General features: G+C 57.0%; 1 protein-coding gene and 1 pseudogene across 1 annotated transcript; both read right to left on the bottom strand.

Moving 5' to 3' along the window:
- Window positions 1-30350: 30350 nt before the first annotated feature.
- LOC138065164 (olfactory receptor 10A4-like) lies at window positions 30351-31374 on the bottom strand (annotated as a pseudogene).
- A 17161-nt stretch (window positions 31375-48535) lies between these two features.
- On the bottom strand, window positions 48536-77388 carry LOC138065163 (olfactory receptor 10A4-like). Its single transcript, XM_068929355.1, has 6 exons — window positions 76390-77388; window positions 75132-75200; window positions 65675-65923; window positions 50106-50231; window positions 48959-49120; window positions 48536-48649 (listed from the first exon to the last, which is right to left on the bottom strand). The coding sequence occupies exons 1-6, from the start codon at window positions 77386-77388 to the stop codon at window positions 48536-48538; spliced, it is 1719 nt and encodes a 572-aa protein (XP_068785456.1).
- Window positions 77389-136724: the final 59336 nt, after the last annotated feature.

Genomic DNA, 136724 nt, shown 5'->3' with positions numbered 1-136724 from the left:
ACCTCATGGTGCAACTCGCTGTGTGCAAAGAGTGAGGAGAGGCAGGGAAGATCCTGGGCAGGGAGTGTTTGGAGGGGCCCTGGACTTCTGCGAGACACAAATTTGTCCTTTTGAATAGTGTAGCCTCTATGCCAAAAGAAGTGTTTAAAAACTCTCCATAAAAATAAAACAAGAAAGAAATTAAGAGAATGATCTAAAGCAAAGGATGGTTTGTTACAATTTCCAGCTTTTAAAATTCTTTGTGTTGCTATTGTGTTCCTCTTTGTTTGTCAGTGTTTTCCCATGATGAAATCATGGGAAGTGTCAGGTGGCGTATTCATCTCAGGAGAAGAGCTATTGATCTGCCCCTGAAATTCTGTTTCCTCTGCTCTATTATGCTGTGTAAAGAAGTCAGTAATCTTTTCCGTATTTTTACATCTTCCCTCTAGGGAAGCAGGTGGGACTTGGGGCACAGGAGCTGTAACCCTCAGCTACAGAGGCGAGGGGAAAAGGGTTTGATGTTAACAAGAGCCAAGTAGGTCCCCAGGGGCTGATGGGAGAGCTGGCCGAGCTGGGGAGGGGAGGAGGAAGGTTGTCCACCCATGTCCCGTACCAGAAATCCTGCCTTTCCTACACATCCAGGTCTCATCAGGAGACCCTCTGAATTAACAGGAATCCAGCAATGTGGATAACAGGGATTCTCCAAGCTGAAACAAGAAGAAAACTGTGAAAGCCAACATCCGATTTTTTTTTTTCCATTGCTGATGGAAATGTTCCTCTTGTAAGTGCCCTCCTGAGAGCTCTCCACTTAGCCTCACCAGAACTGAGAGCTGACGAAAATGCTGGGGAGTGGCCTGGCTTGTGAGGGCTTCTGGCCTTTGAATCCCCCCTCGAGTGTATGTGGTGCTGAGTCCATGAACCTCAGACACTGAGAGGGAACTGAGAAGAAACACTCAAGAAGGTCAAGTCGGAATTAAATCCCAAGTTTCGGGGAGTGTTAATGGGTCCCCCTGAGGACCATTCCCAACAAAGCCTCCCCAGGGGCGGATGAGAGCAGAAAGCTGGAGGCACTTGTTGCAGGTTGGCAAAGGAAATGTGCAGGTGGCTGTGACACCAAGTCACCCTTGCTGTGTGTTATCCTACAGCGTGGGCCAGCACTGACACCCAGCCCCTGGGTGGGGTGGTGCTTTCGCTCCGACTTGGCTCAGGGCTCTTTGTGGGGGCAGGGTGAGGGTGGGGGTGTGCAAGGCTGCCTGCAGGATGGGACAGCACCTCCTGGGCTCTGTGGCGGGGTGGGGAGGTAATGAGGACCTGGGGCCATCAGGATACAGCCTCTCCTTGGCCTCAGTGGCAGACACCAGACAAAGCCAAGAGCACCAAGACCTCTGTCCTGTCGGAGGCTTTCAGCCTTGGCAGTGCCCTCGGTCGTCTCCACCCCAGGCTGCCCTCTGCTGTCCCACTCCTGTGTCTGTGCCCCTGCAGCCTGTAGACACCCAACCTGCTTTCCCACTGTGCTCTTCCCCAGCCATCTCACCACCCTACTGATGGCTCTCTGCCCTCGCTTGCTTTTCATCCAGACACAAAGCCAGGGGCTCCCCACCGACTCCCTCTGGGTGTCCTGTTCAACTACAGCACAAGTGACATACCAGTTCCCAAAAGTTCAGCCTGAACTTCTCATAATCCATTTATCTTTCATCTCTTTCTCCTTCTCTTGCTATTTCCTATTACGTAGAATAATCTCCATCACTTCTGAAACCACCCTTCAAGCACTCACAGGCTCCTACTGTACCGCCCTTAGCCTCCCCTGCACCAGGCTAAAGAAGGCCACATCCCTCAGCCTCTCCATAAAGGCCTTGTGCTTCAGGACCCCACTCCCATCTTGGGAGACCTCCTCTGGATCTTCTCCAGGTCCTCCCCATTCCTCCAGCACTGGGCAGCCCACACGGGGACACACTCTTCCAGATGTGGCCACACCAGTGCTGAGTCAAGGGGGATGGGGACTGCCCTTGCCTGGGGGGCCATGGTCTTCCTGAGGCAGCCCATTCTGCAGCTGCCCTGAGTTGTGGTCAACATGCACTGCTGGCTCCTCTGGCATCCCTCGTCATGTCCAGGCCCTTCTCCTCAGGGTCACTCCTCTGATGGTCAGCTCAGCCTGTCCTGATGCACAGGGGTTTCTGCTCCCCCAGTGCAGGACTGGCCACTTTTCCTTGCACAACCTCTGTTGACCAAATCCTCAAGTTCTCAAGGCTGGAGCTTCTTTGGGTCAGCTATAAAGGTCTGTGCGCCGATGGCTCATCTCGCATGGCAGTGCCTATCACAGGATAACAGCATGAGGAACTGGAAGCATCTCAGAGAAGCCAAAGGAGGGTAGAAAGCAAGCAAAGCCAGGGCCAATGAGGACAGGATAAATAGGGGGGATTGCTTGTATGGGGGGGGACCAGAATGGTCAAAGAGAAGAGCTTGTCAGGTGGAAGAGGGGACAATGCGGCAAAAGGTGAAGCCAAAGAAATATCAGAGCTCACTGGGGACACCTGCCCTGAATGTGAATGACTCTGAGTGGAGCAGGACAAGAAACATGCAGTTGATCTCCCTCCTTCCTGCCCTCCCCTCCTTCCTGCCCTCCTTCTTCTTCCTTCTCTCCTCCCCTCCTTCCTGCCCTCCCCTTCCTTCCCTCCTCCTCCTTCCTTCCTCCCCTCCTTCCTGCCCTCCCCTTCCTTCCCTCCTCCTCCTTCCTTCTCTCCCCCTTCCTTCCCTCCCTCCTTCCTTCCCTCCCTCCTTCCTTCCCTCCCCCTTCCTTCCTTCCCTCCTTCCTTCCCTCCCTCCTCCCTTCCCTCTCCCTCCTTCTTTCCCTCCCTCTCTCCCTCCTGCCTTCCCTCCCCCCCCGCCTTCCCTATCCCTCCTTCCTTCCCTCCCCTCCTTCCTTCCCTCTCAGCTGCAGAGGGGCTGCCGACAGCCCTGTGCCTGCTGCTCTCCACCCTCCACCTCCCTCCACGGTGCCCCTTGGACGCCCTGCAGCCACCACACAGCTCAGACTGGTCTCCCTGGGGCCGCAGACATTTGTGGCATCCCAGCAGTGTCGAGGCTCCTGTCTGCGTCCCACCCCTGCGCTGCCTCCGCCCTGCTGCCCGGCACCCGGCCCCATGGCACCGTTGTGCAGGCACTGCACAGCATAGGCTGCCTTCAGGACTGGGGAGATGTCCCCCTACCATGGCCCCCCAACAGCCCTCAGCGCCCTGGTCTCCACGGCCCTCCTGCTTTTCCACCTCCCCCCCATCCCCAGCCCCTGCCCAGCCCACCTTGAGCAAAGCAAACCGCCCTGCTCCGGGGTCTGCTGGTCTCTGGACCCGGAGCGAGGCCAGGCAGGGTTGGCCATCCCACCAGACAGGGGCTGAGCCCAGCGGGAAGATGGAGCGGGTCACATGCAAAGATGTGCATGGTCCTCACCAGCACCGTGGGGAAAGGCAGTGCTGGAAACAGCTGCTACAAGGGGTCTGTGAGGAGTTTCGTGGGGCAGTTTCTCCTCTCCATTCAGGCAACAACAAGCTGGGCTGGATCTTTGCCCTGAGGCACCCTGCTTGAGGGTCCCCGTGGGCAAGAGGATGGTCTGGAAGCCCAGTAGACACTCCCAGGACCTCCTCTGCATGCTCCCTGCTCACCCTGTAGAGGATCCAGCAGAGGTCTCATTGTCCTAGGGCTCACAGCTGGATGCCCAGTCCTCCAGCTGGGTGCAGAGCCCTGTCTGGAGGTGACTTTTGGGGTAATGTCCAGCACGCGGCCTGGGGTAGATTGTCTCAAGACTGTGTGCTGGAGATAGGGCCTGAGGGTCAGCAGCAAACTGATCTGGCTGCTGGGTCCTGCTTTCTGCAACACAAGTGCTGGCACAGGGTCCCAGCCTTCCTTTTGGTGACACGGGTCAGGAGTGATGACGACACTGTGAGCAGGGTACATGGGGAACATTAATCCTTCTTCAGCCTCTTCCTTGGCCATGTGTGGGGCCAGGACACCAAGAACTTCTGGCTCTGCGGTGTGAACACACTTTAGTGTAGCCACAGTGTGACCATTGTCTTGGATTAAATGTCAGCATTTTTCTCTCCAAGACCATTGCAAGCCCAGCTCCACTTCCTTCTGATGTCCCCCCAACTGCTCCTCTGATCTTGCTGGCCATTCCTGCACCCCCTCCCCTGTTCTCCTACGGGGTCTCAACCTGGTGGTTTTGCTCTGCAGAGTGAGTGGGCTGTGGGGCCACAGGGCCACGGGGGTGACTCTGCACTGGCCATGCTGGTGCGGGTGGGAAGCAGACCCAACCGAATGGGGATCATGGCCTGTAACCCCTCCAGGGATCCAGCACATGGTATTTCATTAACGATGGCATGAATCACTCTCCTGTCTCCCTTCCCCGGGCCAGCTGGGTCCCCACTGCCTCTCTCTCGTGATTGCAGAGTCCTCCTGTGCCTGTGGATACCTGCGTTTTGTGCTTTCCCTTTAAGGGACTCCACATTGGAGCATTTCCCACTTTGTGAGGCTCCTCTCGCTGCCCACCCCAGGCACACGCTGTCCCAGGAGAGCCCCTGTGCTCTCCTGGCACCTCCAGCTTCCCCTCCAGAAGGAGGGACATCTGACACTGTGCCTGAACTTGTGTGACAGCCCCGGCTATGTACAACAGTGACAATCCCTCATCTCCCCTGGCACTGGACACTGAGGGGAGACTCCTCAATCCTAAATCCCTTGGTGTCTAAGAGATCCTAACCGGATGATGAGCTTTTGGCTCCTGACCCCATGGACAAGGCTGCCCAGCAGGCCCTTGTGGGCTGCACTCCTTGGGCCTATACTTGACACCAGCTTTGGAAGAAGCACCCAGCCTTCAGACATGGCCCTGGCTAGAACTGCTTTTATTACCAAGACACTGTGAGGGAGCCAGCTCTGACCCACCAGGTGAGACATTGCATTAACACTGGGGTGTATTGCAAGTATTTATGTAGGAAAATGATAACAAATGAACTTCATCATCATCATCATCATCATAGTAACAGTAGTAATAATAAAAATAAAGTGAACAACCAAAATTGAGTCCTGGTTTGGGATACACTGGGATTCAGTGGTGGGGAGGAAAGGCAATTTTAGCACTGCTGAAAAATGTCCATGCAATCACTTTCCTCAGGGCATCCTTGAGCTCCTTGTTCCTCAGGCTGTAGATGAGGGGGTTCACTGCTGGAGGCACCACCGCGTACAGAACAGCCACCACCAGATCCAGGGATGGGGAGGAGAGGGAAGGGGGCTTCAGGTAGGCAAATATGCCAGTGCTGACAAAGAGGGAGACCATGGCCAGGTGAGGGAGGCACATGGAGAAGGCCTTGTGCCGGGCCTGCTCAGAGGGGATCCTCAGCACAACTGTGAAGATCTGCACGTAGGACAGCACAATGAAAACGAAACACCCAAGATTAAACAGGTCGTAATCACAACCACCCCAACTTCCCGGAGGTAGGAGTGTGAGCAGGAGAGCTTGAGGATGTGGGGGATCTCACAGAAGAACTGCCCCACAGCATTGCCTTGGCAGAGAGGTATGGAAAAGGTGTTGGCAGTGTGCAGGAGAGCATTGAGAAAGCTGCTGCCCCAGGCAGCTGCCTCCATTTGGACACAAGCTCTGCTGCCACCCAGGAGGGTCCCGTAGTCCACGGGTCTGCAGATGGCAACGTAGCAGTCATAGGCCATGACTGTGAGAAGAGAAAACTCTCCTCCAAACAAGAAGACAACCAGGAAGACCTGGGCAGCACATCCCGAGTAGGAGATGGTCGTGGTGTCTGTGAGGGAATTGGCCATGGATGTGGGGACAGTGGTGGAGATGGAGGCCAGGTTGAGGAGGGAGAGATTAAAGAGGAAGAAGTCCATGGGGGTGTGGAGGCGGTGGTGGCAGGCTATGGCGGTGATGATGAGGCCGTTGGCCAGGAGGGCAGCCAGGTAGATGCCCAGGAAGAGTGCGAAGTGCAAGAGCTGCAGCTGCCGCGTGTCCACGAATGCCAGGAGGAGGAACTCAGTGAAGGAGCTTCTGTGGGACATGGTGCTCTCTCCGTGTTTGGGGGAACTAAGAAATTAGGAGAGACTTTTCAAAAAACCACAAAACTTTCCAGCTCCCATCCCACCCCCTGTACTGCCTCTCCCTTTACGGACAGCAGCTGTGCACAGCTCCCTTCCTTGAGCTCTACTGCACACTGGCGGAGTGTGCTGTGAGGAGCAGGGAGCTCTGCCCATGGGCTCCAGGGCAGTCTGTCCATCCTGCTGTAGGGCAGTGGGGACATGGGAGTGGGGCTGACTAGCTCTGACAGTCACAAGGTCTGTCAGGTGAAAGCCACTGGGCAGGTGGAAGGGCTTTTCAGCATCTTCACCACCAGTTCTGAAGAATGAGGGTTGAGGAGCAGAGCTTTAGGGATTTCTTCCTAATGTTTATTGTCTGTGAGATGGCCCTGTGCCCCCTGGGCAGTCTTCCTCAAAAGGCAGAAAGTCTCAGCATTTCTGCTGTGACTCCTGAGAAAGACCAATTCCCTGTCCCCTCATGCAGAGGGAGGACAGCTTGTCTGTCTACTCGTCTTGTTCTCAGCTGTCCTGTGCTCGCAGCTCTTTGAGCTGCAGGATGGTCACTCTCATCTGTTGCCGGAGAAAGTATCCAGCCCCTGCTGAGAGCAGACGAGCCCAGGTCCCAAGTGCACGTCTCCAACCTTCTCTCCCTTCCTCAGGGCACCAGAGCGACGTCTCCACACTCCCCCTTCTAGCCAAGCACACACAGGGCTCTTTTCAGCTGCCCACATACAGCTTCCCAACACCATCTCCATACACCCAGCATCTCTGAAGACTCTTCACTCTTCTGAAGACTCTGAAGCCCCTGGGATGGGGTGTGATTCAACTCTCTCCCACCAACTCCCCCAAAACACCGGAGGTGGGATGCCCCTTGCCCAAGCTGAAGTGGGCACAACAGAGGTGTCTGCATGTGAGCTCCTTGCCTACGCTCCCACTGTAACCAAGAGAGATGGAGGGTGGCAGTCAGTTGGTCACACACCAACACCTGGTAACAGCTGAAGAGGCAGAGGAGGTCCAAGGCACGTGCCAGTGTCTGCTGGCTCGGATGGAGTAACTGAGAGAGCCATGTCTGGGGCTCAGGTAGGCAATTTCCTTGGCCATCGGGAATGACACCAGATGCCTAATGCTGCTGCAGCCCCACTCATCATGAAGCTGAGGAGCAAGCAGATCCCTACGCTGTAAAGAGTTGATGGAATTCAGTGCAGACACTTGATTTAATGATGTAAAAATGGGCTGGCAGGGCCCTGTCAGATGCGTGGGATTTTTAGCAGAATCACATGTTTCTAGCAGATAGCGCATGGGACCTACAGGAAAGCCTTATGCTTTTGGACTGGTTGCTGGGCAAGTGCCCCAGGGCACCTCAGGTTCCCTACCTCTGCCCAAACAACTGAATCCCACCTCTGCCTTTAGGCAAAGGCCATCCCGCCTACATTCCAGCAAGCTGCATTAATGGCACGTACATCACACCAAGATCTCGACGCACGTCCCTGCCCTTTACAACCTTCCAGAACTCCTTCCCCTGAATCTCTTCTCACTCCCCAGATGACAGGAACAGGGACTATGCTGATGATGTCCCCAGGGTGGATGGATCACAGGCTCTCAAAGGCCCAGGTGCTGGCCAAGGCAGAGGCAGGCATGCCTCTCTGGCCTTTGCCACCAGCCAGGGCAGGTGCCAGCCTTTTATCCCTGGCCTTCCTCCTCTGCTAAGGAGGAGGCGGCGAGCCGGACAAGGGCCTGGAGGGGCTGGCTGAAGTCCCAGCTGGGCCACCTCCTGTTGGAGGCCGCCTGTTGGTGCTGGAGGGGCTGTGGTTGATTTGGGGGGCCTGGATTTGGAAGGCAGAGAAAGGGGATGGTGCTGGTGGGATACAGGAGGTGTTTGAGGAGTGCGCACTGCTGGGTGTCTCTCCCACACGGAGGAGCTGCCAAGCCCGCGGCAGCTTGCTGCCTGAGTGGCTGCGGCAGGCAGGAGGGAGGTGGTTTTGGGAAGGCTGTATGAGTGCAGGGAGGGGAGGCAGAAGTGGTAGGGGAGTGTGTGGGGGTGCAGGAAAAGGGTTGCTTTCAGTGGGAAGGGGTGTGTGACTGACCAACAACCCCTACAATGGGAGAAGGCTCAGAGGGCCAGGTGCCCCAGGAAGCTCAGCAACAGTGTAGGATGAGGCTCGTTAATCCTTGCTGTCACACAGAGGACTGACTTTATCTCAACACAAAGGGGGCCAGAGGGTGACCTTTGTGTTAGATAAGCAGCCATATCCGTTAGTTGGGCCTGGTGTGAATGTTTCTTCTTGGCTTGTTCAAAGCAATGGGAAGGTCTCCCTGAGATTAGCCAGACCAGCATGGGGGAAGTGTGTATGTGGCTCAGCCCAACACAGAGCATAAAACCTCAACAACTAACTAAGGAATTCTGGAGAGAGCAACGGGCTTGAGCTGGCATCAACCCACGTGATTCCTTCCTGGCGACTGGGGATGCCCAGCATCATGACGGTGAGCACATTTGAGACCGGTAATGGCAATCACATTGGTATCGTGACTGAACTGTGTATTGCAATTGCTAGAGTTTGTCAAGTGTAGACACTGGAGTTGTGATTCCAGTATATTGCTGAATCACTCTGCTAAACCAAAAATCCCATGTAACATCCAAGTCCCTCAGAATAAACTTTGATCTTAAACATTGCCCTCTCCCTACGCATGGAATAGCTAAAGGAACCTGGTCGGAGAGTACTGCACCCTGACACTGCCCCTGTGTTCCAGAGAAGTGATGTGTTAACCTCAACAAATTCTTTTCACATCTCCATGTACAGTCACTGCTCCTGGATCCCACCAGCCTATGGCAGGTTGTGAACATCTGGGATGGTCAGTCCACTGATGGATCTCATCTTCCTCCATCAACCGAGCCAGGATCTTCAGTGAGGCCGAGCTGCCTGGAGTGGATTTATTTGAAAGGCACATAAAGCATCGACATGCTGAAGCTTTTCTCCTCTTTCACACATCTACGCTTTGGATCCTACAACCTTCATTTCCTCAAATTCCTTCATTTCCATACCCACTCTTCTTGCTCCTGACAGCTGGATAACCAGTAGCACATGCCGACATCTGATGGAAGTGTTGCGCTCAGGGAAGCCTGGCATTAAAACCTCTCACTGGGAACAAGATCTGGAGCTGTTGGCCACGTCATACAGTGACCCTGCTACTTCTTTAACCAACCCAGACACTCTGCAGCAGAGCTGGGGGTGAGCAAAATGGAACCAGGGCTCAAGCTGAGGGAGAGACTTTCAGGAGCCACTGGAAGCTGCACATCATCTGCAGTACCTGCCAAGATGCTCCTCTGGAAAGAGACATTTGTCCACTGGGGATCACAAGACAGTCCTGCTGTGCAGCATCCTGGGAGATGCCCGGGGAGGAGCTCCTTGCTCCATATCTCATTTCCTTGGCTCTCCCTTGTTGGAAGGGGACAATCTGCACTGGCCTCCCCTGCCTGGGAATGATCCTCCATAATTCCCCTTCCTTGGGCAGAAACGCACTAGACCTTTGCAAAGTGACTCCCGAGTGAGAGAAGTTGCACCAGGACAAAGGCAAAGTCCTGCAGCTGGGCAGGAAGGACCCCCTGCAGACGGTGCAGGCTGGGGACTGGCTGGCTGGGGAGCAGCTCTGCTGCAAAGGACCTGGCGTCTCCATGCACACCAACTGAACGTGAGCCAGCAGTGTGCCCTGGCAGCGATGAAAGGCAACAGCATCCTGGGCTGCCTGAACACAGTAGCGCAGCCAGGAGATCCAGGCGAGTGATGGTCCCCCTCCACTCAGCACTCATTCGACCCTAGCTAGAAGACTGCATTCAGATTTGGGCCCCCTCCCCCCGCACCCCCCAATAAAAGAAAGCATTAGCAAACGGTGAGGAGTTCAGCTGAGGACCACCAAGGTGGTCGGGCTCTGAGGCCCAGGCCCTGTGGAGGAGAGGCTGAGGGAAATGCGTTTTTTTCAGCCTGAAGAAGAGACGGCTTTGGGAGGACCTAACAGCAGCCCTCCAGTAACCACAGGGAGGTTGTCAACGAGACAAAGTCAGGCTCCCACACAGTGGTGCATGGTGGGAAGGCAAGAGCCAGTGGGCCTAGGAGAGAGGAACTTTTTCAGCAGGAGGTCACTCAAGCATTGGATCAGGTGGTGCAGTGAGGTTGTGCCATCTCCATCCTTGGAGGCCTTCAAGACCAGGCTGGATAAAACCCTGAGTAACCTGGCCTGACCTTGTGACCTGGACTCACCCCTGGAGTGCCCAGACCCTCCCTGGTCATGTTGCTGTGCTTTCTCCAAAGTATGCCCTCATTTCTGAAGGGTATAACATTTACCATCTTTAAGTGGGGGACAGGGCAAAGGCAGCATGGGGACCGAGGCAGTCACGGCAGCCCTGCTCTCCCTGGAGACCTCACTGCCCTGTGGAGGACCCAAGTGACAAGGAAGAGCCCAAGCACCAGCTGGACAAAGAGCGCCTGAGAAGATGCTGGCCTGAGCAGCTGGGAGCCAAGAGCCAAGGGGCTGACGAGCTGGCAAGACCTGCACTGGGCAGAGGCACCACCAGCTGTGGGCACACTGGCCAGAGTGACAAGCTCCAAGGCTGCGACACGACATACAAGAGCCTGGTAGAGGAGGAGGTGGGTAACGCCACAGCAGCTTGCCCGGGTGACCAAGTGAGCTGGCTCTCTGGGCTCACCAGTGCTCCTGCGCGGCTGTGCCGGGAGGGTTCAGGCTTGGGGTGGGGGCTAAGCCACAGGGGTTCTCTCTCCCAGGCTGTACGGCAACCCCCTCCTGGGAAACACCCAAAACCCCCTACTGAGGTCATCATGGGCAGCACCTTGCCTTTAGGGCAGTTGGCTCTTGTGACGTCATAAACAGCTGCCCTACATAAAAGCCCCGCCAGCCCAGATGGGCAGCTCTGCAAACAGGAAGGCTTGCAGGAGCCAGCAGGGGCTTTGGCAAGAGGCGTTTGGGTAGTTGCAGCACTGCGACCTTTTCCCTCTTGCTGGAGACTGTGCTGGACTAGGCAAGATGCCAACCGAGCTGGGCAGGTGGGTGCAACAGGGCCCAAAGAGCAGGGAGGGGAAAGGCAAGGAGCCCTGTGTGCCGCCTAGCTTCCTTGGTGGAGACAGGCAGCCCCAGAGCACCGGGGCTGCCTGCAGCACTGCCCTCCAGCCTGGCGAGCCAGGCAGCCCCGCAGAGCCTTCTGGTGGGCAAGACCCTGCCCTTTCTCCTTGGGAGAGCCCAGGGGCACCAGGCTGCTGCCCGTGTGTCAGGCCAGACGTCTTCAACTGCCTTAGTGCCCCCAGGGTGGTGGGCTCCAGCACAGAGCTTCCTAAACACCCCTGGGCCCTGCGCTTCTCCGCTCTGCTGAGCTGAGCAACCTGGTGGCAAGGTAGCCCCTAAATGCATCACCACAAGATCAAAGCCCAAGCTGTAGGCTCGGATAACAACAGCCTTCCCTCTCTTGTAGACAAAGCATCACCTGGCAGAATGGCAGAAGGTTCCTGAGGGGCCTTTTCCTGCTGGCCCCAATCTTTGCTGGTGAGTAGTGCTGACCAAACACCTTGTGGGGCAGCCCAGGCCTACTGGATGCCAGCTGTCAGTGGGAGGGAGAGGCAGTAGATCCCGTGTCGCCTTCCAGCTTCACATCTCTGTGATGGTGAAGGACAGAGATGGTCTGTACAGGTGGCCTGCGGCCTGCCTCACGCCTTCCCTGGGCTCAGGCAGTGTTAGGGAGTGGAGCACATAGGATTGTTTTGGCGAGAGGTCCCTCCCTGCTTCAGAGCTTTGGGCTTTGAATGTCTGTGCAGAACCTTGCGTGGCCGGGTGCATTTTGTCTTGGCTCAGGACCACATGCCTTCACTAGCCTGTTGGGTCTGTGGCCATTGGGTGTAGCTATTGTCCAAGCTCCGGGGCCTGGGGGGTGCCCAAGGGGTTGGAGCCACAGCCTCTCTCTGCACTGGCGCCAGCTCCAGCTGTCCCAGCCAAGCGCTTGCCCCCGACGGGTGGGAGGCCACAATGTGCCTACAGGGAACACGGGAAAGCCTCCTAATACAACTGTCTCTTGACGTGGTGACTTCCAGCTGGGCTTTATTGCTGGGGCTTGCTGCTCAGCGAGAGCAAGGGGCAGAAGGAAGCGCTGCAGGTACGTGTCTCTTGCTGGGGGAAGGCAAAGTGCGGCCGAGGCCCTAGCTCTGAGCTCCTGCCTCCCCTGCCAAAGGTGGGAAGCTGCTCCACAGTGCCAGGGCTCATCCTCACAGAGACGTGGGATGGGGTGGGGACGCTTGTGCCTGTCCATCCGCCGCCGTAGCTGCTGAATGAGCTTTGACACAGAGATGTCCCTGAGGGAGCTCTGCAGGCTGGCAGGCTGAAGAAAGGAGAAGTGGGGCAGCAGGTGGCTTTGCTCTTCCCAGAGACAGTGGCTGCAGAAAGGCCTGCAGCCCTCTGCCTTGCTCCAGACTGATGGAGAGCAGCAGCAGCTGCTGCTGCCTGCTGCTCCCAGGGAAGTCTCCTCTGCGAAGCCCCCACAGCGCTCCTTGTGCTTGCTCTCACGGAGGGCCTTTGTGTTCCAGGAGAAGGCAGGGGAGCCGCTGGAAGCAGAGCTCACGACTCTCGGGTAAGAGCGCTTCCTTACTATGGGCCCCATCTTACCATGGGCAAAACATGCAGGGCTCCAGTCTTTCCCGCCTGCTAAATGTGGAGGTGAAGGGGAAGCCTTTGTGAAGGCGAGGGAGGGAAGAGGAGGGGGGCAAGGACATGGCACCCTGCAGGAATCCTGCCTGCGTTTGGAGCCTGCCTGCAGGGGCTGGGTGGCCCTTGGACAACATGTGCTTTCCCGCTGTCTTCAGCAGCTCGCTGGCCTTGCTGAGGGAGAAAATGCGTGAGCGGGAGCTTCTGGAAGAGCAGGTGGCTCGCCTGCAGGCAGAGATGGGTGCCGCAAAGGAGGCCCTCCTGCACTCCGTGGAAGAAGTCTTGGAGGAGAGCGAGATGGCTGAGGAGAAGAGAGGGGTAAAGAGGCTGGGAGTGGAGGAGAGACCTTGCTGTCCTTTGGAGGCTCCCTCCTGCCACTTCCTCCTGGCTCTTCTCAGAGCCAGCTCTGTCCTCTTGCTGCCCAGTGTGACACCTTTTCCCACAAGTCTTGCCCGTGGGGGACTGACCCCGAGTCTCCCCTTTGCTCTGGGCAAGCACTCAGTGTTCACGCACGAGTGCCTGCTGAGGAGTTTGTGTCATTCTCCACGCTCATTTCCGCCTCTCCCTTCTTTCCCAATGTTTTTCCCAGCCCCTTCTTGACTTGACCCAGGCAGCCCTGGAGAAGACAGCGGCAAACTACCTCGAGATGGTGGACTGGGCTCTGAAAACCACAGGTATGCCCAGGGAAAGTCTCCTGGCACTCGGCTGCTCTATGGCCCCCCCAGAAAGTCTGCCCAGCTGCGCTTGCAACCTTGAGAAATACCTGCTAACTCACTGCTTCTCCTGGCCTCTGGCCTGCCCTGAGCAGCTGCTTTCCATGTGTCTTTCAGGGGCCACAATCGACACAGAGAGAACATCCAGCACCTATGGTGGGCGAGGCAGTGGGGCTCGCTGGCTTGGCCTATGGTTCTTCTCGGTTGCCAACCCTCCCGATACCATTCTGCAGGTAATAGCAGAGACAGCATGACTTCTGAGGCCCTTCCTTGCTTTCCAGTTGGGGCAGCAAGTCCCAAACGCCTCCTGTCACAGCAGCAGTATCGCTCAACCTTACCGCGCTCCTTGTCTTCCTGACGATCCCCCGTGCTTCCCAACAGCACTTCCCTCCCAGCTGGAGGGGAACGGAGCTGAACCCAGTGGCAGCAACCGTCCCACAACCCTTGGTCGCCATTTGCTGAGCACCTTTGTCCTCCTGGCAGCTGCGTTTGCCCACTTCCACTCCAATGGTTGCTTTCCAGAGATAGGGGAAGCTGTGGGGGACCTGCCAAGCCACTGAGGCAAGGACAGAGCCTCCTGCAGGCCCCCGAGCCTGACGGGATCTGCCCAGTGGGAGGAAGCGTGGCAGCTGGACTGGGCCTCGTCTCTCCCGCACAGCCTTCAAAGGCTCATGGGGTGACACACGCTAGGCAGAGGCGCCCTGTCTCTGAACGCCGTGCAAAATCAGAGCAGGATTCTGGAGAGGCAGTTGAGCCTAGATGTTTCGTAAGGAAGACTTGCGTATTCTGAAAACAAGTGTGAAAGTGCCCCCTCCTGTCCCTTCCAGCCACTTGTGCACCTTTCCACGCAGAATGGCAGGCGAGAGACAAAGGCAGGCCTGTGCTTCTTGCAAAGCCGCCCGTCCCGTGGGCTCCTGGAGCGCCTTGCCATTGGAGGGGTCTGCTTTCTGCTTGCAGCCGCACACTTCGCCTGGACAGTGCTGGGCTTTCCAAGGAGCTGAGGGCCAAGTGGTCATCCGGCTGCCTGAGCACATCTGGCCAAGGGCTGTCACCGTGGAGCACATCTCCAAGGCAGTCTCTCCTTCCGGGCAAGTCAGCAGCGCCCCCAAAGCTTTTGCTGTCTCTGTAAGTCTCTCTGCCTTGCACCTCCAGCGGGGGGGCGGGGAGGCAATCTGGCCATGGCCGAAAGCTGCAAGGGAGACTCGTTGCTCCTGACAGCTTGGTGGCTGGTGGCTGCAGAGCAGCGCGTCCCTGCCTGGGGTCTGTGGGGGCCCACGGTGCCATTGTGCCACTCCGGCTTGTTGTGTGCTTCCTGGCCCAAGGGTCTGGGAGCGCTTGCTCAACACAGCCTGACCCACAGCCACACTCACCTCCTCCAGACCGCTGCGAGAGGAGCGGGGCAGGAGGCAGGCATCCCCGATTGGGACGCCGCGGGCACTTTTCCTTAGGCTCTGCTGGAGCCTGACCTGCCCCCGTTGTCTGTTGCCTTGGAGGGCGTGGGTGAGGAAGCAGCAGCAGAAACTCTCCTGGGGCTCTTCGTATTTGACGTGGACAAAGAGGCTGTTCAGACCTTCCGCCTGGAGGTACTGGCAGTGCGTGTGGGCACGATGGGAGGGACGAACGGAGCTTTGCCTGCCAGCCCTTGGGCGACAGAGGGCGGAGGATGACGCCAAGCATCCTGCGCCTCGTGGCTCTGGCGTGGGAACCATGGCTGCCGCCTCTGCCAGGGCTGCCGCCTCGGGTTCCCCAGCAGGCCTAGCGCTGGCCAAGGAAGCCACCTTGCTGGGCTGCTGCTCTTTGCAGCCCAGTGAGGATGGCTCCCCCCGTCTCCTTTCCAGAAGCAGCTTCCCAGAACCTTCCAGTATATCAAGTTCCAGGTGCAGAGCAACTGGGGCAACCCCGAGTACACGTGTATTTACCGAGTGCAGGTTCACGGGGTGCTGGCAAGGCACAACTACCACCTGAGCCAGGAGACAAGAGAGCTTCTCTGAGCGGCAATAAAAAGAGAAGGAAACCATGGGGCAGCTCATGTTCATGCTCTTCGGCCCACCCGGGGCTTCATTCCTGAGCCAGGCTGCCCGCGGTGCGCATGGGGAGCACCTCGAGAGAGACCTGGGAGAGGGGCCGGGTCTCTGACAAGTGCAGCTCTGCCTCCAGGAAGCGTGAGGGCCCTCGGCTTCCTCCAAGACAACTCTGCAAAGGAAGGAAGCAGAGAGACCCTTTGGCAAGTCTCCTCCGCGCGTCCTGTCATCCATAGGACAGGCATCTGCCACCACCTCTCTCCAGTGCCAGCGAGCTGCCGCAGCCGTCAGCTCCTCCAGGGCCAGTCCAGCTTGCAGCGCTGCTGAGGGAAGGCCCTTTCCCCCATGGTCCAAGGGTGGGCCCTGTCTTTGGCCGCAGGGGACAGGCCGGGGCCCTTGGGCTCCAAGGGCCTAGCAGGGACCCTCCGTGGGACAAACCATACCCAGATACAGCGTCCGTAGGGCTGCCACCACCGCGCAGACGTGACGAGCGCCCTGTGCAGGTCGAGAGGAGCTGGCAGCGCTCCAGGAAGTCCCCAAAGAAGTGTCGGAGCACTCCCAGGACCCCCTGGCCAGGGATCTCCGCAGAGGGCAGTGCCCCCCATCCGTGTTTCCTAAACCCCCGCGTCAGCCCATCAATACGTGCAGCCGTGTGAGCCGGCGGCGGCGCTGCTCTCGCGCGGTCGGCACAGCCGCAGGGCCGGGGCCGGGGTCGGGGTCGGGGTCGGGGCTGGCTGGAGGCCGGGGCTGGCTCTGGCCCTCGGCGCCGGGGGGCAGCAGCGCCGGGCGAGACCCCGGGGGCAGCGGGCTGGAGCCCGGAGCGGGCTGCTCTCCTGCTGGGGCTGCGCAGCGGTGCGCCGGCTCCCGCAGCAGCAGGCGGCTCCGCAGGAGCAGGAGGGCGACCGGCCTCCTCGTGCGCCCACCGCCAGCCACGGACACCCCCCAGCGCCGCCGGGCACTGCAGCTCCCGGCAGCCGCGGGCCCCGGACACGGCCCCGGCGGCCCCCAGCCCCCCGACGGCCGGGGCAGCGGGGCCGGGGGCTGCGGAGGGCCCGGCTCCCCCCCGCTCCCCGCCCCACCCCCGCCACCCCCCCCCCCCGCGCCTGCCCTGTCCCCCCCCCGCCTCAGGGCCGGCACCCCTCCCCCCGGGCCGCTGCAGCCCCGCCCGGCGTTGCCCAGCAACCCCACCAGCTGCAGGTCACGTGGCCTCCTCCTGCCCCACCCCCCGCCCCGGTGCTGCCTAGCAACAGCGGCCCTTGAGCCCCCAGGGCTGCCCCGGCCTGGCTGGGCCTCCCCTCCTGCCCTCCCTCCTCCTGCCTCCCTCCTCCTGCCCTCCCTCCTCCTGCCTCCCTCCCTCCTGCCTCCCTCCTCCTGCCTCCCTCCTCCTGCTTCCCTCCTACCTCCCTCCCTCCTGCCTCCCTCCTCCTGCCTCCCCTCCTGCCTCCCTCCTCCTGCCTCCCTCCTCCTGCTTCCCTCCTACCTCCCTCCCTCCTGCCTCCCTCCTCCTGCCTCCCCTCCTGCCCTCCCTCCTCCTGCCTCCCTCCTCCTGCCTCCCCTCCTGCCCTCCCTCCTCCTGCCTTCCCTCCTCCTGCTTCCCTCCTACCTCCCTCCCTCCTGCCTCCCTCCTCCTGCCTCCCCTCCTGCCCTCCCTCCTCCTGCCTCCCTCCTCCTGCCTTCCTCCTGCCTCCCTCCTCCTGCCTCCCTCCTCCTGCCTCCCCTCCTGCCCTCCCTCCTCCTGCCTCCCTCCTCCTGCCTCCCTCCTCCTGCCTCCCTCCTCCTGCCTTCCCTCCTCCTGCCTCCCTCCTACCTCCCTCCCTCCTGCCTTCCCTCCTCCTGCCTCCCTCCCTCCTGCCTTCCCTCCCCTCCTGCCTTCCCTCCCCTCCTGCCTTCCTTCCCTCCTGCCTTCCTTCCCTCCTTCCCTTCCTCCCTCCTTCCTTCCCTCTCCCTCCTGCCTTCCCTGCTCGCCCCAGGCACTCCCACCGCAGGCCACCGCTGCCTGCTGGCCCTTCCTTCCGACCGGTTGCCCTCGCCCCGCTGCCATGGAAGGCAGCTGCCGCCTTTCCGCTGCCCTGGCCCCCGCTGCGGCGCTTGCCAGAGCTCCCGCTGCCTCTTCGAGCCTTCGTCCACCGGCACAAGGTGGTCGGGAACTTGCCTGGGGGCAAATCTCGCGAGCCGCTGGCGCGAGTTGCCTCTCTCTCCAGAAAGAGAAGCTCCCAAGCGGCCTTGAAGTGGCTTCTGCCACTTTCTTCTCTAGCTGTTGCTTAATGACACCCACACTCATCAGGACAGCAAAAGCCCCCCAGAAACATTGTTGGTTTGCTGATGTCAACCATCTCATGCAGGGCAGGGAAGAGTGTAAAAACTCCTGGAAATTAGCAAAAGCGGAAACATTTGCAAATCTGAGACCCTGCCATGTCTCTCAAGAAACCTCTGCAGAAAGTGTCTATGGGTCTCCTGGGTGCTGGGCAGAGTGCTGTGTGGTTCGGCTGCAGCCCCTCCACGCCCACCCCGCTGCCCAGCACGGCACGACAGCCCTGGCCCTGCAGCCCCTCCGCAGCTCCTGCCCCAGCGACAGAGCCGCCTGCCCCGAGCTGGTGCCCCCAGGAACCTGATGCTCCTTCTCCTTTTCCATCGCGGACTGCTGCCCTGCTTTGCTCCTGCGACGGCCCTGCTGCACGGAGAGCCTTTCCCCATGTCAGGGTGTCCGTGCTGGCCTGGCCGTTCCTGCACCCTCCCCCGTGCTCCCCGCAGGGCCCCGGGCTGGTGGTGCTGCTCTGCAGAGCGAGGGGCTGGGGGGCCATGGGGGGACTCCTGACTCCACACTGGTTGTGCCGATTTTGGGCAGCAAGCAGACCCAGCGGGACAGGGATCAGAGTCACCGACACAGCTGGCATGTGTCTGTGCTCCTGGGCAGCGCTGTGAGTGAGCCCAGGGTGTTGGCAATGGCAGGAGATGTGTTTGGGGGTGCACTAGCTCCAGGCTGTGGTGTTTCACTGAGGGTGCAGGCGTCACTCTCCAGTCGCCCTTGCCTGGGCCTCCTGGGTCCCCACTGCCTCTCCGGGGATTGCCGAGCCCTCGTTTCCCCCAGGAAGACCTGGAGTTAGTGCTCTGCCCTCTGCTCACTCCACCGTGCGCTGTCCCTCCCTTTGTGAGGCTCCACTCACTGCCCATCTGAAGCACACGCTGTCCCTGGAGATCCCCTGAGCTCTCCTGAGGGCTCCGATGCCCCTCCAGAAAGTCGGGCATCTCTCACCAGCACTGTCACCTGTGGGACAGACCCAGGCAGGCAATTCAGAAATCATTCCCCATCTCTGCGGGCACTGGACACTGAGAACTGAGCCCCAAATTCAGTCTTTGGTCCCTAACAGATCACATGGACACTTTGAGCTCATCCCCTGGCTCCCATGGAGTTCCCAAGCAGAGCAGCAGGCTCTTTAGCGGTGCACTCCCTTGGGAGTATTTGGGATTCCATCTTGTGAAGAAAGGCCAGACTTCAGGTGTGTCACAGAGGAGATCCCCTTTTATTAGGGAAATGTTATTCTGGAGGCCACGTCTGGCATGAGGGTTCCCATTGCCTGGTCCTACTTGCAGTCACAGGACATATGGACATGGAAACACAACTCTACCATCACTGGATTATGAGAACTCCTGGGCCATATGCACACATCAGAGCACAGCAGGACAGTGTGGAAGGGAGGAGAGCAGCCCTGAAAAGAGGAAGTCCTGCTGCTGTTGGTGGACGTGTCTCCAGGAAAGCTGCAGCCTCCACGCAAGGCTGCAGCCAGGAACAAGCCTGCATCGAGACCCTCTTCCCCTCCACTCCCACTCCGTTGAGCACTGGAGCATTGCAGAGGGAAGGGAGGAGCCCACGGGGACAGCTGGCTGCCACCCTTGCAGGAGAGGAGTGTGAGATCCCACTCTACCTGTGGCCAGGGGAGCTGAGCTCTCCTAAGGGACACGGGACCCATGGTCTCACCCTGCCTGTTCTTGTCCGAGCCTGACTCTATGCCTCTGAGCACCCTTGGTGTCAGTGCCAAAACAAACGCTGCAAAAGGAAACTCCCCTCATTGCACTGGGGGCATCCGCAGGAGCTCAGACTAGCAGACTCTGAAGTTCCCCCATCTCTGTGGAGGAAGGGAGACACCTGGCTTCCTGCTTCAACATGGTCTCTCTGTGAGACTCAAAGGAGAGATTCCTAAGGACAAGGGGCATAAACCAAAACTTTCTTTTTACAAGACTGTATCAGAGAAAAATAAAAAATAAAATAAAATGAAATGAATAACAAAGAGCCCTGATGCCAAATGCCTTGTGGATGATTAAATGATGCACAAGATAACAGTTACTGGTGCCAACATTATGCATACTGAACCAGTTTCGTCAGGGCATCCTTGAGCTCCTTGTTCCTCAGGCTGTAGATGAGGGGGTTCACTGCTGGAGGCACCACCGCGTACAGAACAGCCACCACCAGATCCAGGGAGGGGGAGGAGAGGGAAGGAGGTTTCAGGTAGGCAAACATGCCAGTGCTGACAAACAGGGAGACCACGGCCAGGTGAGGGAGGCACATGGAGAAGGCTTTGTGCCGGCCCTGCTCAGAGGGGATCCTCAGGACTGCTTTGAAGATCTGCACGTAGGACAGCACAATGAAAACAAAACACCCAAAGAATAAACAAACACTAACCACAAGAAGGCCAGCTTCCCGGAGGTAGGAGTGTGAGCAGGAGAGCTTGAGGATGTGGGGGATCTCACAGAAGAACTGCCCCACAGCATTGCCTTGGCAGAGAGGAATGGAAAATGTGCTGGCAGTGTGCAGGAGAGCATTGAGAAAGCTGCTGCCCCAGGCAGCTGCTGCCATTTGGACACTAGCTCTGCTGCCCAGGAGGGTCCCATAGTGCAGGGGTCTGCAGATGGCAACGTAGCGGTCATAGGCCATGATAGTGAGAAGAGAAAACTCTCCTCCAAACAAGAAGGAAAGCAGGAAGACCTGGGCAGCACATCCCGAGTAGGAGATGGTCGTGGTGTTCGTGAGGGAATTGGCCATGGATGTGGGGACAGTGGTGGAGATGGAGGCCAGGTTGAGGAGGGAGAGATTAAAGAGGAAGAAGTCCATGGGGGTGTGGAGGCGGTGGTGGCAGGCTATGGCGGTGATGATGAGGCCGTTGGCCAGGAGGGCAGCCAGGTAGATGCCCAGGAAGAGTGCGAAGTGCAAGAGCTGCAGCTGCCGCGTGTCTGCGAATGCCAGGAGGAGGAACTCGTTGAGGGAGCTGCTGTTGGACCTGTTGTTCCCTGCAGGCCCGTGGGACTGTGCAAGGAGGAAAAGACAGGGACAAGTCAGGAGAGACTCCTCTGTTCACAGCTCTTTCCCTTTCTCACAGACACACCCCAACACACACACACACACACACACACATGCACACACACACACACACACACACACACACACACACACACACACACAGACACAGACACAGACACAGACACAGACACAGACACACACAAACACAAAGACTGCTTTTCTCCCAGGCAGGACCTTCACTCAGCTCCCTGTCTGCAGCTCCGGATTGGGCTGGCTGCGTGCACCATGAGGAGCCGGGACGTGTGCCTGCAGGCTGCAGAGGGGTCAGAGCTGCTGGAGTGTAGGAAGTCTGTTGAACATCTTCACATGCAGTTTGGAGGCATTTGGAGCACAAAAGCAACAGCTTCCGTGCTGGGGGGATTGTTTGCTTCTTTGTCTGCTCTGCAGGGCTGGACTAGGCAGCCTTTCTGTTGGTCCCAGGGTGAAGACTAGTGAGCCCTGAGAGGCACCAGCTCTCCCTGTGCCCTAGGACACAGCCAGCACACTGGTCTCCACCAGCGGTCCCAGTGCCAGCTGCCTTGGGCGAGCACCTCTCTCAGCTAGAGGACAAGCTCCACCACAAGTTACCCTTACAGGAATGTGGCCTGTGCTGGCCGTGGTGTCCACCTGCAAAGCACAGCTCTCCAAACTCACCTCCCTTCCCCGCTCAGACCTCCCGAGAGTGATGGAGAGGGGGTGACACAGCGCATGGCTCCGATGATCAGAATAAGGACTCCGGTGTGGCTCTCATCCTCCCTTTCTATCCACCAACACACCGGGCTTTTGCAGCTGCCCACACACAGCCACCCCCAGCAGCACTTCCATCTCCTTAGCACCCCTCTGCGGCTTCTGCATGGGACATTCAGCTATCACAGATGTCCCACACAAGAGCTGGGCCCTTCTGGACAGCAGCACACAGCTCAGCAGCACACCCCCCGGGAGGGTGAAGGGTCTTAAAGGTGGCATCTCCTGAGTCAGCTCATTCCCCCTTCCTCTGCTGGGTGGGAGAGGAAAGCTGCAGGGGGCTTGCTGGGGGGAAAGCGTCTGCATGCTGGGGCTGGCCGAGAACAGTGATGGCAAGGTGAAGTGGGTGCTATCTGCAGGCTGAGGGCTTGTGTGGGCAATTGCTGTGGGTCCTTGCAAACCTAGTCACCCCTCAGTGTGGTGGTGACCAGGCTTAGTTTCTTGACTCAACCGGACTGCTGCATTTCCACTCCCACCATGCAGAGGCGAGTCCTCTTGAAAACCCCACTCTCAAAAGGTCCTCCTGGAGAGCTGGAGCTGTGGGCAGCCCTGCTCCACGCAGCACCCTCTCGATGGGAGGATGAACCTGCCCTGCTGGGGGAAACCCCTCTCACCCAGAGCTTCTCCCTGCAGCGCCGTGGGGAGCTCCCCGGGCAGGCTGGGTGCTGACCCGTGCAGGCAGCAGAGTCACTGCCCCGGGCACACAGCACCCTGGGGTGCAGGGACACCACTCTGACTGATGAACCGGGGCAGACCTGGGTGCACAGCCCAGCTTCACACCCCGGCTGTGTCCCTGGGAGAAGGCAGCAGGATGCCCTCTGCCTCTGACGGTGTGGCAGGACATCCTGCTCTGAAGCATCTCCTCCTCCTCCTCCTCCTCCACAATGCAGAAGCTGCAAGAGCAATCCTTCAAATCCCTATTGGTCATGGGATGGGGTGGGTGCAGAAGACCCCTCCAGGAGCCTCGGCAGCATTGCCCTGCAGCCAGAGACTTACCATGCAAAGGGCTGTGCAGATTTCCCCCACAAGGAGCTCTCCTCTCTCCTCCCACCCCACACTGCCTCTCACTTCTCTCCCTCTCGCCTCATCTCCCGTCAGCAGCAGCAGGCAGTGCCCGGAGCCCCGCTGCTCTTGGCAGAGGAGCTGCTCCTGCCCACAGCTGGGCACATGGGCACTGCTGCCACGGTGCCAGCAGCTCCCTCGGTCCCCGGAGCCTGGCCCCGCTCAGGAGCAGACGCCCAGCCAAAGGCGTGACTTTCTCTTCCCCCTGGGCTCCCTGGAGATTGTCCTGGGGCTCCAAGGCTGGCAGCTCCTGAGGGGCAGCAGGCTCCCTTCTGGGAAAGGCTCTGGCAGCTGCAATAATCCCCTGCAGTCCCTCTCGGTGCTGTGGAGAGAGACTGATTTCAGCAGGGTGCTTGATCCCCTCAGGCGACAGAGGTGGAGAGGGCTGGACCCGCTCCCCTCTGCCTCCTGCTCTTCCTGTCCCATTGCTGGCCAGGAGACGCAGAGAGTGGCCGAGAGGGGGTCATTTCCCCTGCGTAGGGCAGTGATTCAGAGGAGGAAATGCAGGTGTTTGGTCTCCGCTGAGAAGGCCTTGGTCGGGAGGGGGATTCAGCTCCCTCCCAGGCATGCCCCAAACCCACCGGAGGTGGGCTTCCTCTGGCCTCAGTTTTGGGGTGCCCAAAAGAGCTGCCTGCATGCAAGGCCTTGCCTGAGCTGCCACGACAAGCACTAGGGATGGAGGGGGGAGTCAGCGGCTCACACCCAAACCCCCGGTGACGGCTGAGGTTCCAGGCTTGGTCCAAGTCATGTGTGTGGGTGTCTGCCAGCTGTGATGGAGCAATTCTGAGACCCTCCCCACATCCTGCCTGAGCCTCAGCTGTGGGCCAGAGGGGTGGTGGGGCAGGTTCCCTTCACCACCTGAACCTACACCATATTCTTGGTCCATTGGAACCTTTCCATGGAGCCTGCAGAGCTGTTCAGCTGACCCAAAGGAGGAGTTCACCATCAGGAGAGCCAGGTCGCTCCCTAGGCTCCACCGGCTGTACATACTGCAGCTCAAGTCACTTCAGAGCTAAGGCCCATGCACCTCCCGGCATTGCAGACACTTCAGTTAATTCAGGGCGCTCATTTTCAGGGAATAAAAAAGGCCCATATGAGTCGATGAGATTGGATGGGCTGCATCTGAGGCCAGGGAGAGGGCTGGCTGCTCTCACAACAAGGCCACCCGCTATCATCTTGGAAATGTTGTGGAGATCAGGAGAGGTCCCAATGAGCAGAAAAAGGAATATGGTGTGCCCATCTTGCAAAAAGGCCATAAGGACACCCCAAGGAGCTGCAGGCCCTTCAGCCACACTTTGGTGAGGAATGCTGTCATGGAATATCATACTTCTTGTACCACACTTGGTGGGCACATGAGGGAGAAGAAGGTGCCTGGGAACAGTCAGCATGGATGTACTGAAGATAAGTGATTTTTGAGCAACCTGATTGCCTTCTCTGATAAAAGAGCCGTACTTGTGGAGGAGAGGAGAGTAGTGGATGTCATTCACCATGATTTTAGCAAGGAGTTTGATGCTGTCTCACACTACATCCTTGTACACAAGGAAGGCATTAGAATCGGCTGTGTAGACAGCCAGATGGGTAAAACGCTAGTTGGGTGATGGAGCTCAGAGGGTTTTTGTGAGTGGGGTGTGCTTCACCTGGAAGCCAGTGACAAATGGAATATGCGAGGGTCCGTACTGGGACCCGTCCTGTGGAAAAGGTTCATCAATGCCAAGTGGAGGACACAGCTCTCCTCACATTGGCAGATGACAGCTAGTCAGGAAAAGAGTCATGAGCTTGAGGGCTGCCCTTCAGAGGGACCTCAGCAGGTAGGAGGAACGGGCTGCCAGAACACTGTGAAATTCAAAATGAAACAAGTGCCAGGTCCTGCCCCTGTGGTCCACCAACACCCTGCAGTGATATGGGCTGGGGAGTGCCTGCATGGGCATCAGCTCTGCAGAAAAGGACCTGAGAGAGTTTGTGGGCAGCGAGCTGGATGTGAGGCAGCAGTGTTCCCTGGCAGCAGTGGAGGCCCCAGTGTCCTGGGCTGCCTGAAAAAGAGCAAAGCCAGCAGACTGAGGGAAGTGATCGTCCCCCTCCACTCAGCACTCGTTAGAGCACATCTAGATCCTGCATCCGTTTAAGGCCCCCTGCAGAAGAATGCTGTTGATGACATGGAGTGAGTTGAGTGTCAGGCCTCCAAGGTGGCTGGGGGCCGGAGCACTTGCCCTGGGAGGAGATGCTGAGCGAATGGGCCTTGCTCAGCCTGGAGAAGGAAAGGCTTTGGGGGGAGCTCATTGCAGCTTCCCAACTCAAGGTTACCACCGATAAAGAACGAGGTTTGTGCAGAGATTCATGGCAGGACAATGAGAGGCAATGGTTACAAGCTGGCACAAGTGCAGCTAAAATTGGATATGAGGAAGAAAAATCAGTGAGAGCAATCAAGAAGGGTTCAGAGAGGTTGTGGATTCTCTGTTCTGGGAGGCTTTCAGGACACTGTTGGACAAAGCCCTGAGAAACTCAATGTGAATTCAGTGGTGTTCCCAATGTAAGCAAGAGGTTGGCCTAGAAACCTCTCAAGGTGCCTTCCAACCTGAATGGTTCTGATAACTCTATCATCCCTGACGATAGCCCCGGTGATTCTTACAGTCATGAAATCCTTTTCTGCATGTGAGTTAGCACCAGAAATGGCATCCTAGGCACACATTAGTAAGGTTCTTTTTATCCCTATGGGAGACCGAGGGAGCTGGGTTGGTTCATCCTGGAGAAGAGGAGGCTTTGGGCAAACCTAAGAACAGCCTGCCCATAGCCACCAGGAGGTCCTCAAGAAAATGGAGGCAGGCCCGTCACTGTTGTGCGCAATGGGAGGAGGAGGCCCAATGGGCATTAGCGGAAACAAGAGCAGATCAGGCTGGAGAGAAGAAAACACCTTTTACCCCTGCAGACAGTGCAGCACTGGGGCAGGTTGCCCAGAGACGTTGTGCCATCTCCATCCTCAGAAGTTTTTAACTCCTAAATGAATAAAGCCCTGAGCAACCTGGTAGGATCTGACAGTTGACCCTGCTGCGGGAAGGAGGTTCAGCTAGAGACCTCCTGAGGCCCCTTCCAGCCTGAAGGATTCTGCATTTCCTTCCACACCACATCTTTCCTTGCTGACCACAGGGAAAACCTTCAGCTTCCCAGTGACCATGGCAGTGCGTTAGACAAAAGTAGGAGCAGACCAACTGCATATTTCTTGTCCTGCTCCATTCAGAGTCATTCGGATTCAGGGTGGCTTTGCAGGTGTCTCTAAAGAGCTCCAATATTCCTTCTCCTTAACCTTTTGTTGCATTATTCCCTCTTCCACCTGACAAGGTCTTCTCTTTTATCATTCTGATCTCCTCCCATACAATCAATCACCCCTATTTATCCTGTCCTCATTGGCCCTGGCTTTGCTTGCTTTCTACCCTCCTTTGGCTTTTCTGAGAGTGTTCCCATGCTCATTTCTACCTTGGCCAGAAGTTCCTTTACACTGGTACCTCCTTTTATTATACGCAGTGTCCTGCAATTCCTCATGCTGTTCTCCTGTCAGAGGCACTGCAAGACAAGACAAGCCATCTGCACACACACATTAAGAGCTGACACAAAGGAGCTCGAGACCACAGAGGCCTTGAGAACTTGGCGATTTGGCCAACACAGACCTCATGGAGTTGTGCAAGGAAAAGTGGCCAGACCAGTACTGGGGGAGCAGAAAACACTGTGCATCAGGACAGGCTGAGAGCTGACCATCAGAGGAGTGACCCTGAGGAGAAGGGCCTGGACATGACGAGGGATGCCAGAGGAGCCAGCAGTGCATGCTTGCAATAATGAGGCCAGCTGCATATGGGGTTGCATTAGGAAGACCCTGGCAGCCCAGGCAAGGGCAGTTATTATCCCTGTTGACTCAGCACTGGTGTGGCCACATCTGGAAGAGTGTGTCCCCGTGTGGGCTGCCCAGTGCTGGAGGAATGGGGAGGACCTGGAGAAGATGCAGGGGAGGTCTCCCAAGATGGGAGTGGGGTCCTGAAGCACAAGGCCTTTATGGAGAGGCTGAGGGATGTGGCCTTCTTTAGCCTGGTGCAGGGGAGGCTAAAGGCATTCCAGTAGGAGCCTGTGAGTGCTTGAAGGGTGGTTTCAGAAGTGATGGAGATTGTTCTACATAATAGGAAATAGCAAGAGAAGGAGAAAGAGACAAAAAAAGTGCTGCTAGAGAAGTTCAGGCTGAACTTTTGGAAACTGGGATGTCACTTGTGCTGTGGTTGAACAGGACACCCAGAGGGAGTCAGTGGGGAGCCCCTGGCTTTGTGTCTGGATGAAAAGCAAGCGAGGGCAGAGAGCCAGTTCTCAATCCACCTCACTGTCCACTCATCTAGCCCACACTTCCTGAGCTTACCTAGGAGGATGTGATGGGAGACAGTGTGATGAAAAGCAAGCGAGGGCAGAGAGCCATCGGTAAGGGTAGTCAGATGGCTGGGGGAGAGCACAGTGGGGAAGCAGGTTGGGTGTCTACAGGCTGCAGGGACACAGACACAGGAGTGGGACAGCAGAGGGCAGCCTGGGGTGGAGACGACCGAGGGCACTGCCAAGGCTGAAAGCCTCCGACAGGACGGAGGTCTTGGTGCTCTTGGCTTTGGCAGGTGTCTGCCACTGAGGCCAAGGAGAGGCTGTATCCTGACGACCCCAAGTCCTCATTACCTCCGCACCCTCAGAGAGCCCAGGAGGTGCTGTCCCATCCTGCAGGCAGCCTTGCACACCCCCACCCTCACCCTGCCCCCACAGAGAGCCCTGAGCCAAGTCGGAGCGAAAGCACCACCCCACCCAGGGGCTGGGTGTCAGTGCTGGCCCACGCTGTAGGATAACACACAGCAAGGGTGACTTGGTGTCACAGCCACCTGCACATTTCCTTTGCCAACCTGCAACAAGTGCCTCCAGCTTTCTGCTCTCATCCGCCCCTGGGGAGGCTTTGTTGGGAATGGTCCTCAGGGGGGCCCATTAACACTCCCCGAAACTTGGGATTTAATTCCGACTTGACCTTCTTGAGTGTTTCTTCTCAGTTCCCTCTCAGGATCTGAGGTTCATGGACTCAGCACCACATACACTCGAAGGCCAGAAGCCCTCACAAGCCATGCCACTCCCCAGCATTTTCGTCAGCTCTCAGTTCTGGTGAGGCTAAGTGGAGAGCTCTCAGGAGGGCACTTACAAGAGGAACGTTTCCATCAGCAATGAAAAAAAAAATCGGATGTTGGCTTTCACAGTTTTCTTCTTGTTTCAGCTTGGAGAATCCCTGTTATCCACATTGCTGGATTCCTCCTGATTCAGAGGGTCTCCTAATGAGACCTGGATGTGTAGGAAAGGCAGGATTTCTGGTACGGGACATGGGTGGACAACCTTCCTCCTCCCCTCCCCAGCCCGGCCAGTTCTCCCATCAGCCCCTGGGGACCTACTTGGCTCTTGTTAACATCGAACCCTTTTCCCCTCGCCTCTGTAGCTGAGGGTTACAGCTCCTGTGCCCCAAGTCCCACCTGCTTCCCTTAGAGAAGTGGATGTTATTGCTAGGCCACTCTTCATCATTTTGGAAGGGTCCTGGAGAACAGGAGAGGTGCCTGACGAATGGAAGAAAGCCCATGTCACTCCAGTCTCCAAAAAGGGCAAGAGGGAGGAGGCCAGGAATCTACAGGCCTGTCAGCCTCCCCTCCACCCCTGGAAAGGTGATCCTGGAGGTCCTCACTAAGCATGTGGAGGACAAGAAGGTGATCAGGAGGAGTCAGCATGGATTCACCAAAGGGAACTCATGCTTGACCAATCTGATAGCCTTCTATGACTGAATGACTGGCTGGGTAGTTGAAGGGAGAGCAGTGGGTGTTGTCTGCCTGGACTTCAGCAAGGCTTTGGACACTGTCTCCCATCACATCCTCCTAGGGAAGCTCAGGAAGAGTGGTTTGGATGAGTGGATAATGAAGGTGGATTGCGAACTGGCTGGATGGCCGAGCGCAGAGGGTTGTGACCAGCGACGCAGAGTCAAGCTGGAGGCCGGTAGCTAGCGGTGTCCCCCAGGGGTCAGTCCTGGGTCCAGTCTTGTTCCACGTATTCCTCAATGACCTGGAGGAAGGGACAGAGTGCACCCTCAGCAAGTTTGCTGATGCTACTAAACTGGGGGGAGTGGCTGACACACCAGAGGGCTATACTGCCATTCAGAGGGGCCTGGCCAGGCTGGAGAGGTGGGCGGAGAGGAACCTCCTGAAGTTCAACAAAGGCAAGTGCGGGGTCCTGCACCTAGGCAGGAATAACCCCATGCACCAGTACAGGCTGGGGGTTGACCTGCTGGAAAGTAGCTCTGCAGAGAAGGACCTGGGAGTGCTGGTGGACAACAAGTTAAACATGAGCCAGCAGTGTGCCTTTGTGGCCAAGAAGGCCAATGGTATGCTGGGGCTGCATTAGGCAGAGTGTTGCCAGCATGGTCGAGGGAGGTGATCCTGCCCCTCTCCTCAGCCCTGGGGAGGCCTCACCTGGAGGACTGTGTCCACTTCTGGGCTCCCCAGTACAAGAAAGACATGGAACTCCTGGGGCTCAGGAACCTTAGGGAATTCAAGAGAGAAAAATGCCCACTCCTGCCCCAGGAGGGAAGAACCCCTTGCAGTGACCCACGAAGGAGACAGACTGGCCGGGAGCAGCTCTGTGGCCAAGGCCCAGAGGGTCCTGGTTCCGAGAAAGCTGAACAGGAGCCAGCAGCGTGCCCTGGCAGCCAGGAAGGCCAACAGCACCCTGGTCTGTATGTGCAGGAGCATGGCCAGTAGCTCAAGGGAAGTGAACATCTGCCTTTGCTCACCACTCGTTGGACCTCCATTTAGAGGCTGTGCCCAGAGTTGGGCCCCCCCCTCCGCCCACTTCAGGAACAACATAGACAAACTCGAGCAAGCTCAGTGGAGGTCCCCCAAGGGGCTCAGGGTCTGGAGCCCTTGTCCTGGGAGGGGAGGCTGAGGGAGCTGGCCTTGTTCAGCCTGGGGAAGAGAGGGTTTCAGGGGGACCTGAGGGTAACCTCTGGCTCTTCTGAGCAGTGCACGGTGTGAGGATGAGAGACCACAAGCATAAGCTGGAACAAAAGAGGTTCTGGCTGGAGAGGGGGAGAAACTTTTTACAATGAGGACAGAAAGACAGAGGCAACCGAGACAAGTGGTGCAGTCTCCATCCGTGGAGCTCCTCAAGACCCAGCTGGATAAACCCCTGAGTAACCTGATCTGACCTCATAGGTCACCAGCTGTGACCTGGAGGTTGGGCTGGAGACCTCCTGAGGTCCCTTCCCACCCTTCCCTCCCATTCCCCTTCCTTCCGGCAGATCAGCACTGAGTCAGTTAATCTTGTCTAAAGGAAGGAGAAAAGACCACTTGCCCTTGCAGAGATGGGAAAGGAAGCTCAGGGGCTGGGAAATAGTAGGGGCAGTAAATAGCGGGATATTAGCCAAGATGTGAAATCGCTGGACATGACAAGGGTTTCACTATCAGGGCTTATTGAAGGGTCATAGCTCTAGGTGTGGGATTTGTCTCAAGTCACCTTAACCATCTAGAAACACACATATACACACATCTTTTTCATCAGACCTTTATTAGATGACCTGGAGAAATATTTATTTTGTTCTTATGACCTCTTCCCTCCCTTTCCATTTCAACCTCACAAAACACATGCTCCTTGAGGGGTTCCTGGTGGGGAGCACACACCTTCCCCCATTGTCTCCTTGGCAGGTCACGTATGCACCCGAGGGGGTTTTACCACCCTGGCACAGCAATACTCGGAGCTCGTGGAGCTGGCCAAAGCTCTGCTGAGCCCTTTCCTCAGGGCCGCCCTGACCTCCCTGTTGCGCAGGCTGTAGATGAGGGGGTTGACCAGAGGTGTGAGGACGGTGTAGAAAAAGGAGAACACTTTGTAGAGCTGCCTCAGCTGGGGGGTTCTGGGCATCAGGTAGACAATGATGAGGGTGCCATAGAAAACAGAGACTACGGCAAGGTGAGAGGAGCAGGTGGAGAAGGCCTTCTGCCTGCCCACACTGGACGGGATCCTCAGGATGGCAGCTATGATGCACATGTAGGAGGCCAGCGTGAACAGGAAGGGGAAGACTATATCCAGGACAGCTATTATGGAAGCTAGTAGTGTGACCAGCCTGGTGTCACTGCAGGCGAGCTCCAGCAATGGTGTGAAATCACAGAAGAAGTGGTCAATAACATTGGGGCCACAAAACCTTAAGTGGGACAAGAAAGAAGTGACTACTGTAGAGATAAGGAGTCCCACTAGCCAAGAGGCTGCTGCCAGCTGCAGAGAGACCTTCCAGGTCATGCGGCTTGCATAGAGCAGGGGCTGGCATATGGCCAAGTACCGATCGTAGGACATCATGGCCAGCAGGTAACACTCACTAACTAAAAACGAAGCAATGAAATAGAACTGAACCATACAGCTGTGAGCAGAGATGGTGCTGTCTCCAGTCAGGAAGCTGGCCAGCAGCCGGGGCAGGATGGTGGAGCTGTAGCAGGTCTCCAAGGAGGACAGATTGCCCAGGAAGAAGTACATGGGGGTGTGCAGGTGCCGGTCTGCCACCACCAGCACAACAATGAGGATGTTCCCAGCCATTGTTACTGAGTAGATGATGAGCGAGAGGAGGAAGTGGTGCCTGGAGCGAGGAGACAACATTCCCCATTCCCAGCAGGAGAAACTCCTTTGGCGATGTGCAATTCTCCCATTCCCCTTTCTCCACAGAGCGCCACAGGTCCCTCATTCCTCTTTCCCAACGAGGCAACCTACAAGAAAAAACATCGGTTTCTTTCCTTCTTTCCAGTGCAGAAGGATCAGGAAGGAAGTGGCTGTCAGAGAAAACACGGAGCCTGGCACTTCCCTGACCGCATTGGTGTTCCCTTTAGGGCCCCCATGACTACTGAAAGGAGGGAACCAGGGGTTTCCAGGGAGTTAAGCCATGCATCTGTGAGCTGCCCCTCGGAGGTGCTCCTTTCCTGCTTGGAGTAGAGGCAGAGGAGAGAAAGCATTCACTCCGACTGTGACAGTGTCTTTCTGGCACCCAAAGTTGTTCTGAATAGCAGCCACCATTCCTAGCAGGCCAGGAGACCCCTTTCTGCGAGCACATCATGCCAGGTGCCCTTTTCCTCAGGGCGGGAGCATGGGCCCTGCACCAAACGGCTGACCTCAGCTCTCCGAAGCAGAGAAGGGACAAGGCGTGTGCTTCCTTCGACAGTGCGTGGCTCAGGAGTGGACATCCCCGGCACTGTGCAGCAGGACTTCCTCAGAGAGCTCTCAGAGAGAGCTTTGTGTGGCCTTGAGAGAGAAAAGGGAGCTGGACCTGAGAGAAGATGGACAGCTGAGCGAATCACTGATTGTGAGGAGGAGGGATTGGGAGCAGGGCAGGAGGGAAGAGGCCAGGGGAGATCATTCCCTTGGTGTAGGTGCCCCTCCAAGCAATGGTTTGGGAGGGGCTTGGGGCTGCCTGGTGGCACAGCCCAGCAGCTGGACCTCAGCACTGCCAGCTGTGCTCGCGGGGCTCTGGGCTGGCTCAGGGGCAGCAAAGGCACAAACTAACTCTGCACCAACCAACAAGCTCCCCAGCACTCTGCTCTGCTAACAAGGGCATCAGGAGAAACGTGTGTAGGGAAGGGGGAGCTGGAGTAGAAGACACCCAGCAAAGGACTTGCCCATCACTTTCCTCACCCATAGATGCCACCGTGCAAAGCCTCCCCAGCCAGAAAGGAACAGACCTGATTCAGAAGACACAACACAAAGCTGCAGGCCTCCGGATGAGGTGGTGACCTCTGCACTGATGGTGTTGGGCAATGACGATGGAGGTCGGGGGTCTCACCCTCTGCTTCCTGCCCACCACATCCTTCTCTTCCCTGAGCTCTCTGCAAACCACAACCCAGCTCTCAGGCATTGCTCTGCCCTTGCCGTCTTCTTTCAGCCCCTCCTGCGGTTGTGTCCAGCAGCAGTTGAACCCCCCCTGCTCTCTGCAGCGTCCTGGGGTTGAAAGCACTTCAGGAGTCTCTGAAGGCTCCTGCTGCAGCTGGTCTCTCCCCAGGCACTGCAGAGAGGCAGCAATGCCTAATTGGCTCTCCAAGGAGACTGAAACCTCTGAGCTGCTGGAAACTTTGTGAACACTTCTGGCATACAGCTTGTGCCATAACTCTGCTCACTCAAACTCTGGCACATGCTCCTTTGAAAGGGAAGCTGAGTCAGAGAAGGCCTCAGGACTCCTCCTAACTCACAATGCAAAGTCAGGAGAGATGCTGTGAATGGGATTCCCCTCACCTGCCTGCAGACACCTGTCTGTTCACTGCCTCGCTCAGGTTGAGAGAGCCCTGGTGGCCTGAGCTGGTCCCTCCAGCCCCCCACCATGGTCAGTGGGGAGGGAGAGGCCAAGCCCCAGGCATTTCCTCCCTGCCACGGAGACTTCCCCTGGGCGATGGGTGAGTCCCCCTCTTGGGTGCCAGGCTCTGTCCCCTGAGGTGAGAGGGCCCCCAAACTCTCCCGGAGGCGCGAGCGACTGGTGTGTCAGGGGCTGAAGAGAGCAGAGCTCTTGATATGTCCTTGTGGTTTGTGTCCACCTCTCCTCCCTGGCAGGTGCCCAGAGGCCCAGAGGTGTTGCTCCTGTTGTGGCACCAGTGGGTTCCACTGGGCATGATTCCTCTTGGTGCTGTTGCAGTGGCATGGCGTGAGGTGCAATCTCCTCGGCCTCTGCCCTGGCTGGAGGAGCAGGAGCCGCTGGTCCCATGGATGCAGAAGTTTGTGCGGCGGCTGCCTGAGCTTCCTGATGGCCTCCTACTGAACTGACTGCAGTTTGTCATTGTTTTGCCTTAATTGGGGACCCAGCACTGGATGTGGCACTCCAGATGTGGTGTAAGGAGCACTGAGTAATGGGGGGAGATCACTTCCCTCCATCTCCTGGCCATACTTCTGCACACAGCCCCGGAGGCTGTTGGCCTTCCTCACTGCCAGTGCAAACTGCTGGCTCAGGTTCACTTGGCCGTGCACCAGGACCCCCAGGGCCTTTTCCACAGAGCTTCTCCTGGCCAGTCTGTTGTCAGGGCCCTGGGGGCATTAACAGGCCTTCAAGGCCCTGATCAGCCACACCAGGGGCCTCCACAAACCCCCTGCGCATGGCACTGGAGCCCACTTGGTCAGGTCTGGGCCTTAAGTCCCATCTTGACCTACACTGCAGGTGTGCCTGTCTGCAGCGGCATTACAGCTGTGCCCATTCCTGACCATGGACCTTGACGATCCAGACTCTGGCTCAAGGACTGGATTTCTGGCTAGACTTTGGACATACCTCATCTCTCTGGACATGCCCTGCAATTACAGGGCCTTGTCTGACCCTGGTTACTGTCATTGGACCTGATCCTGGTTTGCTGACTTGTGTTCCTGGCTTGACCTTGGACCTGCCTCGTCACCAAGAACTCTCCTCATGATCTGGAGTCTTTGCTGAACCCAGCTACCATGTCCAGGTGTGCCCTGCTCGCTTTGCTTGGGTAGGGTGGGGTTGGCCCTGCCTGGGGAGGCCCCTGCCTTTTTGGCCTTGTTATCACGTTTGTCTCCCAGCTGCCCGTCCCTTTGGGAGCAGCCGGCCCTTGCTGTTCCCTGAAAGCTGTCCACAGCCTGTGTTGTTGCAAGGGGTTCTTGCTCCCTAGGGGCAAGAGTTGGCATTTGTCTTGGCTGCATTTCATGAGAGTGCATGCTATGTCCTTCTCCAGACTTTCAAGGTCCCTCTGCATGGCTGCCCCAGCTGTGAGCACAGTGACTTGTATTCCTCCAGTCTAGTCTCCTCTGCAGACCTCCTCCAGGGGACTGATAAAGATGGACAGATAGCAGCGTAGATCCCTGAGGGACTTCCCTTGTTAAAGGCCCCCAGGCAGAGGATGGCCCATCAGACACTCTGTGAGCCCAGTCAGCCAAGCAGTGCTTCAGTCTCCTGGTTGTCCACCCATCCACACCATGACATCCTGACTTGGGACACCACGTCAAAAGCCTTGCTAAAGACAAGGTGCGTGACATCCACTGCTCTGCCCTCTCCCACCAATCCAGTTGTCTGTCCTAGAAGGTAATAGGGTCAGTGAGGCAGGATTAAGAGCTGGGAAACCCGTGCTGACTGTTTCCCGTCACGTTCTGCTCCATTTACTCCCATCTGTTTGCTCACAAATGTGTTTCAAGAGGACTCCCTCACGCTGTGATTTGCCAAGGCACTGAAGTGAGGCTGAGCAGCCTGTTGTTCCTTGGACCATTTGTTTGGCCTCTTCTAAAGAGGGCTTCAAATGTGACTTTCCTCCAGTCCTTGGGCATGCCTGCCCTCATCTCCACCCCTGCACAAGAACAACAGTGAGGACCCTTACAAGGATGTTGGCGACTTCCATCAACTCTTTGCTTGAGCAGCAAGGGCTCAACTCTTGCCTTGTTCAGCCTTTCACTACTGTCCAGGCATGTCCTTGAACCCCTCTAAAAGTCTCAACCAGGAGCTCTGGCTCTCCTGACACCACTCCCTGCTCCCACCTCCAGCATGCTGCCTGTTTGCATTGGAGCTCCACCCCAACGGCCCCCCACCTGCCTTGAGGGAGGAGGAGACCTTTCACACCTGCTGAAGGCCTAAAGCCCTTTGGAAGGGGAAGCCACCAGTGCAGTAAACCTCCCTGGCAAAGGCTTGGAGAGGTGATCTGACCTAACACCCACCCTTGAAGCAGGAAGGTCTTGCCCCACAGCCAGAGCCCTTTTGCCTTGGGTGAAAAACAATAAACAAACAATCAAACAAACAAAAGAGCCTTTTTTGGAAAAGGAATTCGGTTAGCACCTTCCCCCATCAAGCCAGATAGCCCCTCCCCCCAGATCCTGGCTGCATGTCCTGCTCCTCCCTTGGAGACTATGAAGGAAGGATGATGCTGTCCCCTGCTCCAGGGGCTGGTTCCTCCCCTGTCTCTTGTCATGCTGTTGAATCCCCAGCACAAGTCTGATGGTCAGAAACACAGAATCACAGAATCGTTTAGGTTGGAAGGGACCTCTGAAGATCAACTAGTCCAACCTCCCTGCTCAAGCAGAGTCACCTAGAGCATATTGCCCAGGATCACATCCAGACGGGTTTTGAATATCTCCAGCGAAGGAGACTCCACTACCTCTCTGGGCAACCTGTTCCAATGCTCTGTCACCCTCACAGGAAAGAAGATTTTTCTCAAGTTTAGGTGGAACTTCCTGTGTTTCAGTTTGTGCCCATTGCCTCTTGTCCTGTTGCTGGGCACCACGGAGAAGAGGCTGGCCTCATCCTCTTGACACTCCCCCCTTCAGATACTTGTACACGTTGATGAGATCGCCTCTCAGTCTTCTCTTCTCCAGGCTGAACAGGCCCAGCTCTTGCAGTCTTTCTTCCTAGGAGAGGTGCTCCAGCCCTCTAATCATCTTGGTAGCCCTCCGCTGGACTCTCTCCAGGAGTGCCATGTCTCTCTTGTCCTGGGGAGCCCAGAAGTGGACACAGTCCTCCAGGTGAGGCCTCCCCAGGGCTGAGGAGAGGGGCAGGATCACCTCCCTCGACCATGCTGGCAACACTCTGCCTAATGCAGCCCCAGCATACCATTGGCCTTCTTGGCCACAAAGGCACACTGCTGGCTCATGTTTAACTTGTTGTCCACCAGCACTCCCAGGTCCTTCTCTGCAGAGCTACTTTCCAGCAGGTCAACCCCCAGCCTGTACTGGTGCATGGGGTTATTCCTGCCTAGGTGCAGGACCCCGCACTTGCCTTTGTTGAACTTCAGGAGGTTCCTCTCCGCCCACCTCTCCAGCCTGGCCAGGCCCCTCTGAATGGCAGTATAGCCCTCTGGTGTGTCAGCCACTCCCCCCAGTTTAGTAGCATCAGCAAACTTGCTGAGGGTGCACTCTGTCCCTTCCTCCAGGTCATTGAGGAATACATGGAACAAGACTGGACCCAGGACTGACCCCCTGCTAGCTACTGGCCTCCAGCTTGACTCTGCGTCGCTGACCACAACCCTCTGCGCTCGGCCATCCAGCCAGTTCGCAATCCACCTTCATTATCCACTCATCCAAACCACTCTTCCTGAGCTTCCCTAGGAGGATGTGATGGGAGACAGTGTCCAAAGCCTTGCTGAAGTCCAGGCAGACAACACCCACTGCTCTCCCTTCAACTACCCAGCCAGTCATTCAGTCATAGAAGGCTATCAGATTGGTCAAGCATGAGTTCCCTTTGGTGAATCCATGCTGACTCCTCCTGATCACCTTCTTGTCCTCCACATGCTTAGTGAGGACCTCCAGGATCACCTTTCCAGGGGTGGAGGGGAGGCTGACAGGCCTGTAGATTCCTGGCCTCCTCCCTCTTGCCCTTTTTGGAGACTGGAGTAACATGGGCTTTCTTCCATTCGTCAGGCACCTCTCCTGTTCTCCAGGACCCTTCCAAGATGATGGCCTAGCAATAACATCCGCCAGCTCCCTCAGCACTCGCATCCCATCAGGGCCCATAGACTTGTGGATGTCAAGTTTGGTTAAATGATCTCTAACCCAATCCTCCTCCACCAAGGGAGAGTCTTCCTTTCTCCAGACCTCCTCCCTGGTCTCCAGGGTCTGGGATTCCTGAGGACTAGCCTTAGCAGTAAAAACTGAAGGAAAGGCGGCATTCAATAACTCTGCCTTCTCTATACCCTTCGTCACCAGGGCACCCGCCCCATTCAGCAGCGGGCCCACGTTTTCCCTAGTCTTCCTTTTGCTCCTGATGTACTTGAAGAAGTCCTTCTTGTTGTCCTTGATATCCCTTGCCAGATTTAATTCCAAATGGGCCTTAGCCTTAATCTCCCTGGACTTCTGCAAGGCTTTTGACACTGTCTCCCGTCACATCCTCCTAGGGAAGCTCAGGAAGTGTGGGCTAGATGAGTGGACAGTGAGGTGGATGGAGAACTGGCTGGATGGCAGAGCTCCGAGGGTTGTGGTCAGCGACGCAGAGTCAAGCTGGAGGCCGGTGGCTAGCAGGGGGTCAGTCCTGGGTCCAGTCTTGTTCCATGTATTCCTCAATGACCTGGAGGAAGGGACAGAGTGCACCCTCAGCAAGTTTGCTGATGCTACTAAACTGGGGGGAGTGGCTGACACACCAGAGGGCTATACTGCCATTCAAGGAGACCCCCGACAGGTTGGTCTCCTTGGGCAGAGAGTTGGGCAGAGAGGAAACCTCATGGAGTTCAATAAAGGCAAGTACAACGCCTGCACCTAGGGAGGAATAATCCCAGGCACCAGTACAGGCTGGGGGCTGAGCTGCTGGAAAGCAGCTCTGCCGAGAAGGACCTGGGAGTGCTGGTGGACAACAAGTTAAACATGAGCCAGCAGTGTGCCTTTGTGGCCAAGAAGGCCAATGGTCTTCTGGGGTGCATTAGGCAGAGTGTTGCCAGTAGTTTAAGGGAGGTGATCCTGCCCCTCTAACCTGATCCTCCTCAACCAAGGGAGAGTCTTCCTTTCTCCAGACTTTCTCCCTGGTTTCTCCAGGGTCTGGGATTCCTGAGGACTAGCCTTAGCAGTAAAAACTGAAGGAAAGGCAGCATTCAATAACTGTGCCTCCTCTGTATCCTTCGTAACCAGGGCACCCACCGCATTCAGCAGCAGGCCCACATTGTCCCTAGTCTTCCTTTTGCTATTGATGTATTTGAAGAAGGCCTTCTTGTTGTCCTTGACATCCCTTGCCAGATTTAATTCCAACTGGGCCTTAGCCTTCCTTGTCGCATCCCTGCACACTCTGACAACGTCCCTGTATTCCTCCCAAGTGGCCTGTCCCCTTTTCCGCATTCTGTACACTTCCTTCTTCTGCTGGAGTTTGGCCAGGAGTTCCTTGCTCCTCCATGCAGGTCTCCTGCTGAATCTGCTTTGCTGGACTTCTTCCTCAGAGGGATGCACTGATCTTGAGCCTGGAGGAAGTGATGCTTGAATATTAACCAGCTTTCTTGGACCCCTCTTCCTTCTAGGGCCCTACCCCGTGAGATTCCCCTAAGTAGGTCCCTGAAGAGGCCAAAGTCAGCTCTCCTCAAGTCCAGCGCTGCAATCCTGCTTATTGCCCTGCTCCCTCCTCGTAGGATCCTGAACTCCACCATCTCACGGTCACTGCAGCCAAGGCTGCCCCCAACCTTCACATCTCCAACCAAACCTTCTTTGTTTGTTAGTACAAGGTCCAGCAACACACCTCTCCCTGTTGACTTCTCCACCACCTGTGTCAGAAAGTCATCCTCAATGCTCTGCAGGAACCTCCTCGACTGGTTGTGCCTAGCTGTGCTGTCTTCCCAACAGATGTCAGGGGGGTTGGAGTCCCCCAGGGAACCAGTCCCTGTGATTCTGAGGCTACTTCCAGCTGTCAGTAGAAGGCCTCATCAACTTCCTCTTCCTGATCACGTGGCCTGTAGTAGACCCCCACAACAGTGTCACCCATGTTAGCCTGCCCTTTAATCCTGACCCATAAGCTCTCGACCCACTCTTCATCCACCCCGAGGCAGAGCTCCATACATTCTAGTTGCTCCCTCACATAAAGAGCAACTCCACCACCTCGCCTTCCTCGCCTGTCTTCCCTAAAAAGCACATAGCCATCCATGACAGCATCCCAGTCATGTGAACTATCCCACCATGTCTCTGCAACCGCAATGAGATCATGGCCCTGCGACCGCACACAGATCTCTAACTCTTCCTGCTTATTCCCCATGCTGCACGCATTGGTATACAGGCATTTCAGAGAGCCAGTCAAGCACGCAGGCTTCCCAGGAGAGGTGCAAGAGGATCCTCCATAGACATGTCCCATGCTGTCTCCCCTGGCTGCATGCACCCGCTGGAGGCATCCTGACTTGAGCGGTGTTTCACTGACTCCCCTGCCACTATACCACTCCCCTTCCCCCATCTTGCCTAGTTTAAAGCCCTCCTTACCAGGCTGGCCAATCTGTTGGCAAAGACACGCGTGCCCCGCTTGGTAAGGTGGATCCCATCACTCCCCATCAGCTGTTGATCTTCAAACAGGGTCCCATGGTCATAGAAACCAAAGCCCTGTTGCCAACACCAGCGGCGCAGCCAGTTGTTCACTTGGAAAACTCGTCTCCTCCTCCTCCCATCCTTTCCCCTCCCAGGCAAGATTGAGGAGAAAACAACCTGGGCTCCCAGACCCTTCACCACCATCCCCAGAGCTCTGAAGTCCTGTTTGATGGTTTCCAGTTTGCCTTTTGTGTCGTTAGCGCCCACATGGAAGGGAAGATCAGCAGAGGGTAGTAGTCCGATGCATGGACAAGCCTTGACAGTCTTTCCACGACATCTCTTATTCGAACCCCTGGCAGGCACCAAACCTCTCCAGACAGCAGGTCAGGTCGGCAGACAGGTGCCTCTGTCCCCTGCAGCAGGCAGTCACCCACAACAATCACTCGTCGCTTCTTCCGGGGGTTCCTGCATGGCACAGGGTCTGCCAGGCCAGTTGCCTCCCTCGGAGCCATGCCCAGCCTCTCCTCAGCTTGGAGGGTGCTCAACTTGTTCTTCACAGGCAACTCTTGAGAAGGAGCAAGAGCCTTTCTCCTTCTACGAGAGGTCACCAGCTTCCAGCCCTCTTCAACAGCGTTATGATGCACCTTTACACACGGTGCTGAGCCCTCTGACAACTCCATTGCTTGCAGGTGGGGACTCCTGGAGCTGCACAGTCTCCAAGAATACCCTGTCAATCTCCCGCTCATCCTCTCGGATGCTACGCAGCCTACTAACTTCCTCCCGCAGCTCCTTTATCTGGTGATGCAACTGGTCAACCACAGCACACCTCACACAGGAGAGCTGACTGTCAGCCCAGGCCTCACGGAGAGGCCCCAGGCACTCCCTGCAGCCTGACACCTGCAGAGCTGCATCTGCTGTCTGAGGGTCTGTGTGGGTTGAAGCCTCAGACACAGCCGATGCAGCACCTCCAGCAGCCACTGGGGAATGTGCTCTGCAGTGTGTCATGACCATGCCCCGGGGAAGGACACACCACTGTGCAAAATGGAGAGGTGCCTTCTTTGCCTTCTGGCGCCCTTCTGCGCAAACTGCTGCGCAAACTGCTGCATCTGTTCGCTGCCTCTGTTGGCTGCGCTCCTGGCTGCATGTCCTACTCCCCCCTTGGAGACTATGAAGGAGGGATGTTCCTGTGGTGGTGCCTCCCCCCTCTCTTGTCATGCTGTTGAATCCCCTGCACAAGTCTGATGGTCAGAAACCTCCTGGCTCAGGGAAAAGAACAGAGGGTCTTGCATGAACGGCTCAGGCAGGGTCTTCTCAGGCGAGGGCCCTTCTTCAACAGACATCTTGTGAGGTCTCTGGAATGGTCATCAGGCTGAGGGGTCAACCTTCCAGGCCTCCGCTGGGGACACAGCTCTCGTCGTCACTGACAGACAGGACCCAGGATCTGATGACAAAGGATGCACACAGGGGTAACTGCTCCAGCCAGTTCTGTGCTCCTTGCCCATAGTCCTGGGGTCCCCGAGGGTGCACTTGTGGGGCAGTGAGCACAGGCCCATCTCAGACGTGGTGCAGAGCATCCTTCAGCTCCCCTGCACAGCTCCCTCCCAGCAGACCCTGCTCCAGACCTTCCCCACACAGACCACAGCAGGGGGAGCAGGGAACTCCCCAGGTACCAAAGTAGGGCCCCCAGGTTCGGCTGGGTGCTGCACAGACCCCTTCCCCCTCCCCCAACAGCATCCTCCCATTCTGCCAGGTGTTGGACAGACCTTTCTACCCGGATGATCCTGGGGGGCCCCTTTGTGCATGGCGCTGCACAGGCCCTCTCACCCAGACCAGGAACCACCCCATAACATGCTGACCATGGCACAGGTTCCCCTGTAACAACACTCTGGCCCCCTCCCTAACCCCTTCATCACTGCCCCCCATTTCCCCTCGCAAACCTGAAGCCATTAGGCCACCACATCACCCCTTCCCTCAAGCTGCTCACCACCCCAGCCCTGAAATCCTGCTGCCCTCCCGTCAAGTACTGATCTTGGGGGAAATGAATCCCGCAACATCTCCCAAGCAAGCATTTCTGCCTCCCGGGTTGATGCCTCCATCGGAGGGGTCCCCAGACCTCCCCTATGACCACTGGATGCAAGGAGGAGCTCTGCGATCTCACTTCATCTCTGTGCAAAGAGTCCTGCTAGGAAGGGGGAAAGCACTTGCTCTCTGGAAGTGCCACTCTCCTGGCAGCGTGTGCAAAGGCCAAGGAGCTACCCTGCAGCTGTCACGGAGTGGGTGCCAGGTGTGTTGCCCTGTGACAGGAGAATGGCCATCCATTTCTTTTTCCATCTTTGACCTTTTCCAGCCAAGCTGCTTTCCCATCTCATGCCCGGTGTTGCCTGCCATTGCCCACGTCGAGCAAGCAGAACCTCTCCCTGGTACTAGTCACCTTCCCCTTTGCTTTTTTCTTCCAATCAGGTTCCAAAATCTCCACTTCTCCTGGAATAAAATCCCTACACAGAGCCATCATTAACTGCAGCTGAGCTTAGGAGGCAACATGGAGGCACAAAGCATCTGTAGGAATCCACCTCTTGCTCAAGCAGTACCCGTGATGCCTTCATTAAAGTGTGGGTAATGGTTTCATTGAGAATCCCTTCAGGTGAGAAGGCCATCCTGAGAACAGGATGGTTCTCAGTTGTTTTTTTTTTAATCTAATACACCTGCATCGATGCTTTCTGTGGATGTAGAGCATGAGTCCATGTTAGGAAACCTTCTGGGAGAGAGAGAGGCTGGCAGAAAGGGGGTTGCTGAAAGAAAAGCTCTTTGGTAAGCGGAGGATGGAAGAGAGCAGGGGCAGGCGTGAGGGAGCTTTGGGAGCCATTCATGATGGGGAGGCAGCGCTCCAACAGTGCTGGGGCCTGGTGGGGTGGGGAATCACTCTGTGCTTGCAGATGGAGGTGTTGGGGGCCACGTCTTTGGGGCCAGGCTCCAGGGGAGTGTCGGCCAAGGCTGAGGGATATCTGAGGAACAGAGGCAGCATGGGGGATGACAGAGGCCTGAGAGGCCCTGTACAGGGCACGTCCAAGGGCGACGTGACAAAGACCTCGCTATCTCCTGGCTTTGTCACCCTGAAATCGCTGCCTCTGATTTCCTGCTCTAATCAGCCCCCAGGGAGGGACACTTTGATTCCCTGAAACAGCTCCATCACTAACAGCCCTCAGCAGGCCCCATTAGACCTCCCAGCAGCTGCGTTCCTGACATGGCCCTCCACACTCAGTGACTGTCCCCCGGGAGCTCGTTAGCACGCAGCAACCATAACGAGCTGATTCTTGCCTCTCCTCCTCTGCCTGGCCTCAGGGGGCTGCTAGGAGAGGTTGGCATCTAGGAAGGGTTTTGCTAAGTGTGATGATGCTAATGAGCCCATGAGGAAACAGCTGCTTTTTCTTCCTCAGCTTCAAGCCTACACAGTGCTAAATTCAAAATCTGTCTTTCCAGGACATAATATGGAAATAAAGAATGTCTCTCCAGCAGCATATGGGAAGTATCGGTGCAAGGTGGAGCTACTTCGGAACGTCACTTTTGGCAGTGAGAGGCAGAATTACTCTAGAAGCATGGCCTCCGATTTCTGTTTCTTTAAGCAGGGTGTGACCACAAGGGAGGGTCGGGTACCGGCATAGAGAGATGCTTGGAGGGTTCAAACAGCGTAGATTTAAGGAAGGACTTTCACCCCAAGCTGTGCAGTGAGTCCTGGGCACCACGCGGAGGGTCGCTGCTGGGAGGCTGCTGGACACACAGGTCCGGTGCCCAGGCGGGACTCACTCTGCGTCTCCCCAGGGCCCCTTTGAGCTACTCGAGCTATTTCCTTCTGTCGGCTGCGTGAAGAAGCTTGGGGAGCTGCTGACTGCGAAGCACCCGGACACGGCTGACAGAACAGAATATGCATGTCCGGCCCCAACGGGTTGGGGTCCGCGGGCACAGAGCAGCTCTGGGGCTGCCATCATGTGCTCTGCCAGTGCCTGGCTCCTCACCAGCTCTCCTGCAGCTGTTCACGCTACACGCTGTCCACCCCCGGCAGACAGAGACATGGTGTTGGTGCCACCAGAGTGCAGGCAAGGTTCACACTTGCCTTTCAGGCATGGGCTTAATGAGCAACGAGCTCCTAAATTAGAGTAAACATGTATATGGTAAATCATGACATGTCTGCACACAGAACTAATCAGCTCAGAAGACCAGGAGTATGATGCGAGTCGTTGTGGTCCCTTGCAGACTGGCTGCATTCGGTCCAGTAAGCTGCTGCTCTGCCACCGGCTGGGCAGCCGCCTCCCCCTCATGCTCGGTGTCTGCCAGGTGGCTCCTCGGGGTCCCAGATGTTGCCCTCCCGAGTTTCCAGATCCCAATCCACCTTTTGCACCAGTGTCCACACTGCCAGGGGATGGACTTCTCACTACCACCCCTGTCAGCACTGATGACTTGCAATGTGGGCGGCCACAGGACACCAGTGCTGCAGCTTCTCAGCTCCATCTGCGGTTGCAATCACAACCTCAGCAACACCTCTCCCAGGGTGTAGAGCGCAGTCAGCAAGATCCACCCCAGACCCCCCGCTGCCTTTCGTGCCACCAGTCCTGCTTTTTCCAGCTGGAGCTTGGAGACCAGTTCCACGAGCTGCTCTGGGGATGCCCCCGGCTCACTCTCTAGCTTCAGCCATGCTGTGGGGGTGACCTGCTAAGACCAAAACTCTTTGGAATTAAGTAGATCTCTGCCCAGTAGTGGAAATAACCAGTAAGGAAGGTCTAGACGAAACATCTGAGCTGGGAGGTACAACTACATCAGCTCACCCAAACAGCCTGCTGGACTGCTGAGGCTCCCATGCTTGCGGGGGACATCAGCACAGTGACAGAAGAGGAAAGATGAGCACTTGCATCCTTGCTTAGGGAACTACTTTGCACAAAGGCATGTCATACTAAGAAATTATCCAGTTAACGACTCAGCAGACTGGTGAATTGAGTAACTAGAGAGTTAATAAAGGTGGGTAGTGTGAAATTGAGGTTTGTGGGCCTGCTGCTGAATGGGGCAGGGGCCCTGGCCACAGAGGACACAGAGAAGGCAGAGATCCTGAATGTCACCTTTGCTTCTATCCTTACTGCTAAGGCCAGCCCTCAGGAATCCCAGACCCTGGAGACCAGGGAGGAAGTCTGGAGAAAGGAAGACTCTCCCTTGGTGGAGGAGGATTGGGTTAGAGATCATTTAACCAAACTTGACATCCACAAGTCTATGGGCCCTGATGGGATGCACCTGCGAGTGCTGAGGGAGCTGGCGGATGTTATCACTAGGCCACTCTCCATCCTCTTGGAAAGGTCCTGGAGATCAGGAGAGGTGCCTGAGGACTGGAAGAAAGCCAATGTCACGCCAGTCTTCGAAAAGGGCAAGAAGGAGGAGCCAGGAAACTACAGGCCTGTCAGCCTCACCTCCATCCCTGGAAAGGTGATGGAACAGCACCTCCTGGAGGTCCTCACTAAGCATGTGGAGGACAAGTAGGTGATCAGGAGCAGTCAGCACGGATTCATCAAGGGGAAATCATGCTTGACCAATCTGATAGCCTTCTCGGATGGAATGACTGGCTGGGTAGATGAGGGGAGAGGGTAGATAGGTAGAGGTTGTGGAGCCTCCTTCTCTGGAGATGTTCAAAACCTGCCTGGACCCAATGCTGGGCAACGTGCTCTAGGCGACCCTGCTTGAGCAGGGGGCTTGGACTAGATGATCTCCAGAGGTCCCTTCCAACCTCACCCAATCTGTGATTCTGTGAAGAGCAGCAAAAGAATATCAGGACGTAAAAGCAGCGCTTGGAAGTAAATTCTTTATTCTCAAAAGCGAGGGTGGGGGGGGGAGTATCGCAGGGACTCTCTGGTTCTGGGCAGCAGCTCTGCTGGAAGACCCTTGGGCAGGCAGCCAGAGGGGCTGTGCCACGCGATGAGGCGGGAGAGAGAGCCAGTGGGGCAGGAGAGTGAGTGCACAGGGTGCTGAGCCTTCTCCTGCCCAGGAAAGGCAGCAGGAGTGGTGTGGAGCACAGCCCTCTCTCATGTGCTCCCTGCATCTTCTTTTCCCCACCGACTGCTCCAGAGTCTTAGCCGCTTCCCTCTGATCTCTTCCTGACTGTTAGTTCTCAGCAGCGGTGTCAGCAGAAGAACTGGAGCCTGGAGCCACACACCTCCTTAGGACACCCTCCACCAGCCGCCCAGCTAACGCCCTCTCTCCTGACTCCCATTGCTCCAGCTCACCCAGCACAAGCTTTACACGCGTGGCTCTCCGCCGGGCTCCTCGGCGGGAAGGGGGCTTTGGAGCCAATGGAGGGACGGGCTGCCTGGAAAAGTGCTGGCCAATGCATGGCAAGGCGTCTTGCACGCTCCCTGGCCTCGCTTTAGGCAGGCTTCCCAACTCAGGAGGAGCAGGTCTTGATGTGGATGCTGAGGGGTAATAGAAGGGCTTGTGAGGGCCTTCTGGTGTGCTTGGTGCATCTTGCTCACAGCCTCGGACAACAGACAGCAGGAGATTACACGAGAGCTCCTCTTCAAACTCTGCTTCTGCCTCTGAAGGCAGCACCATTCCAGGGAGGCAGAGAGGTGGCAGCTTTGTTCTTGGGTGACTCTTCTCTAATTTCCTTGCAGGAATTTTCTTTCCTCCTGGCCTTGGAAAGTCCTGTGCCAGGTAGCTCTCATCCCCATCTCTTGGCCTGGGCTCTTTTGCCACCCGCCTCCCGCACTTCACTCCTGAAGCAGCAGCAGTCGGAGGTTGACCGCACCCATCTGACAGTGACTCCACCAGCCCGCTCTCCACAGTGCTTTCTGCTGGAGCGTCCTCCAAGGATCTTGCCTTTGCCTTCATTTCTTTTAACTTGGTCTGCTTCTTCAGCGTTGCCAGAACATCATGGACAACCATTGCAGCATACACCCGTAGCTCTGAGTGGAGTTGCTGCACTTGGGAAATTGCATTTGCGATGCTCCCCCTTGCAAGTGTGCCACTCTCGCGTGATGCAGCAGCAGCAGCAGTGTGGCATGGCTGCAACACGGGCAGCCTTGTGGCTTTTGGTGTCCAGTGCTGGCATGCTCTCGAGGAGGCTTCTACTTCCTTTGTCACCTGGCTTGAGAGAGGTGTCCGGGATGGCTGCACTTGTCTTGGAGAAAGCGTCTCAAGGGGCAGCTCCTGGATTTCAGACAATTTACAGTGGAAGTGATGTTCAAACTGAGAAGCTACAAAGGATTCCAAGGTGGCTCCAACCCTCTCAACAGCCTCTCTGGTGAGTTTGTCAAGAGACGCCAGAGGAGTTGCTCCGTCATAGCCTGTGAATTCAGCTTCCCTCCGGCTGCTTTCTCCCACTTTGCCAGCTCGCGTGGTTCGTTCAGTTACCAGCTGCTCAGAGGCGTCTGAGGCGCTGCATGCCAAACGCTTCCCAAAGGCATCCATAATGGTTGCTACAATCTCTCTAGCCACCAGTCCAATTTCCTCCTGCGGATCCCGAGCAGACCTCTCCAAAGGCTCTGCGCTTTGAGCACTAGCAAACAACCTTCCACTGATGGCCAGTGGAGCCCTCCTTAAAACACACACCGACGGATCCAGCTCTTTCACCCTCTCCAGCACTTCCTCCACCATGCTCTCTGCCACCTCTTCCAGCTCCTGGCCTTCTCTCCATGTAGTCTCTATCAGAGTAATGTGGACTTTTTCACACAGCTCTTCCTCAAAAGACTTCTGCAACAGAAACCAGGAGGAACTGATGAGTGAATGGCAAACAAACTGGAGAGAGGAGATGGAGGAGGTTACGTTATTGCACTGCACACTGCTCTGCCCTCTGCTCCCATGGGTGCCACCTGCTCTCACCACACCACTGTCTCTAATGAGAACTGGGCAATGGCAGGCTCTCCTCGAAGCTGATCTTTGACCTTCTGCAGGAGGACACTAACCCACACATGGCCAAGCACTGGCGCGACGGGGTTCAGGGGGGCTCCGTTTTGGGCTGCTCACCACACGAGAAAGCAGCAACAGGCACCGTGGGAACACTTAGTGCAGCTGGTGGATGTAGGCTGAGTAGGGGAGTGCGTGAGCCCAGGAGCCCACCAAGAGTGCCAGGCACACCTGGTCTCGCTCTGCCTGCTGCAGGAGGTGCTTCTCTTCCTCAGGGGCCTCCAGCTCCTCCATCCTCTGCGCAATCCTGGCAAGCAACCTGGAAAGACAAAGACAGATTTCTGAACCAGAGCACCTGGAGCGGTCTTGCCCAGACCTTTTCCTGCTCCGCCACTGCCACCATCCTGCTCCAGAGCTCTTGGCTCAAGCACGCCAAACGGCTTCCAGCTGCCTTTGCCCGGCTCCAAACACAGCTTGCCCACTGCAGGCACAATCCGCATCCGCTCACGCAGGAACTGGGCGGTGTTTCCTGGAGCACAAGGCTCCAGCCAGCACCTCGCGGAAGGCCCACACGCCCGCTCCTAGAGCAAGCATGGCTTGTGCTGTCTCTTACCTGTGCCTCATCTCCCTCTCTCCCTCTCCCAGACTCTCTCGCTGCTCCCACAGCAGCCGCTCTCGGAGGCGAGAGATGTCCATGCCGTCTGGCAGGCCGGGGGCATCCTTTAATTTTGCCAGCTGTCGTCGAAGCACCTTCTGAAAGTCAACACCAAGCTCTAGCTCACCTTGGCCACCAAACGCTCTCACACGCCTGCGGGCTGAGGCTTCACACTGGCCCAGAGCAGTGCTCTGCTGCAGCCACCCCACCCGGGGAGAAGAGGAGGGCTTCCCTCAGCACCCTGGCCGCTCGGGGATGACTTGCCTGCCTGTCCCCACCCCAGCACCCTCTGCTAGCTCAGCCCGCACCCACGTCACCGTTTCTACCCCAGAACGCCCGGCCCGCCAGCCCAGCCCTCACTGCTTCGTCAGGTCCTGCCTTGCTGAGAGAAACCAGGCAAAGCCCCAACCCTCTGCCCCAGGAAGCGGGCCTATGGACCCCGAGCTTTACTGACTTGTTCTTGCCGGTACGTTTTGTCCGCCTTGATCTGGAGCGTCCTCAGATACTGCCTGTACTCGTTGAACTGCCGCAGCGTGCAGACGACCTGGGCAGAGAGCAGGGCACAAATCCCCAAGGCTGCTCGTCGCTAACCACGCAGCCGCCTTCCCAGAAACAGCAATAAGCCAGCGGCAGCCGCGGCCCCGCACAGCCTGCCCTCCCCGGTGCCTGGGGCCTCTGCTCCCACCCACCCACCCAGGGGCAGCAGCACTCCTCCCTCTGCCGCCAGGCCACCCGCCGGCTGCTACGGCAGTGCTCGGCCAGCGCGGCGCAGCCTTGCAAGAGCAGCCGTGGGACCGGCCGGAGCGGCTCTGCCTCAGGGAAACTCTTCTCCGCACCCTGGTCCCACACCTACTTGGCCAGCGCTGGTGACGTAACCTCCTCTCCTGAGTCTCCGCAGGTTGTCTTGGCGCTTGTAGTAGGCCCGCAAATGCGGGTCGTGCAGACTGTTGTACTCGGTGCTCAGCAAGCGACACTGGGGATCTCCCAAAGCAAAAGAAGCAGATGGCTGGTGGAGCTGTAAAAGGCATCGGCCACAGCATGAGCAGGGTGCACAGCCTGCACCCCGCATGAGCAGGGCAGAAACAAAGACCCTTCTGAGCTTCCTCAGCCCCTAGCGTAGCTTTTCCAGACCTCCGAGCTTTAGAGTAATCCCTGGCTCAGCGCTTAGCTCAGCTCTGAGTTTTACCCAAAGGAAAGACTGCTCTGCTCTGCTTGGGAGACTCTTCAGCCGAGGAGAAGCCCAGGGCCTACGGCTTCAGCCTTGTGCTTGTCTACTGGTCCTGTACGAACGTGAGGAGGTATTTCCTGGGCCAGTGGAGAAGATGCCCCCTTTCTCCACTGAAAGCTACCTGTCCTTTTCTGCACCCACTGGGGCAGCTCAAAGGAGCTCTCCAGAAAGTGTCCATCTCCCCATGGTTTCTTCCCTTTGGAAAGTCACTGTGATTGCAAAATGAGCCCGTGCTCAGGAGAGCTGCCAAACTCTACTGGTGGAAATAGAGAGCGAGTTGGAAGAGCTGATACCAAGAGTCTTTCCCATACCCCAGGCAGGCTGCAGGGAGCAGGGTGGGGAGAACCACCACCACCTCCCACCCCCGCAAGCAGACGAGGCTTCGGAGCCCCGCAGGAAGAAATGCAAGACATTGCCACACCAACAATGTCTCTCCCAATGTTTCAAAGAGCAAATCTCTACTCCACTGGGAACAGGCTCCTCGGGGTTCGGCACTCCTAAGGGGCGTGTTGGCTCACTCTGCTTCCCAGTAGCGCCGGAGCTGGGAACAAGGTACCGAAGCCTGGAAGCAAAAGGACACTTCCTACGTTGCCCTAGCAGAGAGGCCCTGGCGTTGGCAGCTGCACAAAGGAATGCAGCAGGAGAAGTTCTGACACCACCTGAGGATGATGATGGCCACCCCTCCCATGTCTTTGCTCGGCCGCTCAGTGGGTCGGGGCAAGGAGCTGAGGAGAAAGAAGGGACTTTTCCTACCCCTTGCTACTGCTTTTACCTTTTGCCCCAGCTTGGTGCGGTAGAAGACAGGGTTGGAGCCAGGCAGCAAAGGGAGTTTCACCCCCAGCGGCATCTCCAGCAGCTCCGCGCATCCTACTACGACCTGCTGTCCTCTGCGCCCACGCTAGGAAGACAGAGGCACTCCTGGGCACTCAGGCTGCCATCTCCAGAGCCTCTTGCACAGCACGTACCAGAAACGCTCTGGGAACGCTCCACCCAGGCAGGGCGCAAAGAGCAGCCTCGTCCCAGGCAGCTCCCTGCTCCACCGCCTCCTTCCCCACCACTCCACACCCTGTAAACCAAACCCCACGTCCTGTCACACCACCCTCCCACCTGCTGAGCTGCAGTCCAGGATGAGCAGGGACACAGGACTCCCTCAGAGCCTCCACTGGCCTCACCCTCCTTCTCCCCCTTCTTGCAGTCCCCTCCACACTTCCCCGTGCCCCAGAGAAGGCCCACGGGGCTGCCAGCTCCCAGGCTGAGCCCTCTCCACCTGCCCGGTACGCACCTCGGCCCTCATGGCCCTTGCGCTCCTCAGTGCCTCTCTAGCTTGGACGCCAGCAGCGAGATAGTGCTCCATGGCTCCTTTCAAGAGCCCTCCTGGAGCTGCGGCTCTCCGCTGGCCCCTCTCGCTCCAGTGACCCCCAGCTCTGGCCGCCCCAGCCAGTCTCCCAGACAGCGGTGCTACCACAACAATTGTGCATTGTTGCATTGCTGCTTTCCCGCGCCACCGCCCTGCTGCGGCCAGGCCACCCCGGGGCCTGCCTGCAGCCCTGGCCGGCCCTTGCTTTGCAGCAGACTTCAGCCCCAAGGCTGACCGAGCCCTTGGCAAGTCCTGGCCAGGCCTTCCGCCGACCTCCTGGCCTTTCCGCAGCACCAACCACAGCACCAAGCCGATGAAGCAGCAGCCACAGACACGGCCAGGCAGTGCTGCCCACCAGGACGCTGCTCTGCTCGCTCCGTGTTGCCCCGCACATCCCCTGCCCATCGCGCCCTTTTCCCGAGGAGCCTCAGCACAGTCAAGGGAGGGCCTGGGCTCTCCCCAAAAGCACCGAGGGGTGGGGTGGGTCCTGAGGGGAGCAGAGGCCAAGCAGAGGGCTCTGGGTTGCAGTGCCATCGGTCGCAGCTCTGTCATTGTGGGAGCTGTCCCACCATGTCTCAGCAGTCACTCCAACAATGCCACATTTCTGTGACAGCACACGGGGCTCCAGCTCCTCTTGCCTGTTCCCCAGGCTGACGGCACTGCTACACATTGGAGCTGCAGCACCCCAGCTGTGGCCCCAGGGACAAGTGCAGCCTTATGACAGGGAAACCTGTTGCAGAGTGCCCGGGACACACTGTATGCAAAGGCTTTACTTCCTAGCAGAGACATGCTGGAGTGGCTGGCACATGGCAAGGTGGTGCTAAGTCAGGGGCTGAGGAAGAGAGCAAACCCTGCAGTCCCCAAAGCCAGAGACAAACCCAGCTGGGTCAGGCAGCCCTGGTGGGAGAGGGGTTTGCTGCCCCAGGTGACTCCAAAGCCCTTTGGGGCCTGTGAGAGAGGTGAAGAGGGTGTCCAAGAAGGACAAGCTGCTGCTGAGAAGGTGCCTGGGGTAGGACAGCCTTTGATCTATCCACAGTGGGGACATCGATAGCCTACTCACTGTTCAGAGCACTGGGTGCGAAGGTTCAGGAAGAGGAGACCCACCAGGGTTGGAGAGCATAGGCACACGAGTGGAGACTCTTGCTGTGATGTGCCTCCCAATCCTGCAGCATCCCTGGGTGTAGCTGGGATGGACCTCCCTGCATGCCATGGGCTTGGTGTTCGGTTGCTGGCACACAGGACCCAAACCCCTTTCAACAACCCTGTGACACTTGCCCTGAACACCCTGGCTTCCCTGGACGTCCTGTGTGGTCTGTGCCAGACACATGCTGGGCACCCCAGGCACCTGGCACGGCACTAGAGGCCTCTTTTATTCCCTGAAAATGAGCGCCCTGAATTAACTGAAGTGTCTGCAATGCCGGGAGGTGCATGGGCCTTAGCTCTGAAGTGCCTTGAGCTGCAGTATGTACAGCCGGTGGAGCCTAGGGAGCGACCTGGCTCTCCTGATGGTGAACTCCTCCTTTGGGTCAGCTGAACAGCTCTGCAGGCTCCATGGAAATGCATGGCTCCATGGAAAGGTTCCGATGGCCCAAGAATATGGTGTAGGTTCAGGTGGCCAAGGGAACCTGCCCCACCACCCCTCTGGCCCACAGCTGAGGCTCAGGCAGGATGTGGGGAGGGTCTCAGAATTGCTCCATCACAGCTGGCAGACACCCACACACATGACTTGGACCAAGCCTGGAACCTCAGCCGTCACCGGGGGTTTGGGTGTGAGCCGCTGACTCCCCCCTCCATCCCTAGTGCTTGTCGTGGCAGCTCAGGCAAGGCCTTGCATGCAGGCAGCTCTTTTGGGCACCCCAAAACTGAGGCCAGAGGAAGCCCACCTCCGGTGGGTTTGGGGCATGCCTGGGAGGGAGCTGAATCCCCCTCCCGACCAAGGCCTTCTCAGCGGAGACCAAACACCTGCATTTCCTCCTCTGAATCACTGCCCTACGCAGGGGAAATGACCCCCTCTCGGCCACTCTCTGCGTCTCCTGGCCAGCAATGGGACAGGAAGAGCAGGAGGCAGAGGGGAGCGGGTCCAGCCCTCTCCACCTCTGTCGCCTGAGGGGATCAAGCACCCTGCTGAAATCAGTCTCTCTCCACAGCACCGAGAGGGACTGCAGGGGATTATTGCAGCTGCCAGAGCCTTTCCCAGAAGGGAGCCTGCTGCCCCTCAGGAGCTGCCAGCCTTGGAGCCCCAGGACAATCTCCAGGGAGCCCAGGGGGAAGAGAAAGTCACGCCTTTGGCTGGGCGTCTGCTCCTGAGCGGGGCCAGGCTCCGGGGACCGAGGGAGCTGCTGGCACCGTGGCAGCAGTGCCCATGTGCCCAGCTGTGGGCAGGAGCAGCTCCTCTGCCAAGAGCAGCGGGGCTCCGGGCACTGCCTGCTGCTGCTGACGGGAGATGAGGCGAGAGGGAGAGAAGTGAGAGGCAGTGTGGGGTGGGAGGAGAGAGGAGAGCTCCTTGTGGGGGAAATCTGCACAGCCCTTTGCATGGTAAGTCTCTGGCTGCAGGGCAATGCTGCCGAGGTTCCTGGAGGGGTCTTCTGCACCCACCCCATCCCATGACCAATAGTGATTTGAAGGATTGCTCTTGCAGCTTCTGCATTGTGGAGGAGGAGGAGGAGGAGGAGATGCTTCAGAGCACGATGTCCTGCCACACCGTCAGAGGCAGAGGGCATCCTGCTGCCTTCTCCCAGGGACACAGCCGGGGTGTGAATCTGGGCTGTGCACCCAGGTCTGCCCCGGTTCATCAGTCAGAGTGGTGTCCCTGCACCCCAGGGTGCTGTGTGCCCGGGGCAGTGACTCTGCTGCCTGCACGGGTCAGCACCCAGCCTGCCCGGGGAGCTCCCCACGGCGCTGCAGGGAGAAGCTCTGGGTGAGAGGGGTTTCCCCCAGCAGGGCAGGTTCATCCTCCCATCGAGAGGGTGCTGCGTGGAGCAGGGCTGCCCACAGCTCCAGCTCTCCAGGAGGACCTTTTGAGAGTGGGGTTTTCAAGAGGACTCGCCTCTGCATGGTGGGAGTGGAAATGCAGCAGTCATTGAGGTTGAGTCAAGAAACTAAGCCTGGTCACCACCACACTGAGGGGTGACTAGGTTTGCAAGGACCCGCAGCAATTGCCCTCACAAGCCCTCAGCCTGCAGACAGCATCCACATCACCTTGCCATCACTGTTCTCGGCCAGCCCCAGCATGCAGACGCTTTCCCCCCAGCAAGCCCCCTGCAGCTTTCCTCTCCCACCCAGCAGAGGAAGGGGGAATGAGCTGACTCAGGAGATGCCACCTTTAAGACCCTTCACCCTCCCGGGGGGTGTGCTGCTGAGCTGTGTGCTGCTGTCCAGAAGGGCCCAGCTCTTGTGTAGGACATCTGTGATAGCTGAATGTCCCATGCAGAAGCCGCAGAGGGGTGCTAAGGAGATGGAAGTGCTGATGGGGGTGGCTGTATGTGGGCAGCTGCAAAAGCATAGTGGAGATGTGGAGACCAGTGTGCTGGCTGTGTCCTAGGGCACAGGGAGAGCTGGTGCCTCTCAGGGCTCACTAGTCTTCACCCTGGGAGCAACGGAAAGGCTGCCTAGTCCAGCCCTGCAGAGCAGACAAAGAAGCAAACAATCCCCCCAGCACGGAAGCTGTTGCTTTTGTGCTCCAAATGCCTCCAAACTGCATGTGAAGATGTTCAACAGACTTCCTACACTCCAGCAGCACTGACCCCTCTGCAGCCTGCAGGCACACGTCCCGGCTCCTCATGGCTCACGCAGCCAGCCCAAGCTGCAGCTCCAGACAGGGAGCTGAGTGAAGGTCCTGCCTGGGAGAAAAGCAGTGTGTGTGTGTGTGTGTGTGTGTGTTGGGTGTGTGTGTGTGTGTGTGGGGGTGGGTGTGTGTGTGTGTGTGTGTCTGTGTGTGTGTGTTGGGGTGTGTCTGTGAGAAAGGGAAAGAGCTGTGAACAGAGGAGTCTCTCCTGACTTGTCCCTGTCTTTTCCTCCTGGCACAGTCCCACGTGCCTGCAGGGAACAACATGTCCAATAGCAGCTCCCTCAACGAGTTCCTCCTCCTGGCATTCGCAGACACGCGGCAGCTGCAGCTCTTGCACTTCGCACTCTTCCTGGGCATCTACCTGGCTGCCCTCCTGGCCAACGGCCTCATCATCACCGCCATAGCCTGCCACCACCGCCTCCACACCCCCATGGACTTCTTCCTCTTTAATCTCTCCCTCCTCGACGTGGCCTCCATCTCCACCACTGTCCCCACATCCATGGCCAATTCCCTCACAAACACCACGACCATCTCCTACTCGGGATGTGCTGCCCAGGTCTTAAGTTTTGCCATTTTCATTTGTGCTGAGTATTCCCTTCTCACAGTCATGGCCTATGACCGCTACGTTGCCATCTGCAGACCCGTGGACTACGGGACCCTCCTGGGTGGCAGCAGAGCTTGTGTCCAAATGGCAGCAGCTGCCTGGGGCAGCAGCTTTCTCAATGCTCTCCTGCACACTGCCAGCACATTTTCCATACCTCTCTGCCAAGGCAATGCTGTGGGGCAGTTCTTCTGTGAGATCCCCCACATCCTCAAGCTCGCCAGCTCACACTCCTACCTCCGGGAAGTTGGGGTGGTTGTGATTACGACTTGTTTAATCTTGGGGTGTTTCATGTTCATTGTGCTGTCCTACGTGCAGATCTTCACAGTTGTGCTGAGGATCCCCTCTGAGCAGGGCCGGCACAAAGCCTTCTCCATGTGCCTCCCTCACCTGGCCGTGGTCTCCCTGTTTGTCAGCACTGGCATGTTTGCCTACCTGAAACCTCCCTCCCTCTCCTCCCCCTCCCTGGATCTGGTGGTGGCTGTTGTGTACGCGGTGGTGCCTCCAGCAGTGAACCCCCTCATCTACAGCCTGAGGAACAAGGAGCTCAAGGATGCTCTGAAGAAACTGGTTCAATGGGTACAATGTGGGCACCAATAACCATCCCATGTGCACCCACTCATCATTCACAGGGCATTTGGCATCAGGGCTCTCTGTTGTTCTTTTCTTTTTTTCTTACTTTTCTGATACATTCTCATTAAAAGAAAAAATTTTTGGTTTGTGCCACTTCTCAGGAATCTCATTTGAATCGGAGCCAGAGACCGTGGTGAAGCAGGAAGCCAGGTGTCTCCCTTCCTCTGCAGAGATGGAGGAACCTCAGAGCCCACTAGTCTGAGCTCCCGCGGGTGCCCCCAGTGCAATGAGGGGAGTTTCCCTTTGCAGGGTCTCTTTTGGCACTGACACCAAGGGCGCTCAGGGGCACACAGTCAGGCTCGGACAAGTACAGACTGGGTGAGACCATGGGTCCTGTGTCCCTTAGGAGAGCTCAGCTCTTGGAAAAGGAGAAGGAGCATCAGGCTCCTGGGGGCACCAGCTCGGGGCAGGCGGCTCTGTCGCTGGGGCAGCAGGAGCTGTGGAGGGGCTGCAGGGCCAGGGCTGTCGTGCTGTGCTGGGCAGCGGGGTGGGCATGGAGGGGCTGCAGCCGAACCACCACAGCGCTCTGCCCAGCAGCTCCTTGAAGCTGCTCACCTGGCTTTGCTCCTCAGTCGAGAGAGCCCGACACCTCGGAGTGTGACGTGCTCTGTGGAAAGAGTGAGGGGTGGCACAGACAGCTGTGGGCAGGGGGTGGTGTTCTGAGCACCGGGCTCTGTGTGAGACACCAAAATATGTTTTTGGATGGTGTGGGCCTGAATAAAACAGAAATGTTTAGAAAACGACATTAAAAATGAAACAAGAAAGAAATCAAGAAGAAGATTTAAAGCAAAGAAATGTTTTGTTACATTTTCCAGCCTTTACTTGTTTTAGGTTCTTACTGTCTTTCCTGATACGTTCTGTTTTAGCATGCTAGTCTTCTGGGGAGATTATGCATTATGTGGTTATCTGAAAAGAAAAGTAACTTTCAGAAGTGGGGCGGGAAGCAGTCACAGGGTGGTGGACATGTGGTGCCTTTGCAGGTGCCCTGGTCCCCTCTGCCCGGCCTCCCTCAGCAGCTCCCAGGGGCTCCCGTCTCCCGCAGGCCTTCTGGGAGAGCTACTGGCCCCAGGCAGGTACCTGAGATACATCGGTGCCTCTCCAAGTGCCCCTGGCTGCTTGTGGTTCGACCCCGGAGCTCTGCCTGCAAAGGTGAAGAACGGTTTTCAGCTTTACAAAACATATGAGCACCCTTTCATCGTTCAAAAGGATTGACTCACTTGAATACAAATGTCAGTGTTTTCCCATGATGAAACAATGGACATTTTGAGGAAAGGTATGAAACTCAGGAGAAGAAACGTTGATCTGCCCACTAAATCACATTACCACTGCTCTGGCTGTTATGCTGTGGTTTTAACCCCACTCATGTTTCACATATTTCCACATGTCCTGATTAAACTGATCCTTTCTGAAGCTGACTTTGCCTCAGACTGTCGGCACGTCTGCACTTGCCCTAGTTGCCCAGTTTTCCTCCTTGCTCTTTATCCATTCAGCCACCTCTCAACTGTCCAGCTGCTGCTCGGAGCTTCTGGCACTCTCAAGCTTGCCTCATCTTTCTGGAGCCTCCTTGTCTCTTTAGCCAGCTCCTTTGCTGTGTTTCTATCCAGCCTTTCCCACCTATCTGTCAAAAACATTTCACGGAAGGTTGTTTCTTGGGAAAGTGGACATCGCTGGCAGCAGCTTGGACTTGCCATACAGTTGAGGAGCGTATTTTATCTTTTATTAAACTGTCTCCCATTTACTTTGGTTTTGCCTGCACTTGAGACAAATCCTTCTGTGTCTATTTGCACCTAGTGCTCTAAGGGAAGCAGGTGGGAGTTGATGCACAGGAGCTATAACCCTCAGCTGCAGAGGCGAGTGGAAGAAGGTTAGATGTTAACAAGAGTGGTGTAGGGCCCCAGCGGCTGATGGGAGAACTGGCCGGGCTGGGGAGGTGAGGAGGAATGTGGTCCATGCATGTCTCCTATCAAAAACACTGCTTTTCCTACATGTCCAGACCTCATTAGGAGACACTGTGGGTCAGTAGGAATTGGAGAATGTGGGTATCCCTTATCCTGAAAACCAAAGAATAAAGAAAGCTTAAAAAGCGGGCATCTTTCTTTTCAGGTGCTCACTGAAATCTTCCTAATTGCAATACACTCCTGCAAGCTTTCCACTTAGCCCCACAAGACTGGAAGAAGTGAAGGAAATGATTTGCAAGAGCCATGGCTCCTGAGGGCTTTTTGCGTTTGAATGACCCCTCGGGGGTATTTGGTGCTGAGCCCATGAAGCTCAGATGCTGAGAGGAGACTGAACAAAGCTCTCAAGAAGCTCCAGCCAGAAGAAAACACCAAAGTGTCTTGGAGTGTTAAAGGGTCCCACTGAGGACCATTACCGACAAAGCCTCCCCAGGGGGCTGACGAGAGCAGAAAGTTGGAGGCCCTGATTGCTGGTAGGAAATGTGCATTTCTTTTCCCCAAAGTCCAGTCTGTGCCTTTCAAGCTGCAGTTTGTGGCCGTTTCCTCTTCTCATGCTCTTTCCCTCTACCAAAAGAGACGCCATCATCTCTGAAACCACCCTTCCAGCAGTCACCGCCTACTCCTCTTTTCCCCTTAGCTGTAACACTTCACCAGGCTGAAGAAGGCCACGTCCCTCAGCCTCTCCATACAGGCCTTGTGCTTCAGGCCAGAAACACCATCTCTGCAGACCTCCTTTGCACCCTCTCTGCTTCCTCCCCATTCCTCCAGCCCTGGGCAGCCCACCCTGGCACACACTATTCCAGGTGTGAGCACAGCAGTGCTGAGTCGAGGGCGTTAAGAACTGCCCTTGCCTGAGTGGCCAGACTCTTCCTACAGCAGCTCCCTCAGCCTCCCATAGGGATAAAGTCAACCTTACAAACGTCTGCCTCAGATGTTTAAGGCTCTTCCAGCCCTTCTGGATTGTACTGGATCTGCTGATGACCTTAGGCACAGTAGAGTGCCATCACCCTCAGGCCATGACTTTCTGCATGTGTCACACTCATCGAGCATTGTTTTGTAATGTGCAGGTGTCGGCTGTCAGGAGGGCTTGTTCTGGACAAGCAGTCACCCATAATCAAACCTTGACCTGAAAACCTTTCAGGCCCCAGAGGCAACCTCACACCACTGGGAGGAGCTGCCTCTGGGGATGCTGTCTTTGGCACTTACCCACATGCAAGAATGACAGCAGCAATCGCCAGAGCTGACTGCATCACCAAACCACTCAGGTTGGAAGGGAGCATGAGAGCCCATTCTGGACAAGCAGTCACCCATAATTAACCTTTGAACTGAAAACCTTTCAGGCCCAAGGGGCAACCTCACAGCACTGGGAGGGGCTGGCTCTGGGGAGGCCATATCTGGTGCTAACTCACATGCAGAAAAGGAATTCATGGCAGCAAGAATCGCTGGGGCTATCATCAGGGATGACATGGCTCCTCTGCCCTGTCGGGTCCCAACAAGTAGACCCCAAACACAAGGAAATCCTCTCTCCTGCAGTCCAGGGCGGTGATTCTGCTATTCCTCTTGCCTCTCCACCATCTCCAGGTCACTGCAGTGACAGCCAGGCTCCACATTCACAGCCCCAACCAGGCCGAGCTTCAGGTAAGAAAGAAAGGGGAGGGTGGCACCATCTGCTTAGAGACACAACTGCCGCGGTAGAGAAACCACACGGCAGAAAAGGCACCTTTTTTCCCCTCACCACTGAGGGGATCCAGGCCCTGGACTTTTCTGTGGTTGAAGGTGGATGCAAAGGATTGCTGGTGTAATGCAGATGTGCCTGAGGCAGTGCCTCCCGGGTTGCCCTTACAGTCAAGCAGGAGACACAGGAGAGGGGGTACCGTGAGCTGTGGTGCTGTCCTGGGTCTGGGCATCCTGGCAGGCGGTGCTGTTGGCTGCCACCCCCGAGAGACCCCTGTCCCCACTAGCAGCATGGAGTCCCCTCCACAATCAACCATCAAGAGCTGCTCTGGCTTCAGAGGGGCTCCTGGGAGTACTGGGGCTGGTGCTGGCCACCCTGCACCTGCCACCAGGGTGCCCCTTGGCCTCCCTGGAGCAACCACAGAGCAGAGCCCTGTCTCGCTGGGCTGTGGGGACATTTGTGGGATTCCAGCAGTGTGAGAGATTCCTGGAGCATCATGGCTCCCATCTAAGCCCCATCTCTGTGGTCCTGCTGCCCTGCACGTGGCCCCATGGTGCCACAGTGCAGGCACCACACAGGACATGGTGCCTTCAGGAGTGAGGAAACATCCCCCCCCAGCATGGTCCCCACAACAGCCCTCAGTGACCTGCCCACCACGGTTCTCCTTTGCAACCTCTCACTAGTTCTCAGCCCCCACCCAGCCCTGGCCCCGTCCCAGCCAGGGTGAGCAAACAGCCATGCCCTGGGGTCTGTTAGGGTCTGGCCGAGAGGGGGTCATTTCCCCTGCGTAGGGCAGTGATTCAGAGGAGGAAATGCAGGTGTTTGGTCTCCGCTGAGAAGGCCTTGGTCGGGAGGGGGATTCAGCTCCCTCCCAGGCATGCCCCAAACCCACCGGAGGTGGGCTTCCTCTGGCCTCAGTTTTGGGGTGCCCAAAAGAGCTGCCTGCATGCAAGGCCTTGCCTGAGCTGCCACGACAAGCACTAGGGATGGAGGGGGGAGTCAGCGGCTCCCACCCAAACCCCCGGTGACGGCTGAGGTTCCAGGCTTGGTCCAAGTCATGTGTGTGGGTGTCTGCCAGCTGTGATGGAGCAATTCTGAGACCCTCCCCACATCCTGCCTGAGCCTCAGCTGTGGGCCAGAGGGGTGGTGGGGCAGGTTCCCTTGGCCACCTGAACCTACACCATATTCTTGGGCCATCGGAACCTTTCCATGGAGCCATGCATTTCCATGGAGCCTGCAGAGCTGTTCAGCTGACCCAAAGGAGGAGTTCACCATCAGGAGAGCCAGGTCGCTCCCTAGGCTCCACCGGCTGTACATACTGCAGCTCAAGGCACTTCAGAGCTAAAGGCCCATGCACCTCCCGGCATTGCAGACACTTCAGTTAATTCAGGGCGCTCATTTTCAGGGAATAAAAGAGGCCTCTAGTGCCGTGCCAGGTGCCTGGGGTGCCCAGCATGTGTCTGGCACAGACCACACAGGACGTCCAGGGAAGCCAGGGTGTTCAGGGCAAGTGTCACAGGGTTGTTGAAAGGGGTTTGGGTCCTGTGTGCCAGCAACCGAACACCAAGCCCATGGCATGCAGGGAAGGTCCATCCCAGCTACACCCAGGGATGCTGCAGGATTGGGAGGCACATCACAGCAAGAGTCTCCACTCGTGTGCCTATGCCCTCCAATCCTGGTGGGTCTCCTCTTCCTGAACCTTCGCACCCAGTGCTCTGAACAGTGAGTAGGCTATCGATGTCCCCACTGTGGATAGATCAAAGGCTGTCCTACCCCAGGCACCTTCTCAGCAGCAGCTTGTCCTTCTTGGACATCCTCTTCACCTCTCTCACAGGCCCCAAAGGGCTTTGGAGTCACCTGGGGCAGCAAACCCCTCTCCCACCAGGGCTGCCTGACCCAGCTGGGTTTGTCTCTGGCTTTGGGGACTGCAGGGTTTGCTCTCTTCCTCAGCCCCTGACTTAGCACCACCTTGCCATGTGCCAGCCACTCCAGCATGTCTCTGCTAGGAAGCAAAGCCTTTGCATACAGTGTGTCCCGGGCACTCTGCAACAGGTTTCCCTGTCATAAGGCTGCATTTGTCCCTGGGGCCACAGCTGGGGTGCTGCAGCTCCAATGTGTAGCAGTGCCGTCAGCCTGGGGAACAGGCAAGAGGAGCTGGAGCCCCGTGTGCTGTCACAGAAATGTGGCATTGTTGGAGTGACTGCTGAGACATGGTGGGACAGCTCACACAATGACAGAGCTGCAACTGATGGCTAAAAGGTCTTCAGGAGAGACCAGGAGGGAAGGTGAGGAGGGGGGATGCCCTTTGGGTGCCCAGGGGAAGCCCAGCTGTATGGAGCTCTTCAGTGGGATGGAGAAAGGGAGGCAGCTGTGCAGGGCAGAGGAGCTGTGGGTTTTGGACAACAGAGACGTGCTGAAGATGGAAGGAGAAGTGGCAAGGTGTGCATGGGGGGACCGAATAACCCCATGCCCAAATAATCACCGATGGTCCCTCTCTAAACAGTGGAGAGAGACCCATTCCAGCATTGCAATTTCCCTCAGCAGGGATGGTTATCTACGAGAGGTGGAAATGTCCCACTCTGGAGGTCCCTCTTCCCATCTCTTAACAAGGCAACACACGCATACAGGGAAAAGAAGGGTAGCCATTTACCCACGGTTCAGGTATTGATTCGGGTAAGTCAATCGAGGCATCTCGTGCCTGTATGGAAGCCCCTGTGGTGGAGTGAGACTCAGCTCACTGCCATGAACTCCCCAAACACCGAGGAGGTGGGATTCCCTTTGCCCAAGCTGGAGTGCGCACACCAGAGCTGTCTACACACAAACTGCTTGTCTAAGCTCCCATTATAATCACTGGAGATGGAGGGCGGGAGTCAGTTGGCCACACACAAACACCAGGTGACATTTGAAGAGACAGAGGTGGTGCAAGGCTTGTGCCAGTGTCTGCTGGCTCTGAGGGAGCGCCTGTGAGACCCCTGTCCTCCTAGAGCATGAGCTGGAGGCCAGGTGGGGAATTCCCTTGGCCGTCTCCAATGACCCCAGAGGCCTAATGCTGCTGGAGCACCACGCACTATGAAGCTGAGACACAAGCAGACCCCAACAGTGCAAAATCCTCAAGTAATCCCATGCAGACACCTGATTTAATGACATAAAAATTGGCTGGCAGAGCCATGTCAGGTGCCTGGGGTGTCCAGCACAACTGCACGTTTCTAGCAGATACAGCCTGGCTCCTAGAGGAAAACCATACCCTTTGGGAGTGGTGCTGGGCAAGTGCCCCAGGGCACCTCGGGTTTCCTACCTGTGCCCAGACAACTGAATCCTACCTCTGCCTTCGGGCACAGTCTGTACTGTCCACATCCAAGCATGCTGCATTGGTGGGAGGCACATCACAGCAAGGTCTCCACTCATGGCCCTGCGCTCTTAACACCTTCTAGTTCTCTTCTCCCCGGCCCTCTGCTCACCCCCAGGTGATATGAGCAGGGCCTGTGCTGATGATGTCCCCAGGGTGGCTGGATCACTGGCTGTGCAGGCCCAGGGACTTCTTCAGTGGCACCTTGTCCTTCCTGGAGATTGGTTCACCTCTGTCACAGGCCCCCGTGTGCTCCAGACTCAACTCAGGCAGCAAACCCCTCTCCTGCCACTCCTGCACGGCCCAGCTCTGTTTCTCCCTGGCCTTGGGCACTGCAGCGTTTGCTCTCTCCCTGGGAACCTCCTTTCACCATTACATTGCCCCCTGCTTTGTCTACCAGCACGTCTCTGCTCTGAAGTGGGGCCATCACACACACAGTGTCCTTGGCCCTTGGGAACAGGTTTCACCATGGCTAATCTGACTGAAACATTGTTCGATTAACGGAGATGTGGTGGGATCTCTTGCATGATAGGAGAGCCCTGATGTTAGGGGACAAGCTCTTCAGGAGAGACCAAGGGGGAAGGTGAGGAACGTGGCAGCTCGGGTGTGTGAAGCTCCTCACTCATCAAGGCAAGGGTCTGGGTGAGAGCTTGTGGGTGACCAGGGTGACATCCCAATGGGAGCTACGGACCACCCAGTCAGGGTGAGGAGGTGGCTGCAGTCTCCTTTAAGCAATGTGAGCACCTCTCAGGATCCTAGGCCCTTGATCCTAGGGAGGGGACTTTAATCCCGCTGACATTGAATGGAAGGGCCAAGAGCAGAGTGCAAGCAGGCCAGGAGGTTTCTGGAGGGCATCAGGGACAACTTCTTTGCACAAAGGCACAGTGGACCAAGACTCGTGATGCTTCTTTGTATGTGGGAATTTCCAGGAGAGAGGACCTGCTCGGGGACGGGATAGTCAGTGTCCGCCTTGCCCGCGGTGACCATGAAAAGTAGCATTCCGGATGCTGAAGGGAGTGAGGAGGGATAGCAGCAGAGCACAGACCCTGGCCTGTGCTCCGAGGAGCAGAGGAGCAATGAAAGAATAAAAAGGGAAAATGTGGGCTCACTGCTGCTGCTGGGGTGTGGGCCTGGAGAGAGGCCAGGCAGGCCTGGCCTTCCCCCCCCATACAGCTGCTGAGCCCAGCAGGCAGAAGGAGCTGGTCACATCCAGAGATCACCCCTCACCAGGACCGTGGGGAACGGCCAGTGCTGGAAATGGCTGCTACAAGGGGTCTGTGAGGAGTTTCCAGGGGCGGTTTCTCCTCTCTGTTCAGGCAACAACAAGCTGGGCTGGATCTTTGCCCCGAGGCACCCTGCTTGAGGGCCCTCGTGGGCAAGAGGATGGTCTTGAAGCCCAGCAGCCAGGATGGTCTACAAGCCCCAGGACCTCCTCTGCATGCTCCCTGCCAACCCTCCAGAGAATCCAGGAGAGAGCTTGTCCTCCCCGGGGGGTCACAGCTGGATGCCCAGGCCTCCAGCTGGGTGCAGAGCCCTTTTTTGGGGGGAGGGGGTCACTTTGGGGGTAATGGCCAGCACACAGGGTGAAGGGGAGACTGTCTCCAGGGCTTGTGCTGGGGACAGGGTCTGAGGGACAGCAGCACACTCATCTGGCTGCTGGGTCCTGCTTCCGTCAACGCAAGCTCTGACATAGGGTCCCAGCCTTCCTTTTGGTGCCACCCGTCAGGAGTGATGACGACACTGTGAGCAGGGTACATGGGGAACATTAATCCTTCTTCAGCCTCTTCCTTGGCCATGTGTGGGGCCAGGACACCAAGAACTTCTGGCTCTGCGGTGTGAACACGCTTTAGTGTAGCCACAGTGTGACCATTGTCTTGGATTAAATGTCAGCATCTTTCTCTCCAACACCATTGCAAGCCCAGCTCCACTTCCTTCTGATGTCCCCCCAACTGCTCCTCTGATCTTGCTGGCCATTCCTGCACCCCCTCCCCTGTTCTCCTACGGGGTCTCGACCTGGTGGTTTTGCTCTGCAGAGTGAGTGGGCTGTGGGGCCACAGGGCCACGGGGGTGACTCTGCACTGGCCATGCTGGTGCGGGTGGGAAGCAGACCCAACCGAATGGGGATCATGGCCTGTAACCCCTCCAGGGATCCAGCACATGGTATTTCATTAACGATGGCATGAATCACTCTCCTGTCTCCCTTCCCCGGGCCAGCTGGGTCCCCACTGCCTCTCTCTCGTGATTGCAGAGTCCTCCTGTGCCTGTGGATACCTGCGTTTTGTGCTTTCCCTTTAAGGGACTCCACCTTGGAGGACTTCTCATTTTGGGAGGCTCCTCTCGCTGCCCACCCCAGGCACACGCTGTCCCAGGAGAGCCCCTGTGCTCACCTGGCACCTCCAGCTTCCCCTCCAGAAGGAGGGACATCTGACACTGTGCCTGAACAAGTGCGACAGCCCCGGCTATGTACAACAGTGACAATCCCTCATCTCCCCTGTCACTGGACACTGAGGGGGGACTCCTCAATCCTAAATCCCTTGGTGTCTAAGAGATCATAACCGGATAATGAGCTTTTGGCTCCTGACCCCATGGACAAGGCTGCCCAGCAGGCCCTTGTGGGCTGCACTCCTTGGGCCTATATTTGACACCAGCTTTGGAAGAAGCACCCAGCCTTCAGACATGGCCTTGGCTAGAACTGCCTTTATTACCAAGATACTGTGAGGGAGCCAGCTCTGACTTAGCGTTAGACACAATGTTGTGTGGCCACCAGGTGAGACATCACACTAAAACCAGGGAGAATTGCAAGCATTTATGTAGCAAAATGATAACAAATGAACTTCATCATCATCATCATCATCATCATAGTAACAATAGCAATAATAAAAATAAAGTGAACAACCAAAACTGAGTCCTGGTTTGGGATACACTGGGATTCAGTGGTGGAGAGCAAAGGCAATTTTAGCACTGCTGAAAAATGTCCATGCAATCACTTTCCTCAGGGCATCCTTGAGCTCCTTGTTCCTCAGGCTGTAGATGAGGGGGTTCACTGCTGGAGGCACCACTGCATACAGAACAGTCACCACCACATCCAGGGATGGGGAGGAGATGGAAGGGAGCTTCAAGTAGGCAAACAGGATAGTGCTGACAAACAGGGAGACCACGGCCAGGTGAGGGAGGCACATGGAGAAGGCTTTGTGCTGGCCCTGCTCAGAGGGGATCCTCAGGACTGCTTTGAAGATCTGCACGTAGGACAGCACAATGAAAACAAAACACCCAAAGAATAAACAAACACTAACCACAAGAAGGCCAGCTTCCCGGAGGTAGGAGTGTGAGCAGGAGAGCTTGAGGATGTGGGGGATCTCACAGAAGAACTGCCCCACAGCATTGCCTTGGCAGAGAGGAATGGAAAATGTGCTGGCAGTGTGCAGGAGAGCATTGAGAAAACCACTGCCCCAGGCAGCTGCCGCCATTTGGGCACAAGCTCTGCTGCCACCCAGGAGGGTCCCGTAGTGCAGGGGTCTGCAGATGGCAATGTAGCGGTCATAGGCCATGATAGTGAGAAGAGAAAACTCTCCTCCAAACAAGAAGGAAAGCAGGAAGACCTGGGCAGCACATCCCGAGTAGGAGATGGTCGTGGTGTTCGTGAGGGAATTGGCCATGGATGTGGGGACAGTGGTGGAGATGGAGGCCACGTTGAGGAGGGAGAGATTAAAGAGGAAGAAGTCCATGGGGGTGTGGAGGCGATGGTCGCAGGCTATGGCGGTGATGATGAGGCCGTTGGCCAGGAGGGCAGCCAGGTAGATGCCCAGGAAGAGTGCGAAGTGCAAGAGCTGCAGCTCCCGTGTTTCTGCAAATGCCAGGAGGAGGAATTCAGAGAGGGAGCTGCTGTTGGACATCATGCTCCCACCGTGTTTGGGGGACTGTCCAAAGAGGAAGAGACATTAAGAAATATGGAGAGACTTTTCAAAAAAACCCAAATGTTCCAATTCATCATCCAAGCCCTTGTACTGCTTCTCTCTTTACGGAGAGCATCTGTGTGCATCACCCTTGCCTGAGCTCTACTGCGCATTGGCGGAGTGTGCTGTGAGGAGCAGGGAGCTCTGCCCATGGGCTCCAGGGCAGTCTGTCCGTCCTGCTGTAGGGCAGTGGGGACATGGGAGTGGGGCTGACTAGCTCTGACAGTCACAAGGTCTGTCAGGTGAAAGCCACTGGGCAGGCGGAAGGAATATTTCAGCATCTTCACCACCTGTTCTGAAGAATGAGGGTTGAGGAGCAGAGCTTTTGGGATTTCTTCCTAATGTTTATTTTCTGTGAGATGGCCCTGTGCCCCCTGGGCAGTCTTCCTCAAAAGGCAGAAAGTCTCAGCATTTCTGCTGGGACTCCTGAGAAAGACCAATTCCCTGTGAAAGACCAATTCCCTGTCCCCTCATGCAGAGGGAGGACAGCTTGTCTGTCTACTCGTCTTGTTCTCAGCTGTCCTGTGCTCGCAGCTCTTTGAGCTGCAGGATGGTCACTCTCATCTGTTGCCCGAGAAAGTATCCAGCCCCTGCTGAGAGCAGACGAGCTCAGGTCCCAAGTGCACGTCTCCAACCTTCTCTCCCTTCCTCAGGGCACCAGAGCGACGTTTCCACACTCCCCTTCTAGCCAAGCACACACAGGGCTCTTTTCAGCTGCCCACATACAGCTTCCCAACACCATCTCCATACACCCAGCATCTCTGAAGACTCTTCACCGCTCCCTCACACAGCACAGAGATGGTGGTATGAGGCAGCAGTGCCCTTCTGGAGGGCAGCCCCAAGCCTGCCAGGACACCACAGGGAAATGGTGCAAGGACTGTTAGGACTGCAGATGGGCTCTCCTTCTGGGACAGTCAGCTCCACTCCCCTCCCCACCCACTGCATGTCCTGGAGCTGCACCGGTCAGAAGGGGGCTGCGGACACCTCACTCCCAAGCAGAGACCTCCGTGGCACAACTCTCAGGGCAGGTGTCTGAGCTGCAGCTGAAAACCCACCACCCCCAGGGAGCCCGAGAGAAGAACAAGGGCAGCACGGAGAGGAGGGGAAACAAGGAGAAACACCACAATCCTCCTGCAAAGGGAGGCAAGGAGAGAGGGGCAGATGGGCACTCGGCAAAGCCTTCACCTCCTCAGGTCGGCATGCTACCCCAAAGACAGTGACATTGCAGGACAAGCACTCTCAGCCCCTTTGTCGGGCAGCACGAAACGGGCCCGTGGCAGGAGAGCTGCCCCTCTCCTCTGCTGCAGGTCTGGCTGCAGAGCAGGTGGCTCATGCCCTGGACTCCACAGCTGTGAGGGCAGAGGCTCTGCTGGGTGGGAGAGGAGACATGGGGGGCTGGCTCGGAGCAAGCTGTCTGCCTTGCAGGGACTGATTAAGATGTACTCAAATCCATCCTCCCATGACGACTCTGTTTGCAGTTCCCTCTTATTCCCTAGCCGTCTCTGATGCCTGGAGCTCTCTCTGCTGGGAGCTCTTGCTCTCTCTCCCAATGTCTTTTCCTTGCTGGTGCTCACAGACCCCATCCCACCCTCTGCACACTCACTTCTGCCCTACAGAAACCTGCCAGGACAGGGCACTGGGCAGCGGTAGCTCTGTGCTCACAGGTCCCAAGGAGCAGGTCAGAAAAACCCTCATGAGGCAATAAAGGTGCTGCTGGTGCTGCCTGCAGGCTGAGGTGGGATCGAAGGGGTTTGCTGAAGTTTCTCACAGACCTATTGATCTCCGAGAGTGAAGGTTTGGGAGTCCACGTTACCCTGCAGTTACCCTGCAGCCAGAGACTTACCATGTAAAGGGCTGTGCAGATTTCCCCCACAAGGAGCTCTCCTCTCTCCTCCCACTCCACACTGCCTCTCACTTCTCTCCCTCTCACCTCATCTCCCGTCAGCAGCAGCAGGCAGTGCCCGGAGCCCCGCTGCTCTTGGCAGAGGAGCTGCTCCTGCCCACAGCTGTCTCTGGGCCGTGCTGCCCGGTTGCCAGCAGCTCCCTCGGTCCCCGCAGCCTGGCCCCACTCAGGAGCAGAGGCCCAGCTTAAGGCATGAAACGCTCTGTCCCCTGGGCTCCCTCCTCCTGGGAAATGTTCACTGCAGTTGACTGAAATCATCACCTAGGGTCCCTTTCTGAACACTGAAGTTTCTAAACACCCCTTCCTGCATGGCAATTTGTCTCATCAGAGGGTGGTTATCTGCAAGAGCTGGACCTGTCCCACTCTGGAAGATCCTCTTCCCATCTCTTAACTAGGCAGGAACCTAGGACAAGGAGGGAGGTCATTTTCCCATGGTTCAGGTATTGATTCCGATGAGTCAATCTGGGCATCGCATGACAGTTTGAGAAGGCCCTGGGATGGGATTGGATTCAGCTCTCTCCTATGAGCTCCACAAACACACAGGAGGTGGGATTCCCCTTGCCCAAGCTGGAGTGTGCACAGCATGGATGCCTGCAAGCGAGCCCCTTGTCTACGCTGCCATTGTAACCACTGGAGATGGAGGGTGGGAGTCAGCGGCTCGCACAGAAACACCAGGTGACATATGAAGAGACAGAGGTGGTGCAAGGCATGTGCCAAGGTCTGCTGGCTCTGATGGAGCAACTATGAGACCTACATCCTTCTAGAGCCCCAGGTGGGGGCCAGCTGAGGAATTTCCCAGGCCACATGAAAGGACACTAGGTGCCTACTACAACTAGAGCTCCACTCATTCTCAAGCTGAGACACAAGCAGATCCCTACACTGCAAACAGGTGATGTAATGCAGTGCAGGTGCTTGATTTAATGACAAAAGTAGGCCTGCAGTCCATGCCAGGTGCCTGGGGCAACCCAGACAGCCATATGTCTCCTGCAGCTGCAGCATGGGACCTATAGGAAAGCCATGTCTTTTTGGAGGGGTTGCTGGGCAAGTGCCTCAGCGCACCTCAGCTTTCCTACCTGGACAGCACCCACAAAGCACAACAAAGCTCCATACTGACAGTCTGTAAAATTGGCAGGCATCTCTGGACCCTGGCTTGGCTAAACAGGGAGCTCAGGCCTGAGCTCCAGGGCCACAAGGCAGCACAAGGACAGGGGAAGAAAGGAGAGGCTGCAAAGGAGGAATTTGGAAATACTGTCGAGTGCAGTAGGGATGGTGTTAGGAAAGCCCAAGCTGCCCTAGCATCGACCCCTGCAGGGGATGTCACGAGCCTGAAGGAGAGCTGCTGCTGCTTCAGTAACAGTGAAAGAGTAAAGAAGGAAAATGTGGGCTCACTGCTGCATGGGGCAGGGAATCTAGGAACAGCAGATGGAGATAGGTGTGAGGACCTGAATGCCTTCTTGGCTTCAGTCTTCACCAGCAGAGTCTCCTGGGCTGTTGTGCGTAGTAGAGTCAGGACTCCAGGCGAGAATGCCAACCCTCAGTGCCCGAGGGCTGAGTGCAGGAAAAAGGATTATGTTGTGCCTATCTTCAAAAGAGGCCACCAGGACAAGCCGGGGAGCTGCAGGCCGTTCAGCCTGACTTGAGTGAGGAGTGTGTCCTGGAGCTATTCATCTTGGATCATATCTCTGGGTACATGAAGGTGCCTGGGAAGAGTCAGCAGGGATTTACTGAACATAAATCATTCCAGACCAACATGATTGCCTTCTGTGATAAAAGACCTGTACTTGTGTCAGAAGAAAGTGTAGGAGATGTCATTCACCACAGTTTTAGCCAGACTTTTGGCACTCTCTCCCCCAACATTCTTGTATCCAAGGGAGGCCTTACAGCAGGCTGGGTCGACATTCAGAAGGGTGAAAAACCAAGTGGTGGGATGGTGGAGCTCAGAGGGTTTTTGTGAGTGGGTCAGGCTTCACCAGGAAGCCAGTGGCAAGTGGAGGGTGCAGGGGTCTACACTGCAACCTGACCTGTCTGACAGGCTCATCAGTGGCCTGGAGGACACACCTCTTATCCCAGTTGCAGATGACAGCTAATGGGCCAGAACAGTCATATGCCTGAGGGTTGCCATTCAGAGGGAGCTTGGCAGGTGGGAAGAATGGGCTGTCAGGAACTCTGTGAAATGCAACAAGGACAAATGCCCTATCTTCACCTGGGAAAGACCAACATCCTGCAGAGACAAGGGCTGGGGAGTTCTGGCTGGGCAGCAGCTCTGCACAAAAGGACGTGGCGGTCTTTGTGGGCAGCGAGCTGGACGTGAGGCAGCAGTGTTCCCTGGCAGCAATGGAGACCACAGCATCATGGGCTGCATGACCAGGAGCACAGCCAGGAGATGGAGGGAAGTGATGATGCCCCTCTACTCAGCACTCATCCGAGCACATCTAGATACATCATCCATTCAGGCAGCCTAGAGAACACTGTTGATGACATGGAGTGAGTTCAGTGTCAGGCTGCCAAGGTGTTTGGGGGCTGGAGCACTTGCCCTGGGAGGAGAGGCTGAGGGAAGAGGTCTTGTTCAGCCTGGAGAAGAGAAGACTTTTGGAGGAAACTCATCACAGCTTCCCAACTCAAGCTTCCCACCAGTAAAGAACCAGGGCTCTTTACAGAGATTCCTGGCAGGACAATGAGAGGCAACAGTACGAAGCTGACACAAGTGCAGCTGAAATTGGATTTAAGGGAGAAAAATCAATCTTGGGCCTGGAAAGTTTTCAGGTCAAGGTTTAATTATGGGTGACTGCTTGTCCAGAATGGGGTCTCTTCACCTTCTACAACACCTGCACATTACAACACGATGCCCAATGAGTGTGACACATGCAGAGAGACGTGGCATGGGGGTGATTGCACTGGCTGAGGGTGCTGGAGTTGTTGAGCCTGGAGAAGAGGAGGCTTTGGGCAGACCTAAGAGCAGCCTACCCATAGCCACCAGGAGGTCGTCAAGAAGATGGAGGCAGGCCCTTCATTGTTGTACACGACAGGAGGAGGAGGCCCAATGGGCATTAGCTGAAACAAGAGGTTCAGGCTGGGGATAAGGAAAAATGTTTTACCCCTGCAGACAGTGGAACACTGGGGCAGGTTGCCCAGAGAGGTTGTGCCATCTCCATCCTCAGAGGTTTTCAAGTCCTAAATGAATGAAGCCCTGAGCAACCTGGTAGGATCTGACAGTTGACCCTGCAGTGGGAAGGAGATTGGGCTAAAGACCTCCAGAGGCCCCTTCCACCATGAATCCTTTTGCATTTTCTTCCACCCTGTGTCTTCTCATGTTGACCACAGGGAGAAAACTGCAGCTTCCCTGTGACCATGGCAGTGTGTCAGACAGAAGTAGGAGCAGATCAACTGCATGTTTCTTGTCCTGCTCTGGTTAGTGTCATTCAGATTCAGGAGTGCTTTGCAGGTACCCGCAGTGAGCACTGATTTTTTTTTCTTTTGCTTCACCTTTTATTGCATTATGCCCTCTTTTCCACCTGACAAGCTCTTCTCTTTTACCATCCTGATGCCCGCCCATGCAGTCAGCACACACCTATTTCCTGATCTCCACTGGCCCTGCTTATACTTCCTTTGTACATTCATTGGGCCTCTCTGAGATGGTGTCCGTGGTGATCTCTACCTTTGCCAGCAGCTCCGTTAAACTAGCACCTCCTTTCATTATCTGTAGTGTCCTGCAATTCCTCGTGCTGTTATCCTGTCAGAGGCACAGCAAGACAGGACGAGCCATCTGTACACACACATTAAGAGCTGACACAAAGGAGCTCGAGTCCAGAGGGGCCTTGAGAAACTTGGGGTTTTGTCCAACACAAACCTCATGAAGTTGTGCAAGGAAAAGTGGCCAGTCCTGCACTGGGGGAGCAGAAAACCCTGCAGATTTTCTCAGGACAGGCTGAGAGCTGACCATCAGAGGAGTGACCCTGAGGAGAAGGGCCTGGACATGACAAGGGATGCCAGAGGAGCCAGCAGTGCATGCTTGCAATAATGAGGCCGGCTGCATATGGGGCTGCTTCAGGAAGACCATGGCCACCCAGGCAAGGGCAGTCCCCATCCCCCTTGACTCAGCACTGGTGTGGCCACATCTGGAAGAGTGTGTCCCCGTGTGGGCTGCCCAGTGCTGGAGGAATGGGGAGGACCTGGAGAGGGTCCAGGGGAGGTCTCCCAAGATGGGGGAAGGGTCCTGAAGCACAAGGCCTTTATGGAGAGGCTGAGGGATGTGGCCTTCTTTAGCCTGGTGCAGGGGAGGCTAAGGGCATTCCAGTAGGAGCCTGTGAGTGCTTGAAGGGTGGTTTCAGAGGTGATGGAGAACATTCTACGTAACAGAAAATAGCAAGAGAAGGAGAAAGAGCCAAAAAAGTGCTGCTAGAGAAGTTCAGGCTGAACTTTTGGAAACTGGAATGTCACTTGTGCTGTGGTTCAACAGGACACCCAGAGGGAGTCGGTGGGGAGCCCCTGGCTTTGTGTCTGGATGAAAAGCAAGAGAGGGCAGAGAGCCATCAGTAAGGGTGGTGAGATGGCTGGGGGAGAGCACAGTGGGGAAGCAGGTTGGGTGTCTACAGGCTGCAGGGACACAGACACAGGAGTGGGACAGCAGAGGGCAGCCTGGGGTGGAGATGACCGAGGGCACTGCCAAGGCTGAAAGCCTCCAACAGGATGGAGGTCTTGGTGCTCTTGGCTTTGGCAGGTGTCTGCCACTGAGGCCAAGGAGATGCTGTGTTTCTGATGGCCCCAGGTCCTCATTACCTCCGCACCCTCAGAGAGCACCTCCTGGGCTCTGTCCCATCCTGCAGGCAGCCTTGCACACCCCCACCCTCACCCTGCCCCCACAGAGAGCCCTGAGCCAAGTCGGAGCGAAAGCACCACCCCACCCAGGGGCTGGGTGTCAGTGCTGGCCCATGCTGTAGGATAACACACAGCAAGGGTGACTTGGTGTCACAGCCACCTGCACATTTCCTTTGCCAACCTGCAACAAGTGCCTCCGCCTTTCTGCTCTCATCCGCCCTTGGGAAGACTTTGTCAGTAATGGTCCTCAGGGGGACCCATTAACACTCCCCAAAACTTGGGATTTAATTCTGACTTGACCTTCTTGAGTGTTTCTTCTCAGTTCCCTCTCAGGATCTGAGGTTCATGGACTCAGCACCACATACACTCGAAGGCCAGAAGCCCTCACAAGCCATGCCACTCCCCAGCATTTTCGTCAGCTCTCAGTTCTGGTGAGGCTAAGTGGAGAGCTCTCAGGAGGGCACTTACAAGAGGAACGTTTCCATCAGCAATGAAAAAAAAATCGGATGTTGGCTTTCACAGTTTTCTTCTTGTTTCAGCTTGGAGAATCCCTGTTATCCACATTGCTGGATTCCTCCTGATTCAGAGGGTCTCCTAATGAGACCTGGATGTGTAGGAAAGGCAGGATTTCTGGTACGGGACATGGGTGGACAACCTTCCTCCTCCCCTCCCCAGCCCGGCCAGTTCTCCCATCAGCCCCTGGGGACCTACTTGGCTCTTGTTAACATCGAACCCTTTTCCCCTCGCCTCTGTAGCTGAGGGTTACAGCTCCTGTGCCCCAAGTCCCACCTGCTTCCCTTAGAGAAGTGGATGTTATTGCTAGGCCACTCTTCATCATTTTTGAAGGGTCCTGGAGAACAGGAGAGGTGCCTGACGAATGGAAGAAAGCCCATGTCACTCCAGTCTCCAAAAAGGGCAAGAGGGAGGAGGCCAGGAATCTACAGGCCTGTCAGCCTCCCCTCCACCCCTGGAAAGGTGATCCTGGAGGTCCTCACTAAGCATGTGGAGGACAAGAAGGTGATCAGGAGGAGTCAGCATGGATTCACCAAAGGGAACTCATGCTTGACCAATCTGATAGCCTTCTATGACTGAATGACTGGCTGGGTAGTTGAAGGGAGAGCAGTGGGTGTTGTCTGCCTGGACTTCAGCAAGGCTTTGGACACTGTCTCCCATCACATCCTCCTAGGGAAGCTCAGGAAGAGTGGTTTGGATGAGTGGATAATGAAGGTGGATTGCGAACTGGCTGGATGGCCGAGCGCAGAGGGTTGTGGTCAGCGACGCAGAGTCAAGCTGGAGGCCAGTAGCTAGCGGTGTCCCCCAGGGGTCAGTCCTGGGTCCAGTCTTGTTCCACGTATTCCTCAATGACCTGGAGGAAGGGACAGAGTGCACCCTCAGCAAGTTTGCTGATGCTACTAAACTGGGGGGAGTGGCTGACACACCAGAGGGCTATACTGCCATTCAGAGGGGCCTGGCCAGGCTGGAGAGGTGGGCGGAGAGGAACCTCCTGAAGTTCAACAAAGGCAAGTGCGGGGTCCTGCACCTAGGCAGGAATAACCCCAGGCACCAGTACAGGCTGGGGGTTGACCTGCTGGAAAGTAGCTCTGCAGAGAAGGACCTGGGAGTGCTGGTGGACAACAAGTTAAACATGAGCCAGCAGTGTGCCTTTGTGGCCAAGAAGGCCAATGGTATGCTGGGGCTGCATTAGGCAGAGTGTTGCCAGCATGGTCGAGGGAGGTGATCCTGCCCCTCTCCTCAGCCCTGGGGAGGCCTCACCTGGAGGACTGTGTCCACTTCTGGGCTCCCCAGTACAAGAAAGACATGGAACTCCTGGGGCTCAGGAACCTTAGGGAATTCAAGAGAGAAAAATGCCCACTCCTGCCCCAGGAGGGAAGAACCCCTTGCAGTGACCCACGAAGGAGACAGACTGGCCGGGAGCAGCTCTGTGGCCAAGGCCCAGAGGGTCCTGGTTCCGAGAAAGCTGAACAGGAGCCAGCAGCGTGCCCTGGCAGCCAGGAAGGCCAACAGCACCCTGGTCTGTATGTGCAGGAGCATGGCCAGTAGCTCAAGGGAAGTGAACATCTGCCTTTGCTCACCACTCGTTGGACCTCCATTTAGAGGCTGTGCCCAGAGTTGGGCCCCCCCCTCCGCCCACTTCAGGAACAACATAGACAAACTCGAGCAAGCTCAGTGGAGGTCCCCCAAGGGGCTCAGGGTCTGGAGCCCTTGTCCTGGGAGGGGAGGCTGAGGGAGCTGGCCTTGTTCAGCCTGGGGAAGAGAGGGTTTCAGGGGGACCTGAGGGTAACCTCTGGCTCTTCTGAGCAGTGCACGGCGTGAGGATGAGAGACCACAAGCATAAGCTGGAACAAAAGAGGTTCTGGCTGGAGAGGGGGAGAAACTTTTTACAATGAGGACAGAAAGACAGAGGCAACCGAGACCAGTGGTGCAGGCTCCATCCATGGAGCTCCTCAAGACCCAGCTGGATAAACCCCTGAGTAACCTGATCTGACCTCATAGGTCACCAGCTGTGACCTGGAGGTTGGGCTGGAGACCTCCTGAGGTCCCTTCCCACCCTTCCCTCCCATTCCCCTTCCTTCCGGCAGATCAGCACTGAGTCAGTTAATCTTGTCTAAAGGAAGGAGAAAAGACCACTTGCCCTTGCAGAGATGGGAAAGGAAGCTCAGGGGCTGGGAAATAGTAGGGGCAGTAAATAGCAGGATATTAGCCAAGATGTGAAATCGCTGGACATGACAAGGGTTTCACTATCAGGGCTTATTAAAGGGTCATAGCTCTAGGTGTGGGATTTGTCTCAAGTCACCTTAACCATCTAGAAACACACATATACACACATCTTTTTCATCAGACCTTTATTAGATGACCTGGAGAAATATTTATTTTGTTCTTATGACCTCTTCCCTCCCTTTCCATTTCAACCTCACAAAACACATGCTCCTTGAGGGGTTCCTGGTGGGGAGCACACACCTTCCCCCATTGTCTCCTTGGCAGGTCACGTATGCACCCGAGGGGGTTTTACCACCCTGGCACAGCAATACTCGGAGCTCGTGGAGCTGGCCAAAGCTCTGCTGAGCCCTTTCCTCAGGGCCGCCCTGACCTCCCTGTTGCGCAGGCTGTAGATGAGGGGGTTGACCAGAGGTGTGAGGACGGTGTAGAAAAAGGAGAACACTTTGTAGAGCTGCCTCAGCTGGGGGGTTCTGGGCATCAGGTAGACAATGATGAGGGTGCCATAGAAAACAGAGACTACGGCAAGGTGAGAGGAGCAGGTGGAGAAGGCCTTCTGCCTGCCCACACTGGACGGGATCCTCAGGATGGCAGCTATGATGCACATGTAGGAGGCCAGCGTGAACAGGAAGGGGAAGACTATATCCAGGACAGCTATTATGGAAGCTAGTAGTGTGACCAGCCTGGTGTCACTGCAGGCGAGCTCCAGCAATGGTGTGAAATCACAGAAGAAGTGGTCAATAACATTGGGGCCACAAAACCTTAAGTGGGACAAGAAAGAAGTGACTACTGTAGAGATAAGGAGTCCCACTAGCCAAGAGGCTGCTGCCAGCTGCAGAGAGACCTTCCAGGTCATGCGGCTTGCATAGAGCAGGGGCTGGCATATGGCCAAGTACCGATCGTAGGACATCATGGCCAGCAGGTAACACTCACTAACTAAAAACGAAGCAATGAAATAGAACTGAACCATACAGCTGTGAGCAGAGATGGTGCTGTCTCCAGTCAGGAAGCTGGCCAGCAGCCGGGGCAGGATGGTGGAGCTGTAGCAGGTCTCCAAGGAGGACAGATTGCCCAGGAAGAAGTACATGGGGGTGTACAGGTGCCGGTCCGCCACCACCAGCACAACAATGAGGATGTTTGCGACCATCGTTACTGAGTAGATGATGAGTGAGAGGAGGAAGAGTGGTGCCTGGAGCGAGGAGACAACATTCCCCATTCCCAGCAGGAGAAACTCCTTTGGCGATGTGCAATTCTCCCATTCCCCTTTCTCCACAGAGCGCCACAGGTCCCTCATTCCTCTTTCCCAACGAGGCAACCTACAAGAAAAAACATCGGTTTCTTTCCTTCTTTCCAGTGCAGAAGGATCAGGAAGGAAGTGGCTGTCAGAGAAAACACGGAGCCTGGCACTTCCCTGACCGCATTGGTGTTCCCTTTAGGGCCCCCATGACTACTGAAAGGAGGGAACTAGGGGTTTCCAGGGAGTTAAGCCATGCATCTGTGAGCTGCCCCTCGGAGGTGCTCCTTTCCTGTTTGGAGTAGAGGCAGAGGAGAGAAAGCATTCACTCCGACTGTGACAGTGTCTTTCTGGCACCCAAAGTTGTTCTGAATAGCAGCCACCATTCCTAGCAGGCCAGGAGACCCCTTTCTGCAAGCACATCATGCTAGGTGCCCTTTTCCTCAGGGCAGGAGCATGGGCCCTGCACCAAACGGCTGACCTCAGCTCTCCAAAGCAGTTGTTTTTGGAAGGGACAGGGCGTGTGCTTCCTTCGACAGTGCGTGGCTCAGGAGTGGACATCCCCGGCACTGTGCAGCAGGACTTCCTCAGAGAGCTCTCAGAGAGAGCTTTGTGTGGCCTTGAGAGAGAAAAGGGAGCTGGACCTGAGAGAAGATGGACAGCTGAGCGAATCACTGATTGTGAGGAGGAGGGATTGGGAGCAGGGCAGGAGGGAAGAGGCCAGGGGAGATCATTCCCTTGGTGTAGGTGCCCCTCCAAGCAATGGTTTGGGAGGGGCTTGGGGCTGCCTGGTGGCACAGCCCAGCAGCTGGACCTCAGCACTGCCAGCTGTGCTCACGGAGCTCTGGGCTGGCTCAGGGGCAGCAAAGGCACAAACTAACTCTGCACCAACCAACAAGCTCCCCAGCACTCTGCTCTGCTAACAAGGGCATCAGGAGAAACGTGTGTAGGGAAGGGGGAGCTGGAGTAGAAGACACCCAGCAAAGGACTTGCCCATCACTTTCCTCACCCATAGATGCCACCGTGCAAAGCCTCCCCAGCCAGAAAGGAACAGACCTGACTCAGCTGCAGGCCTCCGGATGAGGTGGTGACCTCTGCACTGATGGTGTTGGGCAATGATGATGGAGGTCGGGGTCTCACCCTCTGCTTCCTGCCCACCACGTCCTTCTCTTCCCTGAGCTCTCTGCAAACCACAACCCAGCTCTCAGGCATTGCTCTGCCCTTGCCGTCTTCTTTCAGCCCCTCCTGCGGTTGTGTCCAGCAGCAGTTGAACCCCCCCTGCTCTCTGCAGCGTCCTGGGGTTGAAAGCACTTCAGGAGTCTCTGAAGGCTCCTGCTGCAGCTGGTCTCTCCCCAGGCACTGCAGAGAGGCAGCAATGCCTAATTGGCTCTCCAAGGAGACTGAAACCTCTGAGCTGCTGGAAACTTTGTGAACACTTCTGGCATACAGCTTGTGCCATAACTCTGCTCACTCAAACTCTGGCACATGCTCCTTTGAAAGGGAAGCTGAGTCAGAGAAGGCCTCAGGACTCCTCCTAACTCACAATGCAAAGTCAGGAGAGATGCTGTGAATGGGATTCCCCTCACCTGCCTGCAGACACCTGTCTGTTCACTGCCTCGCTCAGGTTGAGAGAGCCCTGGTGGCCTGAGCTGGTCCCTCCAGCCCCCCACTATGGTCAGTGGGGAGGGAGAGGCTGAGCCCCAGGCATTTCCTCCCTGCCATGGAGACTTCCCCTGGGCGACGGGTGAGTCCCCCTCTTGGGTGCCAGGCTCTGTCCCCTGAGGTGAGAGGGCCCCCAAACTCTCCCGGAGGCGCGAGCGACTGGTGTGTCAGGGGCTGAAGAGAGCAGAGCTCTTGATATGTCCTTGTGGTTTGTGTCCACCTCTCCTCCCTGGCAGGTGCCCAGAGGCCCAGAGGTGTTGCTCCTGTTGTGGCACCAGTGGGTTCCACTGGGCATGATTCCTCTTGGTGCTGTTGCAGTGGCATGGCGTGAGGTGCAATCTCCTCGGCCTCTGCCCTGGCTGGAGGAGCAGGAGCCGCTGGTCCCATGGATGCAGAAGTTTGTGCGGCGGCTGCCTGAGCTTCCTGATGGCCTCCTACTGAACTGACTGCAGTTTGTCATTGTTTTGCCTTAATTGGGGACCCAGCACTGGATGTGGCGCTCTAGATGTGGTGTAAGGAGCACTGAGTAATGGGGGGAGATCACTTCCCTCCATCTCCTGGCCGTACTTCTGCACACACATCCCCGGAGGCTGTTGGCCTTCCTCACTGCCAGCACACAGTGCTGGCTCAGGTTCACTTGGCCGTGCACCAGGACCCCCAGGGCCTTTTCCACAGAGCTGCTCCTGGCCAGTCTGTTGACAGTACTCCAGGAGCACTAACCAGGCCTTCAAGGCCCTGACCAGCCTCACCAGGGGCCTCCACAAACCCCCTGCGCATGGCACTGGAGCCCACTTGGTCAGGTCTGGGCCTTAAGTCCCATCTCGACCTACACTGCAGGTGTGCCTGTCTGCAGCGGCATTACAGCTGTGCCCATTCCTGACCATGGACCTTGACGATCCAGACTCTGGCTCAAGGACTGGATTTCTGGCTAGACCTTGGACATACCTCATCTCTCTGGACATGCCCTGCAATTACAGGGCCTTGTCTGACCCTGGTTACTGTCATTGGACCTGATCCTGGTTTGCTGACTTGTGTTCCTGGCTTGACCTTGGACCTGCCTCGTCACCAAGAACTCTCCTCATGATCTGGAGTCTTTGCTGAACCCAGCTACCATGTCCAGGTGTGCCCTGCTCGCTTTGCTTGGGTAGGGTGGGGTTGGCCCTGCCTGGGGAGGCCCCTGCCTTTTTGGCCTTGTTATCACGTTTGTCTCCCAGCTGCCCGTCCCTTTGGGAGCAGCCGGCCCTTGCTGTTCCCTGAAAGCTGTCCACAGCCTGTGTTGTTGCAAGGGGTTCTTGCTCCCTAGGGGCAAGAGTTGGCATTTGTCTTGGCTGCATTTCATGAGAGTGCATGCTATGTCCTTCTCCAGACTTTCAAGGTCCCTCTGCATGGCTGCCCCAGCTGTGAGCACAGTGACTTGTATTCCTCCAGTCTAGTCTCCTCTGCAGACCTCCTCCAGGGGACTGATAAAGATGGACAGATAGCAGCGTAGATCCCTGAGGGACTTCCCTTGTTAAAGGCCCCCAGGCAGAGGATGGCCCATCAGACACTCTGTGAGCCCAGTCAGCCAAGCAGTGCTTCAGTCTCCTGGTTGTCCACCCATCCACACCATGACATCCTGACTTGGGACACCATGTCAAAAGCCTTGCTAAAGACAAGGTGCGTGACATCCACTGCTCTGCCCTCTCCCACCAATCCAGTTGTCTGTCCTAGAAGGTAATAGGGTCAGTGAGGCAGGATTAAGAGCTGGGAAACCCGTGCTGACTGTTTCCCGTCACGTTCTGCTCCATTTACTCCCATCTGTTTGCTCACAAATGTGTTTCAAGAGGACTCCCTCACGCTGTGATTTGCCAAGGCACTGAAGTGAGGCTGAGCAGCCTGTTGTTCCTTGGACCATTTGTTTGGCCTCTTCTAAAGAGGGCTTCAAATGTGACTTTCCTCCAGTCCTTGGGCATGCCTGCCCTCATCTCCACCCCTGCACAAGAACAACAGTGAGGACCCTTACAAGGATGTTGGCGACTTCCATCAACTCTTTGCTTGAGCAGCAAGGGCTCAACTCTTGCCTTGTTCAGCCTTTCACTACTGTCCAGGCATGTCCTTGAACCCCTCTAAAAGTCTCAACCAGGAGCTCTGGCTCTCCTGACACCACTCCCTGCTCCCACCTCCAGCATGCTGCCTGTTTGCATTGGAGCTCCACCCCAACGGCCCCCCACCTGCCTTGAGGGAGGAGGAGACCTTTCACACCTGCTGAAGGCCTAAAGCCCTTTGGAAGGGGAAGCCACCAGTGCAGTAAACCTCCCTGGCAAAGGCTTGGAGAGGTGATCTGACCTAACACCCACCCTTGAAGCAGGAAGGTCTTGCCCCACAGCCAGAGCCCTTTTGCCTTGGGTGAAAAACAATAAACAAACAATCAAACAAACAAAAGAGCCTTTTTTGGAAAAGGAATTCGGTTAGCACCTTCCCCCATCAAGCCAGATAGCCCCTCCCCCCAGATCCTGGCTGCATGTCCTGCTCCTCCCTTGGAGACTATGAAGGAAGGATGATGCTGTCCCCTGCTCCAGGGGCTGGTTCCTCCCCTGTCTCTTGTCATGCTGTTGAATCCCCAGCACAAGTCTGATGGTCAGAAACACAGAATCACAGAATCGTTTAGGTTGGAAGGGACCTCTGGAGATCATCTAGTCCAACCTCCCCTGCTCAAGCAGAGTCACCTAGAGCACATTGCCCAGGATCACATCCAGACGGGTTTTGAATATCTCCAGGGAAGGAGACTCCACTACCTCTCTGGGCAACCTGTTCCAATGCTCTGTCACCCTCACAGTCAAGAAGTTTTTTCTCAGGTTCAGATGGAACTTCCTGTGTTTCAGTTTGTGCCCATTGCCTCTTGTCCTGTTGCTGGGCACCACGGAGAAGAGGCTGGCCTCATCCTCTTGACACTCCCCCCTTCAGATACTTGTACACGTTGATGAGATCGCCTCTCAGTCTTCTCTTCTCCAGGCTGAACAGGCCCAGCTCTTGCAGTCTTTCTTCCTAGGAGAGGTGCTCCAGCCCTCTAATCATCTTGGTAGCCCTCCGCTGGACTCTCTCCAGGAGTGCCATGTCTCTCTTGTCCTGGGGAGCCCAGAAGTGGACACAGTCCTCCAGGTGAGGCCTCCCCAGGGCTGAGGAGAGGGGCAGGATCACCTCCCTCGACCATGCTGGCAACACTCTGCCTAATGCAGCCCCAGCATACCATTGGCCTTCTTGGCCACAAAGGCACACTGCTGGCTCATGTTTAACTTGTTGTCCACCAGCACTCCCAGGTCCTTCTCTGCAGAGCTACTTTCCAGCAGGTCAACCCCCAGCCTGTACTGGTGCCTGGGATTATTCCTGCCTAGGTGCAGGACCCCGCACTTGCCTTTGTTGAACTTCAGGAGGTTCCTCTCCGCCCACCTCTCCAGCCTGGCCAGGCCCCTCTGAATGGCAGTATAGCCCTCTGGTGTGTCAGCCACTCCCCCCAGTTTAGTAGCATCAGCAAACTTGCTGAGGGTGCACTCTGTCCCTTCCTCCAGGTCATTGAGGAATACATGGAACAAGACTGGACCCAGGACTGACCCCCTGCTAGCTACTGGCCTCCAGCTTGACTCTGCGTCGCTGGTCACAACCCTCTGCGCTCGGCCATCCAGCCAGTTCGCAATCCACCTTCATTATCCACTCATCCAAACCACTCTTCCTGAGCTTCCCTAGGAGGATGTGATGGGAGACAGTGTCCAAAGCCTTGCTGAAGTCCAGGCAGACAACACCCACTGCTCTCCCTTCAACTACCCAGCCAGTCATTCAGTCATAGAAGGCTATCAGATTGGTCAAGCATGAGTTCCCTTTGGTGAATCCATGCTGACTCCTCCTGATCACCTTCTTGTCCTCCACATGCTTAGTGAGGACCTCCAGGATCACCTTTCCAGGGGTGGAGGGGAGGCTGACAGGCCTGTAGATTCCTGGCCTCCTCCCTCTTGCCCTTTTTGGAGACTGGAGTAACATGGGCTTTCTTCCATTCGTCAGGCACCTCTCCTGTTCTCCAGGACCCTTCCAAGATGATGGCCTAGCAATAACATCCGCCAGCTCCCTCAGCACTCGCAGGCACATCCCATCAGGGCCCATAGACTTGTGGATGTCAAGTTTGGTTAAATGATCTCTAACCCAATCCTCCTCCACCAAGGGAGAGTCTTCCTTTCTCCAGACCTCCTCCCTTGTCTCCAGGGTCTGGGATTCCTGAGGGCTGGCCTTAGCAGTAAAGGCTGAAGCAAAGGCGGCATTCAATAACTCTGCCTTCTCTATACCCTTCGTCACCAGGGCACCCGCCCCATTCAGCAGCGGGCCCACGTTTTCCCTAGTCTTCCTTTTGCTCCTGATGTACTTGAAGAAGTCCTTCTTGTTGTCCTTGATATCCCTTGCCAGATTTAATTCCAAATGGGCCTTAGCCTTAATCTCCCTGGACTTCTGCAAGGCTTTTGACACTGTCTCCCGTCACATCCTCCTAGGGAAGCTCAGGAAGTGTGGGCTAGATGAGTGGACAGTGAGGTGGATGGAGAACTGGCTGGATGGCAGAGCTCCGAGGGTTGTGGTCAGCGACGCAGAGTCAAGCTGGAGGCCGGTAGCTAGCAGGGGGTCAGTCCTGGGTCCAGTCTTGTTCCATGTATTCCTCAATGACCTGGAGGAAGGGACAGAGTGCACCCTCAGCAAGTTTGCTGATGCTACTAAACTGGGGGGAGTGGCTGACACACCAGAGGGCTATACTGCCATTCAAGGAGACCCCCGACAGGTTGGTCTCCTTGGGCAGAGAGTTGGGCAGAGAGGAAACCTCATGGAGTTCAATAAAGGCAAGTACAACGCCTGCACCTAGGGAGGAATAATCCCAGGCACCAGTACAGGCTGGGGGCTGAGCTGCTGGAAAGCAGCTCTGCCGAGAAGGACCTGGGAGTGCTGGTGGACAACAAGTTAAACATGAGCCAGCAGTGTGCCTTTGTGGCCAAGAAGGCCAATGGTCTTCTGGGGTGCATTAGGCAGAGTGTTGCCAGTAGTTTAAGGGAGGTGATCCTGCCCCTCTAACCTGATCCTCCTCAACCAAGGGAGAGTCTTCCTTTCTCCAGACTTTCTCCCTGGTTTCTCCAGGGTCTGGGATTCCTGAGGACTAGCCTTAGCAGTAAAAACTGAAGGAAAGGCAGCATTCAATAACTGTGCCTCCTCTGTATCCTTCGTAACCAGGGCACCCACCGCATTCAGCAGCAGGCCCACATTGTCCCTAGTCTTCCTTTTGCTATTGATGTATTTGAAGAAGGCCTTCTTGTTGTCCTTGACATCCCTTGCCAGATTTAATTCCAACTGGGCCTTAGCCTTCCTTGTCGCATCCCTGCACACTCTGACAACGTCCCTGTATTCCTCCCAAGTGGCCTGTCCCCTTTTCCGCATTCTGTACACTTCCTTCTTCTGTTGGAGTTTGGCCAGGAGTTCCTTGCTCCTCCATGCAGGTCTCCTGCTGAATCCGCTTTGCTGGACTTCTTCCTCAGAGGGATGCACTGATCTTGAGCCTGGAGGAAGTGATGCTTGAATATTAACCAGCTTTCTTGGACCCCTCTTCCTTCTAGGGCCCTACCCCATGAGATTCCCCTAAGTAGGTCCCTGAAGAGGCCAAAGTCAGCTCTCCTCAAGTCCAGCGCTGCAATCCTGCTTATTGCCCTGCTCCCTCCTCGTAGGATCCTGAACTCCACCATCTCACGGTCACTGCAGCCAAGGCTGCCCCCAACCTTCACATCTCCAACCAAACCTTCTTTGTTTGTTAGTACAAGGTCCAGCAACACACCTCTCCCTGTTGACTTCTCCACCACCTGTGTCAGAAAGTCATCCTCAATGCTCTGCAGGAACCTCCTCGACTGGTTGTGCCTAGCTGTGCTGTCTTCCCAACAGATGTCAGGGGGGTTGGAGTCCCCCAGGGAACCAGTCCCTGTGATTCTGAGGCTACTTCCAGCTGTCAGTAGAAGGCCTCATCAACTTCCTCTTCCTGATCACGTGGCCTGTAGTAGACCCCCACAACAGTGTCACCCATGTTAGCCTGCCCTTTAATCCTGACCCATAAGCTCTCGACCCACTCTTCATCCACCCCGAGGCAGAGCTCCATACATTCTAGTTGCTCCCTCACATAAAGAGCAACTCCACCACCTCGCCTTCCTCGCCTGTCTTCCCTAAAAAGCACATAGCCATCCATGACAGCATCCCAGTCATGTGAACTATCCCACCATGTCTCTGCAACCGCAATGAGATCATGGCCCTGCGACCGCACACAGATCTCTAACTCTTCCTGTTTATTCCCCATGCTGCACGCATTGGTATACAGGCATTTCAGAGAGCCAGTCAAGCACGCAGGCTTCCCAGGAGAGGTGCAAGAGGATCCTCCATAGACATGTCCCATGCTGTCTCCCCTGGCTGCATGCACCCGCTGGAGGCATCCTGACTGGAGCGGTGTTTCACTGACTCCCCTGCCACTATACCACTCCCCTTCCCCCATCTTGCCTAGTTTAAAGCCCTCCTTACCAGGCTGGCCAATCTGTTGGCAAAGACACGCGTGCCCCGCTTGGTAAGGTGGATCCCATCACTCCCCATCAGCTGTTGATCTTCAAACAGGGTCCCAATGGTCATAGAAACCAAAGCCCTGTTGCCAACACCAGCGGCGCAGCCAGTTGTTCACTTGGAAAACTCGTCTCCTCCTCCTCCCATCCTTTCCCCTCCCAGGCAAGATTGAGGAGAAAACAACCTGGGCTCCCAGACCCTTCACCACCATCCCCAGAGCTCTGAAGTCCTGTTTGATGGTTTCCAGTTTGCCTTTTGTGTCGTTAGCGCCCACATGGAAGGGAAGATCAGCAGAGGGTAGTAGTCCGATGCATGGACAAGCCTTGACAGTCTTTCCACGACATCTCTTATTCGAACCCCTGGCAGGCACCAAACCTCTCCAGACAGCAGGTCAGGTCGGCAGACAGGTGCCTCTGTCCCCTGCAGCAGGCAGTCACCCACAACAATCACTCGTCGCTTCTTCCGGGGGTTCCTGCATGGCACAGGGTCTGCCAGGCCAGTTGCCTCCCTCGGAGCCATGCCCAGCCTCTCCTCAGCTTGGAGGGTGCTCAACTTGTTCTTCACAGGCAACTCTTGAGGAGGAGCAAGAGCCTTTCTCCTTCTACGAGAGGTCACCAGCTTCCAGCCCTCTTCAACAGCGTTATGATGCACCTTTACACACGGTGCTGAGCCCTCTGACAACTCCATTGCTTGCAGGTGGGGACTCCTGGAGCTGCACAGTCTCCAAGAATACCCTGTCAATCTCCCGCTCATCCTCTCGGATGCTACGCAGCCTACTAACTTCCTCCCGCAGCTCCTTTATCTGGTGACGCAACTGGTCAACCACAGCACACCTCACACAGGAGAGCTGACTGTCAGCCCAGGCCTCACGGAGAGGCCCCAGGCACTCCCTGCAGCCTGACACCTGCAGAGCTGCATCTGCTGTCTGAGGGTCTGTGTGGGTTGAAGCCTCAGACACAGCCGATGCAGCACCTCCAGCAGCCACTGGGGAATGTGCTCTGCAGTGTGTCATGACCATGCCCCGGGGAAGGACACACCACTGTGCAAAATGGAGAGGTGCCTTCTTTGCCTTCTGGCGCCCTTCTGCGCAAACTGCTGCGCAAACTGCTGCGTCTGTTCGCTGCCTCTGTTGGCTGCGCTCCTGGCTGCATGTCCTACTCCCCCCTTGGAGACTATGAAGGAGGGATGTTCCTGTGGTGGTGCCTCCCCCCTCTCTTGTCATGCTGTTGAATCCTCTGCACAAGTCTGATGGTCAGAAACCTCCTGGCTCAGGGAAAAGAACAGAGGGTCTTGCATGAACGGCTCAGGCAGGGTCTTCTCAGGCGAGGGCCCTTCTTCAACAGACATCTTGTGAGGTCTCTGGAATGGTCATCAGGCTGAGGGGTCAACCTTCCAGGCCTCCGCTGGGGACACAGCTCTCGTCGTCACTGACAGACAGGACCCAGGATCTGATGACAAAGGATGCACACAGGGGTAACTGCTCCAGCCAGTTCTGTGCTCCTTGCCCATAGTCCTGGGGTCCCCGAGGGTGCACTTGTGGGGCAGTGAGCACAGGCCCATCTCAGACGTGGTGCAGAGCATCCTTCAGCTCCCCTGCACAGCTCCCTCCCAGCAGACCCTGCTCCAGACCTTCCCCACACAGACCACAGCAGGGGGAGCAGGGAACTCCCCAGGTACCAAAGTAGGGCCCCCAGGTTCGGCTGGGTGCTGCACAGACCCCTTCCCCCTCCCCCAACAGCATCCTCCCATTCTGCCAGGTGTTGGACAGACCTTTCTACCCGGATGATCCTGGGGGGCCCCTTTGTGCATGGCGCTGCACAGGCCCTCTCACCCAGACCAGGAACCACCCCATAACATGCTGACCATGGCACAGGTTCCCCTGTAACAACACTCTGGCCCCCTCCCTAACCCCTTCATCACTGCCCCCCATTTCCCCTCGCAAACCTGAAGCCATTAGGCCACCACATCACCCCTTCCCTCAAGCTGCTCACCACCCCAGCCCTGAAATCCTGCTGCCCTCCCGTCAAGTACTGATCTTGGGGGAAATGAATCCCGCAACATCTCCCAAGCAAGCATTTCTGCCTCCCGGGTTGATGCCTCCATCGGAGGGGTCCCCAGACCTCCCCTATGACCACTGGATGCAAGGAGGAGCTCTGCGATCTCACTTCATCTCTGTGCAAAGAGTCCTGCTAGGAAGGGGGAAAGCACTTGCTCTCTGGAAGTGCCACTCTCCTGGCAGCGTGTGCAAAGGCCAAGGAGCTACCCTGCAGCTGTCACGGAGTGGGTGCCAGGTGTGTTGCCCTGTGACAGGAGAATGGCCATCCATTTCTTTTTCCATCTTTGACCTTTTCCAGCCAAGCTGCTTTCCCATCTCATGCCCGGTGTTGCCTGCCATTGCCCACGTCGAGCAAGCAGAACCTCTCCCTGGTACTAGTCACCTTCCCCTTTGCTTTTTTCTTCCAATCAGGTTCCAAAATCTCCACTTCTCCTGGAATAAAATCCCTACACAGAGCCATCATTAACTGCAGCTGAGCTTAGGAGGCAACATGGAGGCACAAAGCATCTGTAGGAATCCACCTCTTGCTCAAGCAGTACCCGTGATGCCTTCATTAAAGTGTGGGTAATGGTTTCATTGAGAATCCCTTCAGGTGAGAAGGCCATCCTGAGAACAGGATGGTTCTCAGTTGTTTTTTTTTTAATCTAATACACCTGCATCGATGCTTTCTGTGGATGTAGAGCATGAGTCCATGTTAGGAAACCTTCTGGGAGAGAGAGAGGCTGGCAGAAAGGGGGTTGCTGAAAGAAAAGCTCTTTGGTAAGCGGAGGATGGAAGAGAGCAGGGGCAGGCGTGAGGGAGCTTTGGGAGCCATTCATGATGGGGAGGCAGCGCTCCAACAGTGCTGGGGCCTGGTGGGGTGGGGAATCACTCTGTGCTTGCAGATGGAGGTGTTGGGGACCACGTCTTTGGGGCCAGGCTCCAGGGGAGTGTCGGCCAAGGCTGAGGGATATCTGAGGAACAGAGGCAGCATGGGGGATGACAGAGGCCTGAGAGGCCCTGTACAGGGCACGTCCAAGGGCGACGTGACAAAGACCTCGCTATCTCCTGGCTTTGTCACCCTGAAATCGCTGCCTCTGATTTCCTGCTCTAATCAGCCCCCAGGGAGGGACACTTTGATTCCCTGAATCAGCTCCATCACTAACAGCCCTCAGCAGGCCCCATTAGACCTCCCAGCAGCTGCGTTCCTGACATGGCCCTCCACACTCAGTGACTGTCCCCCGGGAGCTCGTTAGCACGCAGCAACCATAACGAGCTGATTCTTGCCTCTCCTCCTCTGCCTGGCCTCAGGGGGCTGCTAGGAGAGGTTGGCATCTAGGAAGGGTTTTGCTAAGTGTGATGATGCTAATGAGCCCATGAGGAAACAGCTGCTTTTTCTTCCTCAGCTTCAAGCCTACACAGTGCTAAATTCAAAATCTGTCTTTCCAGGACATAATATGGAAATAAAGAATGTCTCTCCAGCAGCATATGGGAAGTATCGGTGCAAGGTGGAGCTACTTCGGAACGTCACTTTTGGCAGTGAGAGGCAGAATTACTCTAGAAGCATGGCCTCCGATTTCTGTTTCTTTAAGCAGGGTGTGACCACAAGGGAGGGTCGGGTACCGGCATAGAGAGATGCTTGGAGGGTTCAAACAGCGTAGATTTAAGGAAGGACTTTCACCCCAAGCTGTGCAGTGAGTCCTGGGCACCACGCGGAGGGTCGCTGCTGGGAGGCTGCTGGACACACAGGTCCGGTGCCCAGGCGGGACTCACTCTGCGTCTCCCCAGGGCCCCTTTGAGCTACTCGAGCTATTTCCTTCTGTCGGCTGCGTGAAGAAGCTTGGGGAGCTGCTGACTGCGAAGCACCCGGACATGGCTGACAGAACAGAATATGCATGTCCGGCCCCAACGGGTTGGGGTCCGCGGGCACAGAGCAGCTCTGGGGCTGCCATCATGTGCTCTGCCAGTGCCTGGCTCCTCACCAGCTCTCCTGCAGCTGTTCACGCTACACGCTGTCCACCCCCGGCAGACAGAGACATGGTGTTGGTGCCACCAGAGTGCAGGCAAGGTTCACACTTGCCTTTCAGGCATGGGCTTAATGAGCAACGAGCTCCTAAATTAGAGTAAACATGTATATGGTAAATCATGACATGTCTGCACACAGAACTAATCAGCTCAGAAGACCAGGAGTATGATGCGAGTCGTTGTGGTCCCTTGCAGACTGGCTGCATTCGGTCCAGTAAGCTGCTGCTCTGCCACCGGCTGGGCAGCCGCCTCCCCCTCATGCTCGGTGTCTGCCAGGTGGCTCCTCGGGGTCCCAGATGTTGCCCTCCCGAGTTTCCAGATCCCAATCCACCTTTTGCACCAGTGTCCACACTGCCAGGGGATGGACTTCTCACTACCACCCCTGTCAGCACTGATGACTTGCAATGTGGGCGGCCACAGGACACCAGTGCTGCAGCTTCTCAGCTCCATCTGCGGTTGCAATCACAACCTCTCGGGTCAGCTGGCGAGTCTCCTTAGTGGCTTCGGGAGCATTTCCCAACTGCCCAATTCACTGGTTCTCCATCAGCAACACCTCTCCCAGGGTGTAGAGCGCAGTCAGCAAGATCCACCCCAGACCCCCCGCTGCCTTTCGTGCCACCAGTCCTGCTTTTTCCAGCTGGAGCTTGGAGACCAGTTCCACGAGCTGCTCTGGGGATGCCCCCGGCTCACTCTCTAGCTTCAGCCATGCTGTGGGGGTGACCTGCTAAGACCAAAACTCTTTGGAATTAAGTAGATCTCTGCCCAGTAGTGGAAATAACCAGTAAGGAAGGTCTAGACGAAACATCTGAGCTGGGAGGTACAACTACATCAGCTCACCCAAACAGCCTGCTGGACTGCTGAGGCTCCCATGCTTGCGGGGGACATCAGCACAGTGACAGAAGAGGAAAGATGAGCACTTGCATCCTTGCTTAGGGAACTACTTTGCACAAAGGCATGTCATACTAAGAAATTATCCAGTTAACGACTCAGCAGACTGGTGAATTGAGTAACTAGAGAGTTAATAAAGGTGGGTAGTGTGAAATTGAGGTTTGTGGGCCTGCTGCTGAATGGGGCAGGGGCCCTGGCCACAGAGGACACAGAGAAGGCAGAGATCCTGAATGTCACCTTTGCTTCTATCCTTACTGCTAAGGCCAGCCCTCAGGAATCCCAGACCCTGGAGACCAGGGAGGAAGTCTGGAGAAAGGAAGACTCTCCCTTGGTGGAGGAGGATTGGGTTAGAGATCATTTAACCAAACTTGACATCCACAAGTCTATGGGCCCTGATGGGATGCACCTGCGAGTGCTGAGGGAGCTGGCGGATGTTATCACTAGGCCACTCTCCATCCTCTTGGAAAGGTCCTGGAGATCAGGAGAGGTGCCTGAGGACTGGAAGAAAGCCAATGTCACGCCAGTCTTCGAAAAGGGCAAGAAGGAGGAGCCAGGAAACTACAGGCCTGTCAGCCTCACCTCCATCCCTGGAAAGGTGATGGAACAGCACCTCCTGGAGGTCCTCACTAAGCATGTGGAGGACAAGTAGGTGATCAGGAGCAGTCAGCACGGATTCATCAAGGGGAAATCATGCTTGACCAATCTGATAGCCTTCTCGGATGGAATGACTGGCTGGGTAGATGAGGGGAGAGGGTAGATAGGTAGAGGTTGTGGAGCCTCCTTCTCTGGAGATGTTCAAAACCTGCCTGGACCCAATGCTGGGCAACGTGCTCTAGGCGACCCTGCTTGAGCAGGGGGCTTGGACTAGATGATCTCCAGAGGTCCCTTCCAGCCTCACCCAATCTGTGATTCTGTGAAGAGCAGCAAAAGAATATCAGGACGTAAAAGCAGCGCTTGGAAGTAAATTCTTTATTCTCAAAAGCGAGGGTGGGGGGGGAGTATCGCAGGGACTCTCTGGTTCTGGGCAGCAGCTCTGCTGGAAGACCCTTGGGCAGGCAGCCAGAGGGGCTGTGCCACGCGATGAGGCGGGAGAGAGAGCCAGTGGGGCAGGAGAGTGAGTGCACAGGGTGCTGAGCCTTCTCCTGCCCAGGAAAGGCAGCAGGAGTGGTGTGGAGCACAGCCCTCTCTCATGTGCTCCCTGCATCTTCTTTTCCCCACCGACTGCTCCAGAGTCTTAGCCGCTTCCCTCTGATCTCTTCCTGACTGTTAGTTCTCAGCAGCGGTGTCAGCAGAAGAACTGGAGCCTGGAGCCACACACCTCCTTAGGACACCCTCCACCAGCCGCCCAGCTAACGCCCTCTCTCCTGACTCCCATTGCTCCAGCTCACCCAGCACAAGCTTTACACGCGTGGGTCTCTGCCGGGCTCCTCGGCGGGAAGGGGGCTTTGGAGCCAATGGAGGGACGGGCTGCCTGGAAAAGTGCTGGCCAATGCATGGCAAGGCGTCTTGCACGCTCCCTGGCCTCGCTTTAGGCAGGCTTCCCAACTCAGGAGGAGCAGGTCTTGATGTGGATGCTGAGGGGTAATAGAAGGGCTTGTGAGGGCCTTCTGGTGTGCTCGGTGCATCTTGCTCACAGCCTCGGACAACAGACAGCAGGAGATTACACGAGAGCTCCTCTTCAAACTCTGCTTCTGCCTCTGAAGGCAGCACCATTCCAGGGAGGCAGAGAGGTGGCAGCTTTGTTCTTGGGTGACTCTTCTCTAATTTCCTTGCAGGAATTTTCTTTCCTCCTGGCCTTGGAAAGTCCTGTGCCAGGTAGCTCTCATCCCCATCTCTTGGCCTGGGCTCTTTTGCCACCCGCCTCCCGCACTTCACTCCTGAAGCAGCAGCAGTCGGAGGTTGACCGCACCCATCTGGCAGTGACTCCACCAGCCCGCTCTCCACAGTGCTTTCTGCTGGAGCGTCCTCCAAGGATCTTGCCTTTGCCTTCATTTCTTTTAACTTGGTCTGCTTCTTCAGCATTGCCAGAACATCATGGACAACCATTGCAGCATACACCCGTAGCTCTGAGTGGAGTTGCTGCACTTGGGAAATTGCATTTGCAATGCTCCCCCTTGCAAGTGTGCCACTCTCGCGTGATGCAGCAGCAGCAGCAGTGTGGCATGGCTGCAACATGGGCAGCCTTGTGGCTTTTGGTGTCCAGTGCTGGCATGCTCTCGAGGAGGCTTCTACTTCCTTTGTCACCTGGCTTGAGAGAGGTGTCCGGGATGGCTGCACTTGTCTTGGAGAAAGCGTCTCAAGGGGCAGCTCCTGGATTTCAGACAATTTACAGTGGAAGTGATGTTCAAACTGAGAAGCTACAAAGGATTCCAAGGTGGCTCCAACCCTCTCAACAGCCTCTCTGGTGAGTTTGTCAAGAGACGCCAGAGGAGTTGCTCCGTCATAGCCTGTGAATTCAGCTTCCCTCCGGCTGCTTTCTCCCACTTTGCCAGCTCGCGTGGTTCGTTCAGTTACCAGCTGCTCAGAGGCGTCTGAGGCGCTGCATGCCAAACGCTTCCCAAAGGCATCCATAATGGTTGCTACAATCTCTCTAGCCACCAGTCCAATTTCCTCCTGCGGATCCCGAGCAGACCTCTCCAAAGGCTCTGCGCTTTGAGCACTAGCAAACAACCTTCCACTGATGGCCAGTGGAGCCCTCCTTAAAACACACACCGACGGATCCAGCTCTTTCACCCTCTCCAGCACTTCCTCCACCATGCTCTCTGCCACCTCTTCCAGCTCCTGGCCTTCTCTCCATGTAGTCTCTATCAGAGTAATGTGGACTTTTTCACACAGCTCTTCCTCAAAAGTCTTCTGCAACAGAAACCAGGAGGAACTGATGAGTGAATGGCAAACAAACTGGAGAGAGGAGATGGAGGAGGTTACGTTATTGCACTGCACACTGCTCTGCCCTCTGCTCCCATGGGTGCCACCTGCTCTCACCACACCACTGTCTCTAATGAGAACTGGGCAATGGCAGGCTCTCCTCGAAGCTGATCTTTGACCTTCTGCAGGAGGACACTAACCCACACATGGCCAAGCACTGGCGCGACGGGGTTCAGGGGGGCTCCGTTTTGGGCTGCTCACCACACGAGAAAGCAGCAACAGGCACCGTGGGAACACTTAGTGCAGCTGGTGGATGTAGGCTGAGTAGGGGAGTGCGTGAGCCCAGGAGCCCACCAAGAGTGCCAGGCACACCTGGTCTCGCTCTGCCTGCTGCAGGAGGTGCTTCTCTTCCTCAGGGGCCTCCAGCTCCTCCATCCTCTGCACAATCCTGGCAAGCAACCTGGAAAGACAAAGACAGATTTCTGAACCAGAGCACCTGGAGCGGTCTTGCCCAGACCTTTTCCTGCTCCGCCACTGCCACCATCCTGCTCCAGAGCTCTTGGCTCAAGCACGCCAAACGGCTTCCAGCTGCCTTTGCCCGGCTCCAAACACAGCTTGCCCACTGCAGGCACAATCCGCATCCGCTCACGCAGGAACTGGGCGGTGTTTCCTGGAGCACAAGGCTCCAGCCAGCACCTCGCGGAAGGCCCACACGCCCGCTCCTAGAGCAAGCATGGCTTGTGCTGTCTCTTACCTGTGCCTCATCTCCCTCTCTCCCTCTCCCAGACTCTCTCGCTGCTCCCACAGCAGCCGCTCTCGGAGGCGAGAGATGTCCATGCCGTCTGGCAGGCCGGGGGCATCCTTTAATTTTGCCAGCTGTCGTCGAAGCACCTTCTGAAAGTCAACACCAAGCTCTAGCTCACCTTGGCCACCAAACGCTCTCACACGCCTGCGGGCTGAGGCTTCACACTGGCCCAGAGCAGTGCTCTGCTGCAGCCACCCCACCCGGGGAGAAGAGGAGGGCTTCCCTCAGCACCCTGGCCGCTCGGGGATGACTTGCCTGCCTGTCCCCACCCCAGCACCCTCTGCTAGCTCAGCCCGCACCCACGTCACCGTTTCTACCCCAGAACGCCCGGCCCGCCAGCCCAGCCCTCACCGCTTCGTCAGGTCCTGCCTTGCTGAGAGAAACCAGGCAAAGCCCCAACCCTCTGCCCCAAGAAGCGGGCCTATGGACCCCGAGCTTTACTGACTTGTTCTTGCCGGTACGTTTTGTCCGCCTCGATCTGGAGCGTCCTCAGATACTGCCTGTACTCGTTGAACTGCCGCAGCGTGCAGACGACCTGGGCAGAGAGCAGGGCACAAATCCCCAAGGCTGCTCGTCGCTAACCACGCAGCCGCCTTCCCAGAAACAGCAATAAGCCAGCGGCAGCCGCGGCCCCGCACAGCCTGCCCTCCCCGGCGCCTGGGGCCTCTGCTCCCACCCACCCACCCAGGGGCAGCAGCACTCCTCCCTCTGCCGCCAGGCCACCCGCCGGCTGCTACGGCAGTGCTCGGCCAGCGCGGCGCAGCCTTGCAAGAGCAGCCGTGGGACCGGCCGGAGCGGCTCTGCCTCAGGGAAACTCTTCTCCGCACCCTGGTCCCACACCTACTTGGCCAGCGCTGGTGACGTAACCTCCTCTCCTGAGGCTCCGCAGGTTGTCTTGGCGCTTGTAGTAGGCCCGCAAATGCGGGTCGTGCAGACTGTTGTACTCGGTGCTCAGCAAGCGACACTGGGGATCTCCCAAAGCAAAAGAAGCAGATGGCTGGTGGAGCTGTAAAAGGCATCGGCCACAGCATGAGCAGGGTGCACAGCCTGCACCCCGCATGAGCAGGGCAGAAACAAAGACCCTTCTGAGCTTCCTCAGCCCCTAGCGTAGCTTTTCCAGACCTCCGAGCTTTAGAGTAATCCCTGGCTCAGCGCTTAGCTCAGCTCTGAGTTTTACCCAAAGGAAAGACTGCTCTGCTCTGCTTGGGAGACTCTTCAGCCGAGGAGAAGCCCAGGGCCTACGGCTTCAGCCTTGTGCTTGTCTACTGGTCCTGTACGAACGTGAGGAGGTATTTCCTGGGCCAGTGGAGAAGATGCCCCCTTTCTCCGCTGAAAGCTACCTGTCCTTTTCTGCACCCACTGGGGCAGCTCAAAGGAGCTCTCCAGAAAGTGTCCATCTCCCCATGGTTTCTTCCCTTTGGAAAGTCACTGTGATTGCAAAATGAGCCCGTGCTCAGGAGAGCTGCCAAACTCTACTGGTGGAAATAGAGAGCGAGTTGGAAGAGCTGATACCAAGAGTCTTTCCCATACCCCAGGCAGGCTGCAGGGAGCAGGGTGGGGAGAACCACCACCACCTCCCACCCCCGCAAGCAGGCGAGGCTTCGGAGCCCCGCAGGAAGAAATGCAAGACATTGCCACACCAACAATGTCTCTCCCAATGTTTCAAAGAGCAAATCTCTACTCCACTGGGAACAGGCTCCTCGGGGTTCGGCACTCCTAAGGGGCGTGTTGGCTCACTCTGCTTCCCAGTAGCGCCGGAGCTGGGAACAAGGTACCGAAGCCTGGAAGCAAAAGGACACTTCCTACGTTGCCCTAGCAGAGAGGCCCTGGCGTTGGCAGCTGCACAAAGGAATGCAGCAGGAGAAGTTCTGACACCACCTGAGGATGATGATGGCCACCCCTCCCATGTCTTTGCTCGGCCGCTCAGTGGGTCGGGGCAAGGAGCTGAGGAGAAAGAAGGGACTTTTCCTACCCCTTGCTACTGCTTTTACCTTTTGCCCCAGCTTGGTGCGGTAGAAGACAGGGTTGGAGCCAGGCAGCAAAGGGAGTTTCACCCCCAGCGGCATCTCCAGCAGCTCCGCGCATCCTACTACGACCTGCTGTCCTCTGCGCCCACGCTAGGAAGACAGAGGCACTCCTGGGCACTCAGGCTGCCATCTCCAGAGCCTCTTGCACAGCACGTACCAGAAACGCTCTGGGAACGCTCCACCCAGGCAGGGCGCAAAGAGCAGCCTCGTCCCAGGCAGCTCCCTGCTCCACCGCCTCCTTCCCCACCACTCCACACCCTGTAAACCAAACCCCACGTCCTGTCACACCACCCTCCCACCTGCTGAGCTGCAGTCCAGGATGAGCAGGGACACAGGACTCCCTCAGAGCCTCCACTGGCCTCACCCTCCTTCTCCCCCTTCTTGCAGTCCCCTCCACACTTCCCCGTGCCCCAGAGAAGGCCCACGGGGCTGCCAGCTCCCAGGCTGAGCCCTCTCCACCTGCCCGGTACGCACCTCGGCCCTCATGGCCCTTGCGCTCCTCAGTGCCTCTCTAGCTTGGACGCCAGCAGCGAGATAGTGCTCCATGGCTCCTTTCAAGAGCCCTCCTGGAGCTGCGGCTCTCCGCTGGCCCCTCTCGCTCCAGTGACCCCCAGCTCTGGCCGCCCCAGCCAGTCTCCCAGACAGCGGTGCTACCACAACAATTGTGCATTGTTGCATTGCTGCTTTCCCGCGCCACCGCCCTGCTGCGGCCAGGCCACCCCGGGGCCTGCCTGCAGCCCTGGCCGGCCCTTGCTTTGCAGCAGACTTCAGCCCCAAGGCTGACCGAGCCCTTGGCAAGTCCTGGCCAGGCCTTCCGCCGACCTCCTGGCCTTTCCGCAGCACCAACCACAGCACCAAGCCGATGAAGCAGCAGCCACAGACACGGCCAGGCAGTGCTGCCCACCAGGACGCTGCTCTGCTCGCTCCGTGTTGCCCCGCACATCCCCTGCCCATCGCGCCCTTTTCCCGAGGAGCCTCAGCACAGTCAAGGGAGGGCCTGGGCTCTCCCCAAAAGCACCGAGGGGTGGGGTGGGTCCTGAGGGGAGCAGAGGCCAAGCAGAGGGCTCTGGGTTGCAGTGCCATCGGTCGCAGCTCTGTCATTGTGGGAGCTGTCCCACCATGTCTCAGCAGTCACTCCAACAATGCCACATTTCTGTGACAGCACACGGGGCTCCAGCTCCTCTTGCCTGTTCCCCAGGCTGACGGCACTGCTACACATTGGAGCTGCAGCACCCCAGCTGTGGCCCCAGGGACAAGTGCAGCCTTATGACAGGGAAACCTGTTGCAGAGTGCCCGGGACACACTGTATGCAAAGGCTTTACTTCCTAGCAGAGACATGCTGGAGTGGCTGGCACATGGCAAGGTGGTGCTAAGTCAGGGGCTGAGGAAGAGAGCAAACCCTGCAGTCCCCAAAGCCAGAGACAAACCCAGCTGGGTCAGGCAGCCCTGGTGGGAGAGGGGTTTGCTGCCCCAGGTGACTCCAAAGCCCTTTGGGGCCTGTGAGAGAGGTGAAGAGGGTGTCCAAGAAGGACAAGCTGCTGCTGAGAAGGTGCCTGGGGTAGGACAGCCTTTGATCTATCCACAGTGGGGACATCGATAGCCTACTCACTGTTCAGAGCACTGGGTGTGAAGGTTCAGGAAGAGGAGACCCACCAGGGTTGGAGAGCATAGGCACACGAGTGGAGACTCTTGCTGTGATGTGCCTCCCAATCCTGCAGCATCCCTGGGTGTAGCTGGGATGGACCTTCCCTGCATGCCCTGGGCTTGGTGTTCGGTTGCTGGCACACAGGACCCAAACCCCTTTCAACAACCCTGTGACACTTGCCCTGAACACCCTGGCTTCCCTGGACGTCCTGTGTGGTCTGTGCCAGCCACATGCTGGGCACCCCAGGCACCTGGCACGGCACTAGAGGCCTCTTTTATTCCCTGAAAATGAGCGCCCTGAATTAACTGAAGTGTCTGCAATGCCGGGAGGTGCATGGGCCTTAGCTCTGAAGTGCCTTGAGCTGCAGTATGTACAGCCGGTGGAGCCTAGGGAGCGACCTGGCTCTCCTGATGGTGAACTCCTCCTTTGGGTCAGCTGAACAGCTCTGCAGGCTCCATGGAAAGGTTCCGATGGCCCAAGAATATGGTGTAGGTTCAGGTGGCCAAGGGAACCTGCCCCACCACCCCTCTGGCCCACAGCTGAGGCTCAGGCAGGATGTGGGGAGGGTCTCAGAATTGCTCCATCACAGCTGGCAGACACCCACACACATGACTTGGACCAAGCCTGGAACCTCAGCCGTCACCGGGGGTTTGGGTGTGAGCCGCTGACTCCCCCCTCCATCCCTAGTGCTTGTCGTGGCAGCTCAGGCAAGGCCTTGCATGCAGGCAGCTCTTTTGGGCACCCCAAAACTGAGGCCAGAGGAAGCCCACCTCCGGTGGGTTTGGGGCATGCCTGGGAGGGAGCTGAATCCCCCTCCCGACCAAGGCCTTCTCAGCGGAGACCAAACACCTGCATTTCCTCCTCTGAATCACTGCCCTACGCAGGGGAAATGACCCCCTCTCGGCCACTCTCTGCGTCTCCTGGCCAGCAATGGGACAGGAAGAGCAGGAGGCAGAGGGGAGCGGGTCCAGCCCTCTCCACCTCTGTCGCCTGAGGGGATCAAGCACCCTGCTGAAATCAGTCTCTCTCCACAGCACCGAGAGGGACTGCAGGGGATTATTGCAGCTGCCAGAGCCTTTCCCAGAAGGGAGCCTGCTGCCCCTCAGGAGCTGCCAGCCTTGGAGCCCCAGGACAATCTCCAGGGAGCCCAGGGGGAAGAGAAAGTCACGCCTTTGGCTGGGCGTCTGCTCCAGGCTCCGGGGACCGAGGGAGCTGCTGGCCACGAGACAGCTGTGTGCAGGAGCAGCTCCTCTGCCAAGAGCAGCGGGGCTCCGGGCACTGCCTGCTGCTGCTGACGGGAGATGAGGCGAGAGGGAGAGAAGTGAGAGGCAGTGTGGGGTGGGAGGAGAGAGGAGAGCTCCTTGTGGGGGAAATCTGCACAGCCCTTTGCATGGTAAGTCTCTGGCTGTAGGGCAGTGCTACCGAGGTTCCTGGAGGGGTCTTCTGCACCCACCCCATCCCATGACTGATAGGGATTTTAAGGATTGCTCTTGCAACTTCTCCAGTGTGGAGGAGGAGGAGGAGGAGATGCTTCAGAGCAGGATGTCGTGCCACACCGTCAGAGGCAGAGGGCATCCTGCTGCCTTCTCCCAGGGACGCAGCCGGGGTGTGAATCTGGGCTGTGCACCCAGGTCTGCCCCGGTTCATCAGTCAGAGTGGTGTCCCTGCACCCCAGGGTGCTGTGTGCCCGGGGCAGTGACTCTGCTGCCTGCGCAGGTCAGCACCCAGCCTGCCCGGGGAGCTCCCCACGGCGCTGCAGGGAGAAGCTCTGGGTGAGAGGGGTTTCCCCCAGCAGGGCAGGTTCATCCTCCCATCGAGAGGGTGCTGCGTGGAGCAGGGCTGCCCACAGCTCCAGCTCTCCAGGAGGACCTTTTGAGAGTGGGGTTTTCAAGAGGACTCGCCTCTGCATGGTGGGAGTGGAAATGCAGCAGTCATTGAGGTTGAGGCAAGAAACTAAGCCTGGTCACCACCACACTGAGGGGGTGACTAGGTTTGCAAGGACCCACAGCAATTGTCCACACAAGCCCTCAGCCTGCAGACAGCACCCACATCACCTTGCCATCACTGTTCTCGGCCAGCCCCAGCATGCAGACGCTTTCCCCCCAGCAAGCCCCCTGCAGCTTTCCTCTCCCACCCAGCAGAGGAAGGGGGAATGAGCTGACTCAGGAGATGCCACCTTTAAGACCCTTCACCCTCCCATGGGGGGTGTGCTTCTGAGCTGTGTGCTGCTGTCCAGAAGGGCCCAGCCCTTGTGTGGGACATCTGTGATAGCTGAATGTCCCATGCAGAAGCCACAGAGGGGTGCTAAGGAGATGGAAGTGCTGCTGGGGGTGGCTGTATGTGGGCAGCTGCAAAAGGCCGGTGTGTTGGTGGATAGAAAGGGAGGATGAGAGCCACACCGGAGTCCTTATTCTGATCATCAGAGCCATGCGCTGTGTCACCCCCTCTCCATCACTCTCGGAAGGTCTGAGCGGGGAAGGGAGGTGAGTTTGGAGAGCTGCGCTTTGCAGGTGGACACCACGGCCAGCACAGGCCATGTTCCTTTAAGGGTAACTTGTGGTGGAGCTTGTCCTCTAGCTGAGAGAGGTGCTCGCCCAAGGCAGCTGGCACTGGGACCGCTGGTGGAGACCAGTGTGCTGGCTGTGTCCTAGGGCACAGGGAGAGCTGGTGCCTCTCAGGGCTCACTAGTCTTCACCCTGGGACCAACAGAAAGGCTGCCTAGTCCAGCCCTGCAGAGCAGACAAAGAAGCAAACAATCCCCCCAGCACGGAAGCTGTTGCTTTTGTGCTCCAAATGCCTCCAAACTGCATGTGAAGATGTTCAACAGACTTCCTACACTCCAGCAGCTCTGACCCCTCTGCAGCCTGCAGGCACACGTCCCGGCTCCTCATGGCACACGCAGCCATCCCAATCTGGAGCTCCAGACAGGGAGCTGAGTGAAGGTCCTGCCGAGGAGAAAAGCAGTCTGTGTGTGTGTGTGTGTGTGTTCGGGGTGGGTGTGTGTTGGGGGTTGTGTGTCATGCTGTTGAATCCCCAGCACAAGTCTGATGGTCAGAAACACAGAATCACAGAATCGTTTAGGTTGGAAGGGACCTCTGAAGATCATCTAGTCCAACCTCCCTGCTCAAGCAGGGTCACCTAGAGCATATTGCCCAGGATCACATCCAGTGGGGTTTTGAATATCTCCAGGGAAGGAGACTCCACTACCTCTCTGGGCAACCTGTTCCAGTGCTCTGTCACCCTCACAGTGAAGAAGTTTTTTCTCAGGTTCAGATGGAACTTCCTGTGTTTTAGTTTCTGCCCATTGCCTCTTGTCCTGTTGCTGGGCACCACGGAGAAGAGACTGGCCTCATCCTCCTGACACTCCCCCCTTCAGATACTTGTACACGTTGATGAGATCGCCTCTCAGTCTTCTCTTCTCCAGGCTGAACAGGCCCAGCTCTTGCAGTCTTTCTTCCTAGGAGAGGTGCTCCAGCCCTCTAATCATCTTGGTAGCCCTCCGCTGGACTCTCTCCAGGAGTGCCATGTCTCTCTTGTCCTGGGGAGCCCAGAAGTGGACACAGTCCTCCAGGTGAGGCCTCCCCAGGGCTGAGGAGAGGGGCAGGATCACCTCCCTCCACCTGCTGCCAACACTCTGCCTAATGCAGCCCCAGCATACCATGGGCCTTCTTGGCCACAAAGGCACACTGCTGGCTCATGTTTAACTTGTTGTCCACCAGCACTCCCAGGTCCTTCTCTGCAGAGCTACTTTCCAGCAGGTCAACCCCCAGCCTGTACTGCTGCCTGGGGTTATTTCTCCCAAGGTGCAGGACCTCGCACTTGCCTTTGTTGAACTTCAGGAGGTTCCTCTCCGCCCACCTCTCCAGCCTGGCCAGGCCCCTCTGAATGGCAGTATAGCCCTCTGGTGTGTCAGCCACTCCCCCCAGTTTAGTAGCATCAGCAAACTTGCTGAGGGTGCACTCTGTCCCTTCCTCCAGCTCATTGATGAATATATTGAATAAGACTGGACCCAGGACTGACCCCTGGGGGACACCACTAGCCACAGGCCTCCAAGTTGACTCTGCGCCATTCACCACAACCCTGAAAAGAACGGGAAAGAGCTGTGAACAGAGGAGTCTCTCCTGACTTGTCCCTGTCTTTTCCTCCTTGCACAGTCCCACGTGCCTGCAAGGAACAACATGTCCAATAGCAGCTCCCTCAACGAGTTCCTCCTCCTGGCATTCGCAGACACGCGGCAGCTGCAGCTCTTGCATTTCACACTCTTCCTGGGCATCTACCTGGCTGCCCTCCTGGCCAACGGCCTCATCATCACCACCATAGCCTGCCACCACCACCTCCACACCCCCATGGACTTCTTCCTCTTTAATCTCTCCCTCCTTGACGTGGCCTCCATCTCCACCACTGTCCCCACATCCATGGCCAATTCCCTCACAGACACCACGACCATCTCCTACTCGGGATGTGCTGCCCAGGTCTTCCTAATTTCCTTCTTGTTTGGAGGAGAGTTTTCTCTTCTCACTATCATGGCCTATGACCGCTACGTTGCCATCTGCAGACCCCTGCACTACGGGACACTCCTGGGCAGCAGAGTTTGTGTCCAAATGGCAGCAGCTGCCTGGGGCAGCGGTTTTCTCAATGCTCTCCTGCACACTGCCAGCACATTTTCCATTCCTCTCTGCCAAGGCAATGCTGTGGGGCAGTTCTTCTGTGAGATCCCCCACATCCTCAAGCTCGCCAGCTCACACTCCTACCTCCGGGAAGCTGGCCTTCTTGTGGTTAGTGTTTGTTTATTTTTTGCATGTTTCATGTTCATAGTGCTGTCCTACGTGCAGATCTTCACAGTTGTGCTGAGGATCCCCTCTGAGCAGGCCCGGCACAAGGCCTTCTCCATGTGCCTCCCTCACCTGGCCGTGGTCTCCCTGTTTGTCAGCACTGGCATGTTTGCCTACCTGAAACCTCCCTCCCTCTCCTCCCCCTCCCTGGATCTGGTGGTGGCTGTTGTGTACGCGGTGGTGCCTCCAGCAGTGAACCCCCTCATCTACAGCCTGAGGAACAAGGAGCTCAAGGATGCTCTGAAGAAACTCATTCAATGGGTACAATGTGGGCACCAATAACTGTCCCATGTGCTTCATCATCTCATCATTCCCAGGGGGTTTTTGGTCAAGGCTATCAATTGCTCATTTCGTTCTCTCTTACTTTTCTGTATTATGTTCATTTTGAAAGGAAACTGTTTGGGTTCATCCTGCTTCTCCTCCTTTTCTCCTCTCCTGAATCGGACTGAGAGACCATGGTGAAGCAGGAAGCCAGGTGTCTCCCTTCCTCCACAGAGATGGAGGAACCTCAGAGCCCGCTAGTCTGAGGCGCTCAGGGGCACAGAGTCAGGCTCGGACAAGTACAGACAGGGTGAGACTGTGGGTCCCGCGTGCCTTAGGAGAGCTCAGCTCCCCTGGCCACAGGCAGGGTGGGATCTCACACCCCTGTCCTGCAAGGGTGGCAGCCAGCTGTCCCCGCGGGCTCCTCCCTTCCCTCTGCAGCACTCCAATGCTCGCAGGGGAGCAGGAGTGGAGGGGAAGAGGGTCTGGATGCTGGCTGTGGGGACAGACCCTGTGCTCCTCACAACCTTCCCATCACAGCCACAGCAGGCATTTCCTGGCTGCAGCCTTGCGTGGCAGCTGCAGCTTTCCTGGAGAAACATCCACCAACAGCAGCAGGACTTTAATATTTCCCTAATAAAAGGGGATCTCCTCTGTGACACACCTGAAGTCTGGCCTTTCTTCACAAGATGGAGTCCCAAATACTCCCAAGGGAGTGCACCACTAAAGGGCCCACTGCTGTGCTTGGGAACTCCATGGGAGCCGGGGGGTGAGCTCAGAGTCCCCGTGTGATCTGTTAGAGACCAAAGACTGAATTTGGGGCTCAGTTCTCGGTGTCCAGTGCCTGCAGAGATGGGGAATGGTCTCTGAATTGCCTACCTGGGGCAGTCCCTCAGGTGACAGTGCTGATGAGAGATGCCCGTCCATCTGGAGGGGCATCGGAGCCCTCAGGAGAGCTCAGGGGATCTCCAGCAGGGGATCTCCTTTCCCCTGACCTGGGGAAAGGCTCTTTGGGCAGCAGGGACATCCCAGGAGCAAAGCAGGGCAGCAGTCCGCGATGGAAAAGGAGAAGGAGCATCAGGTTCCTGGGGGCACCAGCTCGGGGCAGGCAGCTCTGTCGCTGGGGCAGCAGGAGCTGCGGAGGGGCTGCAGGGCCAGGGCTGTCGTGCTGTGCTGGGCAGCAGGGTGGGCATGGAGGGGCTGCAGCCGAACCACCACAGCGCTCTGCCCACCACCCAGGAGACCCATAGACACTTTCTGCAGAGGTTTCTTGAGAGACATGGCAGGATCTCAGATTTGCAAATGTTTCCGCTTTTGCTAATTTCCAGGAGTTTTTACACTCTTCCCTGCCCTGCATGAGATGGTTGACATCAGCAAACCAACAACGTTTCTGGGGGGCTTTTGCTGTCCTGATGAGTGTGGGTGTCATTAAGTAACACCTAGAGCGGGTGAAATGTGTGGTCAACGCTTTCTGTTGTGCTGAACATCTGCCTCGCTGCCAGGATAACCAGACTGCGCTCTGCTGGGGCGCAGCAGCTCCCTGCAGGGGGGAAGCGTGGCTGTTTTGGCCCGTCCTGCTTTTTTAGGTGCCTAGAGACCGCTGCCTCCTGGGAGGGGAGAGCGAGCTGCCCTCGGGATCCGAGTGCAACCTTCAGTTGCCTCTTCAGCGTGGCCTGCTGCTGCCCTTTGGGCACCGCTGCGTGGTCAGCACAAGGGCTTTTCTTTCTCCCAGACCAGCTCGAAGCAGGCAGGAGAAACATGGCACGCAGGTGGGTTAAGGGCCACGGGAGGAAGTTGAAGTCTTGCACCCAGCGGGGAGCAGGGAGGCCTTTGGGACAGCGGGGCTGCGGCATAGACTTGTGGGGATGGGAAAGGCACCTGGGGGAAAGCAGGCTTAACTCTTTCCTCCTAGGGGCCCTTCCACATGCTTGGTGGTCTGAGCCAACTGCCTCGTTGCAGCAGGGCATCAGGTAACACCCTGCGTCCAAAGCAGGAATGCCAGCGGTGGGGAGGGAGCCAGAGGATGCTGAGGGGAAGGACGGCGCAGAAGCCACTTTAAGGCAGCTTGGGAGCTTCTCTTTCTGGAGAGAGAGGCAACTCGCGCCAGCAGCTTGCGAGATTTGCCCCCAGGCAAGTTCCCGACCGCCTCATGCCGGCAGACAGAGGCTCAAAGAGGCAGTGGGAGCTCTGGTGAGTGCTGTGGCGGGGGCCAGGGCAGCGGAAAGGCGGCAGCTGCCTTCCATGGCAGCGGGGCGAGGGCAACCAGTCGGAAGGGCCAGCAGGCAGCGGTGGCCCGCGGTGGGAGTGCCTGGGGCGAGCAGGGAAGGCAGGAGGGAGAGGGAAGGAAGGAGGGGGGGCAGGAAGGAGGGGAGAAGAAAGGAGGGAGGGAAGACAGGAGGGGGGAAGGCAGAAGGGAGGGAAGGCAGGAGGGGAGGGAAGGAGGGAGGGGAGGGAAGGAAGGAGGGAGGAGGGAAGGAAGGAGAGAGGGAAGGCAGGAGGGGGAAAGAAAGGAGGGGGAAAGGCAGGAGGGAGAGAAGGAGGGAGGAAAACAGCAGGGAGGCAGGCAGCGGGGGGGAGGTAGGGAGGGAGGCAGAAGGGAGGGAAGACAGGAGGGAGGGAGGCAGGAGGGAGGGAGGCAGGAGGGAGGAAAGAAATCTGCTTACAATGCACAAGCCCATACGGGGAGCACCATTGCGCCCACCCTTTTGGCCCTGCCATGCACACGGCTCTCTCAAAAACACTCCCCTCCTCCTTTCCCTCTCCTCCTCCAACCTAGCACTGCCCTCCTCACACTTGACCACCACCATTGCCACCCTCCTCCAACACCTTCTGCACCACTCAAAACGGCCACCAGGTGGCGAAACACCTCATCCCCTGGAACCTTCACATGCTTAGGCCACACTCATAAGTGCCTAGCTCACTTTCCTCCCCTCCTCCAACCCATGACGGCCCTCCTCACACTTTCCCACTACAGCAGCCACTCTCCTTCAACACCTGACCTACCAAGAATGGGCCCCAACAAAGAGCAGAAAGACGCCCACCCCTTTTGGCCCTGCCATGCACACCGCTCTCCCACAACCACTCCCCTCCTCCTTTCCCCCACCTCCTACAACTTACCACTGCCCTCCTCACACTTTCGGACTGCAGCAGACACTCTCCTCCAACACCTGCCGACCATGCACAGGCCCACACACGGAGCACCATTGCGGCCTCCCTTTTGGCCCTGCCATGCACACGGCTCTCCCACAACCACTCCCCTCCTCCTTTCCCTCACCTCCTCCAACCTAGCACTGCCCTCCTCACACTTGCCCACCACCATTGCCACCCTCGTCCAAACTATTCTGCACCACTCAAACGGCCACCAGGTGGCCCAATGCCTCATCCCCAGGCACATTCACATGCTTAGGCCACACTCACAACAAGGGCCTAGTTCGCCCGTCCTCCCCTCCTCCAACCTACCACTGCCCTCTTCACACTTTCCCACTACAGCAGCCACTCTCCTCCAACACCTCCCCTACCAAGAATGGGACCCTACAAAGAGCAGGAAGATGCCCACACTTTTGGCCCTGACATGCACACCGCTCTCCCACAACCACTCCCCTCCTCCTTTCCCTCACCTCCTCCAACTTACCACTGCCCTCCTCACACTTTCGGACTGCAGCAGACACTCTCCTCCAACACCTGCCGACCATGCACAGGCCCACACACGGAGCACCATTGCGGTCTCCCTTTTGGCCCTGCCATGCACACGCCTCTCCCACAACCACTCCCCTCCTCCTTTCCCTCACCTCCAGCTACTTGCCACTGCCCTCCTCACACTTTCGGACTGCAGCAGACACTCTCCTCCAACACCTGCCGACCACGCACAGGCCCACACGGGACGTTCCATTGCGGGTTCCCTGTTGGGCCTGCCATGCACACGCCTCTCCCACAACCACTCCCCTCCTCTTTTCCCTAACTTTCCTCCCACTTACCACTGCTCTCCTCACACTTTCAGACTGAAGCAGACACTCGCCTCCAACACCTTATCGACCATGAATAGGCCAACACAGGGAGCTCCATTGTGGCCTCCCTTTTGGCCCTGCCATGCACACGCCTCTCCCACAAGCACTCCCATACGCCTTTCCCTCACCTCCTCCCACGTACCACTGCCCTCCTGACACTTGCCCACTCGAGCAGCCCCTCTCCTCCAACACCTGACGAACATCTACAGGCCCTCACAAAGAGCGGCAAGGCGCCCATTCTTTCGGCCCTGCCATGCACACGCCTCTCCCACAAGCACTCCCATACGCCTTTCCCTAACCTCCTCCCACATACAACTGCCCTCCTCACACTTGCCCACTCGAGCGGCCACTATCCTCCATCGCCTGCCTAACATGCACAGGACACCACAAAGAGCAGCAAGGCGCCCACCCTTTGGGCCCTCACATGCACATGGCGCTCCCACAAGCACTCCTGTCCTCCTTTCCCTACCCTACTGCAACCTACGCCTGCCCTCCTCACACTTCCCCACCACCATTGCCAACCTCCTTCCAGCCCTTCCGCACAACTCACAACGGCCACCAGGCGGCGCAATGCCTCAACCCATGGCACCTTCACATCCTTAGGGCCCACTTACAACACGTGCCTAGCTCGCTTTCCTTCTCTCTTCTAACTTACGACTGCCTTCCTCACACTTTCCCACTCAAGCAAGCCCCTCTCCTCCAACACCTGCCTACCACGCACAGGCCCACATGGGGAGCACCATTGCGTCCACACTTTCGGCCCTGCCATTCACCTGGCTCTACCACAAGCACTCTCGTCCTCCTTTCCCTCACATTCTCCCACGTACCACTGCCCTCCTCACACTTTCCCTCTCGAGCAGCCTCTCTCCTCCAGCACCTGACTACCACGCACAGGCCACCACAAAGAGCAGCAAGGCGCCCACCCTTTGGGCCCTCACATGCACATGGCGCTCCCACAAGCACTCCCGTTCTCCTTTCCCTACCCTACTCCAACCTACGCCTGCCCTCCTCACACTTGCCCACCACCATTGCCACCCTCCTTCCAGCCCTTCCGCACCACTCACAACGGCCACCAGGCGCGCAATGCCTCAGCCCATGGCACCTTCACATCCTTAGGGCCCACTTACAACACGTGCCTAGCTCGCTTTGCTACTATCCTCCAACTTACGGCTGCCTTTCTCACACATTCCCACTCGAGCAGCCTCTCTCCTCCAGCACCTGACTACCACGCACAGGCCACCACAAAGAGCAGCAAGGCGCCCACCCTTTGGGCCCTCACATGCACACGCCTCTCCCACAAGCACTCCCGTCCTTCTCTCCTTACCCTCCTCCCACTTATGCCTGCTCACCTCACACTTCCCCACCAGCAGATGCTAACCTCCTCCAACCCCTTCCGCACCACTCACAACGGCCACCAGGCCGTGCAATGCCTCAACCCCTGGCACCTTCACATGCTTAGGCAACATGGGAGCAAGGCTCCCACCCTTTTGGCCCTGCTATGAACACGCCTCTCCCACAAGCACTCCTGTCCTCCTTTCCCTCACCTCCTCCCACTTATGCCTGCCCTCCTCACAATTGCCCACCACCATTGCCAACCTCCTCCAACCCCTTCCTAGACACCCCACACGGCTACCAGGGGGCGCAATGCCTCAACCCATGGGACCCTCACAGGCTTAGGCCACACTCACAACAAGGGCCTAGCTGGCTTTCCTTCCCTCGTACAACTTACGACTGCCTACCTCACACTATACGACTCGAGCAAGCCCCTCTCCTCCAACACCTGCGTACCAACAACAGGCCCACACAGGCAGCACCATTGCATCCACCCTTTTGGCCCTGCCATGCACACGCCTCTCCCACAAGCACTCTCGTCCTCCTTTCCCCTCACCTCCTCCCACGTACAACTGCCCTCCTCACACTTGCCCCCTCGAGCAGCCCCTCTCCTCCAACACCTGACTACCACGCACAGGCCACCACAAAGAGCAGCAAGGCGCCCACCCTTTGGGCCCTCACATGCACACGACTCTCCCACAAGCACTCCTGTCCTCCTTTACCTCACCTCCTCCCACTTATGCCTGCCCTCCTCACAATTGCCCACCAGCATTGCCAACCTCCTCCAGCCCCTCCCTAGCCACCCAACACGGCCACCAGGTGGCGCAATACCTCAACCCATGGCACCCTCACATGCTTAGGCCGCACCCACAACAAGGGCCTAGCTCGTTTTCCTACTCTCCTCCAACTTATGGCTGCCTTCCTCACACTTTCCCACTACAGCAGCCACTCTCCTCCAACACCTGCCTAACATGTACACGCCCACACGGGGAGCACCATTGCCTCCACCCTTTTGGCCCTGACATCCACACAGCTCTCCCACAAGCACTCCCGTCCTCCTTTCCCTCACCGCCTCCAACTTACCACTGCCCTCCTCACACTTTCGGACTGGAGCAGCCACTCTCTTCCAACGCCTGCCTAACATATACAGGCCCACCCGGGGAGAACCATTGCCTCCACCCTTTGGGCCCTGACATCCACACGGCTCTCACACAAGCACTCACGTCCTCCTTTCCCTCACCTCCTACAACTTACCACTGCCCTCCTCACACTTTCTGACTGGAGCAGCCACTCTCCTCCTAAGCCTGCCTAACATGTGCAGGCCCACACAGGGAGCACCATTGCCTCCACCCTTTTGGCCCTGACATGCCTGCGGCTCTCCCACAAGCACTCACATCCTCCTATCTCCCTCACCTCCTCCAACTTATGACTGCCCTCCTCACACTTCCTGACTGGAGCAGCCGCTCTCCTCCAAAGCCTGCCTAGCATGTACAGGCCCACCCGGGGAGCACCATTGCCTCCACCCTTTTGGCCCTGACATGCACACGGCTCTCCCACAAGCACCCACGTCCTCCTTTCCCTCACCTCCTACAACTTACCACTTCCCTCCTCACATTTTTCCATTAGAGCAGCCAATCTCCTCCATCGCGTGCCTAGCATGCACAGGCCCACACGGGGAGCACCATTGCCTCCACCCTTTTGGCCCTCACATGCCTACGGCTCTCCCACAAGCACTCCCTCCCTCCTTTCCCTACCCTACATCAACTTACGACTCCCCTCGTCACACTTTCGGACTGGAGCAGCCACTCCCCTCCAAGTCTCCCTAACATGTGCAGGCCCACAAGGGGAGCACCTTTGCCACCACCCTTTTGCCTCTGACACCAACACGGCTCTCCCACAAGCACTCCAATCCTCCTTCCCCTCACCTCCTACAACCTAGGACAGCCGTCCTCACACTTTCGGACTGGAGCAGCCACTCTCCTCCAATGCCTGCCTAACATGTGCAGGCCCACACGGGGAGCACCATTGCCTCCACCCTTTTGGCCCTGACATCCACACGGCTCTCCCACAAGCACTCCAATCCTCCATTCCCTCACCTCCTCCAACTTACCACTGCCCTCCTCACACTTTCCCATTAGAGCAGCCACTCTCCTCCAACGCCTGCCTAACATGTACAGGCCCACACGGGGAGCACCAGTGCCTCCACCCTTTTGGCCCTGACATCCACACGGCTCTCCCACAAGCACTCCCGTCCTCCTTTCCCTACCCTAAAACAACTTACGACTCCCCTTCTCACACTTCCTGACCGGAGCAGCCACTCTCCTCCAAGTCTGCCTAACATGTGCAGGCCCACACGGGGAGCACCATGGCCTCCACCCTTTTGGCCCTGACATGCCTACGGCTCTCCCACAAGCACTCCCGTCCTCCATTCCTTCACCTTCTCCAACTTACCCCTGCCCTCCACACAATTTCCCATTAGAGCAGCCACTCTCCTCCAACGCGTGCCTAGCATGTACAGACCCACCCGGGATGCACCATTGCCTCCACCCTTTTGGCCCTGACATGCCTACGGCTCTCCCACAAGCACTCCCACCCTCCTTTCCGTCTCCTTCTACAACCTGCTACAGACCTCCTCACACTTTCTGACTGAAGCAGCCACTCTCCTCCAACGCCTGCCTAACATGTACAGGCCCAAACGGGGAGCACCATTGCCTCCACCCTTTTGTCCCTGACATCCAACCGGCTCTCCCACAACCACTCCCCTCTTCCTTTCCCTCACCTACTCCAAATTACCACTGCCCTCCTCACATTTGCTCACCACCACTTCCACGCTCCTCCAAACCCTTCTGCACCACTCAAAACAGCCACCAGGCCACGCAATGCCTCAAACCTTCACATGCCTAGTGCACACTCACAACAAGTGCCTAGCTCGTTTTCCTCCCTTCCTAAAACTTATGACTACCCACCTCACACTTTTTGCCTGGAGCAGCCACTCTCCTCCAGCCCCCGCCTACCAAAAAGAGGTCGACACGGGGAGCACCATGGCGTCTACCCTTTTGGCCCTGACATCCACACGGCTCTCCCACAAGCAGTCCCGTCCTCCTTCCCCTCACCTCCTACAACTTACCACTGCCCTCCTCACACTTTCTGCCAGAGCAGCCACTCTCCTCCAACGCCTGCCTAACATGTGCAGGCCCACACGGGGAGCACAATTGCCTCCACCCTTTTGGCCCTGACATCCACATGGCTCTCCCACAAGCACTCACATCCTCCTTTCCATCACCTCCTACAACTTGCCACTGCACTCCTCACGCTTTCTGACTGGAGCAGTCAATTTCTTCCAACGCCTGCCTAACATGTGCACGTCAACCCGGAGAGCACCGTGACGTCCACCCTTTTAGTCCTGACATGTCTACGGCTCTCCCACAAGTACTCCCATCCTCCGTTCCAAGCTCTCCTACAACCTACGACAGCCCTCCTAACACTTTCTGACTGGAGCAGCCGCTCTCCTCCAACGCCTGCCTAACATGTGCAGGCCAACACGGGGAGAACCATGGCCTCCACCCTTTTGGTCCTGACATCCACACGGCTCTCGCACAAGCACTCCCACCCTCCTTTCCCTACCCTACTCCGACTTAGGACAGCCCTCCTCACACTTTCGGACTGGAGCAGCCACTCTCCTCCAACGCCTGCCTAACATGTGCAGGCCCACACGGGGAGCATCATGACCTCCACCCTTTTGGCCCTGACATCCACACGGCTCTCCCACAAGCACTCCTGCCCTTCTTTCCCTACCCTACAACAACTTGCGACTGCCCTCCTCACACTTTCGGACTGGAGCAGCCACTCTCCTCCTAAGCCTGCCTAACATATGAACGTCAACCCGGAGACCACCGTGACATCCACCCTTTTGGTTCTGACATGCCTACGGCTCTCCCACAAGCACTTCCACCCTCCTTTCCCTACCTTACTCCAACTTCCGACAGACCTCCTCACACTTTCCCAGTAGAGCAGCCACTCCCCTCCAAAGCCTGCCTAACATGTGCAGGCCCACACGGGGAGCACCATGGCCTCCACCCTTTTGGCCCTGACATGCCGACGGCTCTCCCACAAGCACTAACGTCCTCCTTTCCCTCACCTCCTACAACTTACCACTGCCCTCCTCACACTTTCGGACTGTAACAGCCACTCTCCTCCAACGCCTGCCTAAAATGTGAAGGCCTACACGGGGAGCACCATTGCCTCCACCCTTTTGGCCCTGACATGCACACGGCTCTCCCCCAAGCACTCACGTCCTCCTTTCCCTCACCTCCTACAACTTACGACTCCCCTCCTCACACTTCCTGACCGGAGCAGCCACTCTCCTCCAACGCCTGCCTAACATGTGCACGTCAACTCGGAGACCACCGTGACGTCCACCTTCTTGGTCCTGACATGCCTACGGCTCTCCCACAACCACTCCCGTCTTCCTTTCCCTCACCTCCTACAACTTACCACTGCCCTCCTGACACTTCCAGCCTGGAGCAGCCGCTCTCCTCCAACGCCTGCCTAAAATGTGCAGGCCCACACGGGGAGCACCATTGCCTCCACCCTTTTGGCCCTGACATCCACACGGCTCTCCCACAAGCACTCCCACCCTCCTTTCCCTACCCTACAACAACTTGCGACTGCCCTGCTCACACTTTCGGACTGGAGCAGCCACTCTCCTCCAACGCCTGCATAACATGTGGCAGTCCCACACGGGGAGCACCATGGCCTCCACCCTTTTGGCCCTGACATGCCTACTGCTCTTCCACAAGCACTCACGTCCTCCTTTCCCTCACCTCCTACAACTTACCACTTACCTCCTCAAACTTTCTGACTGGAGCAGCCACTCTCCTCCAACGCCTGCCTAAAATGTGCAGGCCAACACGGGGAGCACCATTGCCTCCACCCTTTTGGCCCTGACATCCACACGCCCCTCCCACAAGCACTCCCGCCCTCCTTTCCATACCCTACTCCAACTTACGACTGCCCTCCTCACACTTTCCCATTAGAGCAGCCAATCTCCTCCATCGCGTGCCTCGCATGTGTAGGCCCACACGGGGAGCACCATTGCCTCCACCCTTTTGGCCCTGACATGCCTACGGCTCTCCCACAAGCACTCCCGCCCTCCTTTCCCTACCCTACAACAACTTACGACTCCCCTCCTCACACTTACTGACCGGAGCAGCCACTCTCCTCCAACGCCTGCCTAACGTGCACGTCAACCCGGAGAGCACCGTGACGTCCACCCTTTTGGTCCTGACATGCCTACGGCTCTCCCACAAGCACTCATGTCTTCCTTTCCCTCACCTACTACAGCTTACCACTGCCCTCCTCACACTTCCACCCTGGAGCAGCCACTCTCCTCCAACGCCTGCCTAACATGTGCAGGCCCACACGGGGAGCACCATTGCCTCCACCCTTTTGGCCCTGACATGCCTACGGCTCTGCCACAAGCTCTCATGTTCTCCTTTCCCTCACCTCCTACAACCTAGGAGAGCCCTAATCACAATTTCCCATTAGAACAGCCAATCTCCTCAAACAGCTGCCTAACATGTGCAGGCCCACACGGGGAGCACCATTGCCTCCACCCTTTTGGTCCTGACATCCACACGGCTCTCCCACAAGCACTCCCACCCTCCTTTCCCTACATTACAACAACTTGCGACTGCCCTCCTGACACTTTCGGACTGGAGCAGCCACTCTCCTCCAACGCCTGCCTAACACGTGCAGGCCCACACGGGGAGCACCGTGACATCCACCCTTTTGGCCCTGACATCCACACGGCTCTCCCCCAAGCACTCACGTCCTCCTTTCCCTCACCTCCTACAACTTACCACTGCCGTCCTCACACTTTCGGACTGGAGCAGCCACTCTCCTCCAACGCCTGCCTAAAATGTGCAGGCCCACACGGGGAGCACCATTGCCTCCACCCTTTTGGCCCTGACAGGCCTACGGCTCTCCAACAACCACTCCCATCCTTCTTTCCCTCCCCTCCTACAACTTACCACTGCCCTCCTCACACTTTCGGACTGGAGCAGCCACTCTCCTCCAACGCCTGCCTAACATGTGCAGACCCACACGGGGAGCACCATTGCCTCCACCCTTTTGGCCCTGACATCCACACGGCTCTCCCACAAGCTCTCATGTTCTCCTTTCCCTCACCTCCTACAACCTACGACAGCCCTAATCACAATTTCCCATTAGAACAGCCAATCTTCTCAAACACCTGCCTAACATGTGCAGGCCCACACGGGGAACAGCATGGCCTCCACCCTTTTGGCCCTGACATCCACACGGCTCTCCCACAAGCACTAACGTCATCCTTTCCCTCACCTCCTACAACTTACCACTGCCCTCCTCACACTTTCGGACTAGAACAGCCACTCTCCTCCAACGCCTGCCTAAAATGTGAAGCCCTACACGGGGAGCACCATTGCCTCCACCCTTTTGGCCCTGACATCCACACGGCTCTCCCACAACCACTCCCGCCCTCCTTTCCCTACCCTGCAACAACTTATGACTCCCCTCCTCACACTTACTGACCGGAGCAGCCACTCTCCTCCAACGCCTGCCTAACATGTGCACGTCAACCCGGAGACCACCGTGACGTCCACCTTCTTGGTCCTGACATGCCTACGGCTCTCCCACAACCACTCCCGTCTTCCTTTCCCTCACCTCCTACAACTTACCACTGCCCTCCTCACCATTTCAAACTAGAGCAGCCACTCGCTTCCAACGCCTGCCTAACATGTACAGGCCCACACGCGGAGAACCATGACGTCCACCATTTTCGTCCTTACATGCCTACGACCTCCCATTAGCACTCCCGTCCTCCTTCCCCTCACCTCCTCAAACCTAGGATAGCGCTCCTCACACTTTCGGACTGGAGTAGCCACTCTCCTCCAACGCCGGCCTAACATGTGCAGGCCCACATGGGGAGCTCCAGTGCCTCCACCCTTTTCGCCTTGACATGCCTACGGCTCTCCCACAAGCACTCACATACTCCTTCCCCGCACCTCCTACAACCCACGACAGCCCTCCTCACACGTTCTGAATGGAGCAGCCACTCTCCTCCAACGCCTGCCTACCACCAACAGGCCCACAGGGGGAGCACCATTGCCTCCACCCTTTTGGCCCTGACATCCACACGACTCTTCCACAAGCACTCCCGCCCTTCTTTCCCTACCCTACTCCAATTTACGACTGCCCTCCTCACACTTTCGGACTGGAGCAGCCACTCTCCTCCAACGCCTGCATAACATGTACAGGCCCACCCGGGGAGCACCATTGCCTCCACCCTTTTGGCCCTGACATCCACACATCTCTCCCACAAGCACTCCCGCCCTCCTTTCCGTACCCTACTCCAAATTATGACTGCCAACCTCACACTTTCGGACTGGAGCAGCCACTCTCCTCCAACGCCTGCCTAACATGTACAGGCCCACCCGGGGAGCATCATTGCCTCCACCATTTTGGCCCTGACATCCACACGCCTCTCCCACAAGCACCCACGTCCTTCTTTCCCTCACCTCCTACAACTTACCACTTACCTCCTCACACTTTCCCATTACAGCAGCCAATCTCCTGCAACGCCTGCATACCAACAACAGGCCCAGACGGGGAGCACCATGGCCTCCACCCTTTTGGCCCTGACATCCACACGGCTCTCCCACAAGCACTCACATCCTCCTTCCCTTCACCTCCTACAACCTACGACAACCCTCCTCACACTTTCAGAATGGAGCAGCCACTCTCCTCCAACGCGTGCCTAGCATGCACAGGCCCACACGGGGAGCACCATGACGTCCACACTTTTGGCCCTGACATCCACACGGCTCTCCCACAAGCACTCCCGCCCTCCTTTCCCTCACCACCTACAAATTACCACTGCCCTACTCACAATTTCCCATTACAGCAGCCAATCTCCTCCAACGCCTGCATAACATGTGCAGGCCCACCCGGGGAGCACCGTTGCCTCCACCCTTTTGGCCCTGACATGCCTACGGCTCTTCCACAAGCACTCTCGTCTTCCTTTCCCTCACCTCCTACAACTTACGTCTGCCCTCCTCACCATTTCAAACTACAGCAGCCACTCGCTTCCAACGCCTGCATAACATGTACAGGCCCACACGCGGAGAACCATGACATCCACCATTTTTGTCCTTACATGCCTACGTTTCTCCCACTAGCACTCCCGTCCTCCGTCCCCTCACCTCCTCAAACCTAGGATAGCGCTCCTCACACTTTCGGACTGGAGAAGCCACTCTCCTCCAACGCCTGCATAACATGTGCAGGCCCACATGGGGAGCACCATTGCCTCCACACTTTTGGCCTTGACATGCCTACCGCTCTCCCACAAGCACTCACATCCTCCTTCCCCTCACCTCCTACAACCCACGACAGCCCTCCTCACACGTTCTGAATGGAGCAGCTGCTCTCCTCCTACGCCTGCCTACCACCAACAGGCCCACACGGGGAGCACCATTGCCTCCACCCTTTTGGCCCTGACATCCACACGGCTCTCCCACAAGCACTCCCGCCCTCCTTTCCCTACCCTACTCCAACTTACGACTGCCATCCTCACACTTTCGGATTGGAGCAGCCACTCTCCTCCAACGCCTGCATAACATGTACAGGCCCACACGCGGAGAACCATGACGTCCAACATTTTCGTCCTTACATGCCTACGTTTCTCCCACTAGCACTCCCATCCTCCTTCCCCTCACCTCCTCAAACCTAGGATAGCGCTCCTCACACTTTCGGACTGGAGCAGCCACTCTCCTCCAACGCCTGCCTAACATGTGCAGGCCCACAGGGGGAGCACCATTGCCTCCACCCTTTGGGCCCTGACATCCACACGGCTCTCCGACAAGCACTCCTGCCCTCCTTTCCCTACCCTACTCCAACTTACGACTGCCACCCTCACACTTTCTGACGGGAGCAGCCACTCTCCTCCAACGCCTGCCTAACATGTGCAGGCCCACACGGGGAGCACCATTGCCTCCACCCTTTTGGCCTTGACATGCCTACAGCTCTCCCACAAGCACTCACATCCTCCTTCCCCTCACCTCCTACCACCTACGACAGCCCTCCTCACACATTCTGAATGCAGCAGCCACTCTCCTCCAATGCCTCCTTACCACCAACAGGCCCACAGGGGGAGCACCATTGCCTCCACCCTTTTGGCCCTGACATCCACACGGCTCTCCCACAAGCACTCCCGCCCTCCTTTCCCTACCCTACTCCAAATTACGACTGCCATCCTCACACTTTCGGACTGGAGCAGCCACTCTCCTCCAAAGCCTGCCCCACATTTACAGGCCCACCCGGGGAGCATCATTGCCTCCACCCTTTTGGCCCTGACATCCACACGGCTCTCCCACAAGCACTCACGTCTTCCTTTCCCTCACCTCCTACAACTTACCACTTCCCTCCTCACATTTTTCCATAAGAGCAGCCAATCTCCTCCATCGCGTGCCTAGCATGCACAGGCCCACACGGGGAGCACCATTGCCTCCACCCTTTTGGCCCTCACATGCCTACGGCTCTCCCACAAGCACTCCCTCCCTCCTTTCCCTACCCTACATCAACTTACGACTCCCCTCGTCACACTTTCGGACTGGAGCAGCCACTCCCCTCCAAGTCTCCCTAACATGTGCAGGCCCACAAGGGGAGCACCTTTGCCACCACCCTTTTGCCTCTGACACCAACACGGCTCTCCCACAAGCACTCCAATCCTCCTTCCCCTCACCTCCTACAACCTAGGACAGCCGTCCTCACACTTTCGGACTGGAGCAGCCACTCTCCTCCAATGCCTGCCTAACATGTGCAGGCCCACACGGGGAGCACCATTGCCTCCACCCTTTTGGCCCTGACATGCACACGGCTCTCCCCCAAGCACTCACGTCCTCCTTTCCCTCACCTCCTACAACTTACGACTCCCCTCCTCACACTTCCTGACCGGAGCAGCCACTCTCCTCCAACGCCTGCCTAACATGTGCACGTCAACTCGGAGACCACCGTGACGTCCACCTTCTTGGTCCTGACATGCCTACGGCTCTCCCACAACCACTCCCGTCTTCCTTTCCCTCACCTCCTACAACTTACCACTGCCCTCCTGACACTTCCAGCCTGGAGCAGCCGCTCTCCTCCAACGCCTGCCTAAAATGTGCAGGCCCACACGGGGAGCACCATTGCCGCCACCCTTTGGGCCCTGACATCCACACGGCTCTCCCACAAGCACTACCACCCTCCTTTCCCTACCCTACAACAACTTGCGACTGCCCTCCTCACACTTTCGGACTGGAGCAGCCACTCTCCTCCAACGCCTGCATAACATGTGGCAGTCCCACACGGGGAGCACCATGGCCTCCACCCTTTTGGCCCTGACATGCCTACTGCTCTTCCACAAGCACTCACGTCCTCCTTTCCCTCACCTCCTACAACTTACCACTTACCTCCTCAAACTTTCTGACTGGAGCAGCCACTCTCCTCCAACGCCTGCCTAAAATGTGCAGGCCAACACGGGGAGCACCATTGCCTCCACCCTTTTGGCCCTGACATCCACACGCCCCTCCCACAAGCACTCCCGCCCTCCTTTCCCTACCCTACTCCAACTTACGACTGCCCTCCTCACACTTTCCCATTAGAGCAGCCAATCTCCTCCATCGCGTGCCTCGCATGTGTAGGCCCACACGGGGAGCACCATTGCCTCCACCCTTTTGGCCCTGACATGCCTACGGCTCTCCCACAAGCACTCCCGCCCTCCTTTCCCTACCCTACAACAACTTACGACTCCCCTCCTCACACTTACTGACCGGAGCAGCCACTCTCCTCCAACGCCTGCCTAACGTGCACGTCAACCCGGAGAGCACCGTGACGTCCACCCTTTTGGTCCTGACATGCCTACGGCTCTCCCACAAGCACTCATGTCTTCCTTTCCCTCACCTACTACAGCTTACCACTGCCCTCCTCACACTTCCACCCTGGAGCAGCCACTCTCCTCCAACGCCTGCCTAACATGTGCAGGCCCACACGGGGAGCACCATTGCCTCCACCCTTTTGGCCCTGACATGCCTACGGCTCTGCCACAAGCTCTCATGTTCTCCTTTCCCTCACCTCCTACAACCTAGGAGAGCCCTAATCACAATTTCCCATTAGAACAGCCAATCTCCTCAAACAGCTGCCTAACATGTGCAGGCCCACACGGGGAGCACCATTGCCTCCACCCTTTTGGCCCTGACATCCACACGGCTCTCCCACAAGCACTCCCACCCTCCTTTCCCTACATTACAACAACTTGCGACTGCCCTCCTGACACTTTCGGACTGGAGCAGCCACTCTCCTCCAACGCCTGCCTAACATGTGCAGGCCCACACGAGGAGCACCGTGACATCCACCCTTTTGGCCCTGACATCCACACGGCTCTCCCCCAAGCACTCACGTCCTCCTTTCCCTCACCTCCTACAACTTACCACTGCCGTCCTCACACTTTCGGACTGGAGCAGCCACTCTCCTCCAACGCCTGCCTAAAATGTGCAGGCCCACACGGGGAGCACCATTGCCTCCACCCTTTTGGCCCTGACAGGCCTACGGCTCTCCAACAACCACTCCCATCCTTCTTTCCCTCCCCTCCTACAACTTACCACTGCCCTCCTCACACTTTCGGACTGGAGCAGCCACTCTCCTCCAACGCCTGCCTAACATGTGCAGACCCACACGGGGAGCACCATTGCCTCCACCCTTTTGGCCCTGACATCCACACGGCTCTCCCACAAGCTCTCATGTTCTCCTTTCCCTCACCTCCTACAACCTACGACAGCCCTAATCACAATTTCCCATTAGAACAGCCAATCTTCTCAAACACCTGCCTAACATGTGCAGGCCCACACGGGGAACAGCATGGCCTCCACCCTTTTGGCCCTGACATCCACACGGCTCTCCCACAAGCACTAACGTCATCCTTTCCCTCACCTCCTACAACTTACCACTGCCCTCCTCACACTTTCGGACTAGAACAGCCACTCTCCTCCAACGCCTGCCTAAAATGTGAAGCCCTACACGGGGAGCACCATTGCCTCCACCCTTTTGGCCCTGACATCCACACGGCTCTCCCACAACCACTCCCGCCCTCCTTTCCCTACCCTGCAACAACTTATGACTCCCCTCCTCACACTTACTGACCGGAGCAGCCACTCTCCTCCAACGCCTGCCTAACATGTGCACGTCAACCCGGAGACCACCGTGACGTCCACCTTCTTGGTCCTGACATGCCTACGGCTCTCCCACAACCACTCCCGTCTTCCTTTCCCTCACCTCCTACAACTTACCACTGCCCTCCTCACCATTTCAAACTAGAGCAGCCACTCGCTTCCAACGCCTGCCTAACATGTACAGGCCCACACGCGGAGAACCATGACGTCCACCATTTTCGTCCTTACATGCCTACGACCTCCCATTAGCACTCCCGTCCTCCTTCCCCTCACCTCCTCAAACCTAGGATAGCGCTCCTCACACTTTCGGACTGGAGTAGCCACTCTCCTCCAACGCCGGCCTAACATGTGCAGGCCCACATGGGGAGCTCCAGTGCCTCCACCCTTTTCGCCTTGACATGCCTACGGCTCTCCCACAAGCACTCACATACTCCTTCCCCGCACCTCCTACAACCCACGACAGCCCTCCTCACACGTTCTGAATGGAGCAGCCACTCTCCTCCAACGCCTGCCTACCACCAACAGGCCCACAGGGGGAGCACCATTGCCTCCACCCTTTTGGCCCTGACATCCACACGACTCTTCCACAAGCACTCCCGCCCTTCTTTCCCTACCCTACTCCAATTTACGACTGCCCTCCTCACACTTTCGGACTGGAGCAGCCACTCTCCTCCAACGCCTGCATAACATGTACAGGCCCACCCGGGGAGCACCATTGCCTCCACCCTTTTGGCCCTGACATCCACACATCTCTCCCACAAGCACTCCCGCCCTCCTTTCCGTACCCTACTCCAAATTATGACTGCCAACCTCACACTTTCGGACTGGAGCAGCCACTCTCCTCCAACGCCTGCCTAACATGTACAGGCCCACCCGGGGAGCATCATTGCCTCCACCATTTTGGCCCTGACATCCACACGCCTCTCCCACAAGCACCCACGTCCTCCTTTCCCTCACCTCCTACAACTTACCACTTACCTCCTCACACTTTCCCATTACAGCAGCCAATCTCCTGCAACGCCTGCATACCAACAACAGGCCCAGACGGGGAGCACCATGGCCTCCACCCTTTTGGCCCTGACATCCACACGGCTCTCCCACAAGCACTCACATCCTCCTTCCCTTCACCTCCTACAACCTACGACAACCCTCCTCACACTTTCAGAATGGAGCAGCCACTCTCCTCAAACGCGTGCCTAGCATGCACAGGCCCACACGGGGAGCACCATGACGTCCACACTTTTGGCCCTGACATCCACACGGCTCTCCCACAAGCACTCCCGCCCTCCTTTCCCTCACCACCTACAAATTACCACTGCCCTACTCACAATTTCCCATTACAGCAGCCAATCTCCTCCAACGCCTGCATAACATGTGCAGGCCCACCCGGGGAGCACCGTTGCCTCCACCCTTTTGGCCCTGACATGCCTACGGCTCTTCCACAAGCACTCTCGTCTTCCTTTCCCTCACCTCCTACAACTTACGTCTGCCCTCCTCACCATTTCAAACTACAGCAGCCACTCGCTTCCAACGCCTGCATAACATGTACAGGCCCACACGCGGAGAACCATGACATCCACCATTTTTGTCCTTACATGCCTACGTTTCTCCCACTAGCACTCCCGTCCTCCGTCCCCTCACCTCCTCAAACCTAGGATAGCGCTCCTCACACTTTCGGACTGGAGAAGCCACTCTCCTCCAACGCCTGCATAACATGTGCAGGCCCACATGGGGAGCACCATTGCCTCCACACTTTTGGCCTTGACATGCCTACGGCTCTCCCACAAGCACTCACATCCTCCTTCCCCTCACCTCCTACAACCCACGACAGCCCTCCTCACACGTTCTGAATGGAGCAGCTGCTCTCCTCCTACGCCTGCCTACCACCAACAGGCCCACACGGGGAGCACCATTGCCTCCACCCTTTTGGCCCTGACATCCACACGGCTCTCCCACAAGCACTCCCGCCCTCCTTTCCCTACCCTACTCCAACTTACGACTGCCATCCTCACACTTTCGGACTGGAGCAGCCACTCTCCTCCAACGCCTGCATAACATGTACAGGCCCACACGCGGAGAACCATGACGTCCAACATTTTCGTCCTTACATGCCTACGTTTCTCCCACTAGCACTCCCATCCTCCTTCCCCTCACCTCCTCAAACCTAGGATAGCGCTCCTCACACTTTCGGACTGGAGCAGCCACTCTCCTCCAACGCCTGCCTAACATGTGCAGGCCCACAGGGGGAGCACCATTGCCTCCACCCTTTGGGCCCTGACATCCACACGGCTCTCCGACAAGCACTCCTGCCCTCCTTTCCCTACCCTACTCCAACTTACGACTGCCATCCTCACACTTTCGGACTGGAGCAGCCACTCTCCTCCAACGCCTGCCTAACATGTACAGGCCCACCCGGGGAGCATCATTGCCTCCACAATTTGGGCCCTGACATCCACACGGCTCTCCCACAAGCACCCACGTCCTCCTTTCCCTCACCTCCTACAACTTACCACTTACCTCCTCACACTTTCCCATTACAGCAGCCAATCTCCTGCAACGCCTGCATACCAACAACAGGCCCAGACGGGGAGCACCATGGCCTCCACCCTTTTGGCCCTGACATCCACACGGCTCTCCCACAAGCACTCACATCCTCCTTCCCTTCACCTCCTACAACCTAGGACAGCCGTCCTCACACTTTCGGACTGGAGCAGCCACTCTCCTCCAACGCCTGCCTAACATGTACAGGCCCACCCGGGGAGCATCATTGCCTCCACAATTTGGGCCCTGACATCCACACGGCTCTCCCACAAGCACTCACGTCTTCCTTTCCCTCACCTCCTACAACTTACCACTTCCCTCCTCACATTTTTCCATAAGAGCAGCCAATCTCCTCCATCGCGTGCCTAGCATGCACAGGCCCACACGGGGAGCACCATTGCCTCCACCCTTTTGGCCCTCACATGCCTACGGCTCTCCCACAAGCACTCCCTCCCTCCTTTCCCTACCCTACATCAACTTACGACTCCCCTCGTCACACTTTCGGACTGGAGCAGCCACTCCCCTCCAAGTCTCCCTAACATGTGCAGGCCCACAAGGGGAGCACCTTTGCCACCACCCTTTTGCCTCTGACACCAACACGGCTCTCCCACAAGCACTCCAATCCTCCTTCCCCTCACCTCCTACAACCTAGGACAGCCGTCCTCACACTTTCGGACTGGAGCAGCCACTCTCCTCCAATGCCTGCCTAACATGTGCAGGCCCACACGGGGAGCACCATTGCCTCCACCCTTTTGGCCCTGACATCCACACGGCTCTCCCACAAGCACTCCAATCCTCCATTCCCTCACCTCCTCCAACTTACCACTGCCCTCCTCACACTTTCCCATTACAGCAGCCACTCTCCTCCAACGCCTGCCTAACATGTACAGGCCCACACGGGGAGCACCAGTGCCTCCACCCTTTTGGCCCTGACATCCACACGGCTCTCCCACAAGCACTCCCGTCCTCCTTTCCCTACCCTAAAACAACTTACGACTCCCCTTCTCACACTTCCTGACCGGAGCAGCCACTCTCCTCCAAGTCTGCCTAACATGTGCAGGCCCACACGGGGAGCACCATGGCCTCCACCCTTTTGGCCCTGACATGCCTACGGCTCTCCCACAAGCACTCCCGTCCTCCATTCCTTCACCTTCTCCAACTTACCCCTGCCCTCCACACAATTTCCCATTAGAGCAGCCACTCTCCTCCAACGCGTGCCTAGCATGTACAGACCCACCCGGGATGCACCATTGCCTCCACCCTTTTGGCCCTGACATGCCTACGGCTCTCCCACAAGCACTCACGTCCTCCTTTCCGTCTCCTTCTACAACCTGCTACAGACCTCCTCACACTTTCTGACTGAAGCAGCCACTCTCCTCCAACGCCTGCCTAACATGTACAGGCCCAAACGGGGAGCACCATTGCCTCCACCCTTTTGTCCCTGACATCCAACCGGCTCTCCCACAACCACTCCCCTCTTCCTTTCCCTCACCTACTCCAAATTACCACTGCCCTCCTCACATTTGCTCACCACCACTTCCACGCTCCTCCAAACCCTTCTGCACCACTCAAAACAGCCACCAGGCCACGCAATGCCTCAAACCTTCACATGCCTAGCGCACACTCACAACAAGTGCCTAGCTCGTTTTCCTCCCTTCCTAAAACTTATGACTACCCACCTCACACTTTTTGCCTGGAGCAGCCACTCTCCTCCAGCCCCCGCCTACCAAAAAGAGGTCGCCACGGGGAGCACCATGGCGTCTACCCTTTTGGCCCTGACATCCACACGGCTCTCCCACAAGCAGTCCCGTCCTCCTTCCCCTCACCTCCTACAACTTACCACTGCCCTCCTCACACTTTCTGCCAGAGCAGCCACTCTCCTCCAACGCCTGCCTAACATGTGCAGGCCCACCCGGGGAGCACAATTGCCTCCACCCTTTTGGCCCTGACATCCACATGGCTCTCCCACAAGCACTCACATCCTCCTTTCCATCACCTCCTACAACTTGCCACTGCACTCCTCACGCTTTCTGACTGGAGCAGTCAATTTCTTCCAACGCCTGCCTAACATGTGCACGTCAACCCGGAGAGCACCGTGACGTCCACCCTTTTAGTCCTGACATGTCTACGGCTCTCCCACAAGTACTCCCATCCTCCGTTCCAAGCTCTCCTACAACCTACGACAGCCCTCCTAACACTTTCTGACTGGAGCAGCCGCTCTCCTCCAACGCCTGCCTAACATGTGCAGGCCAACACGGGGAGCACCATGGCCTCCACCCTTTTGGTCCTGACATCCACACGGCTCTCGCACAAGCACTCCCACCCTCCTTTCCCTACCCTACTCCGACTTAGGACAGCCCTCCTCACACTTTCGGACTGGAGCAGCCACTCTCCTCCAACGCCTGCCTAACATGTGCAGGCCCACACGGGGAGCATCATGACCTCCACCCTTTTGGCCCTGACATCCACACGGCTCTCCCACAAGCACTCCTGCCCTTCTTTCCCTACCCTACAACAACTTGCGACTGCCCTCCTCACACTTTCGGACTGGAGCAGCCACTCTCCTCCTAAGCCTGCCTAACATATGAACGTCAACCCGGAGACCACCGTGACATCCACCCTTTTGGTTCTGACATGCCTACGGCTCTCCCACAAGCACTTCCACCCTCCTTTCCCTACCTTACTCCAACTTCCGACAGACCTCCTCACACTTTCCCAGTAGAGCAGCCACTCCCCTCCAAAGCCTGCCTAACATGTGCAGGCCCACACGGGGAGCACCATGGCCTCCACCCTTTTGGCCCTGACATGCCGACGGCTCTCCCACAAGCACTAACGTCCTCCTTTCCCTCACCTCCTACAACTTACCACTGCCCTCCTCACACTTTCGGACTGTAACAGCCACTCTCCTCCAACGCCTGCCTAAAATGTGAAGGCCTACACGGGGAGCACCATTGCCTCCACCCTTTTGGCCCTGACATGCACACGGCTCTCCCCCAAGCACTCACGTCCTCCTTTCCCTCACCTCCTACAACTTACGACTCCCCTCCTCACACTTCCTGACCGGAGCAGCCACTCTCCTCCAACGCCTGCCTAACATGTGCACGTCAACTCGGAGACCACCGTGACGTCCACCTTCTTGGTCCTGACATGCCTACGGCTCTCCCACAACCACTCACGTCTTCCTTTCCCTCACCTCCTACAACTTACCACTGCCCTCCTGACACTTCCAGCCTGGAGCAGCCGCTCTCCTCCAACGCCTGCCTAAAATGTGCAGGCCCACACGGGGAGCACCATTGCCGCCACCCTTTGGGCCCTGACATCCACACGGCTCTCCCACAAGCACTACCACCCTCCTTTCCCTACCCTACAACAACTTGCGACTGCCCTCCTCACACTTTCGGACTGGAGCAGCCACTCTCCTCCAACGCCTGCATAACATGTGGCAGTCCCACACGGGGAGCACCATGGCCTCCACCCTTTTGGCCCTGACATGCCTACTGCTCTTCCACAAGCACTCACGTCCTCCTTTCCCTCACCTCCTACAACTTACCACTTACCTCCTCAAACTTTCTGACTGGAGCAGCCACTCTCCTCCAACGCCTGCCTAAAATGTGCAGGCCAACACGGGGAGCACCATTGCCTCCACCCTTTTGGCCCTGACATCCACACGCCCCTCCCACAAGCACTCCCGCCCTCCTTTCCATACCCTACTCCAACTTACGACTGCCCTCCTCACACTTTCCCATTAGAGCAGCCAATCTCCTCCATCGCGTGCCTCGCATGTGTAGACCCACACGGGGAGCACCATTGCCTCCACCCTTTTGGCCCTGACATGCCTACGGCTCTCCCACAAGCACTCCCGCCCTCCTTTCCCTACCCTACAACAACTTACGACTCCCCTCCTCACACTTACTGACCGGAGCAGCCACTCTCCTCCAACGCCTACCTAACGTGCACGTCAACCCGGAGAGCACCGTGACGTCCACCCTTTTGGTCCTGACATGCCTACGGCTCTCCCACAAGCACTCATGTCTTCCTTTCCCTCACCTACTACAGCTTACCACTGCCCTCCTCACACTTCCACCCTGGAGCAGCCACTCTCCTCCAACGCCTGCCTAACATGTGCAGGCCCACACGGGGAGCACCATTGCCTCCACCCTTTTGGCCCTGACATGCCTACGGCTCTGCCACAAGCTCTCATGTTCTCCTTTCCCTCACCTCCTACAACCTAGGAGAGCCCTAATCACAATTTCCCATTAGAACAGCCAATCTCCTCAAACAGCTGCCTAACATGTGCAGGCCCACACGGGGAGCACCATTGCCTCCACCCTTTTGGCCCTGACATCCACACGGCTCTCCCACAAGCACTCCCACCCTCCTTTCCCTACATTACAACAACTTGCGACTGCCCTCCTGACACTTTCGGACTGGAGCAGCCACTCTCCTCCAACGCCTGCCTAACATGTGCAGGCCCACACGGGGAGCACCGTGACATCCACCCTTTTGGCCCTGACATCCACACGGCTCTCCCCCAAGCACTCACGTCCTCCTTTCCCTCACCTCCTACAACTTACCACTGCCGTCCTCACACTTTCGGACTGGAGCAGCCACTCTCCTCCTAAGCCTGCCTAAAATGTGCAGGCCCACACGGGGAGCACCATTGCCTCCACCCTTTTGGCCCTGACAGGCCTACGGCTCTCCAACAACCACTCCCATCCTTCTTTCCCTCCCCTCCTACAACTTACCACTGCCCTCCTCACACTTTCGGACTGGAGCAGCCACTCTCCTCCAACGCCTGCCTAACATGTGCAGACCCACACGGGGAGCACCATTGCCTCCACCCTTTTGGCCCTGACATCCACACGGCTCTCCCACAAGCTCTCATGTTCTCCTTTCCCTCACCTCCTACAACCTACGACAGCCCTAATCACAATTTCCCATTAGAACAGCCAATCTTCTCAAACACCTGCCTAACATGTGCAGGCCCACACGGGGAACAGCATGGCCTCCACCCTTTTGGCCCTGACATCCACACGGCTCTCCCACAAGCACTAACGTCATCCTTTCCCTCACCTCCTACAACTTACCACTGCCCTCCTCACACTTTCGGACTAGAACAGCCACTCTCCTCCAACGCCTGCCTAAAATGTGAAGCCCTACACGGGGAGCACCATTGCCTCCACCCTTTTGGCCCTGACATCCACACGGCTCTCCCACAACCACTCCCGCCCTCCTTTCCCTACCCTGCAACAACTTATGACTCCCCTCCTCACACTTACTGACCGGAGCAGCCACTCTCCTCCAACGCCTGCCTAACATGTGCACGTCAACCCGGAGACCACCGTGACGTCCACCTTCTTGGTCCTGACATGCCTACGGCTCTCCCACAACCACTCACGTCTTCCTTTCCCTCACCTCCTACAACTTACCACTGCCCTCCTGACACTTCCAGCCTGGAGCAGCCGCTCTCCTCCAACGCCTGCCTAAAATGTGCAGGCCCACACGGGGAGCACCATTGCCTCCACCCTTTTGGCCCTGACATGCCTACGGCTCTCCCACAAGCACTCCCGTCCTCCTTTCCCTCACCTCCTCCAACTTACCACTGCCCTCCTCACACTTTCGGACTGGAGCAGCCACTCTCCTCCAACGCCTGCCTAACATGTGCAGGCCCACACGGGAAGCACCATGGCCTCCACCCTTTTGGCCCTGACATTCACACGGCTCTCCCACAAGCTCTCATGTTCTCCTTTCCCTCACCTCCTACAACCTAGGACAGCCCTACTCACAATTTCCCATTAGAACAGTCAGTCTCCTGAAACAGCTGCCTAACATGTGCAGGCCCACACGGGGAGCACCATTGCCTCCACCCTTTTGGTCCTGACATCCACACGGCTCTCCCACAAGCACTCCCGCCCTCCTTTCCCTACCCTACAACAACTTACGACTCCCCTCTTCACACTTACTGACCGGAGCAGCCACTCTCCTCCAACGCCTACCTAACGTGCACGTCAACCCGGAGAGCACCGTGACGTCCACCCTTTTGGTCCTGACATGCCTACGGCTCTCCCACAAGCACTCATGTCTTCCTTTCCCTCACCTACTACAGCTTACCACTGCCCTCCTCACACTTCCACCCTGGAGCAGCCACTCTCCTCCAACGCCTGCCTAACATGTGCAGGCCCACACGGGGAGCACCATTGCCTCCACCCTTTTGGCCCTGACATGCCTACGGCTCTGCCACAAGCTCTCATGTTCTCCTTTCCCTCACCTCCTACAACCTAGGAGAGCCCTAATCACAATTTCCCATTAGAACAGCCAATCTCCTCAAACAGCTGCCTAACATGTGCAGGCCCACACGGGGAGCACCATTGCCTCCACCCTTTTGGTCCTGACATCCACACGGCTCTCCCACAAGCACTCCCACCCTCCTTTCCCTACATTACAACAACTTGCGACTGCCCTCCTGACACTTTCGGACTGGAGCAGCCACTCTCCTCCAACGCCTGCCTAACATGTGCAGGCCCACACGGGGAGCACCGTGACATCCACCCTTTTGGCCCTGACATCCACACGGCTCTCCCCCAAGCACTCACGTCCTCCTTTCCCTCACCTCCTACAACTTACCACTGCCGTCCTCACACTTTCGGACTGGAGCAGCCACTCTCCTCCTAAGCCTGCCTAAAATGTGCAGGCCCACACGGGGAGCACCATTGCCTCCACCCTTTTGGCCCTGACAGGCCTACGGCTCTCCAACAACCACTCCCATCCTTCTTTCCCTCCCCTCCTACAACTTACCACTGCCCTCCTCACACTTTCGGACTGGAGCAGCCACTCTCCTCCAACGCCTGCCTAACATGTGCAGACCCACACGGGGAGCACCATTGCCTCCACCCTTTTGGCCCTGACATCCACACGGCTCTCCCACAAGCTCTCATGTTCTCCTTTCCCTCACCTCCTACAACCTACGACAGCCCTAATCACAATTTCCCATTAGAACAGCCAATCTTCTCAAACACCTGCCTAACATGTGCAGGCCCACACGGGGAACAGCATGGCCTCCACCCTTTTGGCCCTGACATCCACACGGCTCTCCCACAAGCACTAACGTCATCCTTTCCCTCACCTCCTACAACTTACCACTGCCCTCCTCACACTTTCGGACTAGAACAGCCACTCTCCTCCAACGCCTGCCTAAAATGTGAAGCCCTACACGGGGAGCACCATTGCCTCCACCCTTTTGGCCCTGACATCCACACGGCTCTCCCACAACCACTCCCGCCCTCCTTTCCCTACCCTGCAACAACTTATGACTCCCCTCCTCACACTTACTGACCGGAGCAGCCACTCTCCTCCAACGCCTGCCTAACATGTGCACGTCAACCCGGAGACCACCGTGACGTCCACCTTCTTGGTCCTGACATGCCTACGGCTCTCCCACAACCACTCACGTCTTCCTTTCCCTCACCTCCTACAACTTACCACTGCCCTCCTGACACTTCCAGCCTGGAGCAGCCGCTCTCCTCCAACGCCTGCCTAAAATGTGCAGGCCCACACGGGGAGCACCATTGCCTCCACCCTTTTGGCCCTGACATGCCTACGGCTCTCCCACAAGCACTCCCGTCCTCCTTTCCCTCACCTCCTCCAACTTACCACTGCCCTCCTCACACTTTCGGACTGGAGCAGCCACTCTCCTCCAACGCCTGCCTAACATGTGCAGGCCCACACGGGAAGCACCATGGCCTCCACCCTTTTGGCCCTGACATTCACACGGCTCTCCCACAAGCTCTCATGTTCTCCTTTCCCTCACCTCCTACAACCTAGGACAGCCCTACTCACAATTTCCCATTAGAACAGTCAGTCTCCTGAAACAGCTGCCTAACATGTGCAGGCCCACACGGGGAGCACCATTGCCTCCACCCTTTTGGTCCTGACATCCACAAGGCTCTCCCACAAGCACTCCCACCCTCCTTTCCCTACCCTACAACAACTTGCGACTGCCCTCCTCACAATTTCCGACTGGAGCAGCCACTCTCCTCCAACGCCTGCATAACATGTGGCAGTCCCACACGGGGAGCACCATGGCCTCCACCCTTTTGGCCCTGACATGCCTACTGCTCTCCCACAAGCACTCACGTCCTCCTTTTCCTCACCTCCTACAACTTACCACTGCCCTCCTCAAACTTTCTGACTGGAGCAGCCACTCTCCTCCAACGCCTGCCTAAAATGTGTAGACCCACACGGGGAGCACCATTGCCTCCACCCTTTTGGCCCTGACATCCACACGGCTCTCCCACAAGCACTCCCGCCCTCCTTTCCATACCCTACTCCAACTTACGACTGCCCTCCTCACACTTTCGGATTAGAGCAGCCAATCTCCTCCATCGCGTGCCTCGCATGTGCAGGCCCACACGGGGAGCACCATTGCCTCCACCATTTTGGCCTTGACATGCCTACGGCTCTGCCACAAGCTCTCATGTTCTCCTTTCCCTCACCTCCTACAACCTAGGACAGCCCTACTCACAATTTCCCATTAGAACAGCCAATCTCCTCAAACACCTGCCTAACATGTGCAGGCCCACACGGGGAGCACCATTGCCTCCACCCTTTTGGTCCTGACATCCACACGCCTCTCCCACAAGCACTCCCACCCTCCTTTCCCTACCCTACAACAACTTGCGACTGCCCTCCTCACACTTTCGGACTGGAGCAGCCACTCTCCTCCAACACCTGCATAACATGTGCAGGCCCACATGGGGAGCACCATTGCCTCCACACTTTTGGCCTTGACATGCCTACGGCTCTCCCACAAGCACTCACATCCTCCTTCCCCTCACCTCCTACCACCTACGACAGCCCTCCTCACACTTTGTGAATGCAGCAGCCACTCTCCTCCAACGCCTGCCTACCACCAACAGGCCCACAGGGGGAGCACCATTGCCTCCACCCTTTGGGCCCTGACATCCACATGGCTCTCCCACAAGCACTCCCGCCCTCCTCTCCCTACCCTACTCCAACTTACGACTGCCCTCCTCACACTTTCGGACTGGAGCAGCCACTCTCCTCCAACGCCTGCCTAACATGTACAGGCCCACCCGGGGAGCATCATTGCCTCCACCCTTTTGGCCCTGACATGCCTACGGCTCTGCCACAAGCTCTCATGTTCTCCTTTCCCTCACCTCCTACAACCTAGGAGAGCCCTACTCACACTTTCCCATTAGAACAGCCAGTCTCCTCAAACACCTGCCTAACATGTGCAGGCCCAAACGGGGAGCATCATTGCCTCCACCCTTTTGCCCCTGACATGCACACGGCTCTCCCACAAGCACCCACGTCCTCCTTTCCCTCACCTCCTACAACTTACCACTTACCTCCTCACACTTTCCCATTACAGCAGCGAGTCTCCTGCAACGCCTGCATACCAACAACAGGCCCACACGGGGAGCACCATGGCCTCCACCCTTTTGGCCCTGACATCCACACGGCTCTCCCACAAGCACTCACATCCTCCTTCCCTTCACCTCCTACAACCTACGACAGCCCTCCTCACACTTTCTGAATGGAGCAGCCACTCTCCTCCAACGCGTGCCTAGCATGCTCAGGCCCACACGGAGAGCACCATAACGTTCACGCTTTTGGCCCTGACATCCACACGGCTCTCCCACAAGCACTCCCGCCCTCCTTTCCCTCACCACCTAAAACTTATCACTGCCCTACTCACAATTTCCCATTACAGCAGCCAATCTCCTCCAACGCCTGCCTAACATGTGCAGGCCCACACGGGGAGCACCGTTGCCTCCACCCTTTTGGCCCTGACATCCACACGGCTCTTCCACAAGCACTCTCATCTTCCTTTCCCTCACCTCCTACAACTTACCTCTGCCCTCCTCACCATTTCAAACTACAGCAGCCACTTGCTTCCAACGCCTGCCTAACATGTACAGGCCCACACGGGGAGAACCATGACGTCCACCATTTTCGTCCTTACATGCCTACGTTTCTCCCATTAGCACTCCCGTCCTCCTTCCCCTCACCTCCTCAAACCTAGGATAGCGCTCCTCACACTTTCGGACTGGAGAAGCCACTCTCCTCCTAAGCCTGCCTAGCATGTGCAAGCCCACACGGGGAGCACCATTGCCTCCACCCTTTGGGCCCTGACATCCACACGGCTCTCCCACAAGCACTCCCGTCTTCCTTTCCCTCACCTCCTCCAACTTACGACTGCCACCCTCACACTTTCGGACTGGAGCAGCCACTCTCCTCCAAAGACTGCATAACATGTACAGACCCACACGGGGAGCACCATTGCCTCCACCCTTTTGGCCCTGACATCCACACGGCTCTCCCACAAGCACTCCCACATTCCTTTCCCTACCCTACTCCAACTTACGACTGCCCTACTCACACTTTCGGACTGGAGCAGCCACTCTCCTCCAACGCCTGCCTAACATGTACAGACCCACATGGGGAGCACCATTGCCTCCACCCTTTTGGCCCTGACATCCACACGGCTCTCCCACAAGCATCCACGTCCTCCTTTTCCTCCCCTCCTACAACTTACCACTTCCCTCCTCACACTTTCCCATTACAGCAGCCAATCTCCTGCAACGCCTGCATACCAACAACAGGCCCAGACGGGGAGCACCATGGTCTCCACCCTTTTGGCCTTGACATGCCTACGGCTCTCCCACAAGCACTCACATCCTCCTTCCCTTCACCTCCTACAACCTACGACAGCCCTCCTCACACTTTCTGAATGGAGCAGCCACTCTCCTCCAACGCCTGCCTAACATGTGCAGGCCCACACGGGGAGCACCATTGCCTCCACCCTTTTGGCCCTGACATCCACACGGCTCTCCCACAAGCACTCCCTCCCTCCTTCCCTTCACCTCCTACAACCTACGACTGCCACCCTCACACTTTCTGACTGGAGCAGGCACTTTCCTCCAACGCCTGCATAACATGTAAAGGCCCACCCGGGGAGAACCATTGCCTCCACCCTTTTGGCGCTGACATGCCTACGGCCCTCCTACAAGCACTTCCGCGCTCCTTTCCCTACCCTACTCCAACTTACGTCTGCCCTCCTCACACTTTCGGACTGGAGCAGCCACTCTCCTCCAACGCCTGCCTAACATGTACAGGCCCACACGGGGAGCACCATTGCCTCCACCCTTTTGGCCCTGACATGCACACGGCTCTCCCCCAAGCACTCACGTCCTCCTTTCCCTCACCTCCTACAACTTACGACTCCCCTCCTCACACTTCCTGACCGGAGCAGCCACTCTCCTCCAACGCCTGCCTAACATGTGCACGTCAACTCGGAGACCACCGTGACGTCCACCTTCTTGGTCCTGACATGCCTACGGCTCTCCCACAACCACTCCCGTCTTCCTTTCCCTCACCTCCTACAACTTACCACTGCCCTCCTGACACTTCCAGCCTGGAGCAGCCGCTCTCCTCCAACGCCTGCCTAAAATGTGCAGGCCCACACGGGGAGCACCATTGCCGCCACCCTTTGGGCCCTGACATCCACACGGCTCTCCCACAAGCACTACCACCCTCCTTTCCCTACCCTACAACAACTTGCGACTGCCCTCCTCACACTTTCGGACTGGAGCAGCCACTCTCCTCCAACGCCTGCATAACATGTGGCAGTCCCACACGGGGAGCACCATGGCCTCCACCCTTTTGGCCCTGACATGCCTACTGCTCTTCCACAAGCACTCACGTCCTCCTTTCCCTCACCTCCTACAACTTACCACTTACCTCCTCAAACTTTCTGACTGGAGCAGCCACTCTCCTCCAACGCCTGCCTAAAATGTGCAGGCCAACACGGGGAGCACCAGTGCCTCCACCCTTTTGGCCCTGACATCCACACGCCCCTCCCACAAGCACTCCCGCCCTCCTTTCCATACCCTACTCCAACTTACGACTGCCCTCCTCACACTTTCCCATTAGAGCAGCCAATCTCCTCCATCGCGTGCCTCGCATGTGTAGGCCCACACGGGGAGCACCATTGCCTCCACCCTTTTGGCCCTGACATGCCTACGGCTCTCCCACAAGCACTCCCGCCCTCCTTTCCCTACCCTACAACAACTTACGACTCCCCTCCTCACACTTACTGACCGGAGCAGCCACTCTCCTCCAACGCCTACCTAACGTGCACGTCAACACGGAGAGCACCGTGACGTCCACCCTTTTGGTCCTGACATGCCTACGGCTCTCCCACAAGCACTCATGTCTTCCTTTCCCTCACCTACTACAGCTTACCACTGCCCTCCTCACACTTCCACCCTGGAGCAGCCACTCTCCTCCAACGCCTGCCTAACATGTGCAGGCCCACACGGGGAGCACCATGGCCTCCACCCTTTTGGCCCTGACATGCCTACGGCTCTGCCACAAGCTCTCATGTTCTCCTTTCCCTCACCTCCTACAACCTAGGAGAGCCCTAATCACAATTTCCCATTAGAACAGCCAATCTCCTCAAACAGCTGCCTAACATGTGCAGGCCCACACGGGGAGCACCATTGCCTCCACCCTTTTGGCCCTGACATCCACACGGCTCTCCCACAAGCACTCCCACCCTCCTTTCCCTACATTACAACAACTTGCGACTGCCCTCCTGACACTTTCGGACTGGAGCAGCCACTCTCCTCCAACGCCTGCCTAACATGTGCAGGCCCACACGAGGAGCACCGTGACATCCACCCTTTTGGCCCTGACATCCACACGGCTCTCCCCCAAGCACTCACGTCCTCCTTTCCCTCACCTCCTACAACTTACCACTGCCGTCCTCACACTTTCGGACTGGAGCAGCCACTCTCCTCCTAAGCCTGCCTAACATGTGCAGGCCCACAAGGGGAGCACCATTGCCTCCACCCTTTTGGCCCTGACAGGCCTACGGCTCTCCAACAACCACTCCCATCCTTCTTTCCCTCCCCTCCTACAACTTACCACTGCCCTCCTCACACTTTCGGACTGGAGCAGCCACTCTCCTCCAACGCCTGCCTAACATGTGCAGACCCACACGGGGAGCACCATTGCCTCCACCCTTTTGGCCCTGACATCCACACGGCTCTCCCACAAGCTCTCATGTTCTCCTTTCCCTCACCTCCTACAACCTACGACAGCCCTAATCACAATTTCCCATTAGAACAGCCAATCTTCTCAAACACCTGCCTAACATGTGCAGGCCCACACGGGGAACAGCATGGCCTCCACCCTTTTGGCCCTGACATCCACACGGCTCTCCCACAAGCACTAACGTCATCCTTTCCCTCACCTCCTACAACTTACCACTGCCCTCCTCACACTTTCGGACTAGAACAGCCACTCTCCTCCAACGCCTGCCTAAAATGTGAAGCCCTACACGGGGAGCACCATTGCCTCCACCCTTTTGGCCCTGACATCCACACGGCTCTCCCACAACCACTCCCGCCCTCCTTTCCCTACCCTGCAACAACTTATGACTCCCCTCCTCACACTTACTGACCGGAGCAGCCACTCTCCTCCAACGCCTGCCTAACATGTGCACGTCAACCCGGAGACCACCGTGACGTCCACCTTCTTGGTCCTGACATGCCTACGGCTCTCCCACAACCACTCACGTCTTCCTTTCCCTCACCTCCTACAACTTACCACTGC

The sequence above is a fragment of the Struthio camelus genome, unplaced genomic scaffold (genome assembly GCF_040807025.1).
Source record: "Struthio camelus isolate bStrCam1 unplaced genomic scaffold, bStrCam1.hap1 HAP1_SCAFFOLD_41, whole genome shotgun sequence".
In the NCBI taxonomy this organism is placed as follows: Eukaryota; Metazoa; Chordata; class Aves; order Struthioniformes; family Struthionidae; genus Struthio; species Struthio camelus.
This window is presented reverse-complemented; position numbering and strand designations above follow the sequence as displayed.

Bases quoted from the DNA above. Each gene is read 5' to 3' on its own strand.
- LOC138065163 (XM_068929355.1), bottom strand. From the start codon at position 77,388: ATGAGGGACCTGTGGCGCTCTGTGGAGAAAGGGGAATGGGAGAATTGC. The intron at 75,201-76,389 runs GTAAAACCCCCT...GAATTCCCTAAG, and splicing joins AGTATTGCTGTGCCAGGGTG to GTTCCTGAGCCCCAGGAGTT. The intron at 48,650-48,958 runs GTAGGTGTGGGA...CTCTCTGCCCAG, and splicing joins ACGTCACCAGCGCTGGCCAA to GTCGTCTGCACGCTGCGGCA.